The sequence below is a fragment of the Rhodamnia argentea genome, chromosome 6 (assembly GCF_020921035.1).
Source record: "Rhodamnia argentea isolate NSW1041297 chromosome 6, ASM2092103v1, whole genome shotgun sequence".
Taxonomy (NCBI): domain Eukaryota; kingdom Viridiplantae; phylum Streptophyta; class Magnoliopsida; order Myrtales; family Myrtaceae; genus Rhodamnia; species Rhodamnia argentea.
This window is the reverse complement of record NC_063155.1, coordinates 14727775-14865785: the sequence shown is the minus strand read 5'-3', so window position 1 is coordinate 14865785 and position 138011 is coordinate 14727775. Positions and strand designations below refer to the sequence as shown.

At 40.6% G+C, this 138011-nt stretch overlaps 14 protein-coding genes across 22 annotated transcripts; 11 read left to right on the top strand and 3 right to left on the bottom strand.

Moving 5' to 3' along the window:
- The first annotated feature begins 4001 nt into the window (after positions 1-4001).
- Positions 4002-5838, top strand: LOC115748420 (tyrosine-protein phosphatase DSP3-like). The gene is made up of 5 exons (XM_030684898.2): positions 4002-4366; positions 4520-4613; positions 4796-4853; positions 4984-5027; positions 5426-5838. The coding sequence occupies exons 1-5, from the start codon at positions 4188-4190 to the stop codon at positions 5681-5683; spliced, it is 633 nt and encodes a 210-aa protein (XP_030540758.1). The 5' UTR covers positions 4002-4187; the 3' UTR covers positions 5684-5838.
- A 356-nt stretch (positions 5839-6194) lies between these two features.
- On the bottom strand, positions 6195-10895 carry LOC115748413 (probable WRKY transcription factor 33). The gene is made up of 6 exons (XM_048280035.1): positions 10861-10895; positions 10283-10829; positions 8856-9029; positions 7544-8397; positions 7293-7451; positions 6195-7072 (listed from the first exon to the last, which is right to left on the bottom strand). The coding sequence occupies exons 2-6, from the start codon at positions 10595-10597 to the stop codon at positions 6343-6345; spliced, it is 2232 nt and encodes a 743-aa protein (XP_048135992.1). The 5' UTR covers positions 10598-10829; positions 10861-10895; the 3' UTR covers positions 6195-6342.
- Positions 10896-23879: 12984 nt separating this feature from the next.
- LOC115748416 (eIF5-mimic protein 1-like) lies at positions 23880-29613 on the top strand. Its single transcript, XM_030684894.2, has 8 exons — positions 23880-24033; positions 24491-24514; positions 24993-25098; positions 25181-25249; positions 26260-26753; positions 27173-27434; positions 28997-29205; positions 29370-29613. Exons 1-8 carry the CDS (start codon positions 24029-24031, stop codon positions 29434-29436), a joined length of 1236 nt encoding a protein of 411 aa, XP_030540754.1. The 5' UTR covers positions 23880-24028; the 3' UTR covers positions 29437-29613.
- A 1655-nt stretch (positions 29614-31268) lies between these two features.
- On the top strand, positions 31269-35078 carry LOC115748411. Of its 3 annotated transcripts, none has more exons than XM_048280307.1 (5): positions 31269-31722; positions 32132-32983; positions 33116-33720; positions 33751-34536; positions 34629-35078. In XM_048280307.1, the coding sequence occupies exons 1-5, from the start codon at positions 31539-31541 to the stop codon at positions 34704-34706; spliced, it is 2505 nt and encodes an 834-aa protein (XP_048136264.1). In that variant the 5' UTR covers positions 31269-31538; the 3' UTR covers positions 34707-35078. The 3 variants fall into 3 exon arrangements, with proteins under 3 accessions (XP_048136264.1, XP_030540747.1, XP_030540746.1); XM_030684887.2 differs by having other exon boundaries at positions 31273-31722; positions 33116-34536; positions 34629-34696; positions 34730-35078; XM_030684886.2 differs by having other exon boundaries at positions 31273-31722; positions 33116-34536.
- An 8895-nt stretch (positions 35079-43973) lies between these two features.
- On the top strand, positions 43974-47567 carry LOC115748415 (probable protein phosphatase 2C 33). Its single transcript, XM_030684893.2, has 5 exons — positions 43974-45072; positions 45677-46066; positions 46159-46276; positions 46472-46695; positions 46803-47567. Exons 1-5 carry the CDS (start codon positions 44983-44985, stop codon positions 47271-47273), a joined length of 1293 nt encoding a protein of 430 aa, XP_030540753.1. The 5' UTR covers positions 43974-44982; the 3' UTR covers positions 47274-47567.
- Positions 47568-47966: 399 nt separating this feature from the next.
- Positions 47967-50949, top strand: LOC115748418. The gene is made up of 5 exons (XM_030684895.2): positions 47967-48325; positions 48898-49127; positions 49413-49493; positions 49753-50103; positions 50738-50949. The coding sequence occupies exons 1-5, from the start codon at positions 48172-48174 to the stop codon at positions 50837-50839; spliced, it is 918 nt and encodes a 305-aa protein (XP_030540755.1). The 5' UTR covers positions 47967-48171; the 3' UTR covers positions 50840-50949.
- Positions 50950-51729: 780 nt separating this feature from the next.
- On the bottom strand, positions 51730-57402 carry LOC115748414 (aspartic proteinase 36-like). The gene is made up of 10 exons (XM_030684892.2): positions 56867-57402; positions 56234-56363; positions 55852-56099; positions 55102-55326; positions 53976-54141; positions 53824-53897; positions 53429-53519; positions 52776-52851; positions 52309-52380; positions 51730-52050 (listed from the first exon to the last, which is right to left on the bottom strand). Exons 1-10 carry the CDS (start codon positions 57097-57099, stop codon positions 51899-51901), a joined length of 1467 nt encoding a protein of 488 aa, XP_030540752.1. The 5' UTR covers positions 57100-57402; the 3' UTR covers positions 51730-51898.
- A 4909-nt stretch (positions 57403-62311) lies between these two features.
- Positions 62312-66401, top strand: LOC115748422 (thioredoxin F1, chloroplastic-like). Of its 2 annotated transcripts, XM_048281342.1 has the most exons (4): positions 62312-62333; positions 64735-65083; positions 65913-66012; positions 66108-66401. In XM_048281342.1, exons 2-4 carry the CDS (start codon positions 64785-64787, stop codon positions 66240-66242), a joined length of 534 nt encoding a protein of 177 aa, XP_048137299.1. In that variant the 5' UTR covers positions 62312-62333; positions 64735-64784; the 3' UTR covers positions 66243-66401. The 2 variants fall into 2 exon arrangements, with proteins under 2 accessions (XP_048137299.1, XP_030540759.1); XM_030684899.2 differs by lacking the exon at positions 62312-62333 and having other exon boundaries at positions 64698-65083.
- A 4632-nt stretch (positions 66402-71033) lies between these two features.
- LOC115748419 (biotin carboxyl carrier protein of acetyl-CoA carboxylase 1, chloroplastic) lies at positions 71034-75156 on the top strand. The gene is made up of 7 exons (XM_030684897.2): positions 71034-71413; positions 73586-73639; positions 73733-73899; positions 73998-74304; positions 74428-74499; positions 74680-74745; positions 74839-75156. The coding sequence occupies exons 1-7, from the start codon at positions 71261-71263 to the stop codon at positions 74860-74862; spliced, it is 843 nt and encodes a 280-aa protein (XP_030540757.1). The 5' UTR covers positions 71034-71260; the 3' UTR covers positions 74863-75156.
- Positions 75157-99488: 24332 nt separating this feature from the next.
- On the top strand, positions 99489-102066 carry LOC115748386. Its single transcript, XM_030684860.2, has 3 exons — positions 99489-99534; positions 99572-100092; positions 101642-102066. Exons 2-3 carry the CDS (start codon positions 99595-99597, stop codon positions 101666-101668), a joined length of 525 nt encoding a protein of 174 aa, XP_030540720.1. The 5' UTR covers positions 99489-99534; positions 99572-99594; the 3' UTR covers positions 101669-102066.
- A 3354-nt stretch (positions 102067-105420) lies between these two features.
- LOC115748385 (membrane-associated protein VIPP1, chloroplastic) lies at positions 105421-110917 on the top strand. Its single transcript, XM_030684859.2, has 11 exons — positions 105421-105640; positions 105934-106052; positions 106224-106334; positions 106557-106621; positions 106738-106819; positions 107065-107139; positions 108015-108085; positions 108170-108252; positions 109184-109248; positions 110038-110112; positions 110424-110917. The coding sequence occupies exons 1-11, from the start codon at positions 105508-105510 to the stop codon at positions 110538-110540; spliced, it is 996 nt and encodes a 331-aa protein (XP_030540719.1). The 5' UTR covers positions 105421-105507; the 3' UTR covers positions 110541-110917.
- A 994-nt stretch (positions 110918-111911) lies between these two features.
- Positions 111912-114387, top strand: LOC115748454 (protein TIC 20-II, chloroplastic). 4 transcript variants are annotated; one of them, XM_030684942.2, is made up of 2 exons: positions 111912-112639; positions 114256-114387. In XM_030684942.2, the coding sequence occupies exon 1, from the start codon at positions 111956-111958 to the stop codon at positions 112604-112606; it is 651 nt and encodes a 216-aa protein (XP_030540802.1). In that variant the 5' UTR covers positions 111912-111955; the 3' UTR covers positions 112607-112639; positions 114256-114387. The 4 variants fall into 4 exon arrangements, with proteins under 4 accessions (XP_030540802.1, XP_048135876.1, XP_030540800.1 ...); XM_048279919.1 differs by having other exon boundaries at positions 114269-114380; XM_030684940.2 differs by lacking the exon at positions 114256-114387 and adding an exon at positions 114063-114196.
- Positions 114388-123600: 9213 nt separating this feature from the next.
- On the top strand, positions 123601-129755 carry LOC115748433 (luc7-like protein). Of its 3 annotated transcripts, XM_030684912.2 has the most exons (13): positions 123605-123890; positions 124088-124140; positions 124534-124702; positions 124785-124848; positions 125184-125263; positions 125599-125752; positions 125992-126053; positions 126165-126227; positions 126926-126984; positions 127310-127391; positions 127771-127817; positions 127957-128202; positions 129474-129755. In XM_030684912.2, the coding sequence occupies exons 1-13, from the start codon at positions 123744-123746 to the stop codon at positions 129490-129492; spliced, it is 1245 nt and encodes a 414-aa protein (XP_030540772.1). In that variant the 5' UTR covers positions 123605-123743; the 3' UTR covers positions 129493-129755. The 3 variants fall into 3 exon arrangements, 1 of the variants encoding a protein (XP_030540772.1); XR_004016217.2 differs by lacking the exons at positions 127957-128202; positions 129474-129755 and adding an exon at positions 127110-127158 and having other exon boundaries at positions 123601-123890; positions 127771-127816; XR_004016218.2 differs by lacking the exons at positions 127957-128202; positions 129474-129755 and adding an exon at positions 127113-127158 and having other exon boundaries at positions 123602-123890; positions 127771-127816.
- An 871-nt stretch (positions 129756-130626) lies between these two features.
- Positions 130627-135318, bottom strand: LOC115748432 (calreticulin-3-like). Its single transcript, XM_030684911.2, has 14 exons — positions 135148-135318; positions 134528-134635; positions 133998-134190; positions 133196-133454; positions 132882-132938; positions 132738-132785; positions 132491-132577; positions 132350-132407; positions 132169-132236; positions 131979-132071; positions 131834-131890; positions 131646-131741; positions 131170-131202; positions 130627-130895 (listed from the first exon to the last, which is right to left on the bottom strand). Exons 1-14 carry the CDS (start codon positions 135278-135280, stop codon positions 130884-130886), a joined length of 1302 nt encoding a protein of 433 aa, XP_030540771.1. The 5' UTR covers positions 135281-135318; the 3' UTR covers positions 130627-130883.
- Between the last annotated feature and the right edge of the window lie 2693 nt (positions 135319-138011).

Sequence of the window (138011 nt, the reverse complement as noted above, 5' to 3'; positions counted from 1 at the left end):
ACAAGGCCACCTAACGTGTTATCCAAAGAGAAACATCAGCTCCTGACTTCCAGGCGCACCAACCAACTCAAAACATACAAGAACCGCGGCAGTTCATACAAGAACAGGCTGAAAACAAAATAAAATAAAAATCATTTTCAAATTTTTGGATTTTTATTTTATTTTTTATGATTTTTAAAAGCTTTTTCTGATATTTTTAGCTTTTTTTTTTTAGAATAAATGAAATTTTTTGTAATATAAAAAAAATGCTAAATCAGTACTACTCAACCCACGGGCCAGTCTCGAACCGAATTCGACCAATGCCCGACCCGGATCACCCGAAAAGGGCGTCGGATCGAACACAAAAAGCCTCCTTCTTTGAGGCATTTCATCATACACCTGAGCTGCAGTAAGTTTCCTAAAACCTGTCCTCCGAAGCGTTTTCATGGCCGCATATCTCGAACATCGAGAACCACAAACAGCAAATTCGCACATTGCTGCATACTACTATGCACAGAGAATAGCTCTAACTAAACAACAGCAGCTGGATCAAATGAAATCACGATAAAAATCCAATCCAAAAAGTGGCGGGTTTGACATGCTCCGTAAAAGCTGGGTTTGAACCCAGGCAAGTGAACAGGCTCAATAGCGTAATTCAAGTCCACAAACCTTTGACATGTGCGTCGCGAGGGAAGAAGTGCTCAGCCCAAAGGAAACTCTAGGTGGCATGGGATTTCCAATGCAACGATAGGTTTGGGAAACGACGAGGCGCACACGTTGAAAAAAAGCACCGTGAGGCAGCCTATACGCGGGACTCCTTCTGACCGATCACACGACTCACGATCAACCCATTGCAGCAACAAAAGCTCCAAATGACATCCCTGACACACCATGGCCGAGAGAAAAATACACAACCCACAGTTATAAACATGGCATAAACAAATTCTACATCAATCATACTACCATGCCAACTCAAGCATGAGCTCGCCGGACCGAGGAAAACGAGGGTCCCAGCCCGGCGAACCCGAGCATACAAACTCGAAACACCAAACTCCGGGGAGGACAACCCACCTGTTGACGGCGGCCGCTAATGGACAGCGGTAAACCACAAGGACGTTCCTCGTTCACCGGCACGATCCGGGCTCAGTTTTTCCGGTCTTTCACCCTCACCAACTCACCATTCTCTATCTCTGTTTTTCCTTTTGGCCGAGAGCTTCCCCCCACCAGCTGTGCTTTTTGTTGCTTTTATTCTGCTCAGGTTCCTCTGTTTCGCCGAAGAAGAACCGCCCACTTGAGCCTCTACTTGTCTCTGTGTTTAGCCGATATTCCTTCTGCTTTCTGCGGTTCTGCTTCCCCAGTCCCTTCAACCGCTGTCGGCAGCGAATCCCCAGGTTCTGCTACTTATCGGGAACGAGCCTCTGCTGTAGCAGCCGATATTCTCCGCTGTTCTGCTCTGCTCTGCTCTGCAAATTCCTTTTGCAGCCGTCCTCTTCCTCTCCCTGGCGGGGGGCGTGTCTCCTTCTGCCTTTGTCTCGCTCGCTGCAGTCAACAGAAGAAGACTGAAGGAGGAAGAAGCGTGGGCCAGACGAGCAAGTCAAGGCCTATCCTGTGCACGAGAAAAGAAAAGCAGGCCGGGTTTCGCCTGCGTGGGCTCGGGTCGACTCAGTCCGATCCAACTTTTTGCAATTTCCTTTTAAAAAAAAAATTTGGCAAAAGGATACGTAGAGCGTCAATATTTATATACGGCGTTCACTTTAATGCCAATATTTTTTTTAGATCACTTAAGTGTCGAATCGGAGAAAAAATAATCGCTTAAGTGTCAATTCCGTCCAAAAACGATCACGTAGGGCGTGCATGGTAACATTTCTACTTCAAAAATCAACTTCTAACCGTAAATTGATTTTTCTAGTTCTCTTTTGAAATAGAAGTTGATTTTTCTATTTCTATTCTAAAATTTATTTCTGATCGTAGAAATTCGTTTGGTAACAGTTGAAAATTTCTATTTCTAAAACATTATTAACACAAAATATTCTATGAAAAATTATTATTGGCGGCCGAAAAATTTCTACTTCATTTTTGAACTTTTTAAATTTCTTTAAAAATAAATTTTATTATTAAAATATTCTTTATTTCTTAAAAATAAAAAAATTATTATTTATTTTTTACTTGGGCGATTAGAGACGACGACTCGACGGCGCGAGTCGCGGCCGGGAAAGAACGGCGATTGGTGGCTTTCGCGGCCGGTGAAAGTTGGCGATGGACGGTGGTTGGTGGTCGGCGGTTGGTGGTGGCGGTGGTGGTCGGTAGTCGCGAGCGGTGATGAGCGGGGCATGGCGGAGGTCTGCTGTGGGCGGGGCAAGCGATGGTCGGCGGAGGTTGGCGGATGTAAGTATGATCGAAAAGAGGGTAAGGGCGTAATAAAAAAAAAGGTGAGGTGAGAAATACTTTTTGAATTGGAGAAGCTAGTTTTTTTTAACTTCTCAAATTGGAGGGAAAACAATTTCAGAAGTGGAAATTTCTTTCAAAAGTAAAAATTTTTACCAAACGGATTTCAGCTTCAGAAGTTACGTTACCAAACGGATTTATGCTCCAAAAATACTTCTGGAGCAGAAATTTACTTCCATAAGTATTATCATGCGCACCCTTAAGTATCAATTTCGGCCAAATAGTACACGTGATTTTTTTTTAATAATTTTTAATATTATGTGGCAATTATTTTTTAAAAAATCAATCCACGTGACGTCCATGTAGACTATTCAACATAAATATAGTTAAATTTTTAAAAAAATTAAAATCAAACAGCCTGGCCATTGCCGACGAGGGTGGGGAATGGCCGAGGGGGGTCGTTGAGCCCCTGTGACCCCCGTCGAGTCCTCGTTAGGGTTAGCGAGGCCTAATCGTGGCCAGCCTTGCAAACCCACGCCTTCTTTATGTAAAATTCCAGATTCGTGTGTCAAGAGTCACAACCCACGCCTCTCTTTTTTCATCCTTAATAGAAAAGCCAAACAACTCCAAAAAAACAAAAAGCAAATTCAATTCCTAATGAAGATATGGAATTAGGAAGGGATTTGGCTAAATACTTATAATTTCACACGTACGATGTTTTGGTAAAATAGGTACTTTTATCTATTTGTAGAAAGTGCTAGGCTTAAAGAATCCCAATCCCTTAATAAGTTTCACACAAGAAAGCTTGCGGAAATTTCGCAGTATGCAAAGCATAGTTTTTTCTCGAAAGCGTCGCAGCAATAAACAACTTGGCATAACTCATTTGGACGGTGCACATATGATATAGACACCGATTTAACTTAAATAGTCAACTGCAATCACCAATGGACCTATTTATCCGCGATTACTTAACATGTCATGTCCGAATTGACATTTTGAAAACCGTTCGGACACACTTCAATGTGTTTAACAATATTGAAACAAGTTAATGTATTGCTACGGGTCGACACGTGGCGAATTCATATACTTTTAAACATGTCTACACGTGCTTAAACATATTTACAATATTACATCGAGGGTCACTTTAAAGGTGTGCTGAAAAAATGTCTTCGTGTTTAAGCTTCGAAATTGTGAATCCATACATAGATATCTCTTTTTTTTAGCCGAATACACACACACAAAAAAAAAAGGTGTCGTTAACAAGTTTTCTTAGGGCACTTATTAAATTAACTAATAATGGAAATAAGATTTTTTCGAGACTGGTTTGAAAGTGAGATAATCATACATTTTAATAAAGGTCACTTTAAAAAGTAAATTGAAATTCCATATGTCGGGGCTTCTAGATGGACGGGTCCCCACGTCGAGGAACATAAGTACGTCAATTTATACTGCACGCCGACCAAGAAAGACCGCCACCAAACGACCAGACAGAATCCAGCCCTCGTCCGACGGAATTCGACTCGGAAGAGGAGACTCTCTCTCTCTCTCTCTCTCTCTCTCTCTCTCTCTCTCTCGGTCAATCTATATAAAAACCTGCATGAACTCTCTTCGCCAATCCCATGCGCGCATAGTCTTCTTCTTCTTCTCTCTCTATCTCGATCGTTCGTAGCAGCAAGACCCATCAACCACTCTCTCTCTCTCTCTCTCTCTCTCTCTTTTCTTGGCAATTGGCTTCGTGTCTTGGGTGCGCAATAGCATTTGACCAGAACCCAAGAAGGAGGCGAAGACTTGGTGGGCAGAAAAAGGGAGCGAATCAGTCCGCAATGTGCTTGATCCACGGAGAAGGAGATGGAGAAGGAGAAGGAGAAGGAGAGGGGATAACGGGGCTGAGCCTCAACCCGCCGACCAATTTCGCAACGGTGGAGGAAGGCATCTACCGATCCGGCTTCCCTCGTCCTCCCAACCTCCCCTTCCTTCGATCCCTCCAGCTTCGATCCATCGTGTAATCGACTCGCCTCATCCTTGTCTGCAAAACATCGCCTTTTGTCTTATGTTTTGTGGGGATCAATGCATGTGATCTCCCTCGTTTTTCTCTATCACATTGCTTAGGTTTGCTGAATTATGGAATGGTTGCATTCCACATATGTATCTGCAGATACTTGTGCACCGAACCTTACCCAGAGGAAAATCACAACTTCTTGCGCTCCCAAAACATTCGTCTCTTCCAATTCGGGATCGAAGGCAAACGGGTATTGGGAAAACCCTTGTGCATTCTCTACGTTATCCGATAGATTTTCTTAGCTGAAGCTCTTTCTTTGTGCTTTAAGATATGGAAATTTCTCGGTTTTTGCCGCCGTTCTAGTTGTGTATGGTTGACATTTACGGTTGCCCGCGATCGGTTCTGAGAGAGAATGGAACTTTGCATTTGCAGGAGCCTTTTGTACCTATTCCTCAGGAAACCGTCACGGAAGCTCTCAAAGTTTTGATCGGTACGACAACGTTTGCTTCATATCTGTCTTTCATTTTAGTGTTCTATCGATATGATTTCTTAGTCTGCGAAATGTGACGCCGGCTTATGAGCATGCACGGGGTCTCATTTGGAATTCTTGGTGCTTACAGATGTGAGGAATCACCCAGTTTTGATCCACTGCAAGCGTGGAAAGGTATTGTTGAGGATCTTTGGATGCTATAATCAGATTTAGGGGATTACGCATCTCTAGTATAACGTCGCAGTTCGCGGAAAACGCCCATTTGATGGGTCCATGTTTTGCTTCAGCTGCTACTGATGTCGGAAATTCTTGGACGTTCCAGCTTAATTCTCAGAATAATTCTTCTGCATCTAATTCTTTCTGGTTTCTGCCATCAACCAACTTGGTTCTCTAGCTTGTTGGCCTGAATTATGTTGTCTTCTCAGTACTTCACATGTTGATTTCTTCTCTCTCAATATTTCCTGCCTATCTTTCTTTTCGTCCTCGAGGGTTCTTACTTTGATCATGTCGATTTTGATCCTACTGCCGGGCATTATCTTCAGCTATATGTCTTTTCTTTCATCCTTGTGCAGCATCGGACAGGTTCTTTGGTGGGCTGCCTCAGGAAATTGCAGGGTTGGTGTTTGTCCTCTGTGTTCGAGGAGTACCAGCGCTTCGCCGGCGCGAAATCCAGGATCACGGACATGAGGTTCATCGAGACATTCGACGTGACTTGGCTGAGGCAGTGCCTATACAGCATAATCTACCGATACCAAGGTTATAGTTCCAACAAGAGGCGGCTGATGTACAGAGAAGAAAGCGTACATAAGACTCGAATAGCCTCGAGTTAGGAGGGTTTGTATGCCTGGGCACGACGCCAAGGAAAGCGGATACCTTTGTCTCTACGCAGGGCAAAAACCCTGCAAGGAGTTGTGATTTGTTATTCGATTTCCTCCTTTGAAAATACTTTAGCACAGGCGCCCTTGGAGATTTTCTGTCTTGAGAATTGATTTGTTATTTCCTCCTCCTTCGTCTCTTCAGCAGTACATAGGCCAGCCACCAAGTAACCGATGATACCATTAGCAATTTAACGTGATAAAATGATTGGCTCGTATCCGTCGTAGGGGACTTTCAAAACAGAATGCTAGACTTCTTGTGATATACTAGAAAGATTACGATTGCTTGACCCCTATTTGACGAAAAAGCCTCCGAAGATTGATCCGTCATCTAAAACTGTCGAAACGAGCAACCTTGTTGTGTGGTATGCGCCACAAAATGAGAGAGAGAGAGAGAGAGAGAGAGAGGATACTGCTCGAATAAAGAGAGTGATTATCCTAAGAACAAAACTGTAACTATTGGATGCAGATAAGTTCACTAGTTTTTTTGTTGTATCATGATGCTATTGATTATCTGGAAGAAGCAAATGAAATTAACTTAACCAGAAATGGCAAGCAGAATTCTCCTTTCCTGAACATATTGCTAAAGCGAAAAAGAGAAAAAATGAATGATCTCAGGAAGGATAACTTCCCAGGATTTGGTGATAGATTGATGCTGACGATGCATTTGTAGGACCAACAACTGGAAGGCAAGGATCATACAGATGATCATCCCTTTGCTCCTGCTTTGGAGTGAGGAATCTCATATCGTTCTGTTTTAGCCGCTGTCCTGAAAGGGCTGACTGAAGTGAATTAGCAGGCTTTCCAATATGATTACCATCGAAAAGACTGGTCACAGGGACTTTTGGGTATGGTCGAAACTTGTAAGGTAGAGAGAGAGGAAGATCTGGAACTAAAGAGGCTATAGAACCGGCTTGATGGATTGCACCCTGGGTGGGATTCAGGCCAAAAGAGCCGCAAGGTATGGCACTTTGCAGAGGAGGGAACTTGAATGGAAACACGGCGGAAGCGCTAAATTTCATGTCATTGCCAAAATTGGTTAGTAAACTCGATCTCAGAAACTCATTATGTAACTCAGGCTTTCTATCAAATAGTGGAAGATCTTGAACCTGTGCCTCCGGCTTATTAGTCCCAGAGTTTCTAGGTATTGCAAGGTTTGCTTGAGCACCAACAGCAGCTGGAGACAAATTTCCACCACCTGGGGCTAAATTGCTATTCCTGGCTGCAGGAACTTCATGGTTGTGTTTTCCCTCGTATGTTGTAATTACATATTTAAGGTTGTCAGAGGCTCTTTCCACATGCTTCCTCACGGAGCAACCAGCGCTAGTGCACTTGTAGTAGCTCCTATGAGATACATGAACAAGAATCTTTAGCAAGTCACTATATATATCGGATTTCTCAGAACTAATAAGACAACTCTTTTCTAAGTCACAAAACATCAAGTTTCAGCTGGGATCTCAATTTCTCAGGTAAAATTCTGATTGCACAAGACAACAAGAGCACTAAGAGAGACAACGACAAATGCACTATAAAAACTCGGAAAAGGAGCATTGGTGCATAATACCTAGGGTTGGGATTTCCTTTTACCACCTTTTGACCATATTTCCTCCACCTGTAACCATCATCGAGTATGTCTATGTCGCTCTCTATCTGGATGACGACCCTTGGTTCACGTACAGCTCTGGATGGCAAATTCGATTCACTCAAAGAGTTATCTGACTTCCTGTATCAAGTGGTAGGAAAAGTTAACAGGTGCTTCCCTGTCCGCAATTTACAAGATGGAAGGACGAAGTATCAAAGAAAGAAAAAAGTTACCTTCGTTTTGACTCGGGTTCCTCATCGTCAGCATCCTCTCCATGTGACATGCTTCCTTGTGTAGCCCCATCTTCATCGTCACCATCAGTGCTAGCCAATGTAGAGGAAAGTTCTGGAGTTTGTGCTGATTCAAATGCAACTGCACATTTTCCTTGTGAGGTTCGCAAAGGACCAGAAAGCTCGGTTAAGACAGATGTTGAGGATGTTTGCTCCAGACCATCAGGTCTCCAATCCGGACCAAGTCTAACATCTTTAGACCCTAACTGATTATTTCTCCAAACTGATCCACCTTCAACTTTAATAGAAGCTCCACTGCCGTCATCCATCTCTGATATTTCATTCAGTGAAATTGCTGATCTAAGCAGTCCACATCGAATAGGCTGAGGTTTTGGATGATTATGAGTACCCTTATAGATAATTTCTGTTATTTGACCATCGAGAGAACGCTCAACCTTCTTTTTAACCTGACAATTTGGATTTGTACACTTATAGTAGCTTCTAGGAAATTCACTGCCTTTTACTTGCTTCTGTCCGTACTTTCTCCAATTATATCCATCTTCCGAAGTCCTAACTGTCCCACCTGAGGTGTGTGTCCCTTTTTGATCTCCTTCCTCAGCATATTCTACCTGCGTATCCTCTTCAGGAACAGATTCTTTCTCTCGGGCACCATCTGAGCTACAGATCTGCAAGCCACTGCAGCCTGCATTCAAGTTCATTTCACTCAATACTTCTGCATCAGAAGATGAATTAAAGGAACCGTTCTTTTCAGCAGCTTCCTGAGACATTTCTGTTTGGAATTCAAAATCCATTTTAGGATCTTCTAGGAGGAAACCTTGTTTATCAATACCGATTCCCTGCGAATGATTGCAAGAACAAACCCAACAAAGTAAGATATCATATATTCCTGTAGGAAGGTGTGAATTCCCATGACTTGAATATCTGTTAAGTCCAAATCTATATGGTTATTAGGAAGCCACCAAAACAGTAGAAAGTTGCATTCTGTTCTTGACAGGAATATTAGAGGAAGTTTCCATCTAATTGTCTCCTAATGTGCATCACATGATTTCTCAGTAATTGCTTGGTCTCAGCTGAAAGGTCACAAGAGGAATAAATGCTTCAGTCAGGTGCTGTGAAAGCCTCAGTACCACGTCAGCACGCGCGCACCGCACAGAGAGAGAGAGAGAGAGAGAGAGAGAGAGAGAGACCCACAGTCATTGAACAACTGTGTGGTTACTAGTGCAAGCAAATGTCTAAGCCGGAGCTGATCTTTCAACAGGTTAGTGGCAGTGCTTTCGCTATGAGCAAGTATTACCTGATCTTCTAAAGCAGAAAAACCAGAGAGAGGGGAGGAACACCCAACAGGCTTGAAGCTGCAAGTCTGGCCACTGGAGCTTCCCTTATTGCCATCAGTGGTACTTGCTGAGTGCACCATCGAACTATCAGCAGGAAAGGTAGCCAATGAAAATGTTCCTGTGGTAGGAGACGACTGTCCCCGAAAGAACAAAGCATTAAACAAATAGCATCGAGCAAGAGCTACTATACATACACATAAAGGCTTCCAATAACTCAGAGACAAATTAGACACCATTCAAGAAATACCTCCTGATAACTTCCTTAAGTTTAGTGGACACACATTCACAAGGGAAGCTTTCAAGCATTCAAGTAAGCATAAAGATGTGCTTACTCCAAACAGCTTGCTAGGAATGTAAATATTGTCTATGGCATGCTAAGAATTCCACGGCTTCATAACCCTCATCCTTACATCTGTTTTGCGCATCTTACATTTGGTGTTCGCCTTAGGTTGAGCAACTCTAAGGTTGCCTTGTGCAAGTGAACATAAGCGATTATGTTGAAATTGGGGTACATTGGAGCTCGAAATTGTTGCATTTCATTATTTTGGTTGAATGTAGTAGTCTTGTTAACTCTTCCGAGGGCTTGTTCATGGGAGTAGGTCCCACCCATTTTGAATTACTTTTCAGCAAGAAACAGTTTACGAGATTGGAAAACGGTAAAATTGATAGTTCCTACTCTAGCCAACCAAAAAAGGGCACAGCAATAAGTTTACGCGAAAAAGTAGAAACTGGCGTACTTTAATTATTTTAGGAAAAGAATTTATATTACTGCTAATGAACGGTAAACATTTTTAATTAGAGTTCTATGAGAAATTTATAGAATATCATGACTCTTATGTTTGCCCATTTGAAATGATATAGTACAGCGATTACTACTCATCTTATAGCAGATATGAACGTTACAGGAATTATTAGGTAAAAGGTTCAGACTGAAAGTCAGCTTTGAATTTGTTTTATAAGATACTTGCAAAGAGCAAAGGCAAAGAACAAAAAGAATATTCAGGGATTCGAGCAATTTTAGGAATGAATTTAAATGATTTTAGGATGTTCAAACTCAAGCTTCGATCGTGCGATCGATTCACATGATTACATGGTAATTGTGTCCGTCGCATGACAATCGAACTGTTCTTTTACATTTTGATAGCAGAGATGGGCCTGAATGGAGTTTCCAGGGAAAATCCTGAGGTTAGAATTTTGATGTATGTAGAACGCAAGATGCGTCAGAATCAGATGTTACAAACTACCCTCAGCTTCACATTTGAACGACCATCACATTCTCTCAATCAATTCCAAGGACGATTCCAATTGCGAGATCAAATGATCAGAAATCGTCAATGTCTTTGAAAAGAAGATCAAAAAGGGCAAAGAGCCGGAGAGAAGCAAAGACCTGAGAATTAGGGAGCATAACAGGCGAATCAAGCAGAGCGGTGGGGCTGATCCCGGGAGGTATCGTGAGGCACGGCGAAGCCAATGCACTCGCCGCCGCCTCCCCCGCCGCCGCCGTGTCGATCCTCGCACTGGCCGCCGCGTTGAACCCGCACTTGGCGGCCCTCCTCTCCGCGATGCTCCCTCCATTCCCACTCCCCCCCCCCCCTCCTCCTCCTCCTCCTCCTCCTCCTCCACCGCCGTTGATCTTCTCGCCCTCGCTCGACGAATCCGTCGCGTTGCCCCGCTCCGACGAGGAGGACTCGTTCGCTTCCATCACTAACCGACGCGTCGACGCTACCTTCGTTCCTCCTCCTTCCCCGACTGAATCCCGAAACAGAGAGCAGGAGAGAGTTTCAGCTCCGGGAAGAGACGGAGCTGAAACCGAGAGCTGCGTGAAAGGAACGGCGAGTGAGCTCGGAGCGGCGGAAGCATGAGAACGGCGATCGCGGCGAAGTGGTGCTGTCGATGAGTGAAGAACGAAGGCAACGAAGAAGAAGAAGAAGAGAAGAAGAAGAGAGAGAGAGAGAGAAAGAGAGTGCGAGTTGGCGGGTGGTTATGGCGTGAGACACTCTCTAGCTTTTTGCTCGGCGCAGTGCGTAATTTAACCGGAGGAACGAACATCCGCGCAATCGGGCGTACCCTCTGCCACGTGGCGCCCGGGGATTCGTGTCGGATTTTCCTTTTTCTACGGAAATTCCACGTGGCGGTTGTTGTGTGCGCCCCGGGGGGGTTTGAGGAGCGTCACGTGATATGCGCGTGGTTACCTTCGTTACGTAGGAGGGAGGAGCACGGGGCAACTCCAAAAGCATATATGTCGTTATTACTTTGGTGTTTTATCAAATTCGAGAACATAACATGTGTAAAAAACATTTATTCCACGATTCAAGCATTTTTTTTTTCATGTATTTCAGGTTTGAAAATGTAAATAGCTTACAAAATTACCGATAAGATCATTTCATATCTTCGACATTTTTCGCAACATATATATTTACCGTAATACTAATTTTTTTCTCCAAAATGCCCTTCTTTATTCTTCATAAGTGATATTGAGAACATGATTCATGCCGCATTGCCAATTCTTTCACGCGGTCTCCCCATTTTTTTTATATTATGACGCAATAATTTGCCGATCGAAGTTTTAAGGAGCAAATGGGGAAGAGGGTAATTTGGTAATTAAGCATTCGAATGTGACTACTGGCTCGAAAGCGAAAAAGAAATGAAACGAGAACCAGAACCACCTGACTTATATTCTCGATATTTTTTGCAAGAATGTATATTCAATATAATTATTTTTTTTTTCAAATGCCCTTGCTTGTGCTTCTTTTGTGAGTTCGAGATGCTACGTTGCCAATTTTTTCACAGGCTCCCTCCATTTTTTTTTTATTATGACGCAATAATTAGTGGGTCAATGTTTCAAGGGTCAAACGAGGAAGAGGGCAATCTGGTAATTAACCATTCCAGTTGTAGGAAAAATGGCAATGTCTGGCCCAAAAGTAAAGGAAGAAACGAAACGAGAACCAGTGCATCGGGAGAAATGTTAGGCGGGGGGATCTGGTGAGCGAACGGTCCGACGCGAAATCCTGAGGAAAGAGTCTAGTATCTTTTTAATCTGAACTGAAACAGCGTTCGCAGGCAGTCACCACGTGGAGCTTCGGATTCACGGATCTTTCGGCGGGGCGGTGGGGGGAGGGGGAGGTTCGGTTTCGCGGGGCTGGAAACCGATCCACATGTCGGAATGTTGCGGCAGCGGTGCCTATATCTTGGCGGATCTGTTGTCATCGCGCGATGCCGAATCGAACCGAATCCTGAAACTACGCTCGAGTTTGTTAGATCTCCGTGCAATGTGGCCCCAACAGATTATGGTTGGCAAGTCTCCTTGTATGAATGAAATGGATTGAATTCATGAGTACCCGGTAAGTCATTCATGGCCACTGGCCAGGGCTCTTGTGAGCTCTAAGATTTGATCTTTGACAATCTAGAAAGGCGCATCTCGACTCACCGCAACTTCACCTCCGCGAATCTCGCCCCGCCATGGTCACGGTGACCAGGAGATCAGCATGCCCCCAAGAGGTTTTACCGACAGACAAGCCAGGGCAGGGCCGATATGCCGTTTCCTAAGCTTGCCAAGTCTTTTTTTGTTTTGGTCTTAGATGTAATCGTCGGGCAACGCATTAGGACAGATATAGATCTTAGAAACGAAAACCGATTTGCCCGAATCGAAAAAGTCGAGCTCCTTCTTGTTTGTTTCGGCATTCATGTAGAATTGATAAGCGCAGGTTCCATCTGTCTAGGGCCTTCAGCATGTAGCTGACTCCCCCAAAAGAAAAACACATTCAGTTCAATTCATGACCTGGTATGGGAAAGACACGTGAACCCTTTCAACGGTGCATCCTGGAACAGTAGCATCTGAGATTCAAACACGACAGGGAGACAGAAGAGGATGATGACTCGATGTCCCGTCGGTACGAAGGTAACGAAGCTTCCCCTATGCTTCGATTGAGGTCACGAATGCGAGGCAGAGAAATTTGTACTTAAACTGAATGGAGACATCTGTTCTCGAGTATCGCCTGTTGTCGGCATGAAGCCGTTCCCGAGTGGAGATATCCTTTGTTCCAGCAACGGTCATGGGAATGCTTTTCGCCTAATTGTTCCCGGGTTTCACAGCAATTGTTCGGAGACTATGCAACAGGACTCCCGGTAGACATAGCAGCGCGCAAGCTTCCCTTTTCTTCGAGAGAACTTACGAATCGAAACTGTTAAATATGTCTCGAGTTTAAAATTGTTATTGGCACCACAAGATAAAATATGGGGGCCACGTTTGATCATTACTCAAGATTTTGGTCTGATAGGAAAGAAAGAAGTGCACAACTTCTTTCTTGAGTAATGATAGATCAAGAGAGTAATGGTAGATCAAGAGTTTGAAAAAGAGAGAGTGACCCACATGCTATTCCTTTCATTTCTCCTTCTTCTTGTTGTCGTTCACAAAAGAGAAGGAAGGAAAGGTTTTGTTGTATATAATAATGAGCACCCAAAAGAAGAGAAAAAGGTGTGCTGCACAAAAGGGCTTCTCATCGCACAAAGAACAAGTTGCACAGAAGGCACTAAGAGAAGGGGATTACATTTCTTCTGCGGACGAAGAAGCCGCACAAGCGCGAGGAGCTTCTGAGTGTAGTAGATTTGTGCTTCGTGAGTTTTATTTTGTTATATCCAAGTAAGTTGTTTATTTGTGAACACTTTGGGTTTGGGTATAATCTAGGTGCGGGAAACACGAGCGTATTGAACGATTGTAATTCCGATTCTCCGATTATAGTGGATTGTTCTTGCTGGCTCTCCCGTGGATGTAGGTACCGATATTCGGACCGAACCACGTAATCCTTGGTGTCATTTATCGTTCATCGTTATTTCTCTTGGTGCTTTCGCATTGACTTATTTGCAAGATCCGGGTTAGTTTCCGCACGTTATATTTACAACAATTGGTATCAGAGCACCAGGTTCGGATATTCTAGATTGTGATTTGGGGTTTCTGCTTGTCCGATTATTACCTGGATATCCTGTTATTGCAATTATGTCCGGAGTGAAAGCTGAAATTGAGAAGTTTAACGGGAGGAATAACTTTGGGTTATGGAGTCTCAAGATGGAGGCGTTATTGACAACTCAAGGTTTAGCAGAAGCATTGGAGGGCAAGGCCGAGTTGCCCGAAACGATGACAGATCTTGAAAAGGATGTGGTGATGAGGAAAGCTAGAAGTTTAATCCTGTTGAATTTATCGGATGAAGTGTTAATAGAGGTTGGCGAGGAGAAGGATACCGCAACATTGTGGACAAAACTTCGAGCGCTCTATGTAACGAAGGGTTTGAACAATCGCTTATACATGTTGAAGAGGATGTTCCGGTTCGGATATACTGAAGGTACGTCTATCGGAACCCATCTAGATGAATTTAATAAACTCATGATGGATTTGAAGAATGTCGGTAAGACACTTGATGATGAAGAGCGGGGGCATGATGTTGTTAGCTTCCCTACCGAGTCATGGGAGCACTTTGCTGATTCATCATTGCGGGGGCGTACTACGATTACCTCGGAAGAGGTAAAGTCCGCCTTATTTTCTAAAGAGTGGCGAGAGAAAGTTGCGAGATGACGATCTAGCGCGAGGATGTAGCGCGAGGACTAGTGATTCGGGGTAGAGAGCAACAACGAGGGTCCAAGAGCAGCAGAGGTAAAAGCAGATCTAAGTCACGCCATAGAAAGTCCAAGGGACGCGTGAAGTGCTTTGAGTGTCACGAAGAAGGACACATCGGGAGAGATTGTCCTAAGTTGAGAAATAGAGGTGATAAGCAGAAAGCCACAACCGGTGTGGCGAATGTTGTCGAAGAGAGCACTAGTGATGCAGAGGCTGTTTTGTGTGTGACCGCAGGTTCATCGGGAGATGAATGGGTGCTAGATTCGGGGTGTTCTTATCATATGACGCCTCATAAGAACCGGTTTACTACTTACCGGATCGGCAGATGGTGGTAGAGTTCCGTTGGGGAATAACGCAGCCTGCAAGGTTGTGGGGATAGGGACAGTTCGGATTCGGATGCACGATGGCGTAGTGCGCACATTGACAGGCGTGAGGCATGTACCGGAGCTCGGGAAGAACCTTATTTCTCCGGGAACACTCGATGATATCGGGTGTAAGTACACCGCTTGAAGGTGGAGTCTTGAAGATCTCTCGAGGTGCTATGACGGTGATGAAAGGGAAGAAAGTGAGTTCTCTCTATCATCTACTTGGGAGAGACCGTGACAGAGAGGCTTGCGGTTTCATCGGGTGAGTCGATTCTCGATCTAACTCGTTTATGGCATATGCGTCTAGGGCACATGAGTGAGGCGGGTATGACGATGCTTTGAGTGATAGAGGGTTGTTAAAGGGTCGAAGACAAGTAAGTTAGACTTATGTGAGCACTTGCATCTTTGGGAAGCGGTGCGGAATTAAGTTTGCTACGGGTATTCATTCGACCAAGCAACCGGTAGAATATATTCATTCGGATGTTCGGGGCCCGTCTCCTATTCCTTCGAAAGGAGGTGCTCGTTATATGCTGACATTTATCGACGACTATTCCAGGAAGGTATGGGTATACTTTCTCAAGCACAAATCCGATGTGTTTGATCGGTTCAAGAAATTTAAGGCATTGATTGAGAAGCGATCGGATAAACGGATCAAGTGCCCGAGAACCGATAACGGCATGGAGTTACGTGGTAAAGATTTTACCGAGTTCTGCGAAAGAGAAGGGATTGTGAGACACCGCACAGCACACGGGACACCACAGCAGAATAGCATGGCGTAACGGAAGAACAGAACTTTACTTGAGCGGGCTCGGAGCATGCTTTCGCATGCTGGAATAGGCAAGGAATTTTGGGCCGAAGCAGTGAACATGGCATGTTACCCGATTAATCGATCTCCATCATCTGCTATCGAGTGGAAGACTCCGGAGGAAGTATGGTTGGGGAAACCCGTTGATTACTCCGGATTACGAATATTCGGATGTCCCGCGTATGCTCATGCGAGTGATGGTAAGCTTGAGCCGAGGTCGAAGAAGTGCATATTTCTGGGTTATGCACATGGGGTGAAAGGCTACCGGCTGTGGTGCACCGATCCCAGTTCACCCGGTTTTCTAATCAGCAGAGATGTGATTTTCGACGAGACCGAAATGCTTCGACAGAGGAGTTCCGAGACACAACCAGCAGAGCGGACGGATCATGGTGTTAGTAGTGAGGTGGAGCTTCAGGTGGAGACTCCGGAGACCTCGGAGGTAACAGATGTTCGGGCTGCAGATGTAGCCGCAATTCCCGAAATCGGTGATAATGAACAACCAGTACAACAGCAGCGTAGTATAGCCGCAGACAGACAGAGAAGGCAAATTAAACCACCGGTACGTTATGCTTATACGTACTTTGCTTATGCTTTGACCGTAGGTGACGAGGTGGAGACAGATGAACCTTCGTCTTACTCTGAGGCGATGGCTAGTTCCGAGTCGTCGCAGTGGCTAGGGGCTATGAGTGAAGAAATGGAATCACTCCATCGAAATCAGACATGGGAGTTAGTTAAAGTACCCAAGAGCCGAGAAGATTGTCGGAAGTAAATGGGTCTACAAACGGAAAGAGGGCATTTCTAGTGTCGAGGCAAACGAGATATAAGGCGAGACTTGTTGCGAAGGGGTATACCCAATGGGAAGGCATTGACTACAGTGAGGTGTTTTCTCCCGTAGTAAGGCATACTTCTATTCGTGTTTTACTTGCCTTAGTTGCTGCACGGGATCTCGAGTTGGAGCAGCTTGATGTGAAAACGGCGTTTCTTCACGGTGAGTTGGAGGAGCAGATTTACATGAGGCAGCCGGAGGGATTTGCTATTCCGGGTAAGGAAGATCATGTTTGCTTATTAAAGAAATCTTTATATGGTGCAAACAATCTCCTAGACAATGGTACAAGCGGTTTGATGCTTTTATGGCTAGTCAAGACTATTCAAAGAGTCAGATGGATAGATGTGTTTATTTTAGGAGATTGGAGGACGGGTCTTTGATACATCTGCTATTATATGTTGATGATATGTTGATAGCAAAAAAAATATGTCCGATATTGATGTCTTGAAGAGGCGGTTGAGTGCTGAGTTTGAGATGAAAGATTTAGGTGTTTGCAAGAAAATATTGGGTATGGAGATTTTGCGTGACAGATCGGCAGGATTATTACGTCTGTCTCAAAAGAAATATATTGAGAAAATTGTTGCACGTTTTAATATGCGGTTAGCGAAGTCTGTGAGTACACCATTAGCGAAGCACTTTAAACTTTCGGTTAAGTTATCGCCGCAACCTGAGGAGGAAGAGGAACATATGTCTCGTGTTCCTTATTCTAGTGCGATGGGTAGTATTATGTATGCTATGGTATGCACTAGGCCCGATATTTCACAAGCTGTCGATGTGGTTAGTCGTTATATGAAGCGTCCGGGTAAAACTCATTGGGAAGTCGTGAAATGGATCCTCGATATTTGAAGGGGACATCGACGTTGGTATAGTATACTTGGAGGGACGATAATGGTAGTGAGACCACCTGGTTTTGTGGATTCTGATCATGCGGGTGACTTGGATGAGTGCGGGTCTTTAGCCGGGTACGTGTTTACGCTTGCAGGTGGTGCGATTAGTTGGAAGGCGTCCTTACGGGACCACGTGGCCTTGTCGTCAACCGAGGCGGAATACATGGCACTAACCTTTGTAGCGAAAGAAGCGATATGGTTACAAGGTTTGCTCTTGGACTTTGGGTTAGAACAGAAAAATATTGACATACACTGTGATAACCAAGGTGCGATTTATCCGACGTATAATCCGGTTTATCACGAGCGAACGAAGCATATCAATATCGGGTACCACTTCATCCGAGATGTCTTAGCGAAGGGTAAGGTTGTTGTGAAAAAGATTGCTACAACAGAGAACCCCGCAGACATGATGACTAAGCCTGTTCCTTTGGCGAAACTCAAGCTCTGCTTGAGCACTATTGGCGTCTGTACAGAGCGAACGCCCGTGGGGGCGTTGGGAGAGCAGCATGGATGATGAGCGTTATTAACTTGGCTTCAAACATCGAGCCAAGGTGGAGAATTGTTAAATATGTCTCGAGTTTAAAATTGTTATTGGCACCACAAGATAAAATATGGGGGCCACGTTTGATCATTACTCAAGATTTTGGTCTGATAGGAAAGAAAGAAGTGCACAACTTCTTTCTTGAGTAATGATAGATCAAGAGAGTAATGGTAGATCAAGAGTTTGAAAAAGAGAGAGTGACCCACATGCTATTCCTTTCATTTCTCCTTCTTCTTGTTGTCGTTCACAAAAGAGAAGGAAGGAAAGGTTTTGTTGTATATAATAATGAGCACCCAAAAGAAGAGAAAAAGGTGTGCTGCACAAAAGGGCTTCTCATCGCACAAAGAACAAGTTGCACAGAAGGCACTAAGAGAAGGGGATTACATTTCTTCTCTGGACGAAGAAGCCGCACAAGCGCGAGGAGCTTCTGAGTGTAGTAGATTTGTGCTTCGTGAGTTTTATTTTGTTATATCCAAGTAAGTTGTTTATTTGTGAACACTTTGGGTTTGGGTATAATCTAGGTGCGGGAAACACGAGCGTATTGAACGATTGTAATTCCGATTCTCCGATTATAGTGGATTGTTCTTGCTGGCTCTCCCGTGGATGTAGGTACCGATATTCGGACCGAACCACGTAATCCTTGGTGTCATTTATCGTTCCTCGTTATTTCTCTTGGTGCTTTCGCATTGATTTATTTGCAAGATCTGGGTTAGCTTCCGCGTTATATTTACAACAGAAACAATGTCACCAAAGGCATTACCACCTAGACATTGCAGGAGACAAACCATGCTTGCTCTCGGCGAGTCGGCATGGAAGATCAATAAAGCTACTTAAATCTACTTCTAGTAAATAGACTGATGGAGAACAACCAGCAACTCAAAAACTGGAATTCAAGAGAACAGGTGTACAATGGACCGAACCCGTGCTCTGTTTAAGCCATGGCATCATGGTAAGACCATGTTGAGACTAGACAGTGTTGGCTGTTGTTATATATCTTAGGAACTGTCAAAGATGGCGATCTCAAATGTGCATCACAGTATATTACGCGTTTTATCCTATCTATCTACATTGTCGACACACGATTCCTGACAAGTTTTGCGTCTTCGGGCAAGACGGTCGGACGTTCAAACGAGCACGATGGAATCGGAAAGAGGAAGTAGTACCGAGCACTGCTGCTTGGCTGAGGTTCTGATCTAACTTAAAGGGTACTTTGTCGCACAGAAGATATCATCTGTGCTCGTTCCGATAGATCAGGCTACTCACAATTTCAAGAACCTCGCCGTTAGAACAATATGTTCCTCCTATCTATGCAGTTCGATTCTGGAGAAGATATAGCAGAGGCCCCCGAACCGATTCCAACGGAAAAAGGTTTCCTTCATGCTACAATTGGTTTCATTTTATGACATGGTTAGATCAGATTCTTTGCGTTCTTGACATCAAGGGAACTCCATCCTCGCTCCGTCGTGGGCAATGAACAGATGCGATCGGCGAGGCGCACCTTATATACGACCGAACAGCTCCCTGAGATTCATACAACGCAAGACGGACAGAACACGCGATGCTCTCGATGAATTAAGACGTAAAGCATCACGAACACCGCAGTTCCTCTGGTTGCAGCACAATGCGAAAGAAACAGCTCGTTACGGATGAAGCTTAGGATCAACGAAAGCCTCCTCAATTCACAGACTATGCAGTAAGGGATCGACAGAGAGAGAGACGAAGCGGTTTTGTTACAGTGCATGGAGAGAAGAATGGCGATAAGCTGTAAAGCGCGGTGCGATAGTTTCTTTTTCTATTTTTTTTTATTTTTCATTTCCGTTATTTATTTATTTTCCCTTTTCATATTTCCTAATTTTTCTTAATTTGGAAACATTTTTCATTTTTTATTATTGCAGATTTTCTGAGTGGGGGAGATTTTCATTTTCATTTTCATTTTTAAATTCATCCTGAATTTGGTAGGTAGCTTGAGGATTTTTCTTTTCTCTTTTTTGGATAAATGATAAATCCGAATTTTACGTGCCGGATTAATTCATTAGCAATACTTTTACGTGGCACAACTTGATGTATATGAAAAAGAAATTCGAATATAACACAGCATTGCGCATTCGATTCGTACAACGGTATTTCGTTATTTTTCGTCGGTTTATCGAATGTAATTACGTCACATTGCCAGCCGATGGATCGTGCTTGTTGATGATTTGACCTTTTTTGCATCGGTATGTATAGCTTCTCTTTTGTTTTGACGATAGAATGCTAAAGCTCGTGTTGTTCCATTATCCTCACCGTCGAGATCTAAACATGGTAAGGAAGATCATAGCATGATTGCTTTGAGTTGTCCTCATCGATCTTTTTTTCAACACTCTCGCTCTCTCTCTCTTTTTGCCTTAGCGACGATGGAGGTGGCGTCGAAGGCCACATCGGCTTAGCCCGAGTCCCCACCGGAGCTTAGCCGCCGCTCCGCTTCGATTGTAGCTATCCCGTCCCTTATCCTCTATTTGATTTTTTTTCTTTTTCAGATTATTCGTTTTATCAATTTTTTTAAGTAACCACGTTCAACAGATCTATTTATATTCTTAATGAAATTTATATAGTTTAGGGTTGCGTGGTACCAAACAAAAATCGACGGACCTTGTTGCCGGAACGGGTCGGGGCCGGCCCACGAACCGTCGGATCATGCTCGCAATTTTTTTTGGGCCGCTTCGAATCTTAGTTGGTGTCGTTTTGGTTTCGCCGCCAAAGTCTAGCTCGTACGGTCACCACGTTCATGGCGAGAGAGAAGAGCCCTGGCTTGAAGATCCTCTGGCTCTGGACCTTTGGAACTGCTGCTGGTTGGTCACACCTCTCTCTCTCTATCTCTCTCTGTGGGGTTTTGTGTTTGCGCGTGTGTAGATTCACTCTCTCTGTGGGTCCGCTAATTGCAGTGTTGGTGACGAGTGTGTTGAGGACGAGGATGCAAGACATGGAGAAGCTCATGAACGCCGAGCCGGATCATCGCCCTCAGCATCGTTCGGACGCCGTCCTGCTCGACCCATCTTCGGAGGAGCCGGACCAAGCCCTTCGCGACGACAAGATTTAGCGGTTGCTCTCGCTACTCAATCCCCCCGAAGGTTCGTCCGGATTTCGCAGCTGATCTTGTAGACAATGCACGCCATGTGTTTGTCGAATGTCCTCAACGAGCTTCGGCACCGAAAGAAAATGATAAAAGGACTCGTCGCATGAACTGTTTTCTACCCACCACTTGTTGTTGAATGTGATGCACTGACTGGTCAACGTCTTGATCAGCGGACTTTTAGCTCTTATGTGCGTCTCGAGTGGGATGTTTTTTTTTATTTTTTTTGGTTGAACGTCAAGAGGGATGTTGCGGAGTAGTCATGGCTCAGTCCGAAAATTTCGTAATAGGTGGTGTGAGACACTTATATGATATGGGCATGTTTGATTTAGCATTTGGAAGGGGCTTTGGGCTCTAACGTCCCTTTGCCCAATACAAATAGGGTTTGATTCGTTTTTTGTTCGACTTTGGAGAAATATAAATATGATGTTTTTCTTTCAAATTTGTCCTTGCTCAACTTTCATAATTCTGAAAATATCATCGAAAACTCTAATTTTGTTGGAAAAGGCCTTGACCACCGGCGAAGGTTCCGCAAGCGTCTGGCAAGCCGCTGCAAGCCTTGCCTGAGGTCGAGCCGCTCGAGGTCGCACCGAACCCCAGGCAAGGCCGACTAGAGGCTAGATGTGGTTGTTGGTGGTTAACCGGCGCAAATAGTTTAATAGTTTCTTTTAAAAAGAAATTAGTAAAAGTCTTTTATAAAGTGTAGTTTTTACCAAACAGCAATATTTATGTCAAAGCTGCTTTTCAATGTGTTTTTAAAATACATTTTATCAACATGTCGGAAATCCCCTTTAGCCTAAAGGTACTTGAATTTTTCCAAGAACATTTCCTCAAAGCTAAACCAAATGGGCCCATAGTAACACTTAGAGAAGGTTCGCTAGCACCGGTTACTCGACCTGTCTTTCTTACTTATTAAGGAAATAAACTCCGAATGAACATTTTTGCAAATACTTATTCAAAATGCTAGAAAAGAAGATATGAAAAGATTGAAATTAGTTGCCACGCTCAAGCAATTAGCAAATTTCACCAATTGTGATTTTTAGGGGGAAGTGGATGGTATTAAATATGTGTTTTTTCTTAAACATTTTTATCTTAATTTTTCGGTGAATTTAATCCATTTACAGTTAAATTGCATTACAATATTAAAGTAATAGACAGATGAATAGGAACTCAAAAAGCGAGAATCTCGCTTTTAGCTTAAATATATCGACATAGATTTCGACCTACTTATTATTGTCACTTCTTCTACATTCAACACATTTGGGACCACATTAAAAAGATTTGCCTAGACATATGTACTCACGACTTCCGAAACTCGTGCCCTTTTAAGGATGTGTCGATGACCTAAGCAAACTTGTTGACGTTCCTATGTGGCCACATATTATTTAGATTGACATATCAACTCTCTAGCAAAAGCGTGACATATAAGTTTAATCGATGTTCCGAGCAGAAAGTATTTTTATTGGGTTGTACCGGTCCAAATAATATTTGCAAACGAAAAAAAAAAAAAAGCTTTACAATGGAACTAATTGAACCGTAATTTGGCATTTGAGATTATGCGCTCTGACAGCTACTTTCATTATTCAATTTAGGAAAAATCCCATATGAAATTTAGAACATTTTCCAATGCGACGCCAAGGGTCTTTTTATTTGAAAGAAAACTGTTTTCGAAGAATTATTTTCCGACTTTCCGGTATTTGGATGACATAAGTGACCGAAGGTGAGGGCTCTTGCCTGCGATTTAGCAACGGTTGTCGGCCCCCGCCAGCCCTTTCCGGCGTTGAGGGCAGTGGTGGTAAGGGCAGCCCTTTTTTCAATACCCTTTTTTTTTGTATTTTAATTTTTTAAATTAAAATTCAGGCCAAAAGACGTCATTTTAACCTTTGTGTTTCATATTTTAGTCACGTTAGCATTTTTCGTTAGTCTAAATGGACGGAATTAATGGAGTGACTCGATTGCATCAATTTGACAAATTTTAGGGCTTGATTCCACTATTTATAAGTTTACAACATAATTGCATTTTCGTGACAAGTTTTAAGATTTCCAACACGCATATCCTCAAAGTCTATGTATAGAGATATATCGCGAATGATCGTTTTCAGAATAGGTCGTTTCTCATTCTAAAACTTAGAACCGCGCCAAGCAAGGTCGGTTCTTAGTTTGTGGAACTGAGAACCGGTCCACTTAGTCCTGGAATTAAACTAATCAATCCAGGCTAATTCTTAGGTAGATCCCGAAATCGATCACTCATTTTTTTTTTTTGGGGATTTCTTCTATCCCTACAAGTGGGAGTTTCCCAATATCAAAAGAATAACAAGAACATTATTTTTCATGCTATTTATTAAATAAAAATTTAGGCCTTCCACTGCATGTATTCCCAAAGTCCACGTGCGAAGAGATATCGGGAATGATCATTTTTCAAGGCAAGTCGTTTCTCATTCTAAAAATTTAGAATTGCGCCGAGCAAGGTCGGTTCCTAGTTTGTGGAATTGGGAACCGGTCCACTTGATCCTAGAATTGGACTAACTAGTCCGGGCCAATTCTTAAGTAGATCTGGAAATCGATCACTCATTTTTTTTTTTTTTGTGGATTTCTTCTATCTCTAAAAGTGGGTGTATCTCAATATCAAAAGAATGACAAGTTTTTTTGGTCGAATCTGTGATGTTGAGTTGACTTCTTCTTCAATCACAAGTGTAGAAGAAGTAAAGAGGAAAGAGCAGAAAAGACTTGGGACCTAAAAATATCTTTCTCCTTGGGCTTTCATTTCCTTCAGTTCAGGCCCTCTCTCTCTCTCTCTCTCTCTTCCGTGCGCAATATATATCCGTGTCCATACCCATCCCGCTGCCCTTTTCCCATTTCGCCTTTAGCTCGATCTCTCACTCGTTCCTCCCTCTCTTCCTCTCTCTCTCTCTGACCTTTGAGCGCAGACGCCAAGAAGGCACCGAGCACACAAAGCGCTCACGCCTCCTCCGTTCTCTACTTATCTTGGTTTATGAGGTAAATCACTTCCCCGCCGCTTGTTCGCCTCTCGATTCCCCCGTTGTAGCGGGCGGATCTGCTGTTTTCTTTCCCCGCCCGCTCCCCCGTCGATGCATCTTTGCTCTGGTGATTATGGGTGTCGTGTCGTCCGGTGTCTGGGTTTCCGGTTGGACGTTCGATTGGATCGGCAGATCTTGGGATTTGGGATCGCTTATCGTTTGCATCTGCTGTGATTTTTTTTAGTTCGATTTGATTTGATTTTGATTCGATTTTGTTTCTGGGTCGATTGGATTGCGTTAAAGTCTTGATCTTGTTCTCTGGGTCCATTGCATCTGTTTTGATTCGGTTCAGTTGGGTTCGTCGTTGTTTTCCGTAGATTGTTTCATCCGTTTCGTTTCATTTCGCATTTCTCTTTCGGATGATGAACTTCTTTAAATACGACTGCTGACAGTGGGTAATTGCTTTTCTTGTGCAGCTCGAAGGAGAGACCCACTCTTGGGTACGTTTCTTCTATAATCTTTACTAGTATCTACTTTAAATCCTTTTCTCTGTGTTGTAATTGCAATTTCTTTACCTGCATCATGGAAATTCATCTGGGAGTCTATTTGCGTTAGTGTGGGAAGAATCCCCTAAGGTGGTACAAACCGTCATTCTTTTGTTCTGTTTTTAGGTATGGAGTTAGTAATTCACATAAATTGACCTTTTTTTTTTTACCGGGAATTCATTGACTTATATGATCTTGGGATATTTTTCTTGGGGATCTGCAATAATCTCCAAAATGGGTTTCTTCCGACAAGTAATACCACATCTCCTCTCTCTTATTCGGGCAATTCGCATGCAACTTGTGTTCAGATATCTATGTGGAGCCATAGTCATCAATTTTCTTTCTTTAGCATTTGCATACCTTTTGTAGCTTTTATATTCTCAGAATATGTCTGGTCACTTACTTAAGTCCTTCCGTTTGTCTTCTTGAACAGTGGCACGCGGATTAAGACCCGCAAACGGAATATTGCAGCTCCTCTGGACCCTGCAGCATTTGCAGATGCAGTGGTCCAGATATATCTGGATAATGCTGGTGATCTGGTAATTTTCACACCAACGTGCTCGACAATCCTATTCAGGTTGCATGTTACCTTTTAAATTGACCTAGTATTTCCTGTTGCAGGACCTTGTTGCAAAGGGTGTTGAAGCTTCAGATCTCAACTTCTCAAGATATGGTGACACCTTCTTTGAGGTAAGCTTCTTGCTAAGTCTGTTTCTTGGCTTTCATTTGTATCTTGCATTATTTTTAGAAGAAAAGTGATGATGTAGCCATCTTAATTGTATTCTTACGTAGTTCGGGCATGTTCTGTGTCACGATTAAGCCTTCTTTGATGATGCAGTTCATCCACTAGCAAATTTGAGCTTTGAGTGATTATTAGACTTCCTTTTGTTCCTGCGTGTTAAGAACGACCTATTTGTGTTAAAGCTCAGGCTTTACTTGTAGGATGGGAACTCTGTATGAATTAACACACGCTGTAGACTGTAGAGGGCAGTTGATTTATCAAAGGTGTTTCAGCCTCTTTTTGAAGGTCTTGATGGGATATATTAAGATTATTTTAACTGGTCGTCAGGCATTAATAAGCATATGAAGGAGGAATTAGCTTCCTGAATGTTTTTTCCTTCTGGCTATGCATGGTAAAGTTTTCTTATCTCAGTTTTGCAGCTCATATGAAGCTTTATGTTGATGTAGAGTAACAAGAAGAATAGACCAAAAAAAATCACGTAGTAAGAATAGGGAAAATAAACGAATAGAATGTGGAGAGAGAATGTTAATGTGACCATTATATGATATTGCACTATGTACAGGTGGATCCCTAGGAGGTTGGAAAGCGATAAATGCTATGCTTTCTTCCAAAATAGGGTTGTCAGATTTCAACATAATTTCTTTAATGTTTGGTGGTTACTGGTAGATATGCTTTATGAAGATGAGAATGAAATGTAACTATTGGATTTTCTCATTTTGCATGCTGGCTAGGGTTTTGGCATGAATTTTTCATAATATATTTGTGGTTACTTGGACTCTAATTTTTTTTTCCCGGATATAAGCTGGGTTGATTCTTCATTTAAATGAAAAGATTAGATAATTAAAATTTGCGGTGAAGTAACTCCTGCAGTGTCCTAAAATAAATCATGTCAGCTTACATGGCATGTTCTTGGCAGAATATTTAGGACTTTCCTAGATTTTGACTTTTGTTACTACAGGTTGCTTTCACTGGAGGCCGTACACAACCTGGAACTACTAAGCCTGATGAGGGTGAACGCCACCCTTACTCTCTCATAGAGTGTGAGCCTAAACGAGAATTGATTCTCCCATCAGTCATTTACATACAGAAGATTTTGCGGCGGAGACCATTTCTCATTAAGAACCTTGAAAATGTCATGCGAAGATTCCTGCAGTCCTTGGAGCTGTTTGAAGAAAATGAAAGGAAGAAGCTGGCAATTTTCACAGCCCTGGCATTTTCCCAGAAGTTATCAGGCCTGCCGCCAGAGACTGTCTTCCAGCCAATGCTCAAGGATAATCTTGTTGCCAAAGGGATAGTGCTTTCCTTCATAACAGAGTTCTTCAAAGAATATCTGATTGATAATAGCCTTGATGATTTGATTGCAATACTGAAGCGGGGGAAAGTTGAGGAAAATCTGCTGGAATTTTTCCCAGCTAATAAGCGCTCTGCTGAAGCTTTCTCTGAGCATTTCACGTGAGTTTCTGCTTTCTGATCTTATGGTCTCTGCTCATGTGACACAATTTATTTGGCTGTGAATTTGCATTTATCCGAGAGTGTTTTCTTTTTTCTGGAAAGTTGTCCTCTATTCTCAGTTTCTTTCTTCTTAGGAATGGATTGCAATAAAAATAGAAGCTTGTCACTTGATATGGAGTAACTTTTGTCAAACCTCCGTTTACTTAAAAACTGTTTTATGCTGTGGAGTTTATGTTGGTGTTTCAGTTCTTTGTCAAATATAATTGCTATGTCTAGAATGTACATAAACGGGCAGTTTTCTTCTTCCGGTGTGTGATCTAGATGTCATCTCAAAGACATGTAATCCTTTTTCTTTGACTGATAGTCTTTTTTGTCCTGGGATTTGCCTTCAATATGATGTTGATACTTGTTACTCACAGCAAAGAAGGGCTGGTAGCCTTAGTCGAATACAATGAGAGGAAAGTCTCTGATGTAAAATTGAAGGAAATGAAATCAGCTCTGACAACACAGATAGCAGAGGAAGCTGCTATTGCTGAAGTCATTGAATCTGCGAAACAACAAGTTAAAGATGCCAAGTTGCCAGACACAGAGGTAGTGCGCATGCTTTGGGATGTCATTATGGATGCTGTGCAGTGGTCTGGGAAGAATCAGCAGCAGAATGCAAATTCAGCTCTGCGCCAGGTATATTTTCTGCTAAATGTGCTGCTGGGCATCTAAAATCTGGAATTCTCTCTTAATTTTTGTCATTTGTTTATTGAAAATAGTACTGTAGTATTATTCCTAACCCTTTTGATCTATTTTGTGACTGATTCAAAATTGAGCAAGTTATTGGAAAAGACACGAAAAAAAAAGAAAGAGAACCTTAAACAATTTGCTCTCGGATGAGTGCATCTAGATGAGGATGGTTGGGTGTGTATGTGGATATTCAAGAAATATAAGAGTTAGAAACTAGCATGCCCATAAAAAGTTGTCGTGGCCCAGCTTATGATAAGACATGGGAAGACAATTGTAGTGGTTTTTGACATGTGAAGAGACATTTAGAAGATGTGATTCCATGGTAGAAAAGCGCGGGTCATAAGGGGAGTCTTAGCAGGATGAGAGTTGGAAGAGAGTAAGGTTGATATATGATGAAGCTATCCCCCTTTGTGGCAGATTATTGTACCCTGTTGCAAATAACAGGGAGGTGTATATTCATATATTCTCAACTTCTTATCCTAATGATGTGCACTGTTTTTTGTTATTTTGAGGATATCACGTCCTATTTCAAGAGAACGACCCCTTGTTTACTACGATTTGAATTATTTTTTGATGTAGTTGGGTGCATCACCACAGCTCATTCTTGTATGAAGGTCTCAAAATTGACTGCTTAACTTATCCTGTTGGATTGCTTCAATAATGTCTGATGATGAGGGCATTGAGAGGCACTAAAGTAATGGGATATGTAGTTGGATAATTTCCATATCGGTTGTATGGAGATCAACATTTTTTTCCAGAGAAAACGACTCCATGTTTACCTTGGGAATATATCATTGACGTATTTGGGTGGACCAGAATAGCTCATTCTTGTATGAAAGTCTCAGCTTTGACTGCTTAAGCTACCCTGTTGGATTGCTTTGGTAGATGTATAATGTCTGGAAGCTCATGTTTTCCATTCTTATACATGTAGCTGGGGTTATGTTGAAATTTTGAATACCATTTTATTAGATTCCTGGGAGAGTTGGTATTGAGATTCTCTAATGTATTAGAGCACTTCTGGAAACTTTTCCTTCCTACAAATACTTTGTTCTATTGTGTGGTTATGTCATATAGTTGGAATTGTCTAAAGCAATGGAATCCTTCTGTGTCAATCTACATTAGATTGAAGCCAGTTAACCTGCTGATAAATACTAGTGAAACGTGAATTTGAGGAAGCTAATTGACGTAAAGGGAAGTTCTAGAGCCAAACTGAGCTATGGCTCATGATTTGCAGTTGAATCTCCAAAAATGGGAATGGAAATTGTAATAAAAGGAAGTTCTGGTGCTAAACTGAGCTGCCCATCACCATTTTGCCATTTTAGTCGCTGTTCTGTAACTTTGGTGTGATATTTTTCAGTACTTCGGAAGGGATTAGTTATGCTTCTCTTCCATTATGTAAAAGTCAATGGTACCTGCTTGTGGTTCAAGATGACGATTACTGATTTTAGACTCGAAATCATTATAAATTGGTGATTTGAAATTTGCTGAAAATGTTAATGCCGTTGCAGGTCAAAACATGGGCAGAACTGCTAAATGTTTTCTGTACAAACGGGAAACTTGAGTTGGAGGTTATGTACAAAGTGCAAACTCAGTGTTATGAGGACACTAAGCTGATGAAGCTGTTCCCTGAGCTTGTGAGGGAGCTGTACGATAAGGATGTGCTTTCTGAAGATATCATCCTCCACTGGTTCCGCAAGGGGTCCAACTCCAAGGGACGGTATGCAATCTTTATCGCCATCTTATGCTAAGTCTGGTATCAGCTCCCAATACACAAGGACTTTTTTCCCCATATGACAAACAAATTCTGCACAGTGTGCCGAAACTCTTGTTATTTCGGAGACCAACTCATGATTTGTGTGGATTTTGAAACCTCTCCAATAGGCAAACCTTTGTGAAGGCCCTGGAGCCGTTCGTGAACTGGCTGGAAGAAGCAGAGGAAGAGGAGTAGAGCGCCCCCATGTTTCAGCTCCTCCTGTGTACTCTTCTCAAAACAGCAGCTACTATATCTTTTCTCTGTTTTCTGTTTCCCCTGTGATATGATGGTGATGATATTACCACTCTCATCTTTTCGCTGACTGATAATGTTCCCCAGTTTGACACCTTATATAAGTGTGGCTTCTACCAATGTTTCGTTTATGCAATATTTTCTTCGAGCGATGTTCCGTTGTGGGCATTTTGCGAGGCTTTGAAACGAGGTAAGGCACTCGCGAGCCATTCGAGCTTTTAGCTCGTGTTCCACTGAAGCTCAGGCAAGATCCCGAGCCATCATTCGAGCATCAAGTGGGAGTCGAATTATGTATGAGTCCTGATTAAAGCGTTGCGTTCGACACCCCTCTCCAGTGCTGTCGGCAGTCCCTTATGGCTAATCCAAATTTGCAGCCTCCATCCCTTGTCGCGGGGCCTCCAGCAGCCATGGCCGTGAGTCAGGGCCGCCGTGAGCTTGAGAGAGAGAGAGAGAGGAGGGACGTGCAAAGCTTGATTGAATTTGCAGACACAGGAGAGGGAAGGGACGACGGTGCCAGTGTGCTGGAGACGGGGAGAGTGGCGTGGGTATTTTTCGCAAGTCACATGACAGTTATATGATAGGCGGACATTTTTCTTAAAAAGTGGCGTATAATTTGTAGTTCTGAAAATAGAAAATACGTTGTCTTTTTTTTTTTTTTTTTGTCGAAGAAAATACGTTTTGTCATGGGGTGAAAAATTAGACTGTCTTTTTTATTTTCCGAAAATAGAGGAAAGAAAGAAAAGGAAAGGGGAGAATTTGAGAGAATTATTTAGGGCTCCGTTTATTTCGCGAAAAATGAGTGATTCTCTTGAAAGTGATTATTTATAAAAATGAACGTGCGAAAATTATTTATTGTCCACAAAAAATTTATATATAAATTATTGTTGGTAAACAAAAATTTTTTATTGACTAATACTTTTTTAGCATACAATAAGTCACTTTTAAGAAAGTATTTTTTAAAATATTTATTTTCAGCGAAATAAACGGAAAGTAGGATTTTGTATAATAGCGTAGGTTTAAGGAAATAAGAATACTTATTATACAATACCAGATTTTCCAGGAACATGTCAAAAAAAAAATATTCTATGTTAGAAATCATGTGACCTCATTGATATGGATCTCTACATAATTCTTAAAAATTTATGTGTCCACTCAGCAAATTAAAGTAACCTTTCACGTTTGGTCCCTAAATTTGCGTAGCTTCTAGAACCAATTATTAAAACTTGTAATTTACCCTATCAAATCCTTAACCTTGCTTGACTTCTCAAATCAAGTCCATCCAACTCTAAATCCATACGATTGAAGGCGACTCGTTTGTTGGGTCGATAAGAGTTTGGACGGGTGCGATATTGCATGCTCGTGTTTTGAGAAGGTTCATTTCTTGAGGTTTGTACGCAGTCTTTGCCTTCGAGCTTTCTAGTCCCATGCATTATCCGATAGCCGGCGAATACGTCGGCTCTAAGTGACTAGATTTATCATTACCTATGACTACATAATCATATAAGTCTATGATAAATTCGAAACCCATATCAAATTCAAATAATCATCGATATTCTCAACAATTTTGAAATTTATTTCCAAAACTAATTCGTATTGCACTTTGTCTTTATCTATTTAATTTAATTTCCATATTTACATACCCATGGGCGGGTGCCTCTTTTTTTTTTTTTTTTTTCTGTTGCTAGTTTTTCCAGAAAAGAAAAAGGAAATTGCAAATTCCGGATTCCGGATTCTTTTTAACGAAAGCATCCGACGTGGCTCGTTGCCTTTTCACCAATCCAGCCAACGGTCACAAGCTCCGCATTTGAAAATAATCCCTGGTCTTCACTTTCGAGAACTAGCCGTTACGCAACGACCGAGATCAAATCAAAAGCACCAAGAACCCGAATCGAATCCACTTCGATCTCCAAATCTCGCTCGCCATTTACTCTCTTTCCCTCTCTCGATATCGATCTTGATTTTGAGCACTTGAAGCGCAGCCTTTCGAGTCGTCGGCTCGAGCTTGCGTTTTCAAAGACGAAACCCCACGTCCATCGAACCCTGCTATGGCCATGCCCTCGAGCAAATCTTGCCAAAACCCTAACCCGACCAGGCACAGCCCCGGTTCAAGATCCTCGGAGGTCGGGAATCCCATGAGGAGGAGTTTCAGCGGCAACCCGTTCTCGAAACCCGCGATCGTCCCCAACTCGAGAGGGTTCAACCCGGTCACTCCCGCCAATAGCCCCTCAGGTTCGACTCTTTTCGACCGATTCTGTATTCAAGGTCCGTTTTCCCGTATGAGGCGATGGTTAAGAGATGGTAAATATCTTAGCTTTTGGTTATCCTAAGATTTCTCGGGCCTCACTTGTTACGCGTCGAGTTCGTCATCTGAATTGGGTATTTTAAGACGATCTGTCAATCGCGAGTAGTATATTCAGAAACAGGGTAGCTAGTGTTTTGTACATCTTTGTTTCTCTTCAATCGTTCGACTTCTTTGCCTTGTGTTTGGATGGGTATGGCTCATGATTTGAGCGTTAGTCTGGTGAAATCCGTTGAGAGTTGTTCTTGTCTGTAATTGGGCACGTATACAGCTTATTCTGCTTTAGATTCTTTTGCGTCTCTGAGCTCTGCTAATTTTCCCTTGTTATCTCGTGCATAGACTACCCTCGAAGTCTCTCTGTGGGTAGAGAAAGCTTAACATCGTTCAGAGATCATGAGGATAAAGAGAATGGTAAAGATCAGAGCACGAAACAAGCGCGAGTCAAATCGGTAGCTCCCTTCAAGAGTCCAAAGAATTTCATGTCTCCGACGATTTCTGCGGCTTCTAAATTCAATGCTTCGCCAAAGAAGAGGATACTGACGGACCGGAACGAGCCCGTTCGAACTTCTGTCACACTTTCTGACTTGAGAAGTTCTTGCAGTTCAGTGAGTCTCTCCGAACAGCTAGAAGAATCCAACTCGAAACGAGAGATGGAAATGGAAAAGGCGGTGGTCGCAGATTCTCGCCATTCGACCGTCGCTGATTTGGACCATGCGGATGCGAATTGTGAAGTATCGTCGAAAGGTTCCAGAAAGAAAGTAGCTTTCGACTCTAATGTACAGACAATCCTTCTAGATGACTCGGAGACATCAGATTGTGTTGATGTGAATGAGGATCTTAAGACCAGTCCTGCCCCCAGATCACCCTGCCATCTTTTGGCACCACTTGATGCCGATCCGCTGATGCCACCTTATGATCCCAAATTCAATTATCTCTCACCAAGGCCGCAATTTCTTCATTACAAGCCGAGCCCCAGGAGAATGCATTATCTTAGCGACGAAAAAGATGGTAATCCTCTTGATGACACTTTTTGCATCGGAGGCTTTTCAGACACTGATCTTACTGAAGAAACACAATCTGATGATTCTCTAAAGGAACCTGACGCTGTTTCTTCCTGTGAGATGGAAAAAGCGGCAGATAGTGATGAAACTGAGGATGTTTCAACTAGCGAGATGGCAAAAGAAGCAGATGGTGATGGAGAGATGCTTGTGGATGATTCTCTAAAGGAACCTGAAGCTGTTTCTTCCGGTGAGATGGAAAAAGCAGCAGATAGTGATGAAACTGAGGATGTTTCAACTAGCGAGATGGCAAAAGAAGCGGATGGTGATGGAGAGGTGCTTGTGGATGAAGAGTTTGAAACCATTGCAAATGCGGCTAGTCTTGAGATGGCAAAAGAGGCCGCTGAAGTGAAGAAAGTGTCCAAGCATCGATTTTTCACGAAAACGAAGTGCGTTTCTCTGGTTTTTGTCCTTTTAGTTGTTGCGTGCATGGCAATGGCAGGAGCTAATTCTCCACTGAGAAATTGTTCTTACATCAAAGGTTCGAGGTTCAGCGAGCTCCTTGAGACTTCTAAATTAGCTGAAAGCGTCAGAGTTGATTTCGACGAGCTTGCTCAGAATTTCTGGTATTTGTATGGTGATTCGGTGTCTTACATTTCCGAGCTGATAGACCACTTGAAGGGTGACAAGCAAGTCGGTGGCTTCAGGTATTATAACTTGACTGACTTGCAAGAGGATCTGTGGATTGAAAAGAACATTTGTGATGGTTCGATGATTGAAGCAACACCATTTGTCGAGCAGCATGATGGTGAAGTTGCTGCAGCATGCAAAATGGTGTCTGAAGAGGTGGACGAAACAAGTATTATGGAACTTGAAGAGGGGGATGGTTTTCAGATTGATGATGGTTTAACGATGATTGAAGGGGCCCTAGTTGTCAAGCAGCGTGATGCTGAAGTTGTTGTTGCAGGGCAACAAGAAGTAGCTGGAGATGGGGAAGAAACACACAACCTTGAACTTGAAGATTTCAATTTGTCGTCTGAAGTAAGTGAACCGGAATTTCCAGAGGAAGAGCAATTCCAGGAGATTGCGGTTGTGACTACATCTGTGACTGGCAAAGAGGAGCAACAGAAGCCTGACTCCGTTCAAGTTGTAGCATTAGAACCAGCAGAGTTCCAAGGAGAGAAATATGTTTCTAATTGTGATGAAAGTGAGTCCAACCAAAAAACAGTCATTGGCTCAGAAAACATCGAAGCAGTCGATGTGGCAGATGCAGAGAATTCTACCATTGTAGAATCTGAAAGCAATGTTTCTGTCTTTGTTATGGTGGGACTCGCTTTGGTAGGTCTTAGTCTATCAGCAGCTGCAGCTTTCTTTTACGTGAAAAAAGGAAGCAGTTCCATGAGTGTTCCAACTCCAGTGGAGCAGCCATGGGCGACCAAGAAATTTAACATCAGTCCTGTGTCAGTAAGTGTGGAGCATACGATGTGGCAGAGGTGGTCTTCTCCCAATTGTCCCACCGAGGTTGACATAGCCGGAGAACCATGCCCTTCAGAAATGAGCAGCTTCCAGAAGAAGTCATCTCTCAGCACGGGTTTAAGGGGCGCCAATGATGAGGCACAAAGCCAGGAGAGGAGACTTAAGAAGAATTGCAGGAGGGAATCACTGGCTTCTTCTTCTTCAGAACTCTCCATGGGTTCCCACTCTTACGGAAGCTTCACCACATACGAGAAGATCGCATGCAAACACGTAAGTATCTAACCGACCTTTCCCAGAGTGATGTCTATATGTAAACACGAAAGAGTTGATCTCACATTGTTGGTGCTTGTCTTTGATTGAAGCGAAACGGAGATGAGGAGGTGGTCATCACTCCAATAAGGCGTTCGAGCAGATTGCTGAAGCAAGTCACTTCTCCATGACTAGAGGAGAAAGCATTCTCCTGCTGACTCCCAGTTGCTCCTGATTCCTACCATTCAGAGGATTCAGTGGTTTGTGACTTAGTTTAGCTAGATTTGTCTGACTGCAGTATGAACAGCTTACAGTTTAAGTGCTGCTTGTTGCATGCAATTCACTTCTGAACTGCTCTACAATCCCTCCACTTGCCCCTGTGGTCTGATTATTTCCAGTAGAATTTCTAGCTTTTAGAATCCTTTCTACTTCTTCTGCCCTGTCTGGTTCGGTCGTGGTAGAATTCTAGCTTTCAGAATAGCTTGCTTCTGATCTGCAAATTATGTGTATGTGACATGTTTGGTCACAAAATTACCTTCATCGTGTCGACTTTTTCAATTTTAGTCACATTTCATTGATAAAGCTGCAGATCAATTATGCTCAGAGATCCTTTTTTCCTTTAGTAGATAGATATATGATCAGTCTTTCAGATATAATATGTTAGGAGGACCTAACTTGAAACTTAATATTCACCATTAATCTGAAATCTGTTCTGAGCTGAATGAGGAGCAAAAACTTATCTGCATACCATGATACCAATCATGTCAAAAAGACTTAAAAGGCAATAAATTCACAGGAGCAGGAGGACCTAACTTGAAACTTAATATTCACCATTAATCTGAAATCTGTTCTGAGCTGAATGAGGAGCAAAAACTTATCTGCATACCATGATACCAATCATGTCAAAAAGACTTAAAAGGCAATAAATTCACAGGAGCAGGAGGACCTAACTTGAAACTTAATATTCACCATTAATCTGAAATCTGTTCTGAGCTGAATGAGGAGCAAAAACTTATCTGCATACCATGATACCAATCATGTCAAAAAAACTTAAAAGGCAATAAATTCACAGCAGGAGCAGGAGAATTAGAAAACGAAAAACCCTAGTCCCATTAAGTTGCTTGGATCAAAATCGGTAAGTCAGCTAGAGAGGTAGAGGAGCGAAGAACGCACGCGCGCTTTGAAGTTCTTACAACGGGATATCGCCCTTCGACGCCCGGCGCATTTGCAAGGCACAGTTGTGTGAATTTGAAGCGAAATGAAGTTTTTTTTTTTTTTTTGGTCAGAGAAGCGAAATGAAGTTGACCTGCCTGTTTTTGTACAGAATTTTGAAGTGAACTGATGAAGTAGTCTAGATGGCCAAGAATTCCAATAAGATTGTTTTTGGAGGTTCCCCATCAGTTTACCATCCCAAAAGACAAAAGCATAAGGATGGTCCCCCCCACGCCACCATCGTTGGACCACACAGCAAAGGCAATTTTGATTAGAAGCCAACTCCCTACACGTTTTCAGATCATTCCTCCCTCAGATGATAACGATCCTCGCGACTTGCGCGCGCCATTCAAACATCTAGAAGAGAAAACCTCCGACCGCCGAAAAGGACCGGGGCCCTGGAAGACCGGCTGCTCGAGACGCCGATCGTCATCAAAGTCACGTTTGGATTTGATGGCCTGGGGTAGTAGTTTTCGACTGAAATATCGCTCTCATTTGTGGTTTGGTGGATGTCAAGTATTTTGCTTGGAGAGGCCGGAATTGAGAGCTCAGTCGCGAAAATTTTGTGAATGAAAGCAACGGTTCCTCACTGACTCCACCGTAGACTTGTTTGGTCAAATGTACCATTCGCTCGATCCTCGAAGTAGGGACCAGAATGAAAGTGTCTTGTTTAATGTGTGAGATCGCAAGGACCAGAAATGAATTGTTGGAGAGATTGTGGGTCAATTTCTGATTTTTAAACGACACCAAGTACGAGAGCTTCCAAGTACAATTCCTTTGTGATGGGTATGCAAATCGGGGTACTAGGTTGAAAATCAAGTTTATTTATTTTTCAGATTTATTTGATTTGTTTAATTTTCATGTTTATCTTGAAATGATGTACCTCTCTTTCGAGTGAAATGAAAATTTCATTTCAATAAAAAAAAAGTACAATTCCTTTGTGATTGGTATGCAAATCGGGGTACTAGATTGCGATGGTCTTGACACTCGACTTCCGCGTCGATTTTTCGAAACCAAAAAACCTCAAACTATCGAACGAAAGCGTCGCGGTTTCATCGAGCGCCGGACACGTTTGTCGTTCCGGACGCTAAAACGGGATAGTTATTGATGGACTTGTTGCCATGTGATGCGTATGTGTGCTTCTTTGATGAGGCAGTGGATATGTGCCAACTTGTTGCCACGTTTGCCATGTGTGCTTCTTTAATGTGCCAACTTAGTAATTGTGATTTCTAAAGTCAAGTTGAATCATTATGAACATAGTTTCCTTTTTAAGATAAAGAAACAATGATGGAAAAATTATCAAAAAAGCCTTAAACTTATTGTAATTGTGCCAATTCAAGCTCGTCGACTTGTGAAGAGAAAAAGAAAAAAATAATATTTTATTAAAAATATACCATGGCAGTGCCGACGACATTACATCAACGGGCGGCTAGCCGAATGAATTGAATTGAGACAAATGCAAAATGTTTGAAGCTCAATTATAATAATAATAATAAAAAAAAAGGTTTAAGATTAAATTGACATAACCGTAATAGGTTTAGGATTTTTTTAGTAATCTTCCCAAAGAATGACATTAAGGGCGCAATGACAACCATTCTATTTCTCTGTTTTTGTATTTTTTCTATTCTTAGGAATATGTATGGAACAAAAATCCGTTTGGTAATGCAATTTAATTTTTCTATTATCGAGACAAATTTTTAGCCTAGAAATAGGTTTTTAACATAAATGAGAAGTGAAAAATTCTTCTCATCTCTCACGTGCGTTCTTCCTTTTTCTCGCGTTCACGGACTCGGCCGAACTTCTCCATGTCCTCTTTGTTTGAGTTTCGTCATCACAGGGAGCCTCGCTACCACTCTCGAATGTCTGTCACTATAACCGTAGCTTCACTTCTTGTATCACCGTAGCCTCCTTCACAACAAAGTGAGTCTCTCTCTCCCTCTTTATTGTAGTGACCTAGCTCCGCTTCCCTCTTATCGTCCGATTCATGTTCAATTCACGATCAATTGGTGTCTTCAACAGCTCGAACAATCTGAAATGGGGATGTTCTCTTTCAAATTTCTTGATTTATTTTCTTTTATTAACAATCGTAAAACATTAAATTGATGTAATCTTGACATCAAAGCTTTTGCGCTTGAATTGGTACGCCATCTTTAGATGTTTAGTACCATGTATATTTTTGCTAATCGGTGACAATTCTTCTACTCATCTCAACATGTTGGTCTATCATTTATATAATTAAAGAATGGGTTATTCTTGCCTATATTCACTGCAATGGGGGTTGACCTTTGTTGATTACGGATGAATTTGATATACTTTGGTGATACTTTGTGTTCATTTTAATTGCTTTTGATTTTATTTTAATTGCATTTGATGAGTTGGCTCATTTGATGCTCAACTAGTTAAGGTTAAATAAAATACTACAAAAAGGCATTTATGACAAAGTGGACCGAGCCTTTGACTAATTTTTTTGTATAATTGTTGGTAGAAGAGGTAAAAAAAAAGTGAAAACGCACCACCTGTACCTACAACAAAGCGGGGTGGAAGAACATACATGTTGAATTCAATAAACGGATATGACTCCATTTTAGTATAGTTCATTTGAATAAAAGGGTAAACAAATTGAAGAGACAATATAATAATTTTAAGAAGCTTCTTTCACAATCTAGATTTGAATGTGATAATGTAAACAAAATGGGGAAAATTGTTAAAAAAAGTCCTAAACCTTTCACACTTTTGCTAATTCAGTCCTAAATCTTTTAAATTTGACGATTTAGTCCTAAACATTTCCATTTTGCGTCGATTCAGTCCTATTCTCCGAAAAATCGTTGATGTGAATGCCAGCTGTCCTATGTGACACCGTTAGCATTGACATTAATAATTTTTAAATATTCTTATTTAAAAAAATCTATTTTTTCGGTTTTTTCCTTCATTGGCTTCAAGGCCGCCGACCCCCATCAAATTAGGGCCAGCAGGGGTCACCGACACTTGGGTGAGAGCTGCGATTCACTCGCGGCCGAAGACGAGGGGTCACGACCCTCGCCCTCCCGGGCCAATGCGAGGGCATCGCGGCTGTCGCCCGGGGACCAACATGGGTCGCTAGCTCTCGCTCTCCTAGGCCATGGCAATGCCACGTAGGACGACCGGCGTCCAAGTTAGTGATTTTCGACAATAGAACCGAATCGGCACAAAGTAAAAAGGTTTAGGACTGAATTGGTAAAAGTGTGAAAGGTTTAGGACTTTTTTGACAATTTTCCCAAACAAATTGGTTATTGTGGAGGATCCAAGGGTATGAGGAGTCTCACATCAAGGTATCATTGAATTGGTAAAAGTGTGAAAGGTTTAGGACTTTTTTGACAATTTTCCCAAACAAATTGGTTATTGTGGAGGATCCAAGGGTATGAGGAGTCTCACATCAAGGTATCATTGAATTGGTAAAAGTATCAACATCAGCATTGGTTGTGCCACTTAGGACAGTCAATGTCCACATTATTAATTTTCAGCCAAAATTGATGAGATAAATTCAATTGGCAAAACGTGTAAAGGTTTAGGATTACATTGACAAAATTACAACGATTTAGGATTGAACTGGCAAAAGTATAATAGGTTTAAGACTTTTTGGAAAAAAAATTTCCTTTTCATACATGATCGATTTAGTTTTTTTTATTATTCACAAGTTTGCTCAATAGTATTATTCGTTATAATTTAGAATATCTTTCCATTTCAATTCATTTTCTTGACCAAAAAAAAAATGCCATCCTGATATCAACAAAAGAGAACATTTTTATAAAGTAGCCGATTGGGTTGCAAAAGCTCAAAGAAAAAAATATTTACCAATTAACTGAGTTCTCTATACTCTTTCGGACCTTTGCGATTTACTTTGCTCCGAATCTTATGGATTGTAATCACGTACTTTATCCTAGTAAATGAACATGTTTTTTCTGACAAAAAGAAAATGCTCACGTGAGAACTTTATGGCACCATAAACTATGTGGAAAATTACTAAAAGTATTGCCAACCCGTGGCTTTTCCAAGTGACCAGACGTGTTGTGGATTGAAGAAGCAAAGCATTCGTCTCCTTTGACTGCACGTGGTTTGATTTGATTCCCCATTTGTGGCCGACAAGAAGTTCGTACCGGTGACCTAACCCAGATGATTATATCCCCAAACAAGCATTGGGGGCATAAATTCTACTGTGTTAAAAAGTTAAAAAAGAAAAAGAAAAAGGGAGGTCAATTTCAATTTTTTTTTTATCGAAAGGGTTAATTCATTAAGAATTCTAAAATCCATACTTATCACACATTTATCTTAAATTAATTTTCCTTTCACAAAAAATCTCGAATCCGTACTCTGTTAACACGTCATTCCATATAAAATTTCAAACTAGTAACTATAACACGTTTATCCAAAGTTAGTTTCCATACAAAGGAAATAAAAAACCATTACATTATCCCAATCTACATTACGTTTGTATTCAGCCCGATGTCTTATTAAGATATAGACATGGCGATACATGCGATAAACAGCTACATGACAGATGTGACATGTAGAATGACAGATTTTATGTGAAAAAATCTCATGTTTTGACATGCATGCATTTGGACGGAAGGTAATTGTTTCGCCGGAAATGATCCGCGATGAAAGATATTTCACCGATAAGCGTCAAGCTTTCTAATTTATTATTTTAAACGGGCTCTTGTAACGATTCCGGACTGGAAGTAAATAAATGGCAAAAAACGATAAACATGACGATAAAATAAAGTGCAATAAAGTAAGTGCTTGATAAGAGCAAAATGACAAGTATTTGATTGTTGATTTATTCGTCCATAACAAAGAGCCATGTATGACTATTTATAGACTAGTGCAAGGTAAAACTGTCTCTTGCGGTTTCTTCACGTGCACCTTGTCTCGAAAATTCCGGATCTACCTCCGTAACCACTCTCCTATCCTTTAAACGGTTTAAAACACGTACTTTATTACTGTGCATAACCATTGGCATGACGTACCGACATAATAATGTCATCGATATTTTGCTCCAACCGAGCTCTAGTGTGCCCGACGCTCCTCCCTAGTCGAGGGTTGTTTTACCGTTTTTTGGTTACCAACATGTGCAATTTGGTGGGCCTTGTGATCTCCGCAGGCTTTGCAACCAATTAAGGCCTAAGCCGATTTTCGGTGTCAACAATAATTTTGGGTTAGGGATACCAATTTGGGGTTTCTTGCAAGATGAAAATTAGTTTGGGGTAAATATTTTCATGAACGTATCAATTTGATTTTTTTGTGTGATAGAAATTAGCTTGTAACACCTCACAAAAAAAAAGAAGAAGAAGAAATTAGCTTGTAACAAATAAATTACAAGGTACCAATTTGGGAAAAATTGTCCAAAAAGTCCTAAATATATTGCATTTTTGTCAATTCAGTTCAATTGAGTCGTAAACCTCTTCGTTTTTGCCAATTGAGTCATCTTGACCGAAAATCACCGACATGGACGCTAACTGTCCTACGTGGTACGTCGGTGTTGTCTTAATAATATTTCAATATATTTCTAAATTTTGTTAGTTTTTATTTTTTTTTCCCCTCCTGTTTTCCTCTTTAGTGGCCAATGAGGGTCGTTAGGCCCTCGGCCGGCCTCGCCCAAACCATCATGCAAGGCAGCCCCGCCCGCATCTAAGCAAGGTCGAACAAGGATCGCAACCCTCACCCGCGGTCAGCAAAGCGCCATGGCCATGTATAGTGATGGACATCATGTCAACATTGGTTGTGCCACGTAGGACTTCGAGCATTCACGTCAGCAATTTCTTGCCAATAAGACTAATTGGAAAAGACCGAAAAAGGTTTATGACTCAATTAGCAAACTTAAAATGTTTAGGACTGAGTTAACAAGACTGCATTAAGTTTGGAAATTTTTCTTTCCGACAATTTTTCCCTTCCAATTTGAGGGTTTTAATGGTACAAACCCAAAAGGAAAATATGTTAGCCGCATAAAATCTATCATTGGCACTCCCCTCCATAAATTAATACTTGATTAGCGTGGATCAGGGTTCACGACAATGACCTAGCTTTATTTAAGTATAACAAACAATGAGAAAAAATAATAATTTTGCAACCTTTTTTTCAATTCTATTGCCACCTAACTCATTTCACTATTTCGTTCAATTTCACATGATTCAGGTGCAAATAGTCGTGGTCGACTATATATATAATTATCTTCTCGGCCTGTCCTTTTTTAGGATAAAATTATTTCTTAAAAGGGTAGATTTTGGAAGTCAGCTAGTAGGTTGATTTGATTGGAGAACGCTTGTTGAGTCGAACCTTAATCATTATTAGACAATTCAATTTTTTTTTTTAAATTTAGCACATAGTAACCACGTTTTCATCGACGCGTGTGTTGTACAATATGTCTGTCCTATTGCTAGCGTGAACCGGTCTCTTTCACGGGGGTCCAATAATTTCACATGAAATTTTCACGCGGGTTTTGTCAAATTGAAATAAAATAAGTAAGTAAATCATTGCTTTGGATATAGTTGGTCTGATTACATGCAAACGATTTCTTTTCAATTTGTTTATGTAGGTTTGTGCTTCACGTGGTATAAGTCCAAATCCCAGGGAAAAAAAAGGGGAAGAAAAATGGGGACCATAATATTAGGGTAATCAAGCAATTATTAAGATAAACGTTTTAACTAATTAAAGTTTGTAATTAGTATAGTTGATAGCATAGGCCACAATCCATTACATCCACATATAAATAAAATATCTTATTTTCGGGCCTCAAGCCTTTTTTGGTCGTATTTCTCTGTTCAACTATTTTGTATTTGTATGAAAAGTACGCAATTGAAACTTTTGTGCAAGAGAACTCTTAATTGATACACATGCGACAAATTTACCATATATTAATTTTTTGACCACCAAAAACCTCAAATGGTACACCCGTGACAAGTTTATCTTCTATTAGTTTACGTTAAATTGGATTAATACTACAAAAAACCCCAAACCGATAAACCCACGACAAATGAATGGTTGAACCCCAAAAGGATATACTCGCAACCTGCCGCGTGTCATTCGACTCAATAATTTGATGGTAAAATTTAACATAAACTAATTAAGGGTATATTTATCACATGTGTACTAATTTGGAGTTTTTTGTAGTCGAAAAATTAGGAAAAAAAATTGTCAAAAAAGTTCTAAACTTTTTTCTTTTTTACCAAATTAGACCTAAATCATTTAAGTTTTTCGATTCGGTCCTAAACCTTTTACATTTAGGTCAATTTAGTTGTAAACTTTTTTGTGCCAATTCAGTCCTAAACCTCTTGCATTTGTGCTAATTTAATCCATTTGGTCAATGCCGACGTGGATGTTGATTGGGAATTACGTAGATAATTTTTAATAATATTTTAAATTTTTTTGTATTCTTTTGTTCTTTTCTTTATCTTTCTTTTTTATTTCTTTCTTCCACCTCTAGCCGGTCGCCAATGACAACCGGCCAGGAGCCGACCTTGCTAGCCTTGCCGGCGTTAGGTGAGGTCGGCCTCATCCAAGCATGATCTTCGAATTAAGGACCAGAATGAGAGCTTCTTATCTAATGTGTGAGATTGTAAGGCCAGAAATGAATTGACGGAAGAGATTATGGGTCAAATTCTGATTTTGAAAGGACCCCAAGAATAGAGCTTCTAAGTACAAATTTTTTTTTTTGAGCTTCTAAGTGCAATTGGTTTGGGCAATTTTGAGCTTTTTCATTGTGTTAAAAAATCCGTTCATTATGAAAAAAAAAATTAGTCTTTCCACATACATCATCCGGTTGGATTTCAAAATTAAGACTTAGATTTATGCCTCCATAAATTTTAAGGTTCCTTTTGTGGCTTTGAGGGGACACTTTGGAATCGGGCGGATGTCCAATCCGATTACTTATATCCGATTACATGCGAAAGCTTTTTATTCTACTGCGTTTTACGTTAATGAATATAATTTTTATTCGTGAGTTTAATGGATTCTCAAAATCATCCTAATTCAATTTTTTTTAAACATTGTATAAATAAATAATATGACTCTAAAGGATATATCACAAAAAATAAATATTATAAATAAACCTAAAATAAATCTTATAATTAAGAAAGAAAAAATCCAAGCCCCATCCCCAATACCCCATGTCTCTGCCTTTCGATCTCCTTTTTTACGCTATCGTTGTACGACCATTAACGGCGTCCATACCCTGTCGTCAACTGTGCTGAGCCTTACTCGATTCTCTCTCTCTCTCTCTGAAGGATTCTCTCTCTAGAATTCATCAACTAAAGAGAGCTTTTCTCGTGCGATATTTTGTTGTTGTCGTCGTTGGTTTACATTCTCTGGACTCCTTTTTCCCATTTCGACAGCTCTCTCATCTCTCTATCTCTCTCTTTCTGAAGCGCTTGTTCACGACTCTCTGCTTCTCTTCCCTTCGCATTTCGCTCCAACGTCGGGGAATTACGCCAGTCGAGCTCCGTATGCTGGACTCTTTCCTTTCTTGGTGACGAAGGAGCAAGACCCATATGGGAATTGTCTTTCAATTCCTTCGGATCATCGAGATTGGAAGGGATTCTCTTCAAAGGGGTTCTGCTTTGAGACGGGGGTTCTGCTTTAGAGGGCGGGTGCCATTTCACCTTGGGCTACATAGATCTATCTGCTGTTTGTCTTGGGCGTGCGCTTTTTCGGCCTTCTCCTTTTAGTTGGTTCAGACATAGGAGCAAAGGGTGTGAAATCTTTAATTATTAGGCTGAAAGAGACGAGCTTTGCGGCCATGCAGAGACACTCTGTTGTGCAACAGTGAGCTTAGGATGGATGTGCTTCAGTTTGCTGCTTCCAGTTCATTCTGTGTGAATCAGTGCGGTGATCGAGATTTCAGATACATTGTGATGACTTGGTTCGAAGTCTGTAATTTGTGATGATGAATGAACTGGTGGATTGGCGGATTAGTCGCTGCTTTAAGCTGTCAATGGAAGAGGTACTTTAGAAGATGTTGGTGAAAAACTAGCAGATTAATCCCCAGTGTTCAATACCCGCTTCGTGTGAACTTCCTCCCGGTAGTTGGTGACGGATTCGACTAGGGAAAACAGCGAGTGTGGCTGTCTGGCTGGTCTGGAGTGCTTGCTGAACATCATCAGGGCGCTGAAAGGGGGCTCTTGCTTGCCGGCAGAAAGCAGGAGCCCCGTCCCTGGCTCGCCGGCGACAACTAGGACATCCTCAAAGAAAGGACCTGATGGACCATTGCACAAGGTTCCAGGGAGGATGTTCTTGAACGGTTCCAGCGAGGTCGCCTCTCTTTTCACTCTTCAAGGAAAGAAAGGGACCAACCAGGATGCCATGATTGTCTGGGAGGTTTGCTCCTTCCCATTATCCTCTTAAGCGACTGACTAGTACTTTGGTATCTTAATAGTTTCTCGTTTGTGGAATGATTGTGCTGAATGATCTTGAGATGCCTTGAGTGCTTTTTAAGGAAAAGAGAATGCATTGCTTAAGTAGCCTAATGCGTTTCTTGAGTGAGCAAGCATGTTCACGATTTGCTCTCAATTTTTATTCAGGGGCTTTTTTATAAATAAATAAAAATTATATGCTTAGAGTCTCCCTTTTACTTCTTGTGTGCTCATGCATCTGCCAGGCTTCGATACTAGCATCTAATAACCATGTTTTCCAAGCAACTGAGAAAATTTTCTCCTATTGGAAAATATTGCAGAGTTTCTGAAACTCTTTTTACACTAATTGCTCACAAAGTGTAAAATCCTATATGTCTATGACCATTGCCAATTAAATGTGTTTCAACTGATTGATTAATCCGTTGGGGTTTAATCCAGAAAGTGCATGTTCTCTCTGTCTTTTATTAGCAATTTTCTCTGAATAGAACATGTTGAAGTTGATGATGGCATATGCATGATAGGGCCCTGTAAATGCGCTTTGCTCATTTTTGGAAGTTTTGGAATTTTAGAACTTCGGGTCCAGGACAGACACGATATTCTGTGGTGTCTTTGATGGACACGGTCCATATGGTCATTTGGTGGCAAGGAGAGTCAGGGATTCTCTTCCAATGAAAGTGGGTGCTAACTGGAAAGTCAACCTAAACAGTGAAGACGTCCTCAGAGAGATCAGCATCAACACCACGGGAAGCATGTCTCCTGGAGCGACTGCCTTTATATCTGCTGGTGAAGAACCGAGGGCCTCTGCTGAGCTCGAGGAAACTGAAAAGCAGGTGGAGATCTTCCAAGCGCTGAAAGAATCATTTTTCAAGGCTTTTAAAGCCATGGATAGAGAACTCAGAATGCAAAGGAAAATTGATTGCTTCTGCAGTGGCACTACCGCAGTTACATTAGTCAAACAGGTTTGACTTCTAAATCTTGATGTCATTAGTTGGCCATAATGCGGATCTTGTGATCCACCTGTTTGATCATGAATCACTTGATTGTTAAATAGGGTCATTATGTTGTCATCGGTAATGTGGGAGACTCCAGAGCTGTCCTCGGTACACGAGATAAAGATGGCTATCTTATTGCAGTTCAGTTGACCGTGGATCTAAAACCCAGCATTCCAGGTTGCTTTTTCTTACCCTGTGTTGAAAATAGTTCCTAAGTTGAATAAGGTGAAGATTTTGCCGCTTTGTATATTGTCAGATAGAAGTGTCAAGATGATAAACAGTTGCATTAAGAATCTGATTTTGGAGCACATTGCTATAAGCAGATACCAGAGCTGTTGTATCACTCATCTGTCTCTTGTATTCCCCTCACAGCGGAAGCAGAGAGGATTCGCAGATGCAGGGGGAGAGTTTTTGCACTTAAGGATGAACCAGAAGTTGTCAGGGTTTGGTTGCCAAACAATAACTCTCCTGGCCTCGCAATGGCTCGGGCTTTTGGAGATTTCTGCCTTAAAAATTTTGGTCTAATCTCTGTGCCTGATTTGTCATGTCTCTGCCTAAGTGAGAAAGATGAATTTATTGTCTTGGCTACTGATGGGGTGAGTCACGCATCTTGAATTTACAGCTATCGTCTTCTGTATTCTGTTCCCATTTTCTTTATATCCTTAGCTTCACCTTCTTCTTGTGTATTTTTTATTTTATACAGATCTGGGATGTGCTGTCTAACAGGGAGGTGGTAGAAATTGTTGCATCGGCCCCTGCACGTTCCTCTGCATCAAGAGCACTGGTTGAGTATGCTGTTAGAGCTTGGAGGCACAAGTACCCTACTTCCAAAGTTGATGACTGCGCTGCTGTCTGCCTCTTCCTTGATATGAGCAACTCATCTGCTGCTTCCAGTGCAAAGTCCCACGAGCACCTTGCTTCTGTGGATGATCAATCTGATACGATCAGTGAGAAAGATCTGCAGGTCTCAAGACCAATCCAAAGTGACTCGGAGATCGCGACTGAAGAAAGCAATGAAGATGCAGCAAAGCTGGAAGAAATGCAGTCAGAATCAGAAACGGACTGGTCTGCGCTAGAAGGAGTGTCACGTGTGAACACTCTATTAAATCTTCCCGTGTTTGTGCCAGTGCGGGAGAGCAAAAGGAAGGATGCTGGAGAGAGGAGCCATATGTAATCAAGCGCAAGGAATGTGTGCACCTGTGCTTTTTGTTGACTTAAGTTTCATCTGAATAAAACTCTGTAATCTTTTTTTGTTCTTTTTAGTCACAGAGATGATTCTTGGGAGTGTCCATTAGTGTTGTTAGTTTGTTCCTGGGAGGTGGCCCAGGCTGTATTAGAATGTCTGGGGGATTTTTGCTCTCTGATGTATACTACATATCAATTTTTGCAACCACCGTGTCAATTGTCATTCTTTGAGAATTATGTATTACAATGCTTGACATGAATGTGGTAGTGTTCATCTCAGTCATATTCAGCAAATAGGAACAGTATGCACTTGCAAAGCTGACTTTTTCCATTAATTTGTTTAACGCGGAGATGGAGAGAGAGAGAGAGAGAAATTTGAACTTTGATCCTCATTGTCATTGATGAAGAAAGGATTTTTTTTCGGTCGGACATTGATGAAGTGTGGTTTCCCAATTTCCAGCTTTCCTTCCCGCAAAAGATGCATCAGACCAACCGATGATGATGATTAATGCTGTGTCAGTTTCATAACTATTTAATTCATATGTTCATGTACTGGAAGCTATGATACGAGGTACGTCTAGCTTTATGGCAGGTTATGCATTTGGACTTGGAGGATCTCAGAGGCAGGGCATTGCTTACAGATTTTCCATCGGTTTACGTTTTCTGCTAGAGCTAAACCTTGCCATATTTGTTTTCTCCAGGAAAATATCAAAGTTCTAGTTCTATGTCCAGCCATGCAAGTTGTGGGCCCATGAAATCTCCCCAGAGAAATAAGTGGTCCAACAAGTATATGGCACCTTATCCAGAATGAGAGGAGAAAGATCACAAAAACAATAGGAAGCTCTTAATCCCACCACATACTTGTACGATTACCAGAATGGGAGGATATGACTGCTTCTGCTCTCGTCACTTCGTCCACCGCCACAGCCAGCGGAGGCCGCCTTCGCCGGAGCAGCTGCCGCGAACCCTGCGTTTTCGTCTCCAAGTCATCTACTTATACCCCTCGTTCCCATCATGACCCCCACAAGTTTCTACTCAGAGGTTTTGCTACTTAAATTTCTGCAGCCTCGTCTTTCTGTATGAGACATGCTTTCTGAGTGCTCGATTCAGCATGCTTTCTAGAACTATGTTTGGAATGATGTGATTCCGTTTTGCACAACAATGTAACCTGGCTATTGATGTTGACAAAACATGCATGCTTAAATTTTGAAGAAAGGTAGTGTCCTTATATCAAGCATGAACTTGCTAATCAACAATTCAGCTTGACTTCAACTACCTCTGCCAGTTGACAGGACACAACTGCGCCGCATGTCCAAGCCATCTTCCAGTCATCCTTGCTAACTTTTTTTCGTTTCTTTCTTAGCATCTATAAAAACAGGGTAAAGAAATGCGGTCATCACTTATTCATAGAGAGATAGATTTGGATGCAGTTGGCAGGAGTGCTCTTTTAATATTCATCTTAATAGTGAATGCTTGCTGATATAACTGGAATATAAGTGGAGAAGTAAGGCAGCTCTATGCTGTCTTATAAGAGGAGCTACGTTTTGTTTTCAAGAACAACCAGTGTTGATGCCTTTTATTTTCTGGGAATATGCATCATGGTTGTTTTGCAGTTACCAATGATTCGTCGAGGGGGACAGAGTTGTCCCAAGATCGCAGTTTGGAAAGATTGGATGCTGATAAAATGGTCGATGGTATAGATTTTGGTGAGCTGTGCAATGAGTTCGAGTGCATAAGTAGCCCTTTGGTGGAATCTACGGCTAGACAACTCGCCCGTGATATATTTGAACTCCGTGAAGGCAATCGTGCCCTGGGGACATATGCTGTGTCTGTCAAATACAAGGTATCACTTTGTTCTGCCACAACCCTGTACAGAATGTATAAAGTGTATTATTGACTCATTGTACTCACCTATGATGATTTAGTATCTGCGAATAAACGTTAGAAGTAATCATTCATCAAATGCACAGTTGCTTGCTTATTTATATTTTCATCATTAGATGGCTTATTAATCCAGAGCTTCTGTCTTGGCTTCCAAATTTCTTTATTCTCCTCGAGAGTACAAAACACCTTACCTGGAACCATTCTTTGTTGGCTCTTATTAAATCGAACTCAGCTTCTGTTCCAGGATCCAGTTAGAAGTTTCACTGGTCGTGAGAAATATAAGCGACCATTATGGGTTACCAGAGCATTGGACAATCCCTCTGTGGTAAGTTCGTGTTTGAGGAAGTATGCATATGCATCAATCGCGTTTGTTTTTGTATTTTTGCTTTTTTGGGATGGTAAGCTTAAGAGTGCAGTAAAAGACTTGCCCAATATGGTGAAAATCAGTAATAAATTGCTTCAAAGTTGGAGTCTTGTTCCGACTCCTGACTTCATCTGGATAGACAGTGCAAGTCATGCTCATTTGTAGTGGAAGGTGCGGTACCTATCTATGTAATAGCTGCTGTGTCATTGTGCTTTTGCAGTCTGTCCAAGATATGGCAATGCTGTCAACCAGTGTCTTAATTATCAAGTGGACAATCAGAGGGAAGCCAAAATCCGCAATTTCGAGTTTGGGAGGGGACTTGATAATCAAAGTCACCTCCAAATTTACTTTGAACCAGATCAGTGGCCAAGTGATTGAGCACGAAGAAGTTTGGGATCTCTCAGCATCATCACCTATTGCTCAAGCATTTTTCTGGACTTCACGGTGTCTCTTTGCTACGGTTGAGACTGGAAAAGATTTGACGGAGTACGTCAAGAATTTCACCAGCCGCTTGTCAACTAGAAAAGAGAACATGGATATTTATCCTGATCCCTCTGGTGATCCAACCAAAGTGAGTTTGTTTAGTAAACACTCCAAAAATTAGTTGGCAATCTGTTGGCTTTGCTTCCGTGGTTCAAAGATATGTTGGCTTTGATGCATATAGTCATTAGTCAGGATTTTTTAGTATGCATCACGCATCCATACATAATTAGTCGAAAGTTCATTCCTAGCTGTGAATTGGAACAGGAAAATACAGGAAAGATTCCTATATTGGGAAGACTAGGAAAATCATGTATGAATCGGGATTCGATATAATTTACTCCATAGTTTTCACCTTATCATCTATTTTATTATGGTTTTGTCTGATGCCTGTCCCTTAGCAGAGCAAAGCTTCTCAATTACTCTGAGAAGGTTCTACTAACGCGACTCGATTTAAGTACAGTTCTGCAGATTCTTAAGATGCTTTAGCCGCTTGTCTCCTTGCCTCGTCATGCAAGAGTCCTCCTTTTCCTCATTTCTAGTTGCAACAGGCATTTGTATCATCCTACTCTTTTTGTCTATCCCATTTCCAGGCTCTGCATATTTCCGCAGCTTAGACTGCAGTCCAAACATTTTGTTGGCATATCTGCATTGAAAGTTGTTCGATCACCCTCTTTTTCTTTCATTCCGTCCCATTAAGAAGCAACGTAATCCGTTTGATGCAGTTCTTCCAGAGGGACAACGGCTTCCAGCAAGACCTATACCAAATAGCGCTGTTCCTGGCGGTCCTCTATTTTGTTGTACAGTTCCTGAGGACAACCTTATAGACTTCTGGCTACACGGTGTGTGTAAGAAAGCATCTAGTTACTGCAAGTATTGTATGAGAAGTTATATGCCTCATGGAACTGCAAGTTACTGCACGGGCATACTGTTTCTGCAAAAAGAATTCTGTCCCCTTTGTTTTCTTAATGGTATAGTTTCCCTGCTGGTGTCCTTTAGCACATCACATATGATCCAGTCGAGATGAAAGTTTATATGACATTGGATTTAATCATTGTTGGCCTGGAAAATAATCATTGAGATTCTTGCAACTAGGCATTTTCTCTTTGTTTTCAGAAAGAGAGAATTTTGGAAATATGCACAAAACACTGTCCACATATTGTAGAACCAGAAGCTCTTTAACCTCTATCATGAACACTGGTCGGTTCTTCGACCAGGAGGATTCTTACTAATGTTCAGTGTCGGATAAGTAGGAAAATGAGGCAAACTTCACTACCGTTTTGACCTGAACTTGGTAAGAAGAAAACTGTGATTGTTACATAGGTCCTGGATTTCTGTAACCTGTTGCACTGTGAATGCATAATATGAGATTGTCCTTTAAGGAATAATCTGATACTAGGTTGCAGCAAGACTCATCTTTTACAGAATAACCCGATACGACCCTTTATATTTCCAACATTCTTTTTCAACCACTTGTGAGTCTGCTCAAATGCCCATACTTGGTGAGCAACTAGACTGCAAATTCTCAGATGAACAAAGACAGGTCAGAAGAAAAACTCTTCACAGAATATCGGTTTTGCTGTATTACACGGCAGATGCTAACCGAAAACAACCAAATATGAGCATCCACCAATTCAAGAAGACAAAACTTCTTCATCTAGAACGTCTTTAGCAGGCATCAAGGAGAGCCTTCGGTGTAATTATGCTGCTGAATTAGTTGCATTTAAGTAGCAAATTACTTCTTTATGTTCCTAGATAAATCGAACCAATCACGCTAACATCAATTAAAAAAGAAGAAAACGAAAGGAATGAATGCTGCACAAGGCTTCTTGCTTTTTTTTTATTTTTAAACCTCTTGGCCCATGCTGAACAGGTTTTTAATCATGCTACAACATGAAAGTGTACAGCACCGAGACTAGCAACAGCAAGGCTGCTGATAATCTTACGCTGACAAGTTTGGAACAAGAACCTAAGTCATGAGCACCAACAGCATAAGTTGCTCCAGACTTTTCATCTTTCACTGTGATGTGTGAGGAACCTGAAATCAGATAATTGGAAACACCAAAAGCATGAGCCGAAATAACAAAAAGGTTCAAATGTCTCGCGTACGCTATGAAGCACATTTCACACTTCGATAATTCCAAGAGAGAGGACAGAATTGATGTCTCTTACCCACTAGAAACACACTCTGCAGGATAAGTATTACCAACAACAGTATCCATAATCTACAACTAAAAAGATCCTTAATAAACAGCAAGCTGGGCAGAAGACGAAATAAAGGTGTAATCACACTTACAATTGTAGTCAACCCAACCAATCGTTTGGTTCTCAAGATCATACACTACCAGCTTATTGGAGAGCACCAAATCTGCATGCGAGGAATGTAGCTGCAGTTATCAAATTTAACTAGCGATTCCCATCATATCAATTAGTTCGCTAAATCAAGGCATCATGTGGGTATTATCGTAACATTCTTCCTTCCTTTAACATAGTCAAATCCATGAAAATGAAGCTCATTCATACGGAATCTTGACCCTTTATCTGCCTCTGATTATCTACAAACACTGCTGATGGACATTCCACTACATTGTTAAGGATTAGCTCCATTCTCGCACTTTCACCTTCTAGAAGGTTTGATTGAGAGATTACTGGCTAAAAATGACTTGAATACACACTTTACTTCCTATGTGATATGACCTGAGGATGCCATGATGCTTAATGACATTGGTACAAAAAATGTGTTTACAAGAGAAAGGAATATACCTCCAAATAGGGTGATATCTTTTCCATCCTTAGTTTGCATGTCGCCACTCATAAAACCAACACACCAGACATTATCCTGTCAAATGTTCAAGTTAGTTTATTGGGATAGCAGTATCTGGATTCATGTCCAACAAGTAACAAGTGAGATCCCAGTTACACTTCAAGGCAACTGAAGAAAGAAAATTGGTTTATCAGGATATCACTATCTGAATGCACATCCAACAGGTAAAAGTGAATTTTCAGTTTGTATTCTACATTTAGTCAACTGAAGAATGAAAATATGATTCCCCGTGAGTGAAAACAACGAATATGAAAAGAGGAGGATTGAAGATGATTTTAAACACTCTGCATTGACGTCAATGGAGAACATACAAGTCTTTCATATACAGTATTCCACACACTTGAGCTCTGCAAAAGTGAGTACAAACAACAATGACACATAGAGGAATAAACCCAGCAGTTTTTTCATCTTTTCATATGGACATAAAAAAAAAACTAAATTTATTTGAAAAGAACCATAAGCTTAAATTTCATCATCAGTGTAAATATAAAATGAGAAGTAAACTTCTCTAGATAAAATCTTCATAAAGGATTTGAATCCAAGCATGACTAGGAAGGCGGTTACAGAAAAATAATGAGCACATTTTACTTACATGATATTGAAATAAGTAATCGTGAGGATAAACCGCCAGAGCAAGTGAACCGTCGAAGTGAAACTTTACCACCGGAAATCCATCATCAACACTGAAGAAAACAGGGAAAGGGAAAAGAAAGATGATTCAGCATAATTCCTTGTAGCTTCAGTGAACTTAGATACTTCTCTTGCCTACACAACTCAAAACAGTCTGGCCCATCGTTTCCAAATAAATGCATCTAAACATATTGAAATAACATCTCAAACAATACACAAGACAACAAACCTATTAATAATCCTTATTAGTAAGACACCGATAATCATTGGTACACATCAATAGGCATCTGATTTATGGCATTCAGGAGAGATTTTTAAACACATTCCTGCCGATACAGACCTTGTCCTAGCCCTTACCTTCCAACAAACTGGAAACAACTAAATTGTTCCTCAACAGTATGTACTTCCAGTCCAGGCTGCTGAGCCATAATCTGATGAGGTTATCACATGGAGTTAGCACAACACGAGAAAAAGTAAGGGGCAGAAAATATAGGAGAATAAATATATACCTTTTCCATGAGTGGGTTATAAACATCCCCTGGAAGATAGGCCAATGTTGTGCCACTGTCAATTATTGTTCCTCTTTCATCTCCAGAGTCGAATATACTTTTTCTTGTAAGTTCTAGAACATCACCACCCACCTCAACAGCCTTCATGACAACATTGTAATGTGCCCTAAGGTAATTTATGGAAATAGAATCACAGTTTGAAAGCTGAGATCTAACCTATTTGGCCAATGGATGCCTATGATGGTAGAAATAAAATGAACAATGAATATAGAATTGAACATGAATAAAAGATCAAACCAAGTACAGAGTTTGATTCAGTACGAATGAAGAAGAATAGTTGTCAAATAGTGAAAAGACCCCAATATCACCAGCACATTCTCTACTCATTCGTCTTAGTGAAATGTCATTAATTAATCGAAGCCCTAAATTCAAGGACCAGATGTGTTTAGCCATAAAAAAGGCTTGCCTTCTAATCTTCATTATATTGGCAGGAAATTAAGCAAATATACTTTACCAAAAAAAATCAAGCAAATATAAATCGCTTCAAAGGGAACCCTTTAATATGGCTACAAATATGCATCAGAACAATGTAGTAGCTGTACAAATGTGTAAAAGAAAGTGCTCTGCCAAAGAAAAACAGCAATATTAAATAATCTGAGCTGCTGAGAATTTTTATGAAACTGCAAGACTATCTTCAGCTACTTCTGCGAAACCTGTCTTTTAAATCTTCATTCTCAAATTGCTTGAGCCTTTGATGACAAGCACAGTAATGAAAGATATGCCAAACAAGGACCCTTCGCTGAATGATAAGGATCAACCACAATAGTAGAAACAAACAAGCCAGAAAAAGCACAATATGAAGTAGGACAAAAGTGAGACAACAGAAAGAGATGCGGACTAAAAATGTGAAGCGTGACATATCAAGAGCCATTAGTGAACAAAAAAAAAAAATTCTAGATTGTATCCCAATGTAAAAAATTTGGAACTGTAAGCAACTTTTCCAGGCATGAGAAGAGCTTATTAGGTATATCCAACTGCTAGGTCGAAGATCGATGAAAAGAATAACAATAAAATTGCAGCATAACAAGTAAAATGAGATGTTTTGTGCAAGGATCGTGCTACATACTGATTAGGCACCAATGGAGTAGTATTGACTTTTGGCTCCACCACTTCCCCGATAGTAAATATTCCACCACCATGTACACTATCCAAGCAGTGAGCAAAAACCTTTTTCACCTTTCCAGATGAAGCAAGCTGAGAAAGCATGGATGAGTTTGCTTGTCCAAAACCAATAATCCCATCAAGAGCTTCAGATGATGTGCCCAGCCCTCCGGATTGCTTAGCTGCACACCTGTTCACCAACATAACATGTTAAGGATAGAGAACCAGAATGCAACTGAAAATTAATCGCACAAGAGTGAAACCTCTTATAACAAGAATGCAATTACATACACCAATCTCAAGAATGTAAACCAGAAAAAAGGGTTAATTACAAAAATCTGAACATCAAGAGACAAGTTAAACCGGGTCAAATCAAACACCCCGTTGAGGTTCACCAGCATATCAAAATGGATTCCATGTAAAAATTAGACTCTTCTTTAGGATTTATATCCCCAAGTGCCTGGCAACAACTCAATCTCTTCATTCAAGGAGTTTTTGAAGCAACGCTTAACTAGTAAAGAGGGTTTGCAAGTAACTACAAGTGCTAGCAGAACTAAAAAAATTTTAAACTGAGACTCACCCCTTTCTAGTCAATGCTGAGTAAAACTGGCCACGAAAGAACATGTCGGGACATGATTCTCTACAGTTACCTAATGTAATATTTGAAATCCTACTACTCTCAGAGAAGCATTATATTGTTGGTTGAACAACCTACCCAAATATCACACTTGAATTCATGGGTGATGATCGGAGATTCCCGGTCACTTGATCTAAGTGTACATTATCCTCAACAAAGTATCCTGTAGTTGAGCTTCCATCTCCATAAGTAATCTTATATTCACAAAGTAAGTCAGGCTTGCAACCAGGAAGGAGGGTATGGTATGTAGAAGTGCAAAAATCTTGATCACAAGTAATCAGGTCTGCTGAACTCGAGCCTTTTGGATCATAAAGAGTCAAATCCACCTGTTGTAGGATAAGAATAATAAATTAAATTCTCATAGAAGATCAATGTGACTTGGAAATCCAGTTGCAAAGTCGAACAGTCATTTCGAACAGTCATAGGCGTGCTCTAAGATGTAAGGAGTACAACAACATACACCGAGATCACTCTTCGTGGGACACTTGTCGCAGCCAATGCAGTTAACCCACAAGGTGTCGCTTCCCGTGTCAACTTGCACATAATAATCCTTGGAGGGAGTCCCAATTCCAATTTTCGCAAAGTAGAGCCTACATAACCCAACAATGTGCACAGATAAGAAACCAGGCGGCTATGATATCCTGGTCCATTTGGCTCAAGATATGACAAATTAAACAGAATCAAACAAAAAAGTTGCAGACTTTGATAGAGCAGGAATCATCTCAATCGGACTTCAGTTCAGACAGGACTTTTACCAGACATTAACTGTACCATCAACGCCTATCTTCTCATCGCCTAGTGCTGAGAAAGCCAGTACATAGTCTAACAGGGATACATAAATACTAGGAAGTCAACGTGAAAACAAACCTTGGCGTATACAAAAGGCGGGAAGGCAACGAGAAGACGTCACATCAAAATAGGCAGGAAAAAAAAATTCGAACGAACGTTTCAAGAGTGCCTCAACAATGAAGTATAACAGAGGAGACGAATCCCCGAGCTCAAACTTTTGACGGAGGCGACACCACGGCAAGAAACGATCACAAAAGTCCAAACTGACAAGAAATGCAAAACAGAAGAAGACGAAGAGAATTACCCAGTGTCGGAGGGAATGCCGTTGCCACCCAGGGGGAGATCGACGGCGGAGAGGAGCCGGCCGTGGCGGAGGGCGTCGTGCGACCTCATCGCGCCCAGGAGGCTACCCCGGCGGCCCTTGAACCTGTGTTGCACCTCCAGCACCACGTTATCCGCGGCCGCCACCGACGCCAGACAGAGCACGGCCAAACAGAGCACCGCCGCCGCCGGCGCGAGCGATCCCGTCGGACCCATCTCGCTGCCACGCCCCCGCGGGTCAGGCGGGTCCTCTCTCCACCTCTGGAAGAGGAGAGAGACAGGGAGGGGGGGAATGAGCTGGCGAGGAGAGGAGGGCGAGGTTACGGACACGATAAAGGGGCTTTACGCAACTGGGTGTGTCGCCATATTTATAGGATGGGGGGAAGGAGGAGAGCAGCGATCAACGACAAGAACGTCCGTCTCGTTCTCACTTCGTGTTCATCATCATCGTCAGCATCCTCTCTCTCTCTCTCTCTCTCTCTTCTCTTCTCTTCTCTCTGGCGTTTGCTTTTTCCGTGCTTTCACGTTCCTATTCTCGCTTTTGACGTTCCCCATTCCAGCTCCTTCTCTCTCTCTCTCTCTCTCTCTCTCCAAATAATACAAAAGACAAAAGACAATGCCTTCCTTCCTGAATTTCATCGCCCAAAATGATTTTTTTTAGGAGGAAAATACGACGAAAAAACAATCATAAATTATGTTCCGCCTCGTGATATCCATGCCCCCTAATTTTTATTTATCCCGAGCTTGTATCAGTGCGACAAAAGTACCCTCTATCTTCCATAAAAAAAAAAAAATTCATATAGTTTGCTCATTATAAACATCATTACCCAAAAAAAATTTCTCTATGTCGTAAATACCTCATACTTGTAAGTTTGAAAGTCTAGGTATCGTTAGGAATGAGCATGGTTTCGAGATATAAACCTCGAACCCGAAAATAGACTTGTCACGTTCCCCGGTTTCAATGTATACAGAGTAAGTTCCTTGTAGGTAGAACTTAAAACCCGTAACGAGTTTTTATGTTTTTCTTGGTATATGTTTTCGTGCGATCCTACAGTATTCCATGGCGTCCTATGATAGATGTGTAATCTGGAACCACTAGTCCGAGCTTTCATTTTCGGTCATATTTATGAATGAGACTTTTTAATATTTCATGTTTATTCGTGCGTCTAGATATGAGTCGTGGTCATAACAGCAAATGATGGTAATCAAAGATAATGATTCACTATAATTATTTAATCAAAGGTAATTGTGGAACCCGGGTAGACTCTATAACAAAACTCGAAACCCGCAATAATGATAGGTTTCAATATCTAGAGTATGCACGATAGGTTTTAGATTCCAACAAATAAGGAACTTGTTCATATGATTGGATTCCAAGTTTAAGGTGGTAGAGAAACTTGGAGCTGTTCATCCCAAGGTGACACAATTTCAAACTTTTGTTGACACGATAAAAAGGTTCAAGGTATTGGTATTACGGTAGGTATAGTTTATAGTTTTTGACATGCTCCTCTTTACAGGTGATCCAAAAGAACAAATTATGCATTTAGATTATTGCACTTTAATCAATTTTAATTTCTTGATGGCTAACACATAATTCATCAAATTTCCGACGCCACGCTAACGTGACGGACAAGTGGGCTCTTCTGACGCCACGATCATCGTCCACACGGCCACCGTGTCGGCACTCGATCCGAGAATCATTCAGCTTCCGGTTGAAGTGACTTGGAATTCATCGAAAATAAAAATTTAAAAAAGATTAAATTGAACATCAATATTCTGATTATAGAAACCAAGTAGAGCATCGTGATTATCGACAGAGTTTATTCCCTCATCAATTTCAGAGCGGATCCTATCACCTTAGAAAAAGCACATATATTCTTACCTAGAAAATTACCAAAAAAGTCTTAAATCAATTGCGGTTGTGCCAATTTAATCCTTTTTTTTTTGTTTCGATTCATTCCTAAATCTTTTGCATTCGTGCTAATTCAGTCCTAAAACTTTTGTATTTGTGCCAATTCATTCATTCATGACTAAAAATTGCTAACGTGGCGTGACCAGCTCTAACATTGCCAATTTTTAAAGTTTTTTTTATTTTTAAATTAATTTTTATTTCATTTAAATTAATATATTATTAATAATTATCTACGTCAGCAATTTTCGGTCAAAATTGGTTGGAAAGATTGAATTGGCACAAATATAAAAGGTTTAGGACTGAATTGACACAATTACAATATACATATCTTTTGGTCTAAAGCACAATTACAATAAATTTAAGATTTTTTTCGTAATTTTCTATATGCTTATCTAATCGTCTTTATTTGATTACTTCAAAACTATGCCTTAGTCAACGATAATCTTTTTCGAAAATTGAATTGTGGTGGACTTTTTTCTTGTCAGAATCTTACGGCGGACTCTTTTTTATTTATTTGGTCCAATTAAGGTGGACTTGAACGAAGATCTCTATGGTACATTCCGCACGTGTGAAATCATAGGCAGAGTGAATGGACACGTCGTCAACTAAAAGAAATTTAGTGTAATGGCAATAACAAGTGTGTTTAAATTATTTACAAAATGTATTTTTAAAAAAAATCGTACGAATCACTTACCAAAATCAATGGAATAAAAAATACATTTCGTCGACGAAATTTCACAAGGAAAATATTTTTCAATGTCTATTTATTTTAAGCAACACAAATCACAATTTTAAAAAAATATTTTTTAATTTATTCATTTTTCACGAAGCCCAATTGCAAGCTTAGATTGTTCCCGACATCACCCCTAACATTACCTTGATTCCGATTACATAGATTATGCAACGTTAAATCGAAATTATATGATAGAGTATAAATAATTTGGTTTCTTTTTTTTTTTTTTTTGTGGGGAGTGTGATGAGATGACTTTTGAGCAACGAAAAGGAAGGAAATATAAAGTCGTGGAAGACCACAAACTTAGCAATGGATCGCGTTGCCCGACCTCTACTCTTCTTTGGGTTCACGCGGCTCTTCACTTTCTGTATTTCTATGTCACAATTACATAAGTGTCAATTTCATATACCTCCGTCCAATGACACCCGGCGCGGGTATGCTCTTTCTGAGTCTCTCGATCTCGAAAAACAACTCTCCCCTTATCTTTGAGCTTCGCATCCTCTCCTTTTTCACTAAATTTCCCTCGTTTCCGGTAATACATATCGATCGGGGCACAGAGACTCGGACGTCCCGACCCGTTTGTTTGTGGCACGGGTTGATTTTCTGGCAAAACTTCATCCGAATGCGCGATTGCTATTCCAAGAGACTCAGACGTCTCAACCCGTTTGTTTGTGGCACGGGTTGATTTTCTGGCAAAACTTCATCCGAACGCGCGATTTCTATTCCAAGCTTCAGGAGAACAGGCCCCCCGAACCAAACCTAGCCCCTCCCAAGATACCCATGAGCCCCATGGCTCCGGACCTAGTTTGTCGATTCATGCATACGATGCCTTCTTATACGTCGCGAAACCCCGACATATATACCCAAATGGAGTGAGAACGGCAGGCAAATGACGGAGGTGATTTTAACTAGCCAACTGACCTCTAACAAGTGTTGTGCTGACACCGATAGGGTATTAATGGTACTTGCAGATGGGTCCGACAGTCTCATTCGACATGACATATGATAATCCAATCTCGACCAGTCACCACTTTAATACCCTTTCTTTAGAGCAGACAACCGTGCTGCCATTATTTAAAAGGCGGAACATGCATTACGCACGAAAATGGTACGACCCGACTATCCACGAAACAGTTGCCTGCAAATAGTGACATGAGCACTTCGGTATGCTCTCTCCTCACTCTGTCTCTCCAAGGAAAGAATTTCTTCCTTTACCGTCAAGTCCCGCATCCCCTTCTTTTCCTCCAAGTTTCCCCCCACTTCATATATGCATCCAAGGGGACAATTGGAATGCAAAACCTGGACGCCCCGACCCATTTTTGTGGTGCAGATCGATTCTCTAGTAAAGCTTCGGATCGAGGTCGTGATTCCCGTCTCAAGGTTCAACGGCCTCGACCGAACAGATGAGGCGGCGAAGTTCGGTGCGCAAAAGTCGACTCGATGGACGTTCGGCATTTCGTGGTAACATCTCTGTGGGGTTGATGATGAATGACCTTTACTGGTAGACTTAACTCTCGTTTTACTTCAATTGTATTCTGACCTGAAGTTGTTTGGAGGCAAAATGTCTGCACGCATGTGAGCACAAGCTTATGGAAATTGAAAACGGGCTCGTGAATAAATGCCAAAGGCCCAGCTTGTGGAACACCATATTGGGCCTCCCTTAACGAAGCCCTTTGACCAAAAAGGAAGCCCAATTCAGATGGGCTTTCTTTCTTAAATCAGTTGACCAAAAAAAAGAGGACCACTTCTCGATTGGTATCGACAATTGGCAAGCTTAGCCAATAACGAAAAGCTTGGTCAAAGCAAAAGTCACTAACGAGCAAAACAATCGATAAGTCACCAGCTCATCGACAATGAAAGAAATCGATAACTCGCCGTAAATTCACTTACAACATTTGGTGCAAAGATTATCAGACCCTTCACCGGTTGACAACTTAAAGAAAGTTGATCGACAAGGTCATCTATAATAGACAATCTCGGATTTTGGCGAGATTGTTGAGATGGTGTCATTAGTGAACATATAGAGAGGTCTGCTAAAAGCCCATGACAAGAGACAATTGATAAAATAAAAAAAAAAACACATGATTGCCGGATGATTGCGCTTACAATCTTGGGATTTGTAACTTCGTGCGGATAGCCAGAACTAGAATTTCAGAAAGAATAAGCGCTTTTCGACGGCCGTAAATAGTGCTAAGGAATTATCTATGGATTCAAAACCCCATAATTGTTTGTTTGTCGATAGTGGCATATTAATCTAACACCCACATTGTGATCTATATAACCTCTCTTTGTGATACAATCAATCAGAATTATGACAAGTTTTGTAAATTTATCTTTCCGACACTTTAAATTTTATGTACCATTTACATTTCCGTCAACTTTTAACTTCCTCACCCGCATTTCGATTCCCTTAGTTGTTCATCCATATATTTTCCTAGTCAAAATCAACAAAGAATCCCCTTTTCATGAAAATACACCGATTTCATTATCATAGTGATTCGGCAATACATTAGAACTTATACATATGTCGCGTCATATTCTTTTCTTATTTTATCCACCCTAGCTCTAACTCTCAACTCTCTAACTTTTGCTATACCTCTTTGCATAGCACGGGAGTCAAACCCCACATCCGTGATAATAGCATCCTCGCCCTCTAATCTCTTTACCGGTAGGGCTGTATGCTTATTGAGACCGTGTCATATTCTCCAGCTCTAATGAGGCACACATGGATGAAACTTGAATTTGCCATGCTAGGTCTACAGCAATGGTTGACTCCCTCGATCTCTTATTTCTTCTACTGTATCCTAACAAGGGAAAAACTATGTATCATATGTTTGGTTCACGTGATATCAAAATATTTTTTAAGATATTATCATTAGCAAATAAATATATTGTATGGATGTCAATTCATCCTAAGTTTTTCGATTTTGTAAAATGAGTCTCAAAACTTTTTGATGATTTATCAATAATGTAGTCATTCCTACCCAATTTGGGCGAAAATAGATAGCATGGACGCTATCGTACGACTATCACCTATGTGGATAATTTAAAATTTTCCTAACTTTTTACTTTCTTTTGAATTTTTTATTTTCATTTTCCTTCTTTTCCTTTTTTTTCTACTAAGTCCAACGAGGGTTGCTAGTCGACCATCGCTAGCCCTTGCTGAACTTAGTAGAAAAAAAGTTAAAGCAAACGAAATTTGTGAATAAAGTTTCTAAAAAAATGGTGAAAATAGTCCATATTAGCAACGACAACGCCACTTAGGACAACCAACGTCCACTTCATTAATTTCTTGCCAAAATTAGCTCGAAGAATTGATTCAACCCTCTTACTTCCATTTCCCATTAGAAAACCCAATTAAGAAGGACTACATTGGCTAATCACAAAAAGATTTAGGGCTCATTTGCCAAAATCAAAAGACTTTAATATTAAATTGACATTCATACAATAGATATAAGACTTTTTTTTAGTAATTATCTATGTTGTCGTCGGTTACCACGAGTTCAATTAAGTGGTAATAGATAGGACTGAGCATAATGGACCGATCGAATCGATAACCGGCCGGTTTGGTCCGGTTCCTAGGAGCTCTAGTCGAGTTTTCGGTTCTAGGGGTGAACATGACCGACTAATGTTTTTTTTTTTTTTAATTTCCTAAATGTAAACTTACACTTAAACCTAAACTTAAGATGCTTATGACTAGGGGTGAGCATGGGCCGGGTCCAAACCTAGACCCTAAAACCGACCCTGTTATAACCGGTTCCCGAGTTTTTGAACCGAGAATCGATCATGTTTGTCTTGGAACCTGTTTTGGAACCGACCCTATTTTTCGGTCCGGTTTCGGGGTCTACCCGAGAACCTGTTTTCCTTTTTTTTTTCATCAAAATAATATGAGCATTGATGAAATGAGTAACAAAAATTATAATAAACCAAAAGCAACAATTCAAAAAATAATAATAAATAATAATATGATCCACCAAAAGCAACAAATCCCGATATAAAAAATAAAAGTTGCAATCCACCAAAAGCAACAAACCCCGATATAAAAAATAAAAGTTGCAATCCACCAAAAGCAACAATGATTCTTCGAACGCCTGAATTAACATAGTGCAAGTCTTTCTATCACGCTTCAATTTTCGTTGTACCCATTAAAAAAAAAAACTAAAATTGCAAGATCCAAAAAACATGCTAAAAGACACCACATTAAGCGCGCATGAACCATCACCAGAAAATCTCAACACCACAAGCATAAAACCAAAATCATAGTTTTTTGGACACTACATTATGGTTTCTTTTTTTTTTTTAAGTAACTAAAAACCGGTTCTAAAACCGGTCCGTGTGGGTCTTCACCTAGAACCGGGAACCGAACCGGTTTCAACCGGTTCCCAAAAATTGGAACCGAAACCCGGACCGGTTTGAGCAAGAACCGATTCCCGACCCTGTTTTTCGGATGGGCCGATCCGGGTTCCGGGTAAACCCGATCCGGTTGCACACCCCTACTTATGACACTTAAGATGACTTTCAGATTTAACAATAAACGCGATACAATAAACGAGATGTGATCCTATAAATATGTTGTTAACGAAAAAAATTTAATGATAAATCACAAAAAAAATGCGACCTATCTAATGATTGGACCGCTCGGAAATAGTGAGAGTTCTCGTCCATATGTGTACGTTGATTATATGAGTGCAGTCCAGTCTGAGAATGGTGGGAGTTCTTCTACGTTCCATTACATGACAAATTACCAAAAAAACCAATGGTCTTACCAACACTGTGAATCCCAAATCGAGATCGGATCAAATTGAATCGTTTGTGAATTGGACCGTTTTGAGACTACCCAATCCGATTCATTTGCCGATTTCAAAACGAGATCGGATCAAATCGGAAATCGATCACATAATCAATTCCGTCCGACTCGTTTTATTCTCGTCCCCACCCATCCCCCTCTCTCCTTATCCACCACCCAAAGATAAATATCTCGCGCCTCTCCGATCATTCTTCCACGAGCTCTCTCAACACCTCTCGTTTCCCCCTCCCAAAGCATTCGAACATTCCCAAAACACCCCCGCCATTCTCATGCCGTATCCACAAGACGAAGGGTGTTTACGTCATTCCGCGTCCCGAAACGACAACGGCCCTCCTCGCGTTTTATAGTCGGCCCGCGACCCTTTGAACTCTCCACCCACGGGCCTTGCTTTCGTTCTTTCTTCCACTCAATCTCTTCGCCTTCTTCTTTGTTCTCTCTGATCAGCTCCAATGGCTCTGCAACTTTCTCTCTCTAACCCCCCCTCGCTCCGTTCCAACAGCGCTAGCAACTCCGCGCTCTCGATCGCTTCCTCCTCTTCTTCCTCCTTGTCGCCGTCGCCGTCGAGGCCTTTGAAGAGCGTGAAGATCGCCGGTCGGGCTCCGAGGAGCGGACTCGGCGCGGTGAGGTGCGGCGTGGACACGGCTGTTCCGGCGATCGGGCAGGTGACGGAGGTCGACAAGGACAGCTTCTGGCCCATCGTTGGGTCCGCCGGCGCCAAGACCGTCGTCCTAGATATGTACACCCAGTGGTAACGTTCTCTCTCTCTCTCTCTCGCCGGTAGTTCATCTTATTCGAGGATTGGATCATGCTAGTCTCGATCTCGATTTCTCGTATTTTATATGAGGATCGTCATCCGTGGCGTAGGAGAAGCTGTGGAAATTGATCACTGTTTAGTTTAGGGAAGTGGCGAAATCCCGCGCTGATGATTGGGGAAAACTCAGGACGCACTGCTTATTGGGCACTCATGGGCGTAATGCGTAGCCAATTCTCCGTAACTGTCGAAATGTATGAACTTGTTAGAATGTATGAACTTAGCTTGATTCTAAATTTGGATGGAATTACCGTACAGAAGTAACCCTTGGAGGAGTTCAGACCGGGGAATAGTCTTTCTCCGGTCCCTTGCAGGACTCTGCACTTGTAGTATCTTCGCTTCTGTACATGATATTTTCACCTCATAGGGCTTGTCTTGTCACGTTCCCCCGAAGCACTCAAAAGGGTTATAAGGTATCAGGCCGTCGACGTAAGCAACATTCTAAGAGCACATTTGCCGTTGAGGCTCTGTGTTTCTCGAACTGCTAGTCACCTAAGCAGTAGTAGAACCCGCGCCATTACTCCGTAGCTTCTGGCCAATGGCCTCGGCATGTCATATGCCCTTGGGAGTTCTTGATTTCCCGCGATTCGTTGCTTGATTTACATTTACTTCGCTTGAAAATTTTTGGGGTTGGCTGAGTTTTGCTGGATATTTTGCGTCTTAGGCATTGCCTCAAAGATCACATTGGGGAGACCCCGGTTTTGTTTTGATCATTAGAATTGCGAAAATCTCTGTGTTCATTGAGCTTTCTCGCATTTGGCTGCAGGTGTGGGCCTTGCAAGGTGATGGCTCCAAAATTCCGAGAACTATCTGAGAAGTACTCTGATGTAATCTTTCTAAAGCTGGACTGCAACCAAGAAAACAAGGTAACAACCGCTTCTACTTGCAGGATGGTTTCGGATTGGTTCAGTTTCAAATTTGTCTCTCCTCCTTCTCATGTTTGCCGGAACATTGTTGGCAGCCTCTTGCGAAGGAGCTCGGTATAAGAGTAGTTCCTACTTTCAAGATCCTCAAGGACAACAAGATCGTAAAGGAAGTCACTGGGGCTAAGTTCGATGACCTAGTGATGGCGATCGAGACAGTCAGAACGAGCTGAATCCACTCTATAGAAGAACTTTCAATTACCACGACGAACTTCACAACTCGAATAATTGTTGTATAATTGTTGTACTCGCCTGTATCTACTTGTATCTATGTCGACAATCAGAGCTGAAGCTGAAATGAACTGAAGTGCGGCCTTTCCGAGCGATGTTGCGCACGACATTCTGTATTCGCAGGGCTGCCTATCTTTCGGTTGCGGCAACGCACGGCATCCTTGTTTACCCTGTGCATGCAGCACTCGATTGTTACAAGAATTCAATTAGCTTAGAGAACTTCACTGCCACTGATGTCTTCTGGCTCTTGCAAACAACGGCCAGATCTTCTTTTAAAGGGTGGACCGGGGGAACTACCTTTTCTTTCTTGACACCACGTTCCAATACAAGAACTTTACTATTTGACCGAGCTCTGTAGATAAGGACGTATGCAGCGTGGCGTATGATGTTGAAAGATAAAGTCAGAAAAAGCTACAGAAAAGTACTCCTTAGCGTTATCCGAGCGCAAAAGTTTAATATGTACACCAAACTGAATATAAATTTCAGATATAAATGCTCGAAATGTAGAAAGCAATTATGAATGACTTTCTACTAAAATATAATCAAATAACTCTGGAATAGCTATCAACAAAAGTAACAAAATATCTAAAATCTAAATTGGAAGTCGCATGACATGGACCTCAAACATCTAAATGAACTAACAAAAAGGGAAATGATGCTCATTTAATGACTCGAGATGGTCGATGTAATTTGCCAAGTTGACATAACTCGCAGTTTAAACTAGAAAGAGACTTATAATCGGAATCCAATTTCTGAAGACTGCGTGGAGAAGGATGAACAAGACGACAATAGATTTGATGTAGGGAGGTAACACCAGAGTATGCGAAGGAAGTTGCGTCTTCAAGCACAAACAGTCCCCCTTTCTTACGTCCTCTACCAATTGCTCTATATGTAGCCACATCCTAGAAGATACAAGAATCATGATAGAATATTACTAAACATAGAAACGTTTTAGTTCAAGGAAAATTGTGGAAGATAAAACATTAAGGATAATGGTAATAAAGGAGTTGGATGAACTCCGCCAACCATACCATTGACTAATGTGATGGAGATAGAGTAAGAGAGGAAAATATAACTAAAAGACATGACATGTGAGCAGAAGCCTCCGAAACAACGATCCAAGGACTAGAGTCCAAGGTTGTGAAATTTGAGACTTATTGTACCAAGCAAATTCCTCTTCAGACATAACTACTACATTGCCCTCATCAGACTGTGGGAAAGAATCGGTACTAGATGCAATATTTACAAATTGTTGTTGCTGCCCTGGTCTTAATGTAACTTGTAGGAAAATCTCTGAATATGGTTTGGTCTCCCACGGTAATGACAAGTTTGTGTTGCCCCAGAACTATCGGTAGACAAGCGAGATTGTCCATAAATATGCTATTGACCTTGGCTTATCCTTGTTCTCGTGCCTCAGCCTCCCCCTTAGCCACTGGGGCCATTATGTCCTCCATGGTTTCCTCTATCACTCCTACTCTCACTATCGGTTCGAGACTATGACACAAGGGATGAATTACCCTGAGAAGACTCGTGAGATACCTGAAGAACCCAAGCAAAAGTGTCTATGAGTAATGCAACAATCTCTCCTCTAAGAATTTGAGACCTAGCAATTTCATATTCAGGACTAAGACTTCCTATGAATCCCATCAAAGCCAATTGTTATCTCTAAAGTTGCATTTGCTGAACATTGGCTAAAATTGGAAGAATAATATTCAATTCCTCGTACATTCCCTTAAAATCAGTAAAGTACTATGTAATAAAACGCTCCTTCCTCTCAAATTTAAAAATTTCCCGCGATAGCTCATAAATCCGTGGCAAGTTATTTTGACTTGAATATAATTCATCCAAATATTCACACGGTTCTTTGACTGCATCAATATGAGTTACTAGACCAAGCATATTACTCTCCATAGGATTTAGCATTTGATTAAAAATATGTACATCAATAACATCCCAAGTTTCATCATCTTTAGGATTGGGCTCAGTTAAATGTCTATGCCAATTCTTGCCTGTTAAAGTAAGCTTCACAATTTTCTTCCATTGCTGCAAGTTACCACCACCCTCAAGCTTCTTATCAATAATTCGATTAGATGAGGAGAAAATCACTTCAGTCATCATGGCATTGTTCTTCCAAGAACCATCATCAGCTTTACTCATATCATAATCACCCAATCTACAATATTATTCTTCATATAACCAAACCTTAACAGTTCAATAATCCAACACAATTTAATTTCATGTAGTAATTGAAATAAACATAATATCATATCAATCCACAAAAGCCCCAAAAGTTCGCCTAATCAGCTTCATTTCAACTTAAAAAAAGTCGAGAAACGCCACAAACACATCCATATTTCCAATTAAGAGCTACCCACGTAACAATAGGCCCTAATCGACGAGTTAGCACCTCAAGACTCTTGCTTTGAAGCTCAAGAACCCTGAATCCATCAAAAATCAAACATGTGGGGATCAGAACATGAGGTGGGGGCTGGAAGACATTGGACGACGCCTTGGCGACACTGGATGATGCGGATCTGGGCTCGCCGGCCTAGGCGACGCCCTTGCAACGCTGGACGATGTCGGAAGACCTCGGAACTAGGCTCGCCAGCCTAAACGATACCCCCTATAACGTGGGACAACATCGAATCTAGGCGATGCTAGATCTAAGCTCACGGTGTCTGGGCTACATTGGACAAGGAGACTCCGACGAGATTCGTCAACTTCGGCGGTGGCTGGAAGGGTTTGGTGGTCGACGGCGGTAAGTGCTCATTCTAGGTTTATGGTTTCAACTAGTATCTGATACTATATGAGAGGAAAAGTTAATCTCATATTATTGAGAAAATAAGGATCTATACATTGGTAATCAGCAACGAAATAAGCCCCAAGAGTCCTCAAGACCAATTTACCCTTTATACTTCTAACAAAACCTACGCACAACACAATGAAATTAGCTTTCCCAGATCTCCAAGCACTCCTCTCTTCCTCCTTCACAATGCAACCACCACTGCTTCAATTCCATTGAAACACCGTCACTGCATTAGCATAATCTCCCCCTCTGCCATGGAAAACAGCCTCAAAGACCTCTCATCCAGTGCCACGCCCTAGCCCCCCTCCTCGGCTGACAAGGACGAGCCCCCCTCAAGCGGGAGCCGGAGGCCGAGGCCTCCACAATCACGTCGGAGAACCTGGCCGAGCTTGAGAAACGGTTCATCGCGTACGTCCGCCATGACGCTCACGTCGGCATGGGCCGCAGCGAGCCCTCGCTGAGGGAGAAGCTGTTCCTCAATGTTGTGATGGCCACCCTTGTGCCCGTGCATGTGGTTGCCGTGCTGGCAATATCGGTGGTGTATTACGTGATCTGCAATACTTCGCGGTGAAGACTTGGCCATGGCGTGGCCTGAGCATCGAGTGATGAGGCAGCACAGAAATCTTGGACGGAGATTCAAGACTCGACGCTGCATAGGCAGTTGTGGCTGGGCACAAACTATACAGTCGAGGAGGTTACGAGGAGGTGCGATGGCCTCCGACAAAGCGGGTGGCTGGCCGCAACGACGAAGAAGATTAATAGGGAATAAAAGAAAGAAATTTTTTTTTGGAAGAAAATGCCTTTAATCAGTCTAAAAATTTGTCCGGTCGGCGAGGTTAAACCCTAATTTGAAACTGATATGATCACTTCAAGACCTTATTTAAAATAAAGTCTACTTTGAATCATTTTTTTTATATAAAAAAATGAGAACAGTTTAGATTTTTTTCAAAATTTTTCTTGAAGATAATAGCTTGAGTGGAGTTAATCGAACCACTCAATTCATATGCATTGGTATCTTGCAAAAAAGTCGAATGTCTCTCCTCCTCCTCCTCTTCTTCTTCTTCCTTTTTTTTAAATCCATTTTTGCTTACCATAGTCATTCTCATTAGTCATACCCAACTTGGAGGCAGAAAATAAATCGCAGAAGAGGTTGTAAGTAGAGGTGAATGAAAACCATTCTATTTTAGCAATAGATTTCTGGCTAGAAATAATTTTTTCTATTTCCGTTTTCGAATAAGTTTTTGAGAAAAAAATACGTTTGATAACGACATAAAATTTCTGATTACGAAATAGAAGTTGGGCCGGCGGGTGGGCGGTGACGGTGACGATGGTGGTCGGTGAAGGCGGTGGAGGTCGCCGGCGGTGGTGGCCAACGGTGGACCACCGGCGATGGTCGATGGTGGTGGAGGTCCCCGGTGGTGGGCGATGGTGGTAGAGGTCCCTAGCGGCGGCCGTGGCGGCTAGCGGTCGGTGGCGGCTAATGGTGGCCAGAGGTGATTGACGGTGGCGGTGGTGGTGGAGGTGGCCGCTAGCGGTGGGTGGTGGGGGTGGCCGATGGTGGTCATAAGAGGTCGCCGGTGGTTCTTGGCGGTTGCTGGCGGTGGTTGCCAGCGGGTAACGGCGATTGGCGATGGGTGGTTGCGACGGCCGGCGATGAGCGGGGGCCAAATTTTTATTTTTATTTTTTTGAGAAGTAGAAATTTTTTATTTTTTATTTCTCTTTTAAATTTATTTTTGAAATAGAAATTTGTTTCAGAAATAGAAAAATAGAATTACATTATCAAATAATTTTTTATTTCAAACTTATTTCAGAAATTAATTTGGAACAGAAATAGTGAAATTGAATGGATATCGTGCACGTCCTTAGTATGGTCGGTCTCGCTTTCGCACGTGACAAGCGATCGAGCAGGCACGATCAAAACGACACGCGCCCCCCGCACGCCCCACGCTTCGGTTTCATCGACGCTCTCCGTCGCTTCTCTCCACCCCCTCTCGCTTCCAACTCTACAGACGGACTCCCCGAATCTCTCTCTCTCTCTTTCTCTCTCTCTCTCCATACAAACCGAGGTAACTGAGCCGAACCCACCATTCCATTCTGCACCCTCCTCGTGATTTGCGTCGAAAGGAGCTGCCTTTTGTGCCAGAGAGCCACCAATGGCGTCGTCTCTCTCCACCACCTCTTCGACCCTCGCTAAAGCCTCCACCTCCCGCCTGCCTCGCTCTTCCTCTCCTCCCAGCTCCCCCAACGCTCCACGCGCTCTCTCCTTCCGCCTCTCCCCTAAGCCCAGGCTCCGATTCCTCGCCCGGGTATGTCCAATTCTTGGTTAACTTGTCGTCGCTACTTTCCCTTGTTCTTGGCTATTGGGTCATTTCTGAGGAGTCGGAGGGGAGTTCTTGGTTGTGCGTCTTGTGAGTCGCTGGCCACGGAAGCAATTTGCATGAATTATAAGCTGGTGATCCTTTTTGTTCGTTTGTGATTCCTTGCTTTGTTGCCTGCGAATTGGTAGTCGGAACGTTTATCCTCAAGTCACTGGCCTGATTTCCTTGATTTCTTGCTTGTCGGGTATTGATCACAATCACAATGCAATGCGGAAGAAAATGATGGGAAGGGTGGTAGGCTTTTATGAGAGGGAAAACTGTGCTCCTGGTTAGTTGTCTGAAGCTAATTCTAGTTAATGAAGGACCTTTGTTTCCTCTTATGGAGTTGCAGAAGTCCAAAGCAACGTGTTCTATTTTTCCCTCACGGCTTACCAAGAACGTTTTATGAAACTCTTGGACCCCCGAACTCTGGAGTGATGGGCACATGCTTCTCAGTACTGATTCAATATCCTCATACAGCCAAGCTTCGTAACTGCTGAATGTGCAGTTTTGTCTGATACAATGAAACGATAACTCATTGGGGACACTCTTTTCTCTCCTGGAATTGTTGTGCTATAAAGCAATGTCGATTGTCCAACCCTTGTTTTCTAGCTCTCAGAGGAAGCTTTTACTTAGTAAATATAATAGTTGATTATTCCAAGTTCATGTGTCGCAACAAATTTTTGTTGGATTGACTTTTGATAGATTCTATGCTGAACCTCTTATGCTGCATGAGATTTTGGTGCTGTGGTGAATAAATTATGGGGTTATGATACTATTGGAAAGCTGGCAACTGTTCTACTCATTCAGTTCCAAAGAATTGTTAAAGAAATTCTTATTTGAGAAGTGAGCTGCAAAATGAATTCTTGATCAAGCACCTTTTACTGCATATGTGGTGACTCACATTTCCTCACAAATCATGGTGGTTGTGGTTTTAATTGTTCCCATCAGTTCTAATACTTATGAATTTGTACTTCCGGAATAATATAATGACGTCTGGATGGGCTATATTTTCCTCCATTGTGGTATTCTTCCAACCGCCCTAATCATTGGCGGGTTACAAGTTAAAGGTATCACCCACATGCAATATTAACTAGACATAGATGTGGGTAATATCCATAATTGTAGTCCACAGACTAGAAGGGTAGCTGGAGGCAATGGAATGGATAGTGAAAATGATCTCGTTCTCAAATTGCGACCAAAAATGGTACTTCTAGAATTCATTGCAAATTGATCCCCTCAATTGTTAGGGAAGTTGCAATGTGTCTCCCATCCTTTGATTTAGCAATTAACTCCTACCCTCCTTAGTTTGACCATTCTAGGACTCCAAACCAATTGTGTGAAGTCAGTAGTAAACCAATGACATGCACTAGTTTGCAGTTGGCAACTAAATCCTCGAAAATCTCATTACGAGCTACTAGATCTGAGAGAATAGATGCGGTAATGATAGTTATGGGTGGTTGTTGTATATGTTAAAATGGGAGAACGGCTGTGGCTGTCTTGGCCAAACTATTTTCAGGGTCTATTTGCAATAGAGTGAAAAAAATAGGGCACCACCACCTGCAAAAGTTAAGCGGTGAGGGGCGTATTGGAGTCAACTCAAGCATTTTTAGTCAATCCAATTATTGCTGGATGTATCTTTGCTTCTGCAGCAGGAGCTCCATTTCATGTTATTGTCTTTTAGGTGAAAGGGGACGGTATGAATTGTCTCTCCTAGGTCTTGTCAAGACGAATACCGAAAAGAAGCTTGAGTTTAACTTTGCATTTGCACATGGCTAAATTTCTTGTCCATTTCTTCCCGAGTTTTAAGGATAGAATCTTTGGCTGACTGCTACCTAAAAGTCACCATTTTTTCGGTCAGCAAATGAGATTGGCATTGTATGACATTTTTTTTTTGGGTACTGCAATGTCAATTAAGAGACGGTCGAATAACCAAAATGAAAATACTGATGATATACTCCGGCTAGTGTCTAGGGATTCAATGTGAGATTCTCTCTCTCTCTCTCTCTCTCTCTCTCTCTTATTTGTATATCATTCCTTCTCTCTTTCCATGTGCCAATTCACACTGAAGAACACATAATTGTGGGGTATGGTGGTCTAATGTTGATGTTTTTATAGCAGGGGTTGCATCATACCTCCAGGAGCTCAGTAGTGGTGAAGGCCCAATCAAAAGAGGTAAGGTAGTTCCAATGGTTCTTTTTGGAGGAACTATTTTCAAATTTGCGCTCCTTCATGGACATGCTTCTGGGGTCATCTATTGCCTTAAAGGTTGCCGTTGATGGATCCTCAAATGCTGCTGCTATGCCTCCATCAAAACCTGCAGTACCAGCCTCAGAAAAAAGGGACGCTCAGCCACCTATTGATCCCTCTTCTGCAAGTTTGGCTACCGAGGAGTCAATCTCAGAATTTATCTCTCAAGTTTCAAATCTAGTCAAGTACGTGAAATTTTTTTGTTTATAGTTGTGCACATCGTCTTTTCAAGGGCTCGCTTGTCATTAATTGTGAATTGCATCTGTTCCGTACATATCTGCAGGCTTGTTGATTCTAGAGATATTGTAGAGCTGCAGCTAAAGCAGCTTGACTGCGAGCTAATTATTCGCAAGAAAGAGGCCTTGCCTCAACCGCCAGCTCCTGCTCCGCCTATGATGAATTATGCGCCCTCTCCTGTTATAGGCCCACCTGCTGCAGTTGCACCTGCCTCTGCAGCTGCACCTGCAGCTCCTAGGCCACCACCTCCATCGGCTAGCAAGCCAGCTGAATCATCGCTTCCACCTCTTAAATGTCCCATGGCAGGAACATTCTATCGAAGTCCAGGACCGGGTGAACCTCCATTTGTAAAGGTTTGTTATCTCTTACTGTGGCTCTACTGAGATTGAAACGGCTGACGCGAAGTGAATTTAAGACCCTTCCCATTTATGCGGATTCTTTTTGTACTGGGTCAATTGATTTGACTTTTCTTTCAGAAAGGAGACAAAGTACAGAAAGGACAGGTCATATGCATTATCGAGGCCATGAAATTGATGAATGAAATTGAAGTAAGTGTTCGTTTTGTTTGCAATGTGCAATCATTCTTCACGTCACTATAGTCTTTTGTCTTGATCCGCCCCACAAGATGCATCAGCTCTATGGGCTTGTGGTCATCCTACAAATTGCTATTTGTAGAGAGAATTACCTGCTAACTTTGCAATAAATCATTGTTCTTATATATCTTGAAGGCTGATCAATCGGGAACTATAGTTGATGTTCTTGCGGAAGATGGCGAAGCAGTCAGCGTTGACATGGTGAGTTTGATATGCTGATTGACGGATGTTCAACTACTAGTTATCACGTTATTCTTGTACATACTAACCTGACGATTCTTGGTGTCTTTGCAGCCACTTTTTATCATCCAACCGTAACCCTTGATCTTGAGGAGGCAAAAGCACAACTCTTAGAAGAAGAGTAATTTTCTTGGTACTGTGGTGACATGCGGCATTGATTGATTTGAGTTGGTATATTTTGAAAGTTGAGTTGATAGGTAGAGAAGTAAGGATGGTTTGCATGTTATTCGTTTCGATACTGCGTTGTTGCTGGGATGACATACACGAATAAACTTTTGGCTTTTCGCTTCAATCCTATTATGTTCAAGTAGTGGATTGGTATGTGGACAATAATGGCTGATTCCTTAATCTACCAACTTAGTGAATGCAGTTGTCTATGTGCTTGGATTAGACATGTTATGTTGCTCGGGTTGTCGAGACTCGTCCGTAGGGGGAAACCAGCATATCCACAACTGGTTACTGGGTTTATGTTATGGTTAGTAGAAGTTATCGGGCGTTCTTTACGGATAGCGAGGCCGCCCGTGTTTGGCTTTGCTGCCGACCTCGCTAAAGAAGCGACGTGTGCTTATCCGGTGATATGAGGCCGAGTTTAACCCCGCTTCTCGGTTTCACGCCGAGAGCTAGTTGACAATGGGAATGACTATAGGTGGAATATGGTCGAGACTTGTCCCGGCCTTGTCCCGCCTCTCCCTCATTTGCCTACCATATATACACCTATTTATTGTTCAGTTACAACCATGTGATTACCTAAAGGCTGCGTTTGGTCATCGAGATTTACAGTCGGGATAGGATTGGATAAGAAATTTAAGGATTTGGCCATATCCTATCCACTGTTTGGTGAATCATGGATTTAAAGTCATATATCATCATATCTTATCATATCCCGCATTTGGTAGAAACCGTATATTAATATAAAGGACATATATGCCCCTACGAGATGCTCATGAAATATTTCGATCTTATTACTATAAAAATAACGTTCTCATACACAAATAAACTTGAAAATATGCACATTTTATTAGATTTTCATACCTCTTTGCAAAAAAATAAATAAAATGAAAATAGAAACAAATGAGACAAGAAAGTTGTCATCATCATTTTCATATTTGCCCCACGAACTTGAAGCCTTTTCCATACACAAATAAGCATAGTTTGCAATCTATGAAAAATAGAGCGCCCACCCGGAGGAAACCTTGTCATGTGTAACAGCACAAGATCCTTAAGAATAATGAACAAGTTTTTCTTGGCGTTATTTTTGCGAGCCGACCCTCTCCAATCTATATTGACTTTCATCGCCGATTCGATTAAGGGGATGCGATCAACAAAAAAAACAGAAGGCGATTTAGAGAGAAAAACAAAAGAATCGGAGAGCGAGTGAGAGAAAAAAGGAAGGAGAGAGAGCTCGGGGACGCTATTAATGCCCTACAACTTGAGAGCATCCAACCTCTGATCGGGCATTCGAGGACGAATCGAGCTTCAAAGTTTAGCTCACAAGCTTTTTGAAGTCCCGTAAAGCTTCCCAAACCCACTCCGTCATGCCTACGACCTCCCGAAAGGGGAGCTCAATTTCAGCCCTCTCGAGCTAGTTTTAATGGCATCTCATGATTTAGACTAGGTTTCTTCAAGATTTTTGATTCATTATGCTCCTAGTGCTCCCCCGATCATGAATCCCTATTTATTTTGCATTTTGGTTGCATGAAAATCACCGAGTCGACCCCAAGCCCAAAAACCTATCTTGAACTCGTGAGTATGTTATTCACAAAATTGAACCTTGGAGATAATCGGGTAAGTCCCCTCTCACTCCTTGGATGCTGTTTGACGTGTTAGTGTAGAGATTTAACGTAGAAATTGTCGCGACCCTCCCGGAAATTTCCTTCCCGGGGGTGGAATAGGGCTAACGAGCCGATCCCTCCTTTTTATAGACATATATATGGGGGGATCGCGAGTCTCTCCCAAGACCCATTACTCGAATCGCGATGTCGGGTAAAATTTTTCAAATATCGAAATTGACCTTGCGTGGTCGGGTGGCATGTGCGAGATGTACATGCAATTTGGAGTCGCCACCGATCGATTTATTGGAAGGTACGATCGGAAAACCTTACCGAGCGGTCGGGAGAAACCGTTCGGTTCCGCGAAAACCCGAGATTTTGGGTCCGGGGATTTGGTTACGCCAAGTTTCATATTTGACGCCCTTTCGGTTACCGATGTTGATTGTTTTTCTAACCTAAGATTTCATGCGGATGCGATATCGGATGAGGTAGGTCCTAAAAAATCTAAGTATTCATACGGATGGGATTTTTCTATCCTAATCAATCACAATCGGAGGAATTAATGCGCAATCAAAATCATTACAAGCAATCAAATCAATCAATCAAGGTTTGATATGTCTAAAATGGCCCTATCGGCCCACACAAAAATCAATTTTGGGTATCGGGGTGATTTGGTAAAAATTTGGGGCGGAAGGCCCGGAAGGGTAGAATGGTCATTTTTGGGAGTTCGGGACCCAAAAATCACAAAATTAGGGTCGGGCCGGTTGAATGTGGCCATTTCCTATTTTTTGTGATTTTATGGAATTTTTCTAATTTTTTCTATTTTTTGGAATTTTCATTTATTTTCTAAAAAATATTTGGAATTTTCCGGATCGAAATTAATCAACCCTCGAAGTCTCAAAAATTTTCGATCCAGACTTTATGAGTCCCGAATCGATCTAGGAATTTTTAGAATTTTTTATGAAAATTTGGGAATTTTTATGAATTTTCTAAGTATTTTTACAATTTTTTGGATTTTTGGAAATTTCTTTTTATTTTTATATTATTTTTTATATTATTAAACCGGACCGGGTCAACCCGGCCAACGACCAGTCAACCCGGTCCGACCGCCCATGACCCGCTCGGACCCTAAAAAAAAACGACACCGTATATGCATTTATCTAATTATTTTTGATTTTTCTAAAATACTTTCTAATATCCAGAATAAAAGAAAATGGGCGGACGGCCGAGATCAACTATGGAATCGATCTCGGCCGTCGATCCTTGCCTAAGTGAAACGACGTCGCCTCCGGTCTACACACTCAAAAACGACGCCGCATTACTTAAACCCACGAACGGCCACGATTTACCTCAATTCTAATCTGCACCGTTCATTGCACTTAGACCAAAACGACGCCGTGCGCCTTAACCGAACGGACGGTCAAGATCTAACCTAGATCTAATCCGGACCGTTCGTTCTTCAAACACCCTAAACGACGTCGCATGATCACCTAGTCTAAACGACGCCGTATCCCTATTTTATTTTCTGCCTAATATATCTAATAATCAAAAATACAAAAATCAAGATCCGACGGCTCTAAATCAAACCTAGGAAATTACCCCGGCCGTTGGATCGGATCTGACTAGGCTTATTCGCGCCAACGACTAACCTAGTCAGCAATGACATGGACGAATCACGGGCGACACGTCGGGCGGTTTGACTCCGTTGACCGCCACGTCGGTCATCTTCTTCACCGCGACGACAACGAGAATGGACGGTTAGAAAGCTTCCGGCGAGATCCAACGGTGAGATCTCGCCGGAATGACACCAAACCAACTCCAAACGACTCGATCTAACCTCTAGACCAACATATCCAAAGATCAAGCAATTTCGTACATGGAATCACCAAGAATCAAGCTATCACAAGCTCGGCATTGCCTAGTTCAAACACACAATATAGAGCACAATAATCCAATTCCTTCACGTAATCACTCAAATAGAAGTTGCAGAGGCTTACCTCGAGCTCGAGTTGAGCTCGCGTGACCTAGAATTCCCTAGGTAGGCTTCGCCGATTTGAGCTACGGCGGTCGGATTTCACAGGCTCGATTGAGGATTTTCATACGAAATCAAAGCAAAACAAACATGCGATCGTGGTCGGCAATGCATAAGGACAAAAACGCACACAAAAATCACAAGGATCGTGCGTAAATCGGTGCGATGCCATTGATGCTCGGTGGAAGAAATGGAAGTTCGACTCACCTGGTTTGGAGATCGCAGGCTAATCCAAGTGACTCGGTCGCTTTACGGAGCCGCTTTGAAGCTTCTGAAGTGGATCGCGAAGCTCGATTAGCTACGGATTGGCTTGATGAGCAATCCACGATCGCCGCTCGAGATTTCTTCAATGTCGAAGACCGAGAGCTTTCTCTCTCTCTCTAGCTCTCTCTCTCTCTATTCTGTTTGGTCCGGTGAGCATGAATGAACCTCCTCCATCCGGAATCTTCCTCGGGCCTTTTATACTTGCTTTTGAATTTGCGCGCGTCGGGTGTGAGCTGGCCGAGGGGTTCTCACGTGCGCCATCACGTGATTTTTGGTCACCGGAGGTCGAACGGCGACGGGCATGAAGACACACTCCGTTTGGTCCTCCGTTAGTCACGAATTATGCTTGAATTTGTGCATTTTTGGGGAAATGTTGACTTTGTGTGCGCTGAACCTTTGACTCGATCGCCGGCGCATCTCCGGTGACGATTGGTCCCGGCGTTGGTGGCAATCGATTCCTCTTGAGTTGAGCCACAAAAGCCCTAATGTGATTAGTCGGATTAGGTTCGAATCGAGCTTCAATTTGACTGTTGAATGTCAGCCCTGGAACCTGCAAAATGCACGCATGAATTGGGGAAGACGACACTGTTTGGACCGGTTCGACCGGTTCAGATAGTGAAATTCCCCCAATTTTCAAAATTAAGCAAAATCAATGGGGAATTTTCGCAATTAAACCTCAAAATTGCACTTAGGGGCCTGGATATTATCTAGAAATGTGTTTTTGCCCAAAATTTCCATCAATTTATATGAAATCCCCAAATTTTTCTAAATCGGCAAATTGGGGAAAAACTCAATTGGACGTCTAATTGATAAAATTGAACTATGAGACCTATGCCAATCGATTCAAAATGTGTCAAAACCTTAGGGGTAGCCCAATTGTGTATAGAAAGTTCCTCAATTGAAATTAATTTCAAAAATTGCAAATTGAGGGACTAAATCGCAAATATTTTGGGGATTTTGTGTAATCTGTGCAATTCGCGCAATTTTGGGTGTAATTGATCAAATTGAAGTTCAAAGGGACCACAATTGAATGTCTAGACTCTAAATGTGCAAAAAGTGCAAATAAAAAGACTCAATTAGTATTTTTTATGCAAATTCAACTCTAGGCATTGTGAAGAAACACCTAAAATTGAACTTAATTTTCAATTTTTCTTGAGGTCAATATGAAAAGGGAATTAAAAGAAAAATATTGGACATTTTTCTGTATTTTTGCGACCTCGAAAAGTATTTTTTATGAATTTTTCAAATATTTTCCTATTTTCCGAAAATATTAAAAAAAAATGCGAAAAACATGAAAAATTATTTTTTGTTCCAAATTGGTTCCTTATGCTTGGCCAAGGCTTCCAATGTTGATTTTATAATTTTTTAATTTTTTGTGAATTTTTAATGAATTTTGGAAAATAAAACTAAAGAAAACCGATTAAAAATTCGGGTGTCAACGTAAATTTCTTTGTTGTTTCTTCACTGGAGATTAGCTCTCAGCCGAATCTAGTCAATGTAGTTCAAGGTTGATTCAAGCTTCAAAATATTCTAATTTTCAAAAATTAAAAAAATTACAGAAGCAAGCTGTAACGTGGGTGAAAGAGTGCGTGAATGAAGGGGTAGAGTTTCTAAAAATTAGCTTTTATATGACGGATAAGAGAAATCCTATCCGACCTTATCCTACCCTCTCCCCTCGGATTTTTTTATCCGGGTTATATCCCCTCTATATCCGACATTATACTATTCGGGACACCTACCAAACACAAGATAGGATAAAACATATCATATCCCCAGTTTTATACGGACGACCAAACGCAACCAAACATGCGAGGGTTGATGGTATTTTATGTATCTAGCTGGTGATATGCGTCCAAATCTACTCTTTCCATTTAATCTTTCACTGGCTTGGAAATTTTCTTTTTAAATTGTCAAATTTTGTTTAGAGTGACTTTGCTTTTGGTGAGTTTAGGTTCCGTTTATTTTGTGAAAAATGAATGTTTCGAAAAATATTTTTTAGAAAATGATAGTTCATTATCGACAATAATTTATATCTAAATAATTTTTTCAACAATTATAAATATTTTTTATTGATTCATTTGAATAAGACGATATTTTTTAGAAAAAGTATTTTTCGTTTTTTTTTTTCGAAACAAATGCAGTCTTATTGCTTATGCACTTTGACTTTTTCTTTTCTTTATTTAAGTACGGATTTTATCCTCTTAGTTTTAGTGCTTTTACAATTTGTTTATCTAACTTTCATTTAGTGCAATCAGTCCACTAACTTTTCTGATTGTGTGTGATTTGATCTTTTAAGTTTTGCTTTTTGCAATCAAATCCTCTAAAATATTTGATTTGTGCAATCAAGTGCTTTGTTGTTTATCTACCCTAACTAATACATAAAGTTAGGATTTCCTCTTCTTGTTTTTTCCACTTTTTTTCTGAGCATTTGGCTTCATGTGTTATTTTTTTGTCACATGAGCATTTTACGGTATGATTAAAACAGTAACTGAAGGATTTGATTGCACGGATTGAGGTATTAGAGGACTTGATGCTCAAAACAAACTTAGAAGTTCGAATCGCATAAATCCAGGAGGATTTAATTGAAGAAAACGAAATTATGACCAAATTGCACAGACATAAAGGGCTAAATATGCACTTCAAATATGAATTTTACTCTTCCAATCGTAAGCATTTGACACTTTGATAATATATGAAGGCTGACGCGTGAATTTACTTATAATTATACGTAAAGTGTTTTGTAATTAAAGTAGCATAATGTATGGAAGTTGAACTTTTTGATTAGTTTATGATATAAACGGCCATCTTTCGTTGGTCGGCTTTGCTAATGACCGGTCCAGTGTCATTGCGGCATGACGCTAACATTGGTCATGTAAAGTGAGACGTGTCATGGGATTCCACACCCAACCCTCGTCATGTCGCCTAAGTTGAGATGCGTGTCGGTTTGCAATGGGGTAATTGCCGACAGCCCGATGCTATCTCATATTCGTCACGAAATGCTCGATTTTGAATCATAGACTCACGAAAATTCGAAGATACGAGGTCAATGATTCTATCCCATAATTCGGTCGATATCTAAAATCAAGGAAGGTGAGCTCCTTGGAACTCGCGAAATTAGTTGGGGCACCGAAAGATTTCTGTGCATGTTACCTGTTTGAATCTTATGGATTGCACATAAGCTGCTTTGGATTAGGATAAACCTATCAAATTGGATCATAAATCTATTTCTTAATCCTTACATGATTGACTTAGTTATTATATGAGGTAATTACATTTAATAAATGAGTCATACCAATGATGTCAAATGTGTCACGCATTGGTTTACAACTTATTTAGACCCAATTCATCTTTATGACTCGCTTTTCATTCTCTCTCTTGTTCTCAATCGAATTCGCCCTCACTCGTACAGCACTCCCACCTCTACGTGTGTATGAATTTTTTTAGGAATATGGTTTCGAGTCAAACATGCTTCGGGTCGTGTATGAGTCACCAATTTTACTTCATGGAGATGGGTTAAAATACGCTAAATAAATATTTTTGGGTCGGGCCATTTTTGACCCGATTCATCCATTTGACGGCTCTAAAATCAAGTGATTGGACTTAACCAATTTAAGGAACTTGTTGGGTATTTTTAGCCCTTAAGGTACAGCTACAGATTACATGAGCTCCCCGGACTCCTAATGCTATAGCTGCCACCCTTCATTACCAAATGGTTTATAAGGTTCAAAATTGTGCTATTGATCTGAATCTTCCCGGTTCGGATGAAGCGTTATTCATCTCAATTGATCATGACCATACCTTATGTGTCCATGTCCCCAGACAAATCCCTAGAGATCAACTTATCAAGTTGCTTCCAGATAGTTGGGTAACCAACTACGAAAAACTCCATCAAAATTCTCGGCCGCTTTAGTCTTTTGAGCCACAATTCACTAAAAAATGAGATGGTACTGTTACCATCAAGTTTGCAAAAAAGAAAGAACATTTTACCTCCACTTTTCCTTCATTCCCTACCATTCTTTGTTTCACCCCTTGTCCCACTGAGACAATTAGTATAGAGTGCCTTGATCCTAAAGAGTTTGTGCAATCTTTTGACTCAAATGGACAACCCGTCCATTACTACAAAGACCCTTCAGGACATTGCTTTTGGGACATTGATTGTGCTTGTCCTTCCTACTTAGCAGGAAAAGACGAGGACCATCCCCCAAGCGAAAGTCCAAGCCATGAAAGGATCCTTTGTATCAGAGATACCTCGATGGTGATCCTACAGGATGACCACTTGGTGAAGACGGTGGAAGATGGCAATGCATGGTTGAGTACGGTTTTCCTAAGCCTCCTCAGATTTTTGTACCACCACTATATAAGCCAGAAGAACCAAAATCACCACCACCATCCAAGAAACCTGTTACTTCACCTTTTTATAAACCAATCCAAAAATGGGTAAAGAAAAACCCATCTTGTCCCATTGATCTTCCCAAACCATACACATGTTCTCCAACACTAGTTTCGCCTCCTATTTTACCAAATATTTGCATGTTCTAGCCTGAAGATTTTCCCCCATTATAGCCTATGAAGTCCGAATATACCTCCTCTCTTGTTCTACAATTCTCTCCGTTGGAAAAATTCTTGGATCCACAACAAAGGTACTATCATGCCCCAAAGGTACCTGCTCCAAATGATGTGGACATACATGGGAGACGGAAAGGTCCAACCCCCGCAAAAACCGTCTTGAATTGGCAAACGGAAAATGCACTAGCCTAGAATGTGGCCTTGGACAAGGTTACTACTCGGATAGAACGGGTAGACCAAACTACGACTTTGACAAAGAAGATGTTGGAAGATTTTCAAAAGAGGCTTTATCCGCTTGAAACTAAGTAGATACCCTCAAGCCATTATTTTGAAGATCGGACTCCTGAGATTGAAAAGCTAAGATGACAGATTAAGCTTCTTGAAGAACAGAAGTCCCGTCTTGAGCAAAAGCCCCTTTTCTCGAACCCTTTACTGTTCACTCCTATTTCAGGACCTTCTTCTAGATCCTCGGGATCTTCCTCTTCTTTTGCAGCGATACTAAACTCTGCACCACCATCTCCTAAGACAAATGTTTTGGCCCTACGAGCACGATTGGAAGAAATTGAAAGAGAAAAATCTCGAGCGAAAAGGAAGTCACCTCCTATTCCTTTAGCTTCTCCTAAACCAGAACCTTCACCACCTAGCTCTCCACCTCATCACACCCATTCTTATATATTGTCCAACCCTTTGGAAAGCATTCTCAGACACCAAATCCCTTCAATCTCTGTTGTTGACTCTACAAATCCAACCGAAGAATCATCATATTTGGATACAAATTCTTCTAATGAATCATGTTCCTCTGATTCATCCGACAATTCTCCACAGCCTGTTGTTAACAAGATTATGATGACAGATCCAGCAGCACCCAAAGAAGAAGAGATGACTGAACCCGAAGTTGTTCACCCTCCAGTTACCCATTCCGGTGGTGGATCATCCTACACTTCTTCTTCTAAAACATATTTTACCTTTGATGACATCCCATACCACAAATGGCCGGAACGTCTCCAAGAATTCCATGCTTGGTTGACAACTAGAAACTTAAAGGAACATAGTACTTATGAAGTGCTCCTTGAGTTAACTAGTAGATTCATGGGATCATTGAAAGACTGGTGGAAAGCGGCTTCAAAACAAGACCAGATTGTGTTCTTGACCATGAACTTAGACCAGGCAATTCAAGTTGTCCATCTATATTTCATTGATCAGCTCGAGAACACTAAAGAACTCAAGAGAAAGGAGTTCTTTGAGTATAAATGCTGCTCCATGGCAAGAAAGGACCTTGATCGTCATTTCAAAGAAATGATCAAGCTCTTTTACCATCTAGGTGCCGATGTAAATCTCAAACCTATTTTCTTGGCATCTATTCCCAAGGAAATCGGTAATGCAATGGAAAAGACCCTACAAGCAAGCAAGAAACCTCTGGAACAAACCACGTTTGGAGAAATCCAATAAGCGGTCCATACTTGATTCCGTCCGATCAAGTTAGGAACATCGGGAGGACATTGGTGCGAAGGCCAGTGGCTTTCTCTCATATTAACCGCACGAAATGTATTTTCGGTGACTTCTTTTCTTACGTACATGTTAATAGAGGAGACCGGCTGTTTAGGTCCGGAGAGGAAATCTGCAAGCACATTCTTCTTTCCTAAAATATGTTTAGCGTCAAAAGAATATTTCAAAAACAATTCCGCCCATCTCAGAAGTTGTAGATGTTGGATCTGCTTTTGCTTAAATTTGAGCATTTGAGGGAATGAGGACATATCCATTTCAACAAGAAAATGATGCCCTATGAGATGGAATTCTAATTTCTTTATGCCATATTTGGTTGCTAAGATCTCCTTAAAAGTGGAATGGTAGTGCATTTCTACCTGGGTAAATCGTCCATTTTTGTAAGCACATATTCGACGCTTACCATTGACCTCTTTAAGAAGGGTGGCTATCCAAGATTTGTCGCTAGTATCTGTTTGGAAAATTCTTTTTCCCATAGATAGAATCCGTAAGGGAGGAAGATTTTGCAATACCTCTTCGAGATAAGTGACTGCCTTGGCCTGCTTTGGTTCCCATAACGGTGCATTTTTCTTTAGCATCCTTTGGAGTGGATGAAATGCCTTTGAAATTTTTGAAACAAAGTCCCGAAGATAATTGACAATGCTAAGGAACGATCGCACTTGGTCGATAGTTAAGTCTTTGTCCGGGAACTTCTGTAGGTCTTCTACAATATGAGGTCCAGGGCAATAAGTTCCTTCTTTTAGGTGTATGCCGAGGAATTTTATCTCCTTCTGGGCCACGATCATCTTCTTTTGGAGAGCATGATGCCATGTTTGCTTACAATCTCGGTGAATTGAGACAGGAGCTTGCAGTGGGATTCTTCATTAGTAGAGTAAAGGAGGATATCATCAATATAAATCTGGGCATGAAGCAAAATAGGCTGAAAAATTCTGCACATAGCTTTACGGAAAAGAGAGGGGGATGTTTTGAGTCCAAATGGAACAACAGTCCATTTGAAATGTTGATTTGGGATATAGAACCCAGTTTTGGGTCCGTCTTACGGGTAGATTCCTAGCTGCCAAAATCCTACCTTTAAATCAAACTTGGAGTAGATCCTTGCCTAGGCTAGGCTGGAAAAAAGGGAATTTTTATGTGGCAAATGAAACTTATCATCCTGAAGGAACTTGTTCAAAGGCTGATAGTTGATTACTAGCCTAAGTTTACCACGATTTTGCTCTACTCTTTTGTTAACATAAAAAGCTTCACAAGCCCATTGGGAATATGAAGGTTCAATGAGGCCTTAAGAAAGCAATTTAGAGCATTCCTTTTGGGCTAGAGCAAGATGTTCGGGATTCATTTTTCTTGAATGGTAAGCGAACGAAGAAGTTTGGGTTTTTCCAAAGAGAGTGAGGATAAATCTGGGAAAACTGAGAATGAGTATCAGCACAACAAGAGAGAAGGGCTTGAGTGATAAGATCAAGAATTTTAGTCTGAATAATGAAAAGTCTCTAGATGTCTACAAACTCTTTGAAATTATCTTTGAACCGTAAACCATCAAGGACTATCTTAAGCTATGGGAGCTGGACTAGAATATCCCAACCAATGATAAGATCTTTATCATGAGAAGGACATCCAAGGATCTTTGTGGTGATTGAGCATTGAGGAAAAATCTAAAGAGTTACTGGCTTGTTACGTACGTTAGTGGTAAAAGTATCACCAGAAACAGAATGGAAATACCTTGTGTAAGGTGTCCAGAATTCTTCTAGGAGTACTTTGACATCTATGAGGGATGCGGTAGCTTCGGTATCTATAGGTGCTATCACCTGAATGAGCTTTTCATATCCAAAGAGAAATATTTGAACTGGGATATAGGGAGAATGGAAAACAGAGGATTGGATATGGAAGGAGTCTAAAATAGGGTTTGGGAAGAGGATTTGGATTCCCCGCCATAGTTCCTCAATGTCACGGGTAACATTAAATAAATCTCCACCATCCAATGGCATCTAACACTTAATAATCCGCCATGTCATCTAAAGGACGGGGGGGGCAAAAATTGGGCGGCACTTTTGAAATATGGATATTCTCTCTCTCTCCTCATTCCTTTTCCTTCTCTGCCCGATTTTCCTTTGCTCTCTCCTCAATTCCTCTCCCAAATTTCCTTTGCTCTCTCGTCGAATCCGAAACGAAATTTGCTCTCTCCTCTTTGCACCTTCGCGCTCTGTGTCGCCTCATTCCTCTATCTTCGCCGCTCGCCTCCTTGGCCTCCCTCGCATCGTCCGTCGTCTCCGCTCGACGCGTCGCGACTTTCGACTTCAAGTCCGCCGCCTCCAAGCCGAGATTGGATGGGATCGGCTTCGCCATAGCATTTTCCTATGCTCCCTCCTACCGGCAAACATCCCTCATCGTCCTCTACTCCCCTCGACGCGTCGCGTCTCTCCACTTCAAGGCCGCCGCCTCCAAGCCGAGATTGGGGCAAGATCAGCTTCGCCTTAGCATTCGCCGGTGCTCCCTCCCGTTCGCGAACATCCGCATCATCCTCGACTCCCCTCGACGCGTCACGGCTCTCCACTTTGAGGTCGCCGGCTTGGTTTCAGCTTGCCCTCTTGCTCGCGTCGCCTCGACTTGTGTGGTAAAATTTCTGATTTGAGCCTCAATGGTTGTATGTGCGCGTATGAACTTGCCCGAGCTTGAATTATATGTACTCCCGAGAGAGAATCGATGGGCCAAAAGACTGCATTCACCTTCAAATCGCCCAATGAATAGCAGAGAAAGATTGCTGCACATTCTATAATTCTTGGTTTTTGCCCCTTCTTTTCTGATTGAGGTGTGAAGGTAGAGGGAAACGTTTTCATTTAGCTTTGCTATGTTCCTGCTGTCTGCAATTCGGGGGAGGTCCCTAATTTGCGGTTGACTTCTAAATTAGCTCACATACAAATATTTTCATTTCTAGTTGTGTCTGGAGACTCTGCATTGTAATTACCTGCTATAATGCCTAAGAGCACTTTTTTTGTCAACAAGTAATTGTTTCTATAAGAAATATGAAAGCATTTCATATCGCTCCTATGTAGAGATTTCATGTTGTTACATAACTCTGTAGCATATTGAAGTGGTCATGATGATTCCTTATATGTGTAATTAGAGGTGATTTAGATGAAGCGAGGGTTGCTCTATGGTATTCGATTCTTGTTTTCGCAAAATTCTTTTAATAAGATGATAATGTGATTAATCTCTTTAGGAACTTCAATGTAGTGATTGGTCACAATGTCCTCTTACGGAAGAGCAGAAACAATATGCGAGGAGAGATGCGCTTTGCTTGCTTGAAATTTTCGGTGTCTTTCGTGCCAAGATTATCAATAAAGGTTGTACTGCTAGAACTTCCTAAATCCCTCGAGATATCTTTGACATCATAATGCAAAGAAAATTCTTTGATCACCCGGAATACGTCACATGGCTTTGCAATTATTTTTCTTTATTCCGACTTAGTTTCATTCGTGCTCTTAAAATTGAATCTGCCAAAACAATTCGTTTCCCTTCACCTTTTGTGGAGATAGGGTCAGAAAGGGATGTGCGTTTTAGTTTTGGAAGATCGAGGACTTTGACGGTTGTCATCTCTTCAATAAAATGTCCCTTTACTTGCAACATCTTCTTCAATATGAAGCCTTGTGCCTTAGCATTTCCGCTTTACGCATGTCACAGTTTTAGGTGATGGGATTTTCTATCCCGATTGAAATTTTTTTTTTTTGGTTGTAGGTAAATGTTTAAATGGTCATGTGGTCCCGCATTCCGACCACATGAATCTTGGATTGAAAGAAGTTCTTAAAGAACCCGATACATGTAGTGCAATTTTGAGGATTAAATCTTCTGAAGCTTTACACATCAATGAGAAAGGCTGTAGCTGAATTTCCTCACGGGATAGTCACAGTAGATGAGGATTAAATCTTTTGAAGTTGTACACATCGTGCGCCATAAATACAGAATTTATTCGAGATCTTAATGCATGTGCTCATGATGCGTCCGCTGTCGGGAGAGCTTTTAACTATATGTATAGCCCAAAGTTAGAATGTGCACAACTAATATCCACTTCATGTTTTATGACAGAGTTATGCGGGTCTCTTCAACCTCTGCCATGCTTAGTACTAGCGGTCAAATTATCCCTCAAATGGAGACTCCCTCTCAAATGGATGATGATGGCCCAAGGTAATTAATATGTAGAAGTGAAAGTATCTTAGTTTTTTTTATGTTTTATTGTTTGTTGTTCAAGTTTATCTTCTAATGGTGCTACTTTGTCCACTATTTTGTGTGTGATTTTATCAGCAATAATGATTGGACTCCACAAGTGGGTATGGAATTTAATGATGTTGATGAGGTGTGGGAGTTTTAGAAGATGTATGCATTGAAAATTGGTTTTGGTGTACGTAGGAGAGTTACTAACAAAAGTAAGGATGGTTCCATAACTTCTACACGTTTTTGTTGTGCAAAAGAGGGACATCAACGAAAAGATAAACGACTGGAATTAGTAAAAAAGCCTAGGCCAGAAATGAGGATGGACTGCCATGCTCGAATGGGAATCAAATTAGTTTGAGGGAGCGGTAAATTTTGTGTGTATGATTTTGAGCCAAAGCATTCCCATCCACTCCATTTTCCAGAGTGTACTCACTTGATACGGTCACATAGGCAAATAAGCGATGTCCAAGCTCAGCAAATTGTGTTGGGCGACAATGCGGGCCTCACACATAGACAACAGCATGACTTGTTTAGTGTACGGGTTGGGGGAAGAGAAATGTTGGTTATACAAGGGTTGATCTAAAAAATTATCTTCACACTAAACGAGAGAGAGACATGGAGTTTTGAGACGCATGATGTTTATTGAGGTACTTCGAGAAACGATAGATCTTAGACACATATTTCTTCTATGTTGTTCAGCTTGACAGTAATGAGCAAATAACAAACATATTTTGGGTAAATTCTAGGATGGTTATTGATTATGCCCTTTTTGGTGATGTTGTGACTTTTGACACCACATTTTCCACCAACAAAGAGTATATGCCACTCGATGTCTTTATTGGATTCAATCACCATAGAGAGCTTGTGATTTTTGGGGCTGCACTTTTATATGATGAAACTGCAGATTCATTCAGATGGCTTTTCGAAACATTCTTGGGGGCACACAAATATAAGAGGCCTGCAACAATTTTTACTGATCAAGATGCAGCAATGTCGAAGGCATTAGAAGAGGTGATTCCCGAGACAAGACATGGATTGTGTACATGGCATCTAATGCAAAATGCCATAAAAAATTGTTGGTCATTTAATGAAGAGTGGATCTAATTTTTTGACCGATTTGAAGAAGCTTGTGTACGAATATGTAGAAGTGAAAAAATTTGAAGAGGCTTGGGACTTATTACTTTCAACATATCAAGCCGGTGACAATTCTTAGCTCCAAAATCTGTATAGGTTGAAAGAGAAGTAGGCTAGATGTTATATGAAATCTACAGTGACCTTGGGGATACGTAGTACACAGTTGAGTGAGAGTTTGAATGGAGATCTGAAGGATTATCTTACACGTAATATAAATCTAAATGGATTTTTCAAGAGATTTGATAAGGTGGTGAATGATAAGCGGTACAAAGAGTTACAAGCTGAGTTTAATGCTATAGAGAAATTGCCTACGATTTTGTGTCAGACATCACCAATGTTGCAGCAAGCAGGTAAAGTCTATACACCTTCGATGTTTGAAAATTTTCAGGCAGAATGGATGAAAACTTTATCCCTGGTTATCAAGGAACGTAATGAGTTGGGTCTCTTGCGTCAATATGTTATTGGTTCATTTGGTGCAAATGAATTAGAGTACAAGGTCATTGGTGTCCCAAGCAATGAAATGGTTAATTGTGCTTGTAATCATTTTGAGACTGTTGGGATTTTATGTTGCCATGTGTTGAAGATGCTTGATAACTTGGACATAAAGTTAATTCCTAGTGATTATATTTTGAAGAGATGGACACGTAAAGCAAGAGATGGAATACTAGAGAAGCATGGTTTAGATACTCAGGTATAAGTTGTCATTAAACTCTTTTTTACTCAATTTGGTGTTCTAATTTATTGGCAACTTCTAATAAATTCTATATATTTGTTCAAGGGAATGGTGACATGGATGCAACTGATAGATATAGAGAGGTGTGTCCCGAATTTGTTAAGATAGCAGTCAAGGGCTCACAAACTATTGAGAGATATGAATTTATCAAGAAGATGATCTTGACCATAAACAAATCTCTCGATCAAATGCCACTTGGAAGTGAGTCTCGGGGAAATTTGACAGCCTTAAGTGAAGATACGAGTCTCCTTGCAAAATGTACGGGCCTGAAGAAGAAAGATGGACACAAAGGAGGAAAGCGACATAAGAGCTGTCTAGAGAAGAATAAAACGAAAAGAAAGAAGCAAGGAGACGTACCTCAAGCATCTTCGCAAGCTTCTTCTGCACCTCAAGTTCTTGGAAGTTACCATATGCCTCCGAGTTATTACAGTAGTCTACTCGGTGCGTATGAGGCATCACAAGAATTGACTATGTCTTCCATGATAGCACCGCTTGGTGACGGGTAATGCACTATTCTATTTGCACTAAGTTATGTTCATTTTATTATGTACATTTTATCATGCATGCTAATTGCTGATTAAATTAACTCTTTCTTTTTTTTCTATTTGACAGTCGGGATGTTGTAAAAGATATTCCGATACACTTACGTGAATTGGAAAAGATCTTCTTCATCGGTTGGAGTCCACTTGAGTGCCATTGTTATCCGGGTATCTGTTTTGTGACTATAATTTTATCGTGCTCTTGAAATGCCTAAGTTCTCGTTGTAGAGATCTTACTTGGCAATGTCAATGACCGGTTGTTCTAACGCTGTTCAGTCTAGTACTTCTTTTGGGACTTTTAAATTTCTTTTTTCAATTCCAGGATGGCAAGGAGAAGCGGGCAAGTATGAAGTTGTGGATTTGTTTAGTGCTTATTGTTTTTCTATTCCACTTAGTGAGTAGAGGCTTATTTGATGTTACTGTTGTCTGGATTAATGGTTTTCATTTTCCGAGGGGCAAAGTTTGTCATATTTATCGACACTCGAGACATTTCATTGTGGATGTTTAGACTTATCAACCTGCCTATACAGCCCTACCAGCTCCCTCGAACTTAGAAGATGCTACAATTGACATAAGGCAAGAGTTTACTTTAATACGCTTGCACAATTAGCTAGTTAGCTTCATTTTAGCTTGTTGTGATGATTTATGGAGAACGAGAATTGATTGGTAACGCCTTCATGCATTGTGTGTGTGTCTGTCTAGTGATATTTTATCATGAAGTTTGTGAAGAAGCTTGGTTGTCCCAGGTCAGATTTGATCATATTGATGGCTCCTGTTTCATGTTTGTGACGAAGAAGATGATGCATCCGTATTTTTCTCTGTGAGTGTTCTGTTTTCTTATTTCCTACTAGAAGTGAAATCGGTTATCTCTTCTGGCATTAGTTTACTGGTTTTTTTCTTTGCAGCTATTATTGCTTCGAGCTACTGGCTTTCTTCTTTCTTGCTACATTATGGCTTGCGACTGCATGGATTCAAGACTTGCAGTGACACTTTCATTTTTGCAAGACTTGAGACTGCATGGATTCAAAGTTAGTGAGACCGAGAGTGACGTCAATGTAACATGTACTAAAGTTAAGTTACCACCAATGAAAGTATTGCAGGGAAATGAAGGATGCTGTGTTTTATTATGGTTCTTGCATCTCATTACTTTTGTATGTATTTTATTCTTTGTTTGAACTATCAATTAGCAAGTAGATGTTAGAATTCGCAATCTGTGTTCTCTCAGATGTAATCCATATTCAATTAGATGCTAAATTCGGGACCACGAATTTTTTTTTTCCTTTTTTTTTTGTTACAAAGTGAAATATGAAGGTCCATCATCAAGAACAAGGGTTGATGCATTTCCTTATTGGTTTGTGCAATAACGACCTCTTTAGTTAATAATGACCTCTCTTTTTTTATGTAATTATCTATTTAGTTCCTAGGCTAACATTCATAAGGAGCTTGACAAAAAGGAAACCTTAATGCAATTTGAGCGAGATGTCAAACGTTAACTAAAAGAAAGGAAAAAAAAATGACTATTCATTAACGAAAAAGTAAACACACGGATGAAAGATTGTTTGGTTCTTCTGAATTTTTTTTTTTGTACGTGATTATTCGTACGTGACCTTGGAATGGACATCAGTCAACCTCATTGCAAAATAACAACAAAAGAAACTAATTCGGTGGAAACGCAAAAGCAAAGATTGTTTGGTTCTTCCGAATCTTTTTTTGTCCCTTTTCGAAATTTTTTTTTACTTTTCTTTTATATAAAGAAAAGTTTCTGATTCTACACTAAAAAAGGGCTTCGCATTAGAAAAGTGTAAAACAGGAATGTAAAACCAAGGTCACGTACGAATTATAAAAACGACGTGAGTTTGCACAAAGCGAATTACCCTTTCTTTTTACTTTTCTTTTTCATGTCCCCTTTCAATTTTTTTTTTTTCTTTTCTTTTATGAAAAAAATTTGCCGATTCTAGCTAAAAAAGGTTTCATATTAGAAAAGTGCGAAAAGGGATGTAAAATGCAAGTCAGATATGAAAATAAAACTAAAAAAAATGCGAGATTGCACAAAAAAGAAAAGGTTCCGTCTCTCCCTTTTTTGGACATTTGCTCAGCACTTGTTAATCACCAATTTTAGCGAGATGCCGAACGTTAACTAAAAGAAAGAAAAAAAAATGACTATTCATTAACAAAAAAGTAAACACGCTGATCAATGCAAATGAAATGCAAATTCGAATAATCGGACACGCAACATGGTCGGGTATATAGCGAAATAGACTGGAATGGACATCGGTCAACCTCATTGCAAAATAACAACAAAAGAAACTAATTTGACGGAAATGCAAAAGCAAAGATTGTTTGGTTCTTCCGATTTTTTTTTGTCCCTTTCCGAAATTTTTTTTACTTTTCTTTTATATAAAGAAAAGTTTCCGATTCTACTTTAAAAAAGGGCTTCGCATTAGAAAAGTGTGAAATAGGAATGTAAAATCAAGGTCACGTACGAATTATAAAAACGACGTGAGTTTGCACAAAGTGGATTACCCTTTCTTTTTACTTTTCTTTTTCATGTCCCCTTTCGATTTTTTTTTTTACTTTTCTTTTATGAAAAAAAGTTTCCAATTCTAGCTAAAAAAGGCTTCGTATTAGAAAAGTGCGAAAAGGGATGTAAAATGTAAGTCGGGTATGAAAATAAAATTTAAAAAAACCCGAGATTGCACGAAAAAGAAAAAGTTCCGTCTCTCCCTTTTTTCGACATTTGCTCAACACTTGTTAATCACCAATTGCTTAAAAATGGTCTGCAAGATTTTTTTCATGGCTATGTACTTTGAACCTCGAGGACCAAATACAGTAAGTTTGAGTATGGAAGCAAATTAGTATGTACACATAATGGTCCGGGCTAAGTAACTACAATTATATCGAACGAAGTTGAAACAAAAAGTCTTCTTCATGCGGTGAGTTCAACGGGATTTAATAATGCTGGGTTCGAAACCGGACAAATGAACAGGTTTACAAGGCTTGATTCACGTTAAAAATCTTTCATATTGCATCACCAAAAACAGAACGTTTGATCCAAATGAAACTAGGTAACCTGTAGTTTCCAACGCATATTTGCAGCAGCGAAAACCGCACGCAACAACCAAAAACAGAACATTACCAAGAGAAAATGAAGCAATACAAAGTCACAAGACAACATGAACAAATTCCACCTTACAAGAACTATGGTATCGGCTTGAGTACAAGTTCGCCGGACCGAGGAAAACAAGGGTCTCTGCCCGACGAAACCGAGCAATAAAAAAAAAAATACCCAACTACGAGTATACTCCCTGTTGAAAACTAGAACAACTACAAACGGTGGGGAACTCGACGTCGGGAACCGTAGGGACCTTCCTTGTCTTCTGTTATATTCGGGTCTCCCTCATTCTCTCTTTTTTTTTCTTTTGTTGCTGTTCTCTTTCCAACTTCACAGTCTACCACATCCAGAGTCTTGAGTGCATGAAGGTTGCGAGATATCAATTGAAGCCTGGTTTGGTGAAACCGGAACATTCCTTACTAATTATATCTCGAAAGTTGTCATTCACCTCCCTTGCATTCTGTAGCTCATGTATAGTCAATCGAAGCAAACCTTGGGTGTGTTCTAATTCTTGTATAGTCAATCGATGCGAACATTGGCTATGTTCCAGCTCCCTTCGGGTTTGTTGCAGCTCAAATTGGGTTTGTTCCAACTCTATTTCCAGATCTCTAATTATACAGCTACATCCAATGGGACAGGCATCATCCCGATTAGACATAACAAGAAACCGTATAATTTTTACATCCCTAAACCATTAAAAAATTAAAGTGTCTTATTACAAGAGTGAGCAACTAACATACCAACTTCACATGTTCATTATTGGGACAAAAGCATGACGACAAATGAATTGTCGTTGGCAACTCCTTCATATTGAAAAAATTCAAGTACGCCTGTTTTGCAGCTTCCCAATTGTTATATCCTTTGTAATTAGCACGACTAAAACCACTTACTTGGACTTCGGTTTGAGGCCAACTATCGCATATGTCGATATTACGGCCATTGAAAACAACATAGTATTCCTTCGGCATTTCAACAAACCTAAAATAGCATAGATAAGACACATATAACACCAAGGGGCATTAGCATTCAATTTACAAAGTATTCATTTTACCACGTATATACACCAGAAATACTAATGCAACATACTTATTACAGCTACTTGTATACTTCTTTTTTGCTTTTGAAGGGATTAAGCAAATGGAGCAATATACACCAGTCAAGGCAGTTAATGCCAGAACTCTTTGGAATTACGGGAAGAATTAAGAACCAAATAACCAAATAATCAATTGTCAACGTGATCTCACTTGAGAGCTTGCATATTAGATTAAGAGCCAAATAACCAGCAAATCTATAACATGTTAAACTCTTTGGAATTAGGGGAAGAATTAAGAACCAAATAACCTCGTTCTAACAAAAAAAACCTAGCTATAAGGAAGAATTCAGCTTTATGTAGTGAAGAGGTCCGATCGGGTTCCTTGATTTTCAGTCTCTCCCATCTCTGTCGGCAAGGGATAAAGCACTTGCATATTAGATTAATTTCGTTCTTTCCTACAATCAACTACAGTGGATTATCTCCGGGTCTTGCAGAAAAAAAAAAAGAAAAGAAAAATCTACATAAAACGTGAATTTTGGGGAGTTAAGGAAGCGGATGTTGGGTCCAACTTGTCATTTTCTTGATAATCCTGCAATTTAATATGAGGAGGATTAGAATTGCTCAGGATAGTATAGAATATGTACCAGAGCAGCCTGACTTTTTCAATCCTCCAAGTTGAAGTTCCACACGCTGATGCCTCTTATGTATTCTTGCTGCATGGCGACCCGTATTACTCATATCACTGAGACTCGATTAGAACATCTAAATGAAAACTATTTCGGATTCTTCAACATGAGGATATCTCCATCATCAGTAAAAGATGAAACATACTAAAGATGAAACACTTCTATCAACTTATTATCTTATCTAAAGATTCCACTAATTTCCACATTCATCATATCAACAGTCCTAAGTGGGGGTTCAAGTCAAAAACCGGTTCGTTCATTTAAAAAAGTCTACTCCTAGTACATGAGTGTGTCTTTGAAGAGGAGATGTTAACAGCACACTTCAAATTCTTTGTGGAGTAACACAAATGCAGCCTTTCTCATTGATGTGTAAAGCTTGAGAAGATTTAATCCTCAAAATTGCACTACATGTATCGGGTTCTTGAAGAACTTCTTTCAATCCAAGATTCATGTGGTCAGAATGCAGGACCACATGACCATTTAAACATTTACCTACAACCAAAAAAAAAATTTCAATCGGGATAGAAAATCCCATCACCTAAAACTGTGACATGCAGAAAGCGGAAATGCTAAGGCACAAGGCTTCATCTTGAAGAAGATGCTGCAAGTAAAGGGACATTTTACTAAAGAGATGACAACCGTCAAAATCCTCGATCTTCCAAAACTAAAACACACATCCCTTTCTGACCCTATCTCCACAAAAGGTAAAGGGAAACGAATTGTTTTGGCAGATTCAATTTTAAGAGCACGAATGAAACTAAGTCGAAATAAAGAAAAATAATTGCAAAGCCATGTGACGTATTCCAGGTGATCAAAGAATTTTCTTTGCATTATGATGTCAAAGATATCTCGAGGGATTTAGGAAGTTCTAGCAGTACAACCTTTATTGATAATCTTGGCCTGAAAGACACTGAAAATTTCAAGCAAGCGGAGCGCATCTCTCCCTGCATATTGTTTACGCTCTTCCGTAAGAGGACGTTGTGACCAATCACTACATTGAAGTTCCTAAAGAGATTAATCACATTATCATCTTATTAAAAGAATTTTGCAAAAACGAATGGCGAATACCATAGAGCAACCCTCGCTTCATCTAAATCACCTCCAATTACACATATAAGGAATCATCATGACCACTTCAAGATGCTACAGAGTTATGTAACAACATGAAATCTCTACATAGGAGCGATATGAAATGCTTTCATATTTCTTATAGAAACAATTACTTGTTGACAAAAAAAGTGCGCTTAGGCATTATAGCAAGTAATTACAATGCAGAGTCTCCAAACACAACTAGAAATGAAAATATTTGTATGTGAGCTGATTTAGAAGTCAACTGCAAATTAGGGACCTCCCCTGAATCGCAGACAGCAGGAACATAGCAAAGCTAAATGAAAACGTTTCCCTCAACCTTCACACCTCAACCAGAAAAGAAGGGGCAAAAACCAAGAATTATAGAATGTGCAGCAATCTTTCTCTGCTATTCATTGGGCGATTTGAAGGTGAATGCAGTCTTTTGGCCCATCGATTCTCTCTCGGGAGTACATATAATTCAAGCTCAAGCAAGTTCATACGCGAACGTAAAACCATCGAGGCTCAAATCAGAAATTTTACCACACAAGCGGAGGCGACGCGAGCAAGAGGGCATGCTGAAACCAAGCCGGCGACCTTGAAGTGGAGAGCCGCGACGCATCGAGGGGAGTCGAGGATGATGCGGATGTTCGCAGACGAGAGGGAGCACAGGCGAATGCTAAGGCGAAGCCGATCCCGCCCCAATCTCGGCTTGGAGGCGGCGGCCTTGAAGTGGAGAGACGCGATGCGTCGAGGGGAGTAGAGGACAATGAGGGATGTTTGCCGGCGGGAGGGAGCACAGGAAAATGCTATGGCGAAGCCGATCCCATCCAATCTCGGCTTAGAGGCGGCGGACTTGAAGTGGAGAGCCGCGACGCGTCGAGCGGAGATGACGGACGATGCGAGGGAGGCCAAGGAGGCGAGCGGCGAAGATAGAAGAATGAGGCGACACGGAGCGCGAAGGTGCAAAGAGGAGAGAGCAAATTTCGTTTCGGATTCGACGAGAGAGCAAAGAAAATTTGGGAGAGGAATTGAGGAGAGAACAAAGGAAAATCGGGCGGAGGAGGAAAAGGAATGAGGAGAGAGAGAGAGAATATCCAGATTTCAAAAGTGCCGCCCAATTTTTGCCCCCCCCTCCTTTAGATGACGTGGCGGATTATTAAACGTTGGATGCAATTGGATGGTGGAGATTTATTTAATGTTACCCGTGACATTGAGGAACTATGGCAGGGAATCCAAATCCCCGGGAAGAAAGCAAAGATTTCTCATGGAGAATCATCAGAGTCAGAAGAATAAACCTTTATAGCACGAAGGGTTTCGGATGAAGGTTATTCTTCGATAGAGAATACCGATTCAATGTCTTCATTATCAAGGGAAATTCCTGTACTCTGGAAAATCTTTTGAATCATGTAGCTTCCCCGATGTTTAGCTTGGGGACACTTCTTAGCAATATGTCCTTTCTCGTTGCAAATGTAGCGTCGATCCGATTTGGACTTCCTTCGAGACTTTTAAAGAGCGAGATTTCTTTTGCCTAAAGAATCTCCATCTTCATTTCCCTTTATGCTTCTTTGCAAAAGAGAACTTCTTATAGTGTTTCCTCATTTTTGTGACCCGAATAGGATGGATTACTGCAATATTTAGAACATTTGATCTTCAAATCTGATTTAACACGGGCTTTGTCAATAATCATGCGATTCTCCGGAAGATAACTCTCAAAAAGTTTTCTTCTATGACGCATCTTCTCAATCTGCTTGTTGAATTTCTCTATACGTGGCTTCTTCGAGAGGCTTGCCCCAGAATTATGAGAAAAAAGTTTAAAACAAAAAAAAAAAAAAAACAAATCTTTTTCAGTTGAATCGCGTGGGGCGCAGACTCCGCGTGACCGCGTGAAGGATTTGCAACCGTCGGTTCCCTCCCCCATCTTTTCAACTGTTTCCCGAACCCCATCCTCCTACCACCAGAGAAAAAAATAAATAAATAAGAAAATCATTCTTTTTTTCTTTTTTTTTTTTTGGTAAAACAATTCTTTTTCCTTCGCTTGCTTAATTTATTTAAAAATCCAAGAAAAACAAAAATCGAAACGCCTGCCCGGAAACTCCAAATTTCAACAGACCCCCCTCCCCCTCTCTCTCTCTCTCTCTCTGTCTCTCTCTCCTCCGTAAGCGAAGATGGATCGCCACCGCCTCCTCCTCGCTCTGGCGGCTCTCCTCGCCGCGCTCGCCGCCGCGCGCTCCGAGGCCGACGGCACCATCTACGACCACCTCCGGCGCTTCGGCCTCCCCATCGGCCTCTTCCCCAAGGGCATCACCGACTACTCCGTCGACCCCGCCACCGGCGAGTTCCGGGTCAGCCTGACGCAGCCCTGCAACGCCAGGTTCGAGAACGAGGTCCACTACGACCTCAACGTCACCGGCACCCTCCAGTTCGGCGAGATAGGCGGGCTCTCCGGCGTCTCCGCCCAGGAGCTCTTCCTCTGGTTCCCCGTCAAGGGCATCCGCGTCGACGTCCCCAGCTCCGGCGTCATCCACTTCGACGTCGGCGTCGCCGACAAGCAGTTCTCCCTCTCCCTCTTCGAGTCCCCTCCCGATTGCACCGCTGTCAAGCCCGACGACGACGATCCTGATCATCCCGATCGCAATGATCCCCAGCTCTCTCTGCATGTCCAGGTTTGAATTAGCTCTGTTTTCCGCTTCACTGATCCGTCTCCGTTTGGGTTTTAGGAGGTTATATTGGTCATGATTGCTGGGGGAAATTGGGATGATCGGTGTTGCTTATCATTTTTTGCATAATTCGATGCGTTAGTCAGGCCACATCTCTCAATTTCTGCATATGTATTTAGATGGATGCTGGAATTTCTTCCCTTTCTTCGTCCGGTGAGGTGACCGCTTATGCCCTTTTGCTTGTCGGAGCTTATGATTTCCGTGTCATAAGATATGATTTTGGGACCTAAGCACCGTTGTGCTCTTCACTTATCGTCGTCATTCTCATGGAATTTTGTGTTCGGGTTCAGAACCTCGGATTTTGTTAGAGAGGTGCTGGTTTTCTTTTGGCATCATAGGTTTCTAAGCGGTTGCCATGGGGCTTCTCTAATGGGGTTTTGCACATTCATTCTGGTAGCCTGACTAGGGCATTGCGTTACTTACTCCAAGACATGAAGAATCTTGTCATAGAACCCTCTACAATTCTGGATTTTGGGATTGCCTCGGTGATGACTTAGTTCCGGAAGTAAATAAGTATGTCCAAGGCCACTTGAAATGCATGCGCTACATTGTATATTGGCTGTCCAAGCATCTCCCTCTTCAGATCAGCCCTCAAACCAGCCTTGAAACGATCCAATGTGTGACAGATACCACTATAAAAGAACCAAACTTTAGGCTTCACCCCCAAAGCTTCCTAAGCGTCCCCCCAAGGTTTATTTAAGCATCACACCTAAGAGAAGAATTGCATGTCACAATCCCAAAGCAAAGAATTGTCAAATTCAACTAAGAATCAACTCTATTTGAAAGACAGAACTACAACGGTATACAAGGACTCTCTGGAGTACTTCTCTAAGTCAAAATAGGAGATCTAATAAATTCCAATAAAACTAAGAAAACAAATCCACTATAACTAGGAAAAAGGAACATTAAATCCAATCTCAACTAAAATCCTGATAGACTCCAATCACTTAAGAAGATTCCTGATTAATCAAAAAGAATAAATAGCAAATCTTCCGTTGGGGTGCGCCTTTTGTAAGTCTTCAAAGGTTGTTGCCATTGTTCTCCATCAAATGTGTGGCCTAGCATTGTTTGAAAACAGAAGTGTGAACAGTGAATGAAAACGTAATTCCATGTTATAGAAAGATAACGTCTTACAAATTTTTACCTGAGAATTGTTTTCACTGTCGAATTGCTTTGCATGAAATGTGTAATGGCTTGAACACTTCCATTGAAATCACCTTTGACCCTGGAGATTTGGTCCTTGGGGTTGGGTTTTGTTTTTTTAACAGTATCTACGTTTGTCATGTTCTATAGAGATTCTTGGCTGTCAGTTTGAAAGAGCTTGCTTTTTTTGGGGCCCAACTGTGTAAACTTTGCCTTGTTTGATGCATTACTACTCTACATAGTTCTATATGCCACTTTTAGGAGTTAACTTTGTTGTCCCATTGACTTTTACTATGTTTTTTGATAAGGTGGTGGTAATGAACTAATCTGCTTCTTCTTCGGGTTTTGTCAGGAGAACGTATTAAGGGCCGTCTCATAGGTTGTGACCAGAAGATGAGGAGCAATATATGATAGCTCAGTTGCTTACGGATCCTAGTCTGTAAGAAGTCTGCTTTGGTAGGTCTATGCTTTTGATATACATGTGCTTAGTGCTTTCATGTAGACTTTTGGGCCGAAATCTATCTTTAAAGGAGGAATGGTGGCGATTTTTGCAAAGAGGAGAGAGAATGGAGTTGGTGAAAATGAGGAGGAGATGGGTTCTGACGATCTGGTGGTCTGATCATTTCGTTTTGGCTTTAATAAAGATTTCTGGGCATAGCCTCTGTATCTTGTGATTAAACAGACAGGACAATGTTATTCTCGTGTCATCTGTATATGAAAACTGTTGTTTCGTTATAATTATCCACTAATATATGGTTTAGGTTGGTTTGTATGGAAGAAGCGGCTGCAATGTTTCTTTTGGGCTGTGACGGCTGTCCGGTATCATGCAATCATAGAGTTCTTTTAGCTACAGATATATCATTGTAATATAAAGATTTTAAGCAAAAAATGGTCTGATTCAAAGAAAGAAAGGCAGGAGGAGGAGGAGAAGCCACAGAACAGATGCATCAATGGTTGCTGCTCAAAATCCTCCAGCAGGAAATCTATACGTTCGTAATTCTGAGGAATCTTTGCCTTGTGAAGATCCGGGTAAGTATGCAGTTCAAATTGAAATGCTAAAGATGGTAAGTGTTTTCTTTATACCAGTATGGACTTCTAGAGATTTGATTCTTATTTTCGTGGCAATGACTGGTATAGTTCCTACGTAGTCCAGAGACTAAAAAGGATTGGAATACATGTGGTCAGATTAAACACTTTATTCAAACAATCGACCATTGTGGAAGGAAGAGAAATAAAAGTCATCGTCTGCTTGGAGCTTGCATGGATTGATACTACCTGAATCATTCTGTGAAACGGTGTGTGCAAAGACGAGTCTGTGCGGTTTGTCCCGTGTTTCGTCTTTAATCGACCGCACAAAGTCCATCCTCGGATATTGCCATAGCATTATCAAATGGGACTTGAAACCAACATGTGCTTATTTGGTCGGGGGCAAATGGAATGCAGTCTAATGCCAAAACTGGATTTGCGTCAGATATAGCAAATGATCTTATGCTTTGAAGTTGTATGACAGGGATAAAGTGAGCCAAATCGACCATATGGCTCTTGTTAGCACCCGATTCTTGCTTACCATCTCTGAGCTCAAATCATCTGCTTCATCAGACATGATGTTATGCAATTCATGTGATGAGAATAGGTGGGAGTGAAGAGACTCGTTCCGATGATCATAATAGCATTCCGATTTAGCAGCTCTGAAAGGTGATTATTTATACTGAACCGGGCAATCGATAATTGTCTAGTTCGCCAGCCGGAAATCGGTATTGCTCTTTTCTTTTTGAAGATGGTACGACGGATCGTTAGTTCTTGAGAAGATGGTAGTGTGATTCCAATTGAGAGAGTTTTGATATTCTAGACTTTTGATTTATTCTTTAAGTAGGAAAGTAGCCGACACAAAAAAACTAACATATAAAAACTTAACATGTAAAATCGCTGTAATTCTTTAATTAAAAAAAAAAACGCTGTAATTCTGTTGTGATTTAAGTACATATTTAGTCCTACGATTCAGGGTTTGTGCGACTTGGGCTCCGTTTGGGAAGAGCTTTCCCAAAAGGCATTTGGATCCAAAGCCCCTTGGGCTAAATGTTGGGTGGTCGGAGGGAAAAAAAAACTGAAATGGGCTTGAGAAAAAGTGAGCCTTCAGAAAGTTGAAAGCCCAAGCAGATCTTGCCTTGGGCTTTCAACTTTCTCGGCATGCTTATCTCTAGGGTTAGCAAACAAAATTTCTTCTAAAATTATCTTCACCAATTTTTTTATTTTCTAGTTTTACTCGCATTTTAACTATGCAATTTCTTTGTGTAAGGGTGGTAGGCTAGCGGCTAGCGAGGTTGCGGGACCTCGGGCAGCCTCGTCGGTGTCACGTGACCTTGGCGAGGGCCGTTCGACCTCAAGGCGCCCTCGCCGGGGTTGTGCCACCCCTGTCGGTGATCGTATGACCCGGCAAGTGCCGTTTGGATTAAGCGACCTCAAGTGATCCTCACCTGGGTCGTGCAACCCTTGTCGAGGGTTCTGGGGCCACCTAAGGTCTTGCAATGTTAGACAATGGCAGCCAATGCTAGATCTAGGTTTCCGATGGCCTAAGCCCTTCCCTGGGATTTTTTTCTTTTTATAATAGCAAGATAAGGAAAATCATTTGCAAAAATTATTTTTCCAAGCACTATTTAATCCAAAATTACCTTACAATGCATTTTTAAATTACAATTTAACGGACACAATTTGTATGTCGGAAAATTCATTCAACTCGAAGTTCTTTGATTTTCCCAAATATTTTCTCCAAAAGTTCAACTAAAAACCCAGCCTCGATCAATTAACTTTTATTTCGTGCGACTAAGTTCTCTAACTTCTTGGATTCGATCAATATGGTCCTCTAAGTTTTATTCTATGCTATTAAGTTATTAAATTTATCAATTTATGCAATCAAATATTTCGGTCAATCACTCTCTACCCAAACCGTTAAGTTGATCAATAGTGTGGCATTGCTTCATGCAAATAAGTGATGCTAATTGGGCGCGAACTAGGCATAAATCAAACGGGAAAATTAAAAAAGAAAAATTGATAGACAAAGCTATTCATTGCACAAATCTAGAAAGTTGGGGAATTCGATGGCACAAAACTAAATTTAGAGGACTAAAGTGCACAAATCCAAAAAGTTAGAGGATGAATTTCACAAAATGAAAATCAAAGGATCAAACTGGCCAAAGGCTAAAATTTAGAAAACTCAATTTGTATTTTACCCTTATTTTAAGGTTGTTCAAATATTGGTGTCAAACTCAACACCAACTTTTGAGTTTTCTAAGACATACAGTAATCCAACCATTGAAATCTGCAAATTTCTCTTAGGAGCACGCAATATAAGCCTAATATTTTCAGACACTCAAAAGCTTAGATCAATGTTATTAATTGTTGCATACCGCACCAAGCATGAAAGTTTTCCAACACAACTCATACGTGTATCCCAACAATCTACGGAATAAAAAAAGATTCGTTGTTTAAGGCCGTTCATGTAAAACATATTAGAATGCACAATTGGTTTGTTGGTGGGGCTCCTTCAACCGTAAGCAATTCCTCCGTGAAGGCGTGAGTGTGAAGATGTAAGTGTTTCAGCACGGGAGGTAATTTTCCGCGAGACTAAATAGGTTCGAATGTAATTAAATGTTCATAAACCATTAGAGTGTGGGGGAATTTGTAAGTATGTAATTTTTCAATTGATTAATAGATTCCTCGAGTTCGGTTAATTAATTATTCAATTGATTGATAAAGTAGATACCGACACTCATATCGAATCATGTAGATCTTTGCTCTGTATATTAATCTTCATTTATGTCTTTTAATTGCAACATCCGATTTGTTTTCGCGCGATATTCCAACACATTCGATGAGCTGTCGATGAATTTACCGGGCGATGAAAATTAACTCGAGTATTGTCGGGGGGGTTAATCTCATTGCAGTCTCTTAGAATGTGTTTTGTTGTGCCTCTTCTCTTGGCTTCTTGATGTAATTTACAGTTTGGAGAAGGCGTCGTTCCCCCACCACAAACACAAAGCATCGAGACATTTCCTTAAACACAGAACCAAGCTGAATTCCGACCCAAGAAAGGAGATCAAGGAACACCCTTCTCTCTCTCTGTCTCTCTCTCTCTCGCGCTCGCTTGCTCGCGTCAGAATTCAAAAGCAATTTGGCACTCGGTGGAAAGGCTTGATTTTGAACTTGCTGAGAGCGAGAGACATGGCGATTAAAGCGCCGCCAATCACCGGGTTGAGCATGGCTTCGCTGCGTCCAGCTTCTTTGTCTTCCTGTAACAAGCCGTGCGCGCTCAGTGTGCCCCAACTCAAGTCCTCGTTCCTTGGCAATCATGGAGGTAACCCTCTTTCGTTTTTCACCTCCTGCCTGTGTGGGTCTTCCTCAATTTGGAATTTTGATTGAGTTTTGAGTGTCTTCATTTCGCTTCCGTTATGCAAGAGAAGGAAAAGAGAGTGTTTTGTACTATGGTATTTGTGCAATCGGCGTGTCTCTTTCACTGTCATGGGACCTTGTTTGATCATGTAAATTTGCCTTCTCTGCTTCATTTTGTTTCGTTATACTTGTGATGCGGTGAACAGCCTGCTTGATCGTTGAGATATTCTTGCTGAGATTGTAATGGCCAAATTGCAGCGCTCAGGACCACTGGGGTGAGAGTTGCCTTTTCCAACAGGCTAAGATGTAATGGCCACGGCGGAGGCAGCCTGGGCGCCAGCATGAATATTTTCGATCGATTCGCTAGAGTCATAAGGGTAAAATGCGAATTGCACACTTGTTGTTCTGATATCCAATTGCTGTGTTGAGTTGAAGTGTAGTTTTTGCTTTTTTCTGGGTAAAATGCGAATTGCACTCTTGTTGTTCTGATATCCAATTGCTGTGTTGAGTTGAAGGATATTTTTTTGCTTTTTTTGGGTGATGTCTAGTCATATGCAAATGCGATAATCAGTTCGTTTGAGGACCCTGAGAAGATCTTGGAACAAGCTGTACTTGAGATGAACGATGATATGACAAAAATGCGTCAAGCCACAGCTCAGGTATGTCCGTTCGACTTACATAAGAGTAGAGTGCTATTTTTCACATGGTCTACAAATGACCAGAGTCTACGAATGTGTTTAGTTACTCTATATCACATGCTTTAATACGGGAAGTATATCTGGTCTTGTTGATTATGCATTATTATAGGGCACATGGATGCCGTTAAAAAAAGGTACGTTTAATGACTGAAATCTTACCATAGGTTCTTCTCTTTCATGAAGGTCTTGGCATCTCAAAAGCAATTAGAAAACAAATATAAATCGGCACAGCAAGCTTCTGATGAATGGTGAAGTTTTTCTTCCCAGCCTTGGTCTATCATCTATGAGGTTCTTTGAAGCTTTGCTTTTAAAAGAAGCTCTATTTTCTTAGATAGTTTTATCATTGTGATTCGTTGGATGATAGGTACAGAAGAGCACAGCTGGCTCTTTCAAAAGGCGATGAGGACCTTGCACGAGAAGCTCTTAAACGAAGAAAGGCTTATGCTGTGAGTTCTTTCACTGGAAGTGGAATTAGGTTTCACGAAATAATGAACGGCTAGTCTGTAGCTATAAAACCTGAAATTACAGCTATGGCTAATTTTCATCACTCCTGATTGTTGGGGTGGCAGATCTTGATGAGTTCCTATCCTATTGGCAATTTTATGGAGAAAAAAGTGGGAAAGATAAATAATCGGACATGCTCGAAATAAATCTGACATACCTTTATTTTTTATATTGTATTCTGTCATAGGATAATGCAGGTGCACTGAGAGCTCAGCTTGATCAGCAGAAGACTGTTGTGGATAATCTTGTCTCAAATACACGGGTGAGTAAAGCCGTTTCACTCCCCACAATTATTTGTCCTGTCAGAAAGTGCTTGTAGCAAGCTTTAGAACTGCCTAAGCTGGCATACACAGATGCTAGTAGCACTTTCTCAGCTTTGCTTGTTGTCCAAATCTTTGTCCACTTCATCAGCCTTATGAATTTGCAACATACAGGGTGTGTCTTGTCCTTTTGTTTAAGTATTGTCTTTTAATCTATATTACACTTGTCAAAATTGGTCATAAACCCATTTCTACATGTGTTAGTTATATTCAATAAATGGGTTTAAACATAATATGGGTGTTAAATGGGTCATAAATGGATCGTAAACGAGTCATAAATGGATTTACAATTTACTTAAGACTCAATCCACCTCTCTCGCCCTCACTCCATCTCGCGTTCACTCACTCTATACTCTTATATCGGTTTAGGTACAAGTTTTCCTAGATTTGATTAAATATGGAAGCGTTTTAGGAATATGGGTCCGGTTGGATTAGGTACTGGTCGGTTGGACCGTAACGGGTATGGGGTCATTAGACTTGCATTTCATTAAATGGGTCATAAATGGGTTAAACAGGTCTATTAGGTCTGACCAATTAGGACCCGACCCAACCCGTTTGACGGGTCTAATCTATATGCTTGAAAGTTGAGGCACTACTTTAATATGGGGCTCACCTAGCTATGGCATTGCTTCATGTTGAGTCTTTAACACAACTCAAGGTTTTCATTGGTTTTATACTGTGTTACTTTGCTCTAGTCAGGAAAAAGACTTCTTTTGTGCAATCCCATGCTCATTCATCCTGTTGCTTTATATGTTTTGTGCCCTTAGTCTGGATAATAGGTTAATTAAGTTATATTCTCTAACTATCTTCATATCAGCTTCTGGAAAGCAAGATCCAGGAGGCAAGGTCAAAGAAAGATACCCTTAGAGCACGCGCACAGTCAGCGAAGTTTGTCTTATCTCTTGCTCCAACTACTTTTGTATTATCTCCCCACTTCATAGTATGAACAGGATGCTTTTGATCAAACTGCAGGACTGCAACCAGAGTTAGTGAGATGCTGGGAAATGTGAACACAAGCAGTGCTCTTGCGGCTTTTGAAAAGATGGAGGAAAAAGGTAGCCTTTTGGGTTATTTGAATGCCTCTATTATGCACAGGCTGCTAATACGAGTCTTGTTTTACAGTCAAAAGAAGCTTGTCCATCTTCTGCTGGAATTTAAGTGGAATGCGTCTGCGTTCGGCACATTTTGAACTGTTGTGTTTGTTGAAGTACCATTTTCGAAATTACCCTCTAAAATTAATTAAACTCTTTATTCTCAAAGTCTCTGAGTCATTAATGAAAACAAATGTGAGTCATATTGGCCTGCTGTGTAACACCAAATGATTCTCAACACTACGCAGTTGGTGCATGATGTCCAAATACCGGAGATTCCAGAACAAGTACTGAATTTTGGCATCCATTAGTTCACTTGTAGACCTATTCTACTGCTGTTCTTTAGAATTCTTCTGATAGACTAAAAAGCATGAGAACCATTAGAAATTAGAATACTTTGAACTCGTTTTAACCTTTCTGAAAACAGTTTCCTGAGATGTACGTTTGAGGGAAAAAAGTTGGTTGTATGACTTTCAAACTGGGGTAGCTGGAGATATTGCAGAATTTTTTTTTTTTTTGGTCAAAGATATTGCAGACTTTGAAAGTAAATAGAAATCACTAGTGTCTTAGTAGCACACAATTGTTCAAATGAGCTTTTTTTTTATTTTTTATCATTTATGCTTTTTTGGGTCTTGTCAATTCCATATCAGGTGTTCTCAACATATGGAGGACCTGCTTTACTTGAATGCCACATATGACAACATGAAATACATGGCTATTATTGTTGTAGACTTGCTCTTTTCTCTCTTTGGTTGGCAACATGGCATGCATGGATGTTTTGTTGGTAATAATGCTTTGGCGGGTATCAGAGGAAGAACATGGAGCTCCAATTATGATCATAATTTAATTAATCATTGCATTGGTCAATAGGTTGACTGGTTTCTCATTGTGACAGTGTTGGCAATGGAGTCTCAAGCAGATGCACTTAATCAATTAACAAGTGATGATCTTGAAGGAAAGGTAACATTTCTTTCATGCTCTATTCTTTCCTTTTTTCTTTCCTACACAATCAAAATTTTCACAAGTCAATAGATGAAATTTGTAATGGATGTCGAAACCGTAAATGGATATAGAATTGGAAATGATCAATGCCCTGCTTGATGTTTTACTTTCTTAGGTCCAGGTTTACATTACACTGATATTCCCTCTTTAAAAGCTGTTTTTGGAATGATGCAATGACCTGAATCTTCTCCGAAGTAGTCAATGATGCTAAAATGCACTAATAAGAGAAACAATCAAGCAAAGCAAAGAACAGTTCACATTTTCTTGAATCAGTCAAAAGTTTTATTGGAACACATTATAAAGGCGGATTTGGATTTTCTTTTCTGTTTGTACTTTTTGGAAACTCAATTCCGGTGTCAGGGAATTGAAGTTTTTTGGAAATTAGAATGCTTGCTTTGCTGAGACACAAAATTATGTTAGGCATCTTTTGAGCTTCTGATTTAAAACCAAGGCATAATTATCATATGCAATAGTGGTGCCACAAAGTACAAGGAGAAGTACATTTGTTTGTACCATGAAAGAAGAACTAATGCTAGAGTGGTATGATGTGAAGTGACGCATTGATAGGACTGCATCTTGGAAATTCTGTATCTGAATAGCAAGTCATGTGATAGAACTCATGTGTTCACCCTTGATCCACGATACAAGGTTGAAATAGCTGAATTCACTGGTGTGTCTATCAGATAGAAGCTATTCAAGAATGTACTTTCTTGCTGAGGAAACTCGCTTTATGATTTTTTTTCCCAGTTCGCGTTGTTAGAGAGTTCTTCTGTGGATGATGATCTTGCAAAGCTGAAGAAAGAACTTTCTGGGGCGTCGAAGGTAACTGTTCTGTGCTCTTCTTTCTTGTTTTGGTGCACTGTTTCATGGATATAACTTTTCTTAGTTTACCAAGTGAAGCTTTGACAGCTACTTTGCTTACATTCCTGGGAAGATTCTGCAGTCTAGAAAAAATAAGGATAGAAATGCAGCTCAAGTAATCATGATCCCATATACTTTTCTGATACATGAGTGTAGCAACTGCATTGTGATTTAAGAGTGCTTTTAGAGCTCAATTGGGACTCCATGCAAGTTTGATAGAAAACCCATCGTCTTCTTTTAAGGTTTTGATTTGTACTTATGTTTCGAAACAGAAAGGAGACCTTCCGCCTGGCAGAACCGCGGTAGCAGCGAACTCTCCATTCCCCTTTCAAGACTCCGAAATCGAAAGGGAGTTGAATGAATTGAGGAGGAAAGCCAAAGAGTACTAGACATTTAAAGACACTTCTTCATTCTTACTTCAAGTACTTACCTGCCTCAATAGGTTAGCTCACTCTCTTCCTTGATGGCGGAAATATCCTCTTGCAGTCGGATCTCAAATTCAGGAATCTAGTGTTCATATCGAGTTCTCTTCCCTACATGTGGCGCTCGAGCGATCAGTGACATATTTATCATTAAAATGTGTGCATTTTGTTGCTCTCCTCTACTGCTTGTTCCCGCGGTATGCTCGAACTCGTCCCTAATGTACTCTGGAGAAGAATTTGAGGCTTGTTTAGCAGCTGCTTGAATGTGGAAGTACACACCACTGGCAAATGAATTTGCACTAGCTTATGTTTTTGTAGTGATTTTGCTCTTGAGGGAGGTTTAAGCTGCGGACTTCTTTGACCAACCCTTTTCAGGATTTGTGCTTTTATGTGCATTGGAACAAAACTACATCATTTTCTCACTTTTATGTGAATATTCAAGATTTGAATTTTGCTATGATGAAACATAAATCTACAATCGCTACCGTTTGGGATAATTTTTATCTGCTTATAATTAATATTCATGGATTTCCCTTCAAACACTGAAAATTAAAGCTAATTATGTCGAATTTACTAAAAATCATGACATAATTTATATATGAATCTACGTATCAAGATCTGATTATTCTGAAACTTTTAGGTACGTCTTGTTAAACAAAAATTACGAACACTATAAACGTGTAAAACTTTTAAAACTTGAGGTAGAGTCGATCTAATCCCGTAAAGTTTAAAACAAATTTTGTTAAAGCTTTGAACAATCATGATATGATTATATATGAATTTCCGTATCGATGTTTAAGTATTCCAAAATTTTTAGGTATCTCTTGTTAAATAAAAAACCAAAAATTATAAACCCGTGTAACTTTCGAGTCACGGAAATTGTAAACCTAATGAACTCTTTTCTATTGTTCTTTTAAAGCCAATATGTATGTGGACAAGCCTTTGCAATCACGCTCAATTCCCTACTGTTTGGTGCGACAATTAATTCATTTGCAGATTTACATTGTATTTTTCTTAGAAGAATCGTAGTCATGTCCATCAATCCTTCGGCATTATTAAGATAGCGATTCACCGGTGAGGCGATCCATGCCGACTAAAGAAAGTCAAAAACGTAATTATTGGTATGAATAAGTTTATTTAAATTAGTGTTGCCATATAAATCAGATATGTAGATTAAAATTGAAGAATCTTGAGAATGTACGTAATCAGATGTGTAGTTTTCATTCGGCATGAAAAATCGACCGAAGAATTTAAAATTGCTGTTGAAGCCTTGGGGGTAAAAGTATGAAAACTGTAAAGTTTGGGGACTAGAAGAACAAATAAAAATCCTTATTGCTCTCCTCCTCCTTCTCCTCGCTCTCTCTCTAGAGTGAGACTCAGAAATGGCGACCGCATCAGCCTCTCTCCTCCGCCTCTCTCTCCTCCGCCCGCCGACCCCAAAAACCCAGTCAAAGCCCCGCCTCCTCCCGCCCTCCTCCCTCATCCCCTCCCTCCCTCCTTCCCTCAACCTCAAGTCCCGCCCCCGCCGCCCCGGACCCGCTGCCGTCGCCGTCCGCATGTCCTACAACCCCACTCCGGCCACCGACCGCCTCATCTCCGCCGCGGCCTACACCCTCCCCTTCTTCAACTCCCTCCAGTACGGCCGCTTCCTCTTCCTCAAGTACCCTTCCCTTTCCCTCCTCTTCGACCCCATCCTCCCCCTCCTCTCGCTCTACAAGTCCGTCCCCTACGCCTCCTTCGTCGCCTTCTTCGCCCTCTACCTCGGCGTCGTCCGCAACCCCTCCTTCAGCCACTACATACGCTTCAACGCCATGCAGGCCGTCACCCTCGACGTCCTCCTCGTCCTCCCACTCCTCCTCCAGCGGATCTTCAGCCCGGGCCGGGCCGGCCCCGGGTTCCGGGTCATGGTCTGGGGCCACAACGTGGTGTTCGTGTTCAGCGCCCTCTGTTTCCTCTACAGCCTCGCTTCGTGCATTCTGGGCCGGACCCCTTACTTGCCCTTCGTCGCCGACGCCGCCGGGAGGCAACTCTAGTAGAACGGACAAGTGCTATGATGGAAGTTTCTGGTAGGCCCATTTGAACGAGTCTAGTTTTTAGTTGTTTCTTGTTTGCTTGCTCTGCTTTAGCTGGTCTTTCGATGACATGTATTTTAGCTGCTGAATGAGGTTCTGGTGGTTGTAACCGGATTGGCGTTTGGCAGTTGCATATCCCCAGTAAAGCAGATGCGTCAAAGTTTTATCTTCGGCCGTTGTTTTCTGCTGACATGATTGAATACTTCCGATTCTCACCAGGTTCTCTTGTCAAGCTCGATTTCGGGTTTCCTTTTATCGAAACCTTTCTGTTGATCCCCTCATCCGGGATGGAATCCGAACTTTAAAGTTCCGCTAATCAGACGAGGGATGATTGATTGACTGTATTGTCATGCCATCCCTCCTTGCCTAACTGCATACAATTTTTGAATGTCAATGAGGCAGCTAAAGCAAATTGCTTCCCATTTCATTGCAATATGCACCTGACAACTCCCACTGCCCAAACCAAGAAATAAGCAAGAGGAAAGTTTGTATGATTTGATTGAGAAGTCCATTGATATTGGAGCGTAGAGTATTAGTTATTGTGTCACGGGCTTTACCTTGGTTTAGCTCGCTATCCTATACTATAATCTTGGTACTTATCAATTCTCACCCCATAGGTGTGAATTTTGGCAGCTGCTTTTCTTTGGTTGTTGTGGCGGACCATGGAGCTGTCAAAGGAGTGGTTTGCTGATAATCTTGTCATGCACATTTAATTTTATATCAAGTTCCGGCCCCTTTTGCTTCTAGAATCCTTTCGCCCTTCCGCTAATTGGAGATTTATCTCTTCAGACTGTTCATTTGTTTAACCTCTCAGAGTTTTGCACAAAACAGGCTTTGCTCTTTGAGAAGTGCAAATTCTACGGTTTTTTTTTTTTTGGTCGGAGCAAATTCTATGTTTGGTCATCCAGTTTTGCTCGATTTCATTTGGCCCCATTGAAAAATTTCTCGTCTCACTTCACCGCCAAAATTCACTGATGTATGTCATTTAACTCCTTAAACTTCACCAGTTTGTGTTAGTTTGGCTCACATTTATAGCGGGTTTTGCTCTCTCACTGGACTTAGGCTCCAATTTTAGAAGGTATAGAGTGTCTTTATTGGGATCCTTCTCTTCTCTTCTTAAATCAGATAGCTGCCCAGTACAGTAGACTGGTTGAAGTGTACTTTTGTAGCCAATTGGTCAGTGATCCCACGTTAAGTAAGTTGTTTTTAAGTATCAGCGTCCAATATGTGCTGCAGCTGACAACCAAAAAGGAGAGAGGACTATAGCGCCCTGTCAAGAAGTTTGAAGAGCTTAGTGTTAGTTGTTTGTTGGTTCTACTTGAGTTAATCTTCTACACGCTTATTGATCTTGAGAAGCTTCAATTAGAATGACCCTGACATATTGTTAGCAACTGAATTTTACGTGGTTGTTTCATAGGGATGTTTGTGGAATATTATGTGAAGAACATCGCCACGGATTCAGCTGCTCTTGTGACCGGACAGATTTTCTCGTTGTCATGTACTTTGCTGTTCAAGCTCAATCTGAGTTTTTTCATCCAGAAGCTTCTCTGTTATTCCCCCTTGCTCTCAATCCCCTTTTAAGTTTCCTTGTGTATAATCTTGAAATACGGTGAATCTTGCGAGATGCCTCTTGTTCGGGTCGGGTCGTGTTGGCTCAGCTCAGGCACCTGCTTATTTGGAGACCCTAAACATTCTGCATACTGTGGCAATCCAAGTAAAATATGCGGGCATTCAGCCAATGCAAGGTGATTTGCCTCTTGTGCTTCTTTGGTATGAAGCTGCGTCTACAGAGTGAAGCATTTGTTGATCAATGATGGGAATCTGCAATGGGACCCAGTTCCATTCTTCTTATGGGAGAAGTAGACAAGTGTATTGGCACACTCATTGGGCCTCAATTTGGTACCGTGAAGCAATTTTGCCTGTGCTATTTTGACCATATAACTGTAGCTCAATCTCTATTCCATCCTTTTAAGCAGTTGATGATTGAGAAATGAAGATGAAAGCTTCATGGCTAGGACAATGCAAAGATCATGGTTCGTTTTTGCTCCTTCCCATCGATGCATATGTAACTATCTTGCCGATTGGGGAGGTACGCCATGTGCCTAAGATTGACGAGCTTCGTTTCGAAATAGTTCGGTACATACAAATGTTGACAAGTAGATTTGCATAGTCAGTTGTTAGGATACATGATATTTTAACGAGCTAAGGGATCATGTCTAAATGATGTTCGTCGATGTGGTTCCAATCATATTGATGGTTGAGATTCACTAGACCAACGATGAATCGAGATCTAGTAGGACGTCTTCCATGGTATCTAGATGTCTGTGGATACTTGGGGTACGTTTGGCTTAGCATTTTGAAAGCTCCTTAGGAGAATTTTGGGATGTTTGGCAATCATTCTCAAGGAACTTTGGGGTGAAAGTTGGCGAAAGCTCAATGTTAGCAATGATCAGCATTGAGCTTTCAGCATTTTCGAAATGTTGAAGGGCTCAATTAACGAAAATATAGCAATTGCCTGTTTTGCCTTCAAAATCCTAATAAAAACCCAATTTTACTCCTTTTAAAAAGTTAAACCTTGTATCTCACTTCGTTCGCTCCACACCCTTTGTTTGCTGGTTCCTGCTCTGCACTTTGCCTCCACCTCTTCTTTGCTTAGTTCCTTGCTCGACTCTGCACTTCATTTGCTTTGCCCGCCCTTTGGCACTTCGATCTCCTCTTCGTCCCCAAGTGAGATTTTTTACTTCCGGCATGAAAATCGGCCATGATTGAGGATCCATTGCTCGCCCTCCGGAACTTCAATTTGCTCTTCTACCCCTTGTCATTTCCCTCTTTGTGTTCTCTTCTCTCCCATTTGCGTCTTGTCCAAGACCAAGAGGGCTGTCGTATTTTGAGATTTTTGGTTCTGCCCTTCTCTCCAATTTGCATCTTCTCTCCCTTTCCAATTTGCATCTTCTCTCCCTTTTGTGTGTTGCTGGTTGGAAGGAAAGGGTGTCTGAAGATGCTCCTGCATTGGTGGTTTCCTGGTCAGAGTTGAGCGAACTCTTTGTTGGTTGTGTACTCTCTTCCTATCCTGAGTCGGTATCGTGTCGCGTTTGAGAGGCTATGAATTTGCTTTGGCAAGAGATTGCAAGCGGATTGATCCCTCAGTGCGCCACTTCATTAACGTGGTATCTGGGTTTGTAGGCGAGGGTATTATGCGAAGGTGTCCCAAACACCCTACTTGATGATCGCGGAGAACCGTGCTCTGCAAATGTATCCAATGACCATGCTTTGCAAGGTCAGAAGGAGAAAAAGGAAAATAAAAAGGAAAGAGAAAAAAAAAAAAAAAGAGCGGAAAATATCTGGATGAGGGTTGGGAGGATAGGGATGATGAACGGTGCTTCAAATCCAAGTCAGCAAGGGGCATGGATTTATTTCTTATGTGGAAGCCAGATGACTAACTGCGGTTTGGATGGATGGAGAGTTAATTGGGGGTAGATTTGGGACTAAATTGAAAGTTGAGGATTTTTCTTGAGACAAAAAAAAAAAAGTTGAGAATATAATTGAGACTAGACTTAAAAGTCAACTTTTTTATGGAATTTGGCCCCGTGCTCTGGTTATGTTCCCATGTCAAGAAGTTATTAAAGGGCTCTGCAAGAATGGGAGGCGGCTCGATGCTTACCGGACTTTCAATGATCTAAAGGATAGACGGCACTTTCCGAACAAGGTCGTGGATATTACATTCATTTCGGGTTCCGCGGCATTGGACGGATGGGTGAGGCAAGGAAGTTGTTGGCATGTTTGAAGAAATGCCTCAGAAGGGCATTGCTCGTAATCGGATCACCTATGACCCTTTGGTGCTGGGACTTTGCAGGGAAGGAAAGCTAAACCAATTCAAGAGACCTCTTGGACGAGCTGTCACTGCAAGGTGTAGTTACATCAAGTTCCTCATGTGCCACACTTCTTGAAAAGCTCGTTGAGCTGGAAGAATTGCAACTTTGGAGAAACGTGTATGGCAAAGATTCTTGACAGGAACTGAGGTATTAGAATCACCACAGTTGAGGGTAATTCGTAGGTTCCACAACTTATTTGTGAACAAGTTTTGCAGCTGAAAATTGACAAATGAGCTCTCTTTTGTTGCTTGGAGGGAGCTGTCAAGTGTCTGATTTTCCCGCAAGATTTTAAGCCGTGTTATTAGCAGACCTATCAAATGGGTGGGTTGGATTTGGATCAGGTCATAAATGGTCCGATCTAAATTGCCTCATTAATCCGTTTATGATCCATTTATGCGTAGTGCAAATTTCTTGACCCATACCCGACTCAATCCATATTACTAAAACACTTTTATATTTTATTCAATCTAAGAAAACTTATTTTTTTTTTATAAATTTATAAAAAATTATATTGCTAAATCATTGTGGACAATTTTCATATTTTTTTATTTATTTATAAGTTTAAAAAGTATGATTTTTAATTTCTTTTAAAAATCTGATTTTTGTAATTTTTTTAAAATTTTTATCTTAAATTTTTATTCGGGAGTGAATAGGTACAGATGCAACATGTTTATGACTTTATCGGTAATTTTCCCGTGCAAATCCGACCAAGGAGACCAAATATGTCTTGTTAAGGTTGGTGCAAGAACAAGACGTGGGGAAGTATAGTTGAAGACGGAAGAACTCGAAACACTGTCGTTCTATGTTTCTTGTTCCTACGTCTATTAACAGCGGATGCCTAATTGATCTGAACAGTCTTTCGTCGTATGCTCATTTGGAATTTAAGATGTCTTGTGCCATGGGAGTTAGAAAGTCTTTCAACGAAGGGAAGGTTTCATTTGTTGTAAAATCATAGGGGTATAGATTCTAGCAGTTTCGTAACCAAAGTTGCCGAACTTCGACCGCTACGGACCACATATGGACTCGAGTTCTATTCTTTTTCTAATCATGTCCAAATTTCAAAGATAATAAATTTTACTCGTGGTCGTTTTTCTTAGTGCTCGATATCACCACGTCGGTGACCATGCAAACGTAATATGGTGTGCTAACGACGGAATAACTCGACTGCACAAATCATGTAAAAGCAAGAAAAAAGAAAGAACGGGAAAAGTAAAAAGAAAAGTAAAAGAAGGGTAGGGGCTTTTACATGGATTGTTTTAAGTGGATTGTAATGTGTTCATAATGGACTCATTTATAACTCACTTATTTTGGATTTTTAAATGGGTTGTCTTATTTACTGGCTTGCTAAGTTTGTTATGACTCATTAAATGCTTATGAGTTATTAAATGAGTTTTGGACTCATTTTAACAGGTGCACAAACTGATCTCAAAGCCAGTGACTTGCTTATAATAGAGCTTGTTACCATTTATCTAATGCAACATACGAATATTTTCCATGTATCAACGAGGAGAAGTGGATCCCATCTAAATAATAATGAATACCAGCTCAATACTCGATTTTATACTCTATTTCAATCCACTTTGATGTGAATTTTTTCCATTTGAATTTTTTTAGCCAAAAAAAATTGTTATTTTTTATTTATAAAATCTTTAACATTGTTGTCAACATCTAAATAATAGAAGTTGCATAAATTATTTTATCTCGATTTTAAACAAAATAAAACTTAAAAAACTTAAATTATCACCCAAGGCCCTTTTCAAATGTGTTTTTGCCAAACAACATTTCTCTCAAAGTTGCTCCTCAAAGTATAATTTACCAAACAATCTTTGTATTTCCCTCAAAGCCCTTCAAGCTAAAGTCATTTGCATTTTGTCAAGGGTCGCGCTTTTTTCACTCCTATTTTAGCTAAAACACTTATCAACAAAGTCTTATGACCATTTCACTCATTGTGGGTCCCACCTTTTAGCAACCTAATGGTCCTGTTTTTTTTTTTTGGGTCCAAGCATTTTAATAGTTCCTTTGGTGTCTTTTTTTTGTTTGTTCTGTTGCGGGTTTCACTTTCTTTAGCTTTCATCCTTCTCTCTATTTCTTGCGATAATTGTCTTTCTCTCTCTCTTACAGCTCCCCCTTCCAAGCTTTTTGGCAAAACGTGGCATGGAGTCGATGAGGATGTGGAGTGCAAGAGTTCGAGAGATTTAAGGTTGTGAGGTGGCCTCCAAGCGGAGGGTTCTTGTCGATTATTGTCGCACATGTTGGAATATATAAATATTAAATCACGCATTCTTTTAATAATTTAAGCTTTTAGAACAGTTAGTTGTAGCTTCATAAAATCTTTCAGCCTCCAACACGACGATCGCATTGTAGGTACGAGAATCCAATAAGTAGCGTGTCACATTGCAGGTGCGAGAATCCAATATGTAGGTGTGAAAAGAGGTCTGTTATACGAAATAGATCTGCGAGAAAGAGGATTGCAACCAATGTGATGTCTACAAAAATTAAGACAAAAGATAGTCTCCTCACTTTTGATGGCTTGACCCATCTACATGGGATTTAAGGTTAAACGGGTGTCTCTTGAGGGGTTCCATGTCAAGCATGAATGATGCTGGTTTGAACGGCCCACGGTGAAACAACCCTGCATATAAGACAATAAAGGAGGCCATTGGTAAATTGACAGCAAAAATGCACAGAAAAAAAGCTGCCTAGACATCCTAGCAATTCATTTAGAGAAAATGCCTCCATAACCACCTCCGTGAAAGCACAGAACTCAGTCCAATGATGTCTTCTCGATCTAATTGGTGGCTGAGCAACAATGGGAAGCCTTCCTCTATTCAAAACCAACCTAATACAATACAGAGGATGGACCAAACATAATATGCACCGCCACCGATAGACTTTACCAGCTACTATGCAAAAATGCATATGGTGTCGTGCCCATCGATTTTCCACTTTCTCAAGGACCGAAAAGAAAATGGTAGAGAGTTTCGATTAACCTACTCAAATGAGAAGAACACTGACACTTATTGGGAAAAAAAAAAAGAACCTTCATCCTTTACTGAATTCGAACCATAATTAGACAATTAGTATGGGGAGATATCAAATGCGCATCTTGAAATCATTCTGGCAAATAGACTACAGAAAAGAAAGAGATCAAATGAAATCAGTTCGGAAAATTTTTCAATGATAAGAATAATCAAAATCCACTCAAAAAATCAAATGCATGCTCCGTCCCAACAGGATCAAAGAAATCAGTAAGTTTAATTGATGGGATGATTGTTCACACCTAATATGTGACAACAGTAAATCTCTTCTTCTTCTTTTCACTTGGTGAAAGCAAAATAGAATCCCCATAAGGAGAAAAACTCAGGAATGCCGAAAGTCCTCACTAAAGATCCTAAAAAGCATTAAGTTTAATCAGTTTCAATAGTAAATAAGGAATGAATTAATGCCCACTTTTCCCGGACATTAAAAAAAAAAGGAGATGAAAGAAGAAAAGGTAAAAAAAATAAATACACCTTCATTCTTCACTGATCCGATCCCATCACATGGAAAATTACCACATTACTCAACTTTAACTAAATCTCCAAATTTAATCAATTTATCCAGCACCTAGTATAAAATATGATGCAAAAACCATCTTAAACATCTAAGAAAAGAAAGTAAAAGGAGAGAGAAAGAGAGAATGGTGAAGATGAAGGAAAGTGGGACTCGTAAAAGAAGAAAACGAAAAAACAAATGCTGAAAGGTGGAACCCATAATAGATAAAATGGTCACAATACCTCGTTTGGGAGTGTTTTAGCCAAACCAGGATTGGAAAAAGCGCAGCCCTTTTCCAAACTCTCTTGAAAAAGCTAAATCAAACGCAATTTTAATAGGCTAAGTTCCTCAAATAATTTCTCAAAGATGAAATTAAGGACAGATTTATTTGGAATGACTTCTTTTGCACTTTTTCATTTAAGACTCTTCTAATGTGAATTGCATTTAATACAAAGCACCTTAAATCTTAGAAAATGAACTAGATTTGCCATATAAAATCTTATATAAGTATCTCATGTCTTTTAAAACTCGAATGTTAATTGAAACATCAAAGGAAAAAACTATAATTAACTCTTTGCTTAAAAAAGCCAAGACAAGCATGGACAAAAATATATCCGATAAAATCAATTAAATACACAAAGAAAATCAAACACTTGGAATACTGAAACCTTGTTACTTAACATACAAGAACATTAATCCGCACGTTGCCGTGGGACCAAAAGGATTTAAACGTGATAATCGCTGTTGGTTTTCTTTACATTAAAATTTTGATATTTGAGCTCGATTATTTGATTTTATAAACTTTTCAACATTTATAGTACTTTCTATTATTCTCGCTTTGTGAAAATACTTCTTCAAAATAAAATTTAGAGGCCTTACGTACCTACATCAAGATACTTGAAAACCTTCTATCGACCAATGACAAGAGTAACTCAAAAAATTACCTATCAAAATTAAAGTCATAAGACTTGTTAAGATTATTTGTTCCGAGAGGCCACTCATGTTCCTATTCGCATGCAATTAATATCAATAGTGTAAACTTAGTTGGTATTTTTCTATTGCGAACCGTGAAAATTATACTATGGAGTTTTCTATTAATCCGAGATAAAACGACATATTATAAAAGAAAGACAATAAAAAAAATGAAAGAATGAAAAAGAATAACTTGATAAAATAAGAAATGTAGAATAATAGAGTACTTCAATACTATAAAATATAATACATTGATTTTCTCAAAGCACGAATCATATTTAGGAATAAGAGGGCGCATGACAATACTTCTAGAGTAAAAATCCGCTTGGTAACGCAACTTCTGGAATATAAATCTATTTAATTACGCAATTTTATTTTTTTACTTTTGGAGCATTTTCTTGCTCTAGAAGTAGTTTTGGAGTAAGACATCAACTTCTCGTCAAAAGTTGATTTTTAGAGAAGAAGTGTTACCATACATGCCATTGATACCAAGTTATTGAAAGAAGGAGAAAAAACCAAAGCTTAAAAGTAAAAGTTGGTATAAATTTAGTGAAATGAAGGGTAAAAGGTCCAACCAAAAAACAAAGGTTACAAGGCAAAATGAAAAGGAAATGTTGATGTGATATGTCCTCCTAAAAATCTCCTTTAGTATATGGAATAGATAATATGCACATTAGTTTTTTTTTTTTTTTTTGGCCACAAGATGCAATAGCGATCGCAAAGGAAAAAAATAAAAATGAAAATGAGATATAAAGTGAGTAGGAGTAGGTAATGAAAAAAATGGGAGTAGGAAATTCACCCTACTCTTCTCAAGGAGGGCTTTAATAAATCATATTGTAGTACTAACCGTTCTTCCATATGTAATTATGTATGATATTAAAGGAAACTAAAATATACATGATAATAATAAAAAATCAACTAAGTTTCCAGTATCAAATACATATTTATTGGATTTGTGAAAATCATATTGTCAATGTACTTTTAGGCTACATTTTTTTTTTCGAAAAATAAATAAATTTGAAAAATATTTTCTTAAAAACGAGTTTGCATCGCTTATAAAAAATAAATTAAATTGAAAAATATATCTATCATCCACGAGAATATTTATATATGAATTATTGTTAGTAATGATAAAATTGTTCTTTGACTAATTATTTAAAATGATACGATTGATCATTTTTTAGTAAAATATTTTCTCGAATTAAATAGAGATAATGAAAATTATTAATAAACCGATGAAAAATGAAAAATAAAAGGTAAAACTACATGCCATATATATATATATATAATACTTTTATATCTTTTTTAAAGAAACATAAAATAAAAATTCGAGAGGGAAAAAATTCAAAATTCACTTAATGAATTTTATGTCCTCCTCGCTCTCCCTCCTATACATCCCAAAGAGGGACAAAAACAATAGGAGTGTCACAATTTTTGTATGACTTTTTTTTGTTCATTTATGTGCCGCATTAAAGTAAAATCAGTCATTTGAGTTTCATTTTCGACAAACTGACCTACGTGGGTTTTTAAATTAATTTTTCATCTGATGTGGATTTTTTAAAAATAAATAAAATTACCACGTGGATTTATATTTATATTTATATTTATATTTTCCTTTTCCTTTCATTTTTTTTTTTGTGTTGACGAGGATCATCGGTGACACTTGCCACCTGCGGTAGCTACGCCAATGGCCGGTGGAGCCATGAAGCCCTCACCTATGGCCATCGTGGCCCTGCCGCCATGGGCGAGATAGCCCTCATTGGATAGAAAAAATAGGAAAAGAAAATAAAAAAAATTCAAAAAATTTTCCACGTTAGCACCAGTGTACCATGTCAAGTTTTTTGGTATCCATGTTCGCTTTCTAACGAGGCAAATAGCCAAGGCATTTAATTGATCGGTTTTTGAAATTTGTAGTCTTAAGTGAGTGAAAAAAAGTTATATCACTCATATAAGCATTGTACAAAAGTTATGGGTGTTCTTGTCCCTCCAAAAAACCATAATTTCATCTTATTTACAGATGTTCTAGAGAAGTCGCCACCAAGTTTCAATAAATATCTATTATTAGTTGAATTAATCACATTAAATTTAGCTTATGATCAATTTATTTTGCAAAAATTAAATAATTTAAATATCCTAAAAATGATAACTTGTATCACATGAAATAATTAATCAATAAAAAATGCATTTGTTACTAATAATAATTTACTGAAAATATTTTTTATACATTCATTTTGATTAGCGATATAAGCAATCAATTATAAACAATATTTTGTGAATCATCCGTTTTCCTTAAAACTATCGCATCATAACCGAACAATAATAATTAGAGAGAAAATTTCAAATAAAGGCTTGCAGTGACCATGACTATTTCAAGTAATGGTCCGACCTCACTGGCCGACCAAATATTCATGCCGATCATGAAAAGTTCCGTCCAAAGGACAATTTTAATCTAAATTTTAGTTAGATCAGACTAAAAATTAAAACATCAGAATTTTTGAAAAAGAAAAAAAAAAGAAAAACAAAACCCTAAATTCCTTAATTACATTGTGGAAGTAACACAACTTGAAAAAAGAAAAAAATCCCCCAAAAGCACCTGCGCTCTCTCTCTCTCTCTCTCGCGCTGTCGCTCATATCTCCAGCTTCTGCAACAAAACCCTAAATTCCTCCTTGCTCTCTCTTGCGTTCGCTTAGCGTGGCCGAGCTCAGCGAGAGAGGGAGCCATGGATGCGATACGGAAGCAGCTGGACGTGCTCATGGGCGCCAACCGCAACGGCGACGTACGCGAGGTCAATCGCAAGTACTACGACCGCGACGTCTGCCGCATGTTCCTCGTCGGCCTTTGCCCTCACGAGCTCTTTCAGCTCACGGTAACCCCCCCCCTCCAACAATACTCCCTCTCCTCCGCTCTCGAATGCCCCTGTTCGATTGTTAGCGTTTCCATCTCTTGCGGGAGGTCTATCTAGCTTGTAGTTCCTGAAAAATTACGCTGCGCTTCTCAATCTGGCGGATGGATCAGTCCTTGTGGTCTCGTTGAACATTTGATTTACCTTCTGTTTTGTTTCAGAAAATGGATATGGGGCCGTGCCCGAAGGTCCACTCGCTTCAGCTCCGGAAAGAGTATCCTTTTGTAAGTTGCATTACATGTTTTTCGCGACGCTCTCTGCATTGCCATGCAACAATTAACGTGATTGACCCTGAGAGATGGAGAAGAGTAAGTGGGTTCTCAGTACCTGGTGAAGTGAACATTAATTTGGTACGGAAGTTGAGTTGTTTCTTTCTAACATGTAGTTGTGGTTTTAGAGACCCTTCCCTTTTGAGCTGGGCTAGAGGACTCCATGCTAGAATTAGGTGATATAATTGATGGATAGGATTATCCGCCGATGCTGGTTCTTTTCATTGTTGAGTGCGACCATTTGAAGAGACATGTCTTCCGGATCACCGGACTAATGTTCTGGCTGCTAGAGCTTTCCATGTTCTCTTGGCATTTGGTGCCTTAACAACTTGTTTCAGATACGAAGAAGCCAAAGCAAAAGGCATCGATAATTATGACCGAGACTTGGAGGATGTCATAGATCGTCTCATCGTAGAGTGTGATAGAAAAATCTCTAGAGCTCTCAAGAGACTGGAGGAGGATGATGCAAAGGCTGCTATTGCGATCTCTGTGTCTGAGGTTACACAGGTGCTGCTTCAATCTTCCTATTCCTATACTTGGTTTGCATGTCCTTGAAGTGTTTAACATTATTGTGTTGGTAAAAATGCAGACACCAGAGGTACTTGAGTTGTCAAAGCAGATCAAGGAGAAGCTAAAAGAAGCTGACCAACATGGTTAGTTAGCAAGCTTCCTTGTCTTCTTGACTAGCATGCCTTATAATTTGTCTGCTTTGACTGGAAATTCATTGACATGATGCATGGAAAACCGTGGATGATTGTTAATCATTTTGCAAGATACTTGCTCGAACCATAGTCTAGAGTAGGCAGTATTTCTTGCAGGGATATTTGAGCTTCTGATAGGTGGTCATTATTTTGTAACGTAAATTTTGGATTGAGGATATGGACTAAGATGTTGATTATCTTGAAGAATTTTACTTCATATTTCATTTGGTTCATGCATATTTTCGACTGCGTAGTGCAGTATGTACTTACTCTCAATTTGCTTGCAGATCATGAAGGCAAGACAGATCTCAAGATTCGAGCTTTGGAGATTGTCGAAGAACTCAGAACTAAAAGAGCAGACAAGCAGGTAAAATGTTGCTTCTTCAGCTTTTAGGCTTTGTTTGGGAGTGGGAGGTGATGAAAATTGGGGGTAATATTCAAATTTACCCTCCTCTCCCTTCTCACTAAAAGATCCCCAATTTTCACCTAAGTTTAATTTCCCATATTCTCCCTCATTTCCCTAATATACCAGTAAAGATGATCTTTGGTACGATATTGCGCCTAAGAATTTTGAATGCATTTTTGTTTTGGAAATAGGAATGTGAACAACATGACATTTGCAATAACTTGTGCAATTAAGATGTAAGTCCTGGTTCTGATGGTAATTTGATGAGTGTGTTACTTGTCTGTGGATTTTGACAGTCCATGCTTCTTTTGGATGCATTCAATAAAGACAGGGCATCTTTACCGCAACCTCTGCCAAACCCACCACCTTTGGCCCCCTTGCCAGTAGTTGCTCCCGATCCTCGCACTCAAGAGATGATAAATGAGAAGCTGAAGAAAGCAGAGGATCTTGGTTAGTCTTGAAGCTATTACTCGTTACATTTTTCTTTGAGATTTAAGTTTTGGTTGCGAAAATTTTCTGAACAATACTTTGCTGTTATGTATTGGTCTACCCTTTCATTTATATCTTTTTGCATATTGAAGTGCTGTTTCATGTTGGTTTTATTTAAGATAGACCTATAAGATTCAAGTTTCAGTTTTATATGCTTTGATGCATCACTTCATGATTTTAATCCAATACCATTATCGTAGGTGAGCAAGGTATGGTGGACGAAGCACAAAAAGCATTGGAAGAGGCTGAAGCACTTAAAAAGGTTCTCTCGAAATCTCTTTTCCGATTGTTTTATTTGTTTGACGATTTTACCATATAACTGTTGTTATGTCTATATCCTCCAGTGAATTTAACAGTTCATTTTTTGCCTCAGCTGCATGCTAGACAGGAACCTGCACAGGATTCTGCTAAGTACACTGCTGCAGATGTGCGAATTGTGAGTGCAATTTTATTTAAATTGAGTTGTTTATTTTTGTGATGCATTCCTTCTCTTTTGGATTGCATTGCAATAAGTACACTCTACTGTTGACCTACCCTGAAGCGCTCGACAGATTGCATTTCGTGTGCACCAGAAACCGAAAGAAAATGGGTCTGACTTCTTGATATTCATTCATTACTCAAATTGCTTCATTAAACCTTCTGGTTCAATGGATTGGACAGGAACTAAGGAAATGTGCTCAATTTGACACTGTACCCTAGCTACTACATGATCCCCATTATCTGCTACTTATTTGAACATTTTGAACAGATCCAGAATTCTGTTTGGAGTTTTTATAACATGTCTAACCAGGAAAACAATTAAGTAAAGATTTTGTTAACTTGATGTTGTCTCTGACACTGTTGGGTCCGTGTCTAGTAAGGAATAAAAGTTAAATTTAGACATGTACATTTCGTATGATACTCTCTTACTGTTTGATAGTTGCTTCCTGTCCTCATGTTAAAAAATAAAAAGAGTTCCAAGTTTCATTGCACGGCATTATATGCATGTCTCCCTCCAGTTTGGGCTCATCTTCCAACTTGCTATTGGTGCTCCAATTCATTACCTACTTTTTGCGCATCAATAGTTCACTCTGATTCATTTTGTTCATACTTCAACTGACGTACTAGTAAGTGCATTCTTCGAATTTTTTTCAGACTGACCAGAAGCTACGTGTTTGTGACATTTGTGGAGCATTCCTCAGTGTCTATGACAGGTAATTATCTTGAGTTTTTAGTAGTCCCTATAGATTTCATGGATTGTGTGTGGGAAAGTAGAGTTGGTCTTTGGGTTTTAAGTGCTTCAGCTTTTGACCCGACAATTATCCCTCCTTGTCACCAGCAGGCTTTTGGGCCCAGTATTACGAGGATAACTTTTCCAGCTAAAGAATGTGCGTCTTTTTTTTGTTCTGTTTTATGCTTGTAGATCATGCTGTTGTTAGCTAAGTTATCAGAAAATTGCACTATCCTTATTATGTGAACTATCTAACCACTATTGGTGTTAGATTAAGCAAATTATTTTGATGCCTTGTGTTATTTCAGCGACCGTCGTTTAGCAGATCACTTTGGAGGGAAGCTTCATTTGGGTTATATGCAAATTCGTGATAAATTGGCAGAGCTACAGGTGAAATAATTCTGGTTCTTGTCACATGGCTTTTGTACTTTTGTTTGTCTTATATTCTCTGCAATAGGGAATTCGAAAAAGATAGGTCCTCTTGAGCTTATTGGATATTCGTTACTTCATTGAGGATAAATTTTCTTCGTAATGCACTAAAGATGTATAGGAACAAGTAGATTGTCGGTGTGCATCTTCGGACTTGTAGTAGTTTTACTTTGGTCAGATGACAGGCTTGAATAGCTTTAATTATTTTATGGTGTAGTGATCATCTCTGACTCTGATTTGGTTTTCACCTCATCCTGCTATTTGATAGTCTCCGTGTGACATTTGATTAGTTGATTTGAATGATGAGGAATCTGAGTGGATCTTTATACTTCATTGTCAGGAAGAGAGAAACAAGATCCGTAAGGTTGATCGCCCTGATGAAAGAAAGTAAGTTCCTTTATTCCATCAGCTGGCTGACCCCTGTGTGGGGGGTGGAGGGGTCTCTTTTTATCTGTTAGATGAATATATGTTCTCTTCTATTTTATTGTTTTCCAAATTCCTAAGCAAATATACTTTCTTTATGCAGATCAAAAGAAAGGAGCAGGGATCGTGATAGGGAATCAAGTAAGGATCGAGAACAGGGGGAGAGTCGTGATAAAGGGAAGGATTATGATCGTAGGAGCCGGGATCGTGATAGGTACCATGAGAGAGATCGTGGATATGAAAGGGAGCGTGACCGAGATATAGAGCGTTCCCGCAGCTATGACTCGAGAACTCGTCGCAGATCACGATCGAGGTCGCAGGAACGTTCGAGGGATTATGACCGCCACAGGTACATTTGTTTCTGCGTAAAAGGAAAGGAAATTTGGTTCTATTGCTCCAATCTTTATCTTTCAATTCATGTTCAGCTTTTAGTGCATATTTTTATCAGGATGTATCAAACATCTTTTTTTTTTGTGCGTGGATCGATGGAATGAAAAAGATGGGTTTTAGGTTCGGGAGGTCAGCCTCCTGAAGAATTGCTTGTATGAAGAGTTTGGGACGATGAAGGGGTCGTGCAACTATTCTTTAGTTTTCATTTTTCATTTCTTGGCCGATCAAGGGCACTGTTAGCTTCTCTGTTTTTTACCAGATATCGAATAGGGATAAGTTGGAACTAAGTGGCTTTGGTGGAGGGTCATATAGGTATTTTGTGGTCACAGATATTCAATTAGGACACAGGTGCCTCTGACTAATGTTTTCCTTTATCGATGATTGGGAATGGCTGGAAAGGAAATTCTTGCTTATTGTCTGAATTAATGCCGTCCTAGTGGAAGATGCTGCTGCAGCTGTTCCTTATGTATTTTTATTTGTCGCTTGTGTGTTCCATAGTAAGATCTTTTCTCACAAGGGCAGGTTGCAACTATAATATGGAAATGCAAGTGCAGCAACATTGGTTGTAGATAGAGGGGATTGTGTCAAAATCTGACTTCAATGACTTGGTAGTAGAAACATGAAATTGTTAACTTGCGCCCTTACAGGCATATAGTTAAATGTTGTTTGACATGCTTTAAGATGTTTAAGGGTTACTTTTCATATCATAATATCTTCTAATGTGTGGTTGCCCCATTTTGATAATTTCGACGCCTTGAAGACATACATTCCTGTACTGAAGGTATGTTGAAATATTGCCTTGAGACTGGAGATAACCTTTGAACAAAACCCTTAAGAATATTTTCTTAGTCTCTTTTTATAGTTTGCAAGATTGTAGAACGTAGAAGATATGAGATGAAAACCAGAAAGGTGGAAATGCTTGATTTCTGGATAAATCTGATGGAACCATCGCAAATAATTGGGCTTTTTCGTGTTTATTTCTTCTTCAATTTGTGTTTGTTTTTCAGCTGAATGATGAATTGCTTACTGAGGATTTTATATTTCATTTTGTGAACCACCATTTTTTCACACCCAGTCTCTCTCTGGCCTTGGATGGGGAAGTGTTAATATCGCGAATATAGTTAAATGACCATCTTTAAGTTCAACAAGTACTTGTTTTATATACAGTGTTTGTCTTAATGCATGCTGGCGTTCTTTATCTTGATTACTCGGTGTTTTGATTTTCCTCAGGCGTCGTGACCGCTACTAGTGGATTATGGATATGAAGATGGAAATGGGGGTGGTTTCATAGAGATGACTAAACTCCTGTAGGGCGAGCTTATCTATAACTGTTTGTTCCAAATATGTTCTGACATGATCTGTGGTTTCACATGAAAGAGTCTTGGAGTTTGTGCTTAGGAGGTATAGTCTTGGCTTGCTGTGTACGATGTATTCTGTACTTCGATTTGCTGGTTGACCTGTGCATTTTCTTACTGGAAGTACCGTTACTCTAGTTTTCATCTTCTTGTGTTATTTTGCTTGTTTGAGCTTTGGACTAGAATCCTTGTCTGTGTGCGGTCAATCTGAACCATTTGAGGGTACAACTACATGTACAGAGTACATACAGTCAGCTAACTTTTGCTGCAGACAGAAAGGGTTTTTCAGCCGTGGTCCTCTGGTTGTTTGTTAGATTGTGTTCTTTTGACTGTGATGCTCAAGATAAATGTAAATGTCCTGCGGTTACATAGCGACAGCCAGGGAATGCGTCAAACACACCAATGTCCGTTGAATGGTGAGCCGTGTATCGAGTTTGCTTGTAAGATCCCATCAAATAGCTATAGTTAAAACTCCTGTCAAAAGAATAGTTGGCTGCAACTGGACTTCTTAGGAACCTGGTTATCATATAGAACTGTGAATTAAGTAGCTGATAGAATCTGCCAAATTACTGGTTATAGCTAATAATTTCTATTGTGCACGTATGGTTGTCTCATTATTAATCTGATGATATGTTACTACTGGGATTTTTCTAATGACATGTTTAGAGAAACTTTTTTACTTTGAACTTTGGTTTAGGTTGCTAGTTATGGACTCGAAAGTTCTATACAATAGAGAGAGACCTTGGTCAAGGTTGATAACATAATCTAACGATCGGTCCAGGTTGATAACACCTGCTATCGACACCAATATGGAGATGGCCAAACTTTTGTTACTTCATTATTTCGTCCACTTCGGTTTGGATGGATAATGGACCCTTCTTTCCTTCGATGGTGGAATCCTAGAAAGGTCCAACATTCCAAATCAATGATACCAGGAAAGACCAAGCAGATAATGGGACATCCAAGATTGACTGGCTGGTGGCACATAAGAAGTTCCAGATCTTGACAACATTAAACGAGAGAAAACATAGCGTCAAGAAATTGCACCGCCATCTGTAATTTATAAGTCCCAGATCAAGGTCTGAGCTTGGCATTCGAGCTGGCGATGCAGAAATAATTGGAGGAACTCATTACAATGTTCAGGAATAGCCCACTGTTACATGTTACCATTACAGCTTGAATCAAAACTTTAGCCTTACAAAGAGTAGAAACACAAAAGTTCCAGATGACGGTGAATGGCGCCAAAACTTCCACATTATCCCCTGAAGACGGCCTCGTCACAGCATCAAAGCTCGTCCTGCAACCAGTAGGAGACATGTAATTTACATCATCGAGACTGCAACTTACATTTACATGAGAGAGAGAGAGAGAGAGAGAGAGAGAGAGAGCCCCTCCCCAAACGACAGAAATCTTTTAGCAAAATTAAATCAGGCTCTGGACCAGTATAATTCAATGTAAGTCATTTGATATCCCAAGTAAGGAAATTGGTGTCATAAATACTATAATTGGCTAGTGACCACATGATTCCCATCTGTTTATTACGAAGAAAAATTGCAGAAAGATTTGCTTACATGATAATCATCCAAGTAGTCATGGCGATCATGCTGCAAAAGAGAACTTCCAGTAAGAACAAACAAGCTTGGCAAAATGCAATACGAGCGACAATGGAGTGCATCATTAGCAGGAAATGTTCAAGAATCAATCATTTTCTATCGGAAGATGAGCGACTTCAAAATATGACATGACTTTTAAGTTTGCAAGTGCATCTCCTCAATTCTTTAGCCTGTTTCCTGAACGGATCCAATCATATGGAGAAAAGAAATCTCTTTTGTAGGTGAACGAGCTTCAACAGATTTCCAAGTTCATCACTACTCCAATATACCAAGAAACGTGGGAGACGAGGGATCCATCACAGATTTAAGGCTAAATCTAGTATGACGCCTTTCAAGCCAGAGATATCTTGCACCAAAGGAACTAAATAAAAGTTGATGCATCCAACAAAGAGGAATGCGACTGAGTGAGAAAGTCAAGGATCTGATGTACAAACCCTTCTATATTTATCTCTGTATCTATCTCGATATCGCCGATCATGACCCCTCTCGCGTCTTCTCTTTTCACCTTCCTCCCTTGCTCTTTGAGCTTCCTGCAAATATAAGAGATCCACCACTTGAAGATCATCTCAGGATATTTAAAGGTAAGGGACGAAACATACGTTTACTTAATCCCTCCAATCACCTCTTCTTCTTGCGCTTTCCTCACTTTTTCTGCTTCTTCAAAGGCCTCCTTTTCCATCTAAAGTAAACAAGAGGATCGATTGAATTAGCTAACATCTTTTTTAAGTCTAGGAAATTGCTAAATGGAGTCAAAGAACAGGACAGACCTCTCGATTGGCGAATACTTCCTCCACCACTTGTTTTGCATATTCTGGATCATCGCAAATCAAGATATTGTCGAATATTGAACCTGCCTTTACCTGCACACAGAACGTACATTAGTTCATTCTCATAGGCATGGATAAAGCTGTTGTTTCACAAGGTGAAGCCGAAATATGATTTCTTATCAAATCCTACCTGCCAAACCTCAATGCCTATATATTTTATTGGCTTCATGACATAAAGGTCAGGGTCGTCCTCAAACTCTGCAGACAGGAAGATAACCCATTTATTATATAGCAATCTTCTCAGACCAACAGTCAAGATTTCTAACATGAGTTAATGCTTCAAAAAGACTTGGGTTGTAATGAGATGGTACCTGGATTGTCGATCCAAGGGATCTTCCATTTTCCCTTATAATTGGGATTCTTTATTTTCTGGAGCAAAGGAAATAGATCAGAAGTTGCAACAGTTTATTGAATGTCAAGGTTCTGTTTATTTTAGTCATGTATCGTCGCACCTTCCGCTTCCATGGTCCTTTATAGGCAGGATTTGGTACTTTTGGTGGTTTCCATACTCCATCCTCTTCTTCATCCCAATTATCAGGCTAAAAGTTATAGAGCTAAGGAGTAAGCATAAGCAGTGGAAGTTCTATTAAGCGAAAGGCCAGAGAACTAAAGTAGCTTTCTTCATATGCAGCTAAAATAAACTGAAAAAAGCGGATGCTACCATGTTCAAAGCATACTCCCTCACAAAAACAAACTAACCTCTTTAGCTTTTGGATCAGGAATCTCAGCAGGAATTGAATCATATCCCTGTATATGGTGAAAAAAGAAAACTCAATAAATACTTAAAAATTATTGAGAAGTCTCTGAAGGGACTTGTTATAGGTGGTGATCGAAGCAGGCTACCTCAGGTTTGACTTCATTAGGGTCTTCAATGTATTCTCTGTCATCCCAGTCTGCAGGCTGTGATAGACAGCCAGTGAGGTCTTGTTCATAAGAAATGAAATATGATAGAATTAATGTGATGAAAAGGTTTAAGCTACATCTTGCTAATGTGATGAAAAGGTTTAAGCTACATCTTGCTGAGGCTTCTACAGTGACGACATGAAGAAAAGAAGTGAATCAACTTCAGACGGACAAAACATGATACGAACTGACATATCAAATCATGGTTCAGGTCCAACTATCAAACATTTGAAGACCACAGCCTAAGAGCAGACCTTTTTAGCCTTGACATCTTTGATTTTTCGTGGAGGAAGGATGTCCCAATCTGTATACATGCTTCCTGAATCCCTTTCTCGGTTATCAACCAGAATGCTATAGGTAGCATCTGGCCTGAGGATGAATGTGTAAAAATGAGTCAACTTGTCCGTTTCACATTGCAAATCCTTCTTGATGGGGTAATTTTGCCCTTGGTAGGAAAGAATGACATGGAGTTTCTTTGTCTGTGTACCACATAGATCTGGTCCAAACATTATGCTAAACACCCAAAAGTGAAAAAAGAAATGAAGAATAAGTTAAATGGAATCTTTGCACGATAATTACGCTGGAACAGGAAATAAAAAGCGAATATGAGTGTCACAAGGTTGGATACAGACAACAAATATAACTAGAGTCAAGGGGAGGAAACTGGTTATAAGGATATAGCTAGAGAAGCTTAGATATAATGGTTATATTTTTGGTCATGGGGTAACGCTATTCTCTTTTAAGGTGTCATACTAGCTAGTCATGACTTCAAGCAAGGGGGGATATTTAATGTCGTGCAGTGCTCGACAGTCTAATCAAATTATTGAGCCTTGATCGATCCTGGGATAGCATGGGCGGAGGAAGCTTGTCCTTGGAAATCCGTAACATATGCGCCTAAGTAATTACGTGTTTGTTTATCTTTGCTTCAGAACAGAACTTGTCAATAAGAAAACCGCCACAAAAAATTCTCATAGAATCTTCATATGATAAACCCAAGACCAAAGGAGTTCCTTTTGCACCCACCAGACAGATGGCCCATTAGAAAATAGAACAAACCTGTAAGGAGTATCCCCACCAAACTTCTTCTGATTGACAAATCCGGAGAGAAGCTTTATGTAACCACCGCCGCACTCAATATCTTGTTCTGACTTAATGGAGTATTGGAAAACCAGAGTCCTGTCCTTGTTGCTGAACTCCGGCAGCTTCGCAGATATTGCAGAGTGCGCCGCATCCTTAGTAGTCTGGATACCTGCAAAATGAAGAGATGGCAGAAGATCATATATACCGGCCAAGCAGCGATTTTGGCACAAGAGATTCGTGTAGACTTCATCTCTCTGGACAACTAGACCATGCGCGAACTTACGAATTCTCATGTATAAACCAAGGCCTTAGGACGTGGTCAGGCCGTAACTAAAGCAACAAGCTAACATCAAGAGAACTTCAAATTATAAAACAAGATACACTGAGGGTGAACTTCAAATTGTGAACCATGATGCACTAAGGGTCCCGAGATTTTGCATGATTGAACATTGACAAAATACAGACAGACAGAAATAATCTTATCAAGAGAAAGGAAAGATGAAAACCTTTGTCGTCCGGATCACCAGGCCACTTTCCGGCTGTATGCTTGAATGTCCCGGCCTTCCCTTCGCTCCTCTTCCAGTCAGACACCACCCAGCGGCTCTTCCATCCATCTTCATTGCGCAAAAACCAAGTAAAATCATTCAAATCCGACCAATATCAAAACTACACGAAACAATTAAGGAACCGAGAATCATGGGACCACGAGCATCCACACCATTAAAGGAATAGATTTAGCCTGCAGTGCATATGAGAAAGAAAACTCCCCACCAACAAAATGGGCCTAATTGATCGCATCTCTATAAGCTAGAAAAGCTTCCATGGATAACAAAGTAAGCTGACTTCGATCTTCACACCGTGATTATGAAAAAAAAAAATTAAAAATAAATAAATAAAGAAAAACAGAGAAAAGGCAAAAATCAAGATTAACTGGGAAGATTCCTTACCCAAAAAAAAAAAAAAAGATCAACTGGGAAGAAAGCGACAGAATGGATCGACTAAGCTTAACATTCTTGACCGCAGCTTCAAGGGATTGTCCCGAGCAAATGTGAGCATACGGGTATCGAAACCAACAAGCGTAGCTGGAACAGCAAGAGAGAGAGAGAGAGAGAGAGAGAGAGAGTACCGAGAAAGCGCTCCTCGAAGATGATCTCGGACAGGGCGAAGCGAGCGAGAGAGGGAAGGAGAAGAAGGAGAAGAGCGAGACAGAGTGGCGACAACGGAAGCAGGAAGAGCTGCTTGTGCTTATTCCCCGCCATGGACGGAGCTGGGGGGAAGCTAGGGGACTCTGCTTCAGTGGCTTCAGCACTTCCACTTATAAAAAGAGTCGATCGTTCTTCATCCTCCGGACCTCCCATTTCCCTCCTATTTACGAAAATGCCACGCGGCCACGTCATACCACTTTTGTATTCTGCCTATCCAATAGGAGGCCTAGAAATCCTTTTGCTCCTTTTGTTTAGAGCCTGCGGTCAATGAGGAGGAAGAGAGCACGTAGCGTCCTCCAATCATTTTGCTCCTTTTGTTTAGAGCCTGCGGTCCGGTCCGACTGACGTGGCAAATGCTCTATTACAGTTATGCCCTTGAACGACTCCCATTGCCGACCTCTACCCCGTCTCGCGGCTTTGCCATTTCAGGCCGGCGATGGTTTGAACCAGGCAAACCAGCGAAGGTGGGTAATGTAAAATATCACTTGGGAAAAAAAAATAGATTAATATTAGGAAAAATTTTAAATTGATATATTTATGATAAATATACTTCAGATTATTTTTTTTAAGCACGAAAAATCCTAAATTGGTACATCCGTGACGAATTTATCCCAAACTATTTTTTCAACCACGAAAAGCCCTAAACCGGTATATCCGTGATAAATTTACCACAAACTAATTTTTTTTTTACACCCAAAACTTCAAATTGGTACACATGTGACGAATTTGCTCTATGTTAGTTTCCGTTAATTTGGATTAATATCACGAAAAATTCCAAATTGATACACCTGCGACAAACAGAGAGTAAAAACCCCAAACGTGTACACCCGACAATTGCCACGAGTCATCCAACTCAGCAATTTGACCATAAATCTAACGAAAATTAACGGAGGGTAAATTTGTCGCATATGTATCGATTTTGGATAAATTTGCCAAAGGTGTACCGGTTTGAAGTTTTTGATGGTCAAAAAAAGAATTTAAGGTAAATTTATCACGGGTGTACCGATTTTGGGTTTTTCGTGATATTAACCTAAAAAAGAAAAAGAGGAAAAACATTTTCTTTAGTATTGCTTCCTAGTACGACCTATTTTAAGCCTCTTGTATTGCAATTATTGGAATAGAGTAACGATATGCTCTCTAAACTCGTTATCGCATAATTTTTTGAGAGAAATCTCATGAAAAATAATAGATTGCTAGGAATATATGGGATTAAAGCTCTTAGAACACATCCATATAATTACCCCGTTGCAAAACTTCGAGAGAGTATAACTCATCGCTCGAGCATCATTTTCGATCGATTTTTTTTCTTGATTCCATGTAACTTTTAGAGAGGCTAAGGAAGCACGCCGTGCTGTATTGAGAGAAAGAAGCACGGTGGGCCACAGGAGCACGCCGGGCTACAATGGTAAAAAAGAGTACAAGTGAACTAAACAATTACAGGATAAAACCCATCAGAGTAGACATGCGCATATACAAGTGAGGTTTGATGTCTATCGGGTATTCTTTCTAACTTTGGAAGGAACTCGCGTCGAAGTGGAAAATGCTCGACATCGACCCTACAGTGTTTAGGCGGACGTCGTCCGACGTGAGTGGCGTCATCGACTTTGGAACCATGATCATCCTCCTAAACATTTTCTCAGCATTTAAACGGTTCATTTCTGTGCAAAGGGAAAGTTAGGTTGATTGTCCTTTTTCGATCTTGCTATTTCACCAAAGTAAGTGGATGAGAAGCCACCTCGCCCGGTTCGCTATGTATGATATGAACCTGCATGGAAATAAGGCATCGAGGCGCAACTTCGGAACCAATTTAGCTCGAGGGGGTCCGGGCAAGATTTGAAATTTGGCATTGGGACAACTCACAACAATCATGTCCGGATTTTTATTCAAGTGGCAATGAAATCAACGGAATTATCAAAGGCTTAATATTTAGTTAATGCATAGGTTCAATCGTCGAGAATGTACAAAAGAAGCATCTCACTTGAAATTGCAATAAGTTATCTCGTTATTACGTGTAAAATTTACCACCACGCCAAATTTCTAAAAAACTAGCTTCGCATTCTCCTGTAAAAGCAAAGAGTTGTATGTAAGTCATGTATTGTAGTTCTGCTGGACTGGAAGGTACTATTAATGTGTCAATTTTGTAAGTTGATCTTTGAAGTTGTACTTGTTTGGTTATGAATGTCCGAGTTGTGCTCGTTTGAGGATGAAAAAGCCAAGCCGCAACTAGCTATTACCGTCTTCCCCTGTTTACGGGCTCAATGGGCCATTATCGGAGAACTAATGGACAGCATTATCCTTACCACAATAAGAAAGCGCTATAGCAATGGCGCTAAACCTGCGCTCTCATTCATCTCTTGCTTCGTACAAAGACAAAGCAGTTCTTCATCTCCTACCCGCCCAATGTGCTTCTTTCATAACATGCTCTGATCCCCGAGTGTCTTCCGGTGGTTTTCTAGTGTTAGAAGAAATCGTACTGGAAGACTTGCCGAGGAGCTTAGGGTAAGGGGATCGAGCGGTTGGGAATAAGTTCTTCCAACTGCACGGTTTGCCTATAAAAACGATGTAAATCGGCCTATGTTAGGTAAGGGGGGAAGTCACCATTGTAGAAAAGGAGGTTTCGTTCAATAAAATCCCAATCGGAGTATGGGCATTTCAGTTGAAACCATGGCATTGCCAATATAAGTTTGTGTAACACCATTCAACGGTTATAGCTATAAAAATGGGTGATTTTGACTCATATATTTGGGGCTGACTTGTAAATAAGTCGTTATACATTTGAAGAGCC

Excerpts from the sequence above, each read along its gene's own strand:
- LOC115748420 (XM_030684898.2), top strand. The coding sequence starts at position 4,188 with ATGTGCTTGATCCACGGAGAAGGAGATGGAGAAGGAGAAGGAGAAGGA. Across the intron at positions 4,854-4,983 it reads AGCTCTCAAAGTTTTGATCG|ATGTGAGGAATCACCCAGTT; the intron begins GTACGACAACGT and ends TGGTGCTTACAG. Across the intron at positions 5,028-5,425 it reads TCCACTGCAAGCGTGGAAAG|CATCGGACAGGTTCTTTGGT; the intron begins GTATTGTTGAGG and ends ATCCTTGTGCAG.
- LOC115748413 (XM_048280035.1), bottom strand. The coding sequence starts at position 10,597 with ATGGAAGCGAACGAGTCCTCCTCGTCGGAGCGGGGCAACGCGACGGAT. Across the intron at positions 9,030-10,282 it reads TTATGCTCCCTAATTCTCAG|TCGTCTCCTACCACAGGAAC; the intron begins GTCTTTGCTTCT and ends TTTCGGGGACAG. Across the intron at positions 7,073-7,292 it reads AAAGGAAATCCCAACCCTAG|GAGCTACTACAAGTGCACTA; the intron begins GTATTATGCACC and ends TGTATCTCATAG.
- LOC115748416 (XM_030684894.2), top strand. Across the intron at positions 25,250-26,259 it reads ATGGTGACACCTTCTTTGAG|GTTGCTTTCACTGGAGGCCG; the intron begins GTAAGCTTCTTG and ends TTGTTACTACAG. Across the intron at positions 27,435-28,996 it reads CAAATTCAGCTCTGCGCCAG|GTCAAAACATGGGCAGAACT; the intron begins GTATATTTTCTG and ends ATGCCGTTGCAG.
- LOC115748411 (XM_030684886.2), top strand. The coding sequence starts at position 31,539 with ATGGCCATGCCCTCGAGCAAATCTTGCCAAAACCCTAACCCGACCAGG. Across the intron at positions 31,723-32,131 it reads TCCCGCCAATAGCCCCTCAG|ACTACCCTCGAAGTCTCTCT; the intron begins GTTCGACTCTTT and ends TCTCGTGCATAG. Across the intron at positions 32,984-33,115 it reads GATGGCAAAAGAAGCAGATG|GTGATGGAGAGGTGCTTGTG; the intron begins GTGATGGAGAGA and ends AAGAAGCGGATG.
- LOC115748415 (XM_030684893.2), top strand. The coding sequence starts at position 44,983 with ATGTTCTTGAACGGTTCCAGCGAGGTCGCCTCTCTTTTCACTCTTCAA. Across the intron at positions 45,073-45,676 it reads ATGCCATGATTGTCTGGGAG|AACTTCGGGTCCAGGACAGA; the intron begins GTTTGCTCCTTC and ends TTGGAATTTTAG. Across the intron at positions 46,067-46,158 it reads CAGTTACATTAGTCAAACAG|GGTCATTATGTTGTCATCGG; the intron begins GTTTGACTTCTA and ends ATTGTTAAATAG.
- LOC115748418 (XM_030684895.2), top strand. The coding sequence starts at position 48,172 with ATGACTGCTTCTGCTCTCGTCACTTCGTCCACCGCCACAGCCAGCGGA. Across the intron at positions 48,326-48,897 it reads CCACAAGTTTCTACTCAGAG|TTACCAATGATTCGTCGAGG; the intron begins GTTTTGCTACTT and ends GTTGTTTTGCAG. Across the intron at positions 50,104-50,737 it reads CCTCTGGTGATCCAACCAAA|TTCTTCCAGAGGGACAACGG; the intron begins GTGAGTTTGTTT and ends CGTTTGATGCAG.
- LOC115748414 (XM_030684892.2), bottom strand. The coding sequence starts at position 57,099 with ATGGGTCCGACGGGATCGCTCGCGCCGGCGGCGGCGGTGCTCTGTTTG. Across the intron at positions 54,142-55,101 it reads ACTCCATTGGTGCCTAATCA|GGCACATTACAATGTTGTCA; the intron begins GTATGTAGCACG and ends AAATTACCTTAG. Across the intron at positions 53,898-53,975 it reads ATAACCCACTCATGGAAAAG|ATTATGGCTCAGCAGCCTGG; the intron begins GTATATATTTAT and ends TAACCTCATCAG.
- LOC115748422 (XM_048281342.1), top strand. The coding sequence starts at position 64,785 with ATGGCTCTGCAACTTTCTCTCTCTAACCCCCCCTCGCTCCGTTCCAAC. Across the intron at positions 65,084-65,912 it reads CTAGATATGTACACCCAGTG|GTGTGGGCCTTGCAAGGTGA; the intron begins GTAACGTTCTCT and ends ATTTGGCTGCAG. Across the intron at positions 66,013-66,107 it reads ACTGCAACCAAGAAAACAAG|CCTCTTGCGAAGGAGCTCGG; the intron begins GTAACAACCGCT and ends CATTGTTGGCAG.
- LOC115748419 (XM_030684897.2), top strand. The coding sequence starts at position 71,261 with ATGGCGTCGTCTCTCTCCACCACCTCTTCGACCCTCGCTAAAGCCTCC. Across the intron at positions 71,414-73,585 it reads GGCTCCGATTCCTCGCCCGG|GGGTTGCATCATACCTCCAG; the intron begins GTATGTCCAATT and ends TTTTTATAGCAG. Across the intron at positions 74,305-74,427 it reads GTGAACCTCCATTTGTAAAG|AAAGGAGACAAAGTACAGAA; the intron begins GTTTGTTATCTC and ends CTTTTCTTTCAG.
- LOC115748386 (XM_030684860.2), top strand. The coding sequence starts at position 99,595 with ATGGATCGCCACCGCCTCCTCCTCGCTCTGGCGGCTCTCCTCGCCGCG. Across the intron at positions 100,093-101,641 it reads AGCTCTCTCTGCATGTCCAG|GAGAACGTATTAAGGGCCGT; the intron begins GTTTGAATTAGC and ends GGGTTTTGTCAG.
- LOC115748385 (XM_030684859.2), top strand. The coding sequence starts at position 105,508 with ATGGCGATTAAAGCGCCGCCAATCACCGGGTTGAGCATGGCTTCGCTG. Across the intron at positions 106,622-106,737 it reads CAGCAAGCTTCTGATGAATG|GTACAGAAGAGCACAGCTGG; the intron begins GTGAAGTTTTTC and ends GTTGGATGATAG. Across the intron at positions 107,140-108,014 it reads ATCTTGTCTCAAATACACGG|CTTCTGGAAAGCAAGATCCA; the intron begins GTGAGTAAAGCC and ends TCTTCATATCAG.
- LOC115748454 (XM_030684942.2), top strand. The coding sequence starts at position 111,956 with ATGGCGACCGCATCAGCCTCTCTCCTCCGCCTCTCTCTCCTCCGCCCG.
- LOC115748433 (XM_030684912.2), top strand. The coding sequence starts at position 123,744 with ATGGATGCGATACGGAAGCAGCTGGACGTGCTCATGGGCGCCAACCGC. Across the intron at positions 124,849-125,183 it reads AAAAGAAGCTGACCAACATG|ATCATGAAGGCAAGACAGAT; the intron begins GTTAGTTAGCAA and ends ATTTGCTTGCAG. Across the intron at positions 127,818-127,956 it reads GATCGCCCTGATGAAAGAAA|ATCAAAAGAAAGGAGCAGGG; the intron begins GTAAGTTCCTTT and ends TTCTTTATGCAG.
- LOC115748432 (XM_030684911.2), bottom strand. The coding sequence starts at position 135,280 with ATGGCGGGGAATAAGCACAAGCAGCTCTTCCTGCTTCCGTTGTCGCCA. Across the intron at positions 132,578-132,737 it reads CTGATCCAAAAGCTAAAGAG|CCTGATAATTGGGATGAAGA; the intron begins GTTAGTTTGTTT and ends TATAACTTTTAG. Across the intron at positions 131,203-131,645 it reads ACAGAGATAAATATAGAAGG|CATGATCGCCATGACTACTT; the intron begins GTTTGTACATCA and ends TCTCTTTTGCAG.